Source organism: Nelumbo nucifera, chromosome 6 (genome assembly GCF_055504915.1).
Source record: "Nelumbo nucifera cultivar China Antique chromosome 6, China Antique-T2T, whole genome shotgun sequence".
Classification (NCBI taxonomy): domain Eukaryota; kingdom Viridiplantae; phylum Streptophyta; class Magnoliopsida; order Proteales; family Nelumbonaceae; genus Nelumbo; species Nelumbo nucifera.
Window position 1 is genome coordinate 36983964 of NC_142654.1, and position 144179 is coordinate 37128142.

The window sequence follows — 144179 nt, forward strand, 5'->3', positions numbered from 1 at the left end:
GATCTGGTTGTATCCGCTATAAGTGTCTAGGAAGGAGAAAAGCTCAAGTCCTGCAGTGGAGTCTATCAGTACTTCCATGTTGGGTAGACGGAATTCATCCTTTAGGCAAGTCTTGTTTAGTCCCTAAAGTCGACACAACATCTGTGATAAAGTGAAGTTAGTATTTGGGTGATGTGCTATTACTAAAGGATTAGGTGGGAGGGTACTAACCTTACCTACCCGTTCTTCTTCTTCACTGGGACTATGTTGGCTAGCCACTAAGGGTGTGTTATAGGTTTGATAAAACCCACTTTCAAAAGTCGTTCTACTTCCTCTTTGATCTTCAGGGTTACTTTCGGCTTAAAAATTCTCTGTGGCTGCTTCACTGGCCGGATCTTGGAATCTATACACAGGGAATGTTTGACGAGGTCTAGGTCTAATACTGGCATCTGGTCGTATGACCAGGCGAACACATCTTGAAACTCTGTGAGGATACACGGGTTAAACTATTTTTTGGGTTTTAAGGGTTTGCGATAAGGATAGTTCCTTACCATTTAGGAGTGAGATAAGCTTTTCATTGTCCTCGCCTGTTGGTTTGGCAGATATGTATAGCGGTCTTTTCTCTATTCCGTCAACCACTAAGTTAATCTCTTCTAATGGTTCTTCTAATGTGTCTACAGAATCCGTCATGCACCTGGGAGTCGCTCTGATTTCATCTTAGTATTCCAAACTGTCGTCCTTCAACTCCTATCATTGCCCACTTTTATTATTAGTCTCTTATTTTGGGATTTTGTGTGTGATAAGATTGCAGTTAAATGTCATACCTTTGGGTTATTCTCAATGGCTGAATTATCATTTGATGGAATTACTGGATCAACATCGATTTGCGATGGTGGTGCAATGAAATAATGCTGGTTGAAACATTACTTAAAGTCTTTCGTTCGATGAGTACAATGACTTTTTGGCAAAGAAAATAATATGTATTCACATTAGCAGAGGATAGACAAATATGTTTAGGGAAAATGATGTTCATTTGTTGATGATCTTGCTAGCAATCAGTAATGAAACTAGGAAGGATCAAACATTTATCATCGGTACAAGTTGCGATAAGGCTACCTTTCATTTTTAGCAGATAGAATATATATCATAATTTGTAAAATCATACCTCAGGAATGGCCTTCTTGGTTGTAGGTGATTCGCTATCCTCATAATCCTCGACAATGGTGTAGTAGTCCTTTCCATCACTCCCAGTAGCTCGACGGACCCCTTTGTGATGGACACATTCCCATTGAAGTCTATCACTTCCAATAGCAATCCTTTGATGTCCTCTTTCAGGATGCTCATCAACTCCAACATGTGGATGGAGATGAGGTTGACAGAGCTTCCTGGGTCAACCATCGACCTTCTCATTTCAAAACCACCTATTCAGGCTAGGATGTATAGAGGTCTGTTATGGTGGGGGTCAGCAGCCAACATATCTTCTGTTATGAATTCCATGCTGCTGTAATCACAGCTGTAAAGTTGTAAGGGGTACCAAAAGACTTCTACCAATGCTCTGATAGCCATCTTCTGCGTTGTCATGTTGGCCCCATGCTTGGTGAAGAACTGTTGTAGTTCTTCGCTTTGCTCTAAATTCTCTATCAAAGCATCGGATTGGTACTGACCAGTTGCTCCGACCATGCTGATATTTCCTCCCTGGGTATGGGCTGGGAGGGGGTAGGTTTCCACATGTGTTGGGTCCTTTTTAATGAGCTCGTCCAGCTTTACCTTTTGCACAAACAACCTTCATAGGGTGAAACAATCCATCAAGTCATGATGTGGTGTTAGATGGAAGTTGCACCACCTCCCGCCGTGCTTGTCTTTCTCTGGGTTTACTACTAGTGGTGGTGGTGGCAGTTGATGACTCTGTCCTCGACTAGCTTATTCATTACCATGATTACCTCCTCCCTTGGGTAGGGGAAGGGGGGAGGTACGCTTCTCTTTCCTTGGGTGTTATCGTGCTAGTATGGCCCCTGTCTGGCTCCTCTGTTATTTCTGGGCCTTCTATCAACTGCATATGCCTTGTTTCTATTGTACGGAGAGGTGTCCTTGACGGTTCATGCCGTCCTCTTTGCACACCTCTAGAGTTGGCTAAAGGTTTCGACTTTGATATTCTCAATGCCGATCCTAAAGGTAGGGCGCATGCCTTGCAAGCACTGCTCGATAAAACTCTTCCCATTGGCGTGTTTGTCGAAGACAGAGTGTGTAAGCTTCTAAAACCTCATAACATAGGCCAAAAGGTCTGCCCGTGGTCCTTGCTCCACATTCTGTAGGTCGACCATTGTCAATTTTCTTTCCAGGGTGAACCACATCGATAGGAACTTCTTGGCTAGTTCACCCCATGAATCGATGCTCCCAGGGGTGAGACTCATGAACCACGTGTACACTAGGCCAGTTAATGACTTCGTGAATTCCTGCACCTTAAGATCCCCGTCGAGGGTGAATGAACCGAGGATATCCTCAAACTTGCTAATGTGTTCTTGTGGGCTACCCCTCTGTCTGTCATATTGTGGCCACTACTGAGGAGGGGGGTACTTGTCAAGGTAGGGCTTGTACAGGATGCGGTCAGAATAAGGTTTTTGCAAGACAGCCGAGTCTTGGGCCCGGTTACGGCTTTCGACCACCAGCCCTTGGACGTATAATTTTTTTTAGGGATGACCTTACAATGGGAAGGATCTATATACTCAGTGTAATTTTAAGGTTGCATTGCTAAGGGACTAGCAATGGTTAAGTTGGGGGGTGTGATAAGTCTGTATTTTGATGCCTTAAGGGCATCATTTTAGGGGTATTTTAGGCCATATAAGAATCAAAATATCCCCTTTTCCTACTAAATTCAAAATTGTGACCTCTAAGGGTCTCTGTGCAAATCATATGAAAAACTGAGGAAGTTTCATGGCTGAAATGCAGTTTTTGGGAAGATGGTGTGAAGTCCAGCTGAGAGGGGTGTTTTTGTAAAAAACTGAACCCAGAATGGTGCCCCTCCTACTGTATTAGCATGCTCCCCTCTCCTTAGAAAACCCTAGGGCGCCTATCCACTCCTTTTTTTTTCATCTCTAACAAACCCTAGCCGCCCCTAACTACTAAATCCTCACCTTTCATCCCTTCTAATTTCCATCAGTCATTCTAGGGCACTCTCTTTTTAGCATTCTAACCCTAGGGAGCCACCTAACTTCTAATCCTCACCATTCAGCCTTTAGTCACTAAATCTCAGCCCTACATAATATTGGGCTCCCTCTCCTTTTCTTTTCAGCCTTAGGATCACCTTAGAACAATCCTAACCCTTCATTCTAAACCCTATGGCACCCATATTTCTGCAAAAACCCAGCTGTCGCCCCCCTCTTTCTCTCTAATCCCAGTTTTATCCACCCTTCTCTATAAAAAGGACCCCAAGGGCCTTGGAGAAGGGGTTGGTCAATTCACCCAGTTCACAAGGCTAAGGTTTCTTGAGGAGTTCAAGTGTTGTAGAAGAGAAGGATGCCCAGATCTTGTCAGGAGGGGTTCCTACAAGGCTAAGGTTTCCCTCGCTTCCCTGTGGGTTCAACCCCTTCCTCACCAGGTACTACATTGTTTAAGGTTACGTGAGGATTAGAAAAAATTATAAATCTCTAAACTAGTGTTTCGAATAGGTTAACGGCATGCTTCCGGAGACACCAAGTTTTTAGCGCCGTTGCCGGGGAAGCAATGGAGAAAAATTTTTATTTGCTTTGTCTAAATCTATTTCATTATCTTTTTTTTATTTTCATTTGATTACTTAATTTGTAATCTTATTTTAATTCTTGTTTCTCTTTGATTTTGCAAGACGTAATAGTGAAAGGTGGGGTACTGGAGCATTGCCGGACTACGGAAGAAAAGAAAAGATAAGAGAAATTGGATTGTGTTTCAGGTGTAGTCGTCCCATTTTATTTTTGATTTTTGATTTTTATTTTCGAATTCCATTTTTTTTTGTAAAATAGTGATTTTTGAATTTTTAATTAATTTTTTTCTAAATCCGATTTATATTTTTTTAGTATTACTTTTCTTTCATTTTGTTTCCAGATCTATTTTTTCCTTTATTTTAATTTCTTGTTCAATTTTATGCTTTATTAGGTTTGTCTTTTTTATTCTCAGATAACTTTTTTCCATTTATTATTTTTTTTATTGCCGCATAATCTTTCTTTTTTTGTATTTTCGGTTTCATCTTTTGAGTAGCTATTTTTTTTGTTGTTAGAATTTACTTTGGTAGTAGTTAATTTTGTTTAGCACAATTAATTTTTTATTTTCTATTTTCCATAATTATTTGTTGCTTTATTTAATTTCCTCTTTTTTAGTTATTTCGTTGAATAATTAATTGTTAAATAGGAAATTGTTCAAATTTTTTAATTTGAATTTAAATTTAAACATTAATTTGAATCTGAATCTGAATATGAATATGAATTTGAGTTTCGAATTTCAAATTTTAAATTTCAAATTTCGAATTTCAAAAAAATATATATAGAAAACAAATAAAAAATTAAAAAATAATTCAAAAAAATTAATTAATATTTTAAAAAGTTTTGCATTTGCATTCCAACATTTAGGGTTTGATATGCTAGATCATGCATCATTTAGGATTATTTAATTGCTGAAATTATCATTGTTAGTTGTGAATGTGTTAGGTTTTCTTTTTATTATTTTAATTATTCCATTTGCCTAATTAGTTTGTTTTATTATTTTATGTTAAATTGCTGAATTGCATTTTAGAAGTAATTGTTCATGCATTGTAATTAGTTGCATTCACTTTGTTTATTTTGTTTTTTTTTCCATTAATCTATTTAAGGGCAACCCAACTTAAATAAGATAAGGTGGGGATTTCATCACCCTTTCTTGGCCAAAAATTCACCATCCTTTCCGTGCGGTACACCCTAAACCCTAATTTAAAATTTGGATAGCAAAATCCTTTATGGAGCCTCACATTTGGTTCAAAAGTGTGCCAAATTTTAAGGAAACTTGTGATTACTTTCAATAACCGGCGGTTGGTGTCTAAGGAAAGAGGTTAAACGGCTAAGCCTAAGGGGGTTTTGTGGTTACTTAATTAGGTCCTTGCGAGAGCAAGGGGAGCCTCCCACCTCTTACTAGGCTAACCAAAGGAAGTGGCGTAATTCCAAGTGAACCTAAGAGGATTCACATTGGTTGAACCACTAGTTTAGGAAACCTTAGGTCAGCCTGTAGGTCGTGTGTTTGAATTGCTTGTATTTAAAAAAAAAATAAAAATTTGAATTTGAATTTAAATTTCAGGAACTTAAATTTCAAAATCTAAATTTGAATTTAAATTTCAAATATCGAAAAAAAAAGAAAAAAAAGTTAAAAAAGAGAAAAACAAAAAAAAATCAAATTTGAGTTTAAATTGCAGAATTTAACATTCAAAATCTAAATTTGAAATTAAAATTCAAAATTTAAATTTCAAATTTCAAAAAAAAAGAAGAAAAAGGGGGTTAAAACAAAATGAATTCAATGGCCGGAGTTTGTGGAATGAAAAACTACTTCTAACCTGAACCATGGATAGATTGGAACCATGTGTCTCAACAGCTGGGTAAGATTAATGGGATGGCCCAAAGACTTGATCAAGTCCTTGCATTTCATCAGCAAAGTGGCCCATCCCCAACCTTGTCATTCTATCCAACATGTTCCATCTATGCAAGCCCGGCCCATCATGTTAGTCAGTGCCCTGCGGCGGGCCCATGTCAACCAATCATTCCAAACCAAGTACATGCGGCCAACAGATTTTTCCAACCCAATGCTAGCTCATTCTTTCACCCATTTAACCCTAGCTGGAAAAACCAACCCAACTTCACTTATGGGGCCCAAGCCCAAGAAACCCCCTGCCAAATGTGCACTCTCAATGGTTTGATTCCCAGACTAACTAGGAGTACAATGATTACCCTAGGACTCAACCGGCTCAACCATGTCAAACCTATACACAGTCCCAACAGTAGTACCATCCATCTAACTCCATGGCCCAGCAATTTCAGAGGCCACAAGTGCATAGCCAATTCCAGCAGATGTATCCTACAAACCAACCAGCCCATCCTTATCAGGCTTACCCACAACCTCCTCAGACCCGTACAATTGATGACCAATTCATGCAGCTTCAGTAGCTGGTTCTAACTCAACAACAACCCATTAATAGATTAGAGAGCTAAATAGGACAACTAGCTGAAGCCAAGGCGAGGAGAAAATTAGGGCAACTACCGAGTCAACCAGTTGCAAATCCTAGAAATCAGCCACCGAGTGGGAGGATTTTGCAGGACCCGTATGAGGAAAAGAGAGTTAGTAAAGAAGAAAAGGAGCAAGAAGACCAAAATTTAGAAGAAGAACCTATAGTGAACCAACCCGTAGTTCCCTTTCCAACTGCACTCATAGTCGGGTCGGTGCGAAGGAAGAAAGAGACTCGCAACGAGGAGAGCAGGGAAGTCCATATTAACATCCCTCTCCTCGACGCAATCCAACATGTCCCGGCGTATGCCAAGTTCTTGAAAGAGTTGTGTACTCAAATGATGGAGCCATGATCGGCCCTACAAAAAGTGATGCTCTCGACAGATGTTAGTGCAGCTCTCCTAAACCAACTTCCTCAAAAAATGAAAGACCCTGGTGCTCCGCTCATAGGTTGTGTCATCTCTAGAATCACCTTCGATCGGGCCCTATTGGATCTTGGGGCCGGTATAAATCTGCTTTCGTCCATTATTTATGACAGGTTCAGAATTGGCGAGTTAAAACCTACCCCGGTAATTCTGTAACTCGTTAATTGGTCAGTCAAGACTCCTCGAGGTGTTATTAAGGATGTCATTGTCAGGGTGGAGGGTTCTCACTTCCCAGTAGATTATACCATCCTAGACAAGACCCCAACTGAGGAACTGAACCATATCCCAATAATTTTAAGATGTCCGTTTCTAGCAATGACCAATACAAACATCAACTGTAAATCGGGAGAAATGGACATTTCATTTGGGGAGCAGTTAAATGTTTTTAGTGCCTCTAAGTATCCAACCCTAAGGGAAGATAACTGCAAGGTGGATGCAGTAGATGATCCTTTAGATGCCATGTCTACCCCTTGGTTAGCCCAATCTGAGCCCTCTATGTGTAAGGAAGAAAGTGAGTCTGGGAGTGTAGATGAGAGAAGTGCGTGAATGTGTCCGGCTGAAGACGTTAAACTTAGCGCTGGTTGGGAGGCAACCCAACATAGTTTCTAGTGTTTCTGCTTTTAGGATTTGAGTTTTTCTTTTCTTGATCCGGAACCAGATGGCAGACCTTGAACCCCCAAGAAAACCCTATTGATTGTTCCCTTTGGCCCAAGTCCCTTTGCAACATTCTAGTCATGCCATTAAGGACAATGGCATTTAAGTTGGGGGTGAGGAAAGAACAAAAAATTGAGAAGCTAAGCCTTTAAATATGTAGAATTAAAATTTCACTGATTTTTTTTTTAATTCTTGTCCATTAAAAGAGATTCCAAACAGAAAAAAGTTGAAGAAACTAATAAAAGAATATTGAATTTTGTAGAAATTGGTAGAAAGAGATAGGAGTCAAAATTGGTCTTATTTGAATATTGTCAAAACTATTTAGAAATTGGAAAATACTCCCAAGTTTACCCCTATAAAGATACGAAGAGAAAGATTGAGAAATTAGACACAAAAATTCTTCAAATTGATAGAGATAGTGGACTACCCTAAATAATGTTGCAAAAAAAAAGAAGAAAAAAAAAAGAGAATAAAAGGTCAATGGACACCCTAGACTTAGTAACCAGCTCTCTTCACCTAAGTCAAGTGTCGAGATTTGTGTCAAATGGAAAAGAGAGTACCAAAGACAATCACCTAACACTTAGTAACCGGGTCTCTTCACCTAAGGCAAGTGTCGAGATTCATGTCAAATGGTGGAAAGTAGCAATAAAAAAATTGAGTGTGCGTCTCAAGTTCAGGGATATAAATCCACTATCATAAATGATAAGAAGAATACCCGCCTGATTTCAAAAATCAATCTCACCTTATCAAGACAGTATAGAAATGGAAGGGTATATAAGATTTTTAAGCCAAGCTTCTGTAATATTCAAAACTTGTTTTACCCCTTAAGCCCAATACTGATCTATACAAAGTTTGAGAATTCTGGAATCAGGGTACTTGGCTAATTTTGTTAGGGATAACCTTGCAATGGGAAGGATCTATATGCTCAATGTAATTTTAAGGCTGCACTACTAAGGAACTAGCAATGGTTAAGTTGGGGGTGTGATAACTTTGTATTTTGATGCCTTAAGGGCATCATTTCAGGGGTATTTTAGGCCTTAAAATAATCAAAATGTCCCATTTTCCCAATAAATTCAATATTGTAACATCTGAGAGTCTCTATGCAAATCTTATGGAAAACTAGGAAAGTTTCATAGCTGAAATGTAGTTTTTGGGAAGTTGGTGTGAAGTCCAACTGAGAGAGGGGGTGTTTTGTGAAAAATTAAGCATAGGAGGGCGCCTCCTATCTACTAAAGCCAGAATGGCACCCCTCCTACTGTATTAGCATGCTTCCCTCTCCTTAGAAAACCCTAGGGCGCCTCCCCACTCCTTTTCATCTCTAACAAACCCTAGCCACCCCTAGCTGCTAAATCCTCACCTTTCATCCCTTCTAATCTCCACTATTCATTATAGGGCACTCTCTTTTGGGCTCCATCTCCTTTTCTTTTCAGCCTTAGGATCTCCTCAGAACAATCCTAGCCCTCCATTCTAAACCCTAGGGCACCCATATTTATGCAAAAGCCCAGCTACTGCCCCCCTCTTTCTCTCTAATCCCAGTTTTATCCACCATTCTCTATAAAAAGGACCCCAAGGGCCCTGGAGAAGAGGTTGGTCAATTCACCCAGTTCACAAGGCTAAGGTTTCTTGAGGAGTTCAAGGATTGTAAAAGGGAAGGATGCCCAGATCTTGTCAAGAGGGGTTCCTGCAAGCAGTCCAGCCAATCTGCAACTACCGCCACTGGATATGATCAACCATCCTTTTATTTTCTTTATTTTCTTTCATGTTAATTTTATTTCAGCAATCTTTTAGATTTAATTTATGTTCGTTTGTGTGTTTTGCAGATCCGAATTCGTCTGTTTCAAAGCTAAGGTGTCTCGAGGGGTTCAAGGGCTAAAGAAGGGAAGGACGCTCAGATCTTGTCAGGAGGGGTTCTTACAAGCCGTCCAACCAATCTACAGCTACCACCACTAGATCTGAATTTTGGGATCACTTTTATATATTTCTTTTGTTGATTTCAATGTTCTTTTAATTTTGAATTTTGATTATTGTCTTGTTTAATTCCAAACCTTTAATTTTAGCATTAATAAATTTTATTTTCTTACTTTCTGCAATCCCCAGTTCCATTTTCTTCTTTGTTCGGAATGAGAAAATAATAATTTTTCCCCCGCTTCCCTGTGGGTTCAACCCCTTCCTCACCACGTACTATGTTGTTTAAGGTTATGTGGGGATTAGAAAAATTTATAAATCTCTAAATTGGTGTTCCGAAGTGGTTAACGACATGAAGCAATAACGGTAGCGTCAATATAAGAAAGGAAATAAAAACGGAGTAGAGGGAACTACAAAGAAGGACAAAAAAAAACACAATGCCTGATAACCCCACATTTTGATGCCTTAAGGGCATCAATTCAGGAGTATTTTTGGCCTTAGAATAGTCAAAGTGTACCCTTTTTCTCAGTTAAAATCAATTATGTGACCTCTCAGGGTCTCAGTTTTCTAGGCTGAAGTGCAGTTTTTGGCAAGCTGGTGTGAAGACCAACTGAGAAAGGGGGTGTTTCTGTAAAGAACTGAGAACAGGAGGGTGCCTCCTATTGCTAAACCTAGTTGGCGCCCATCCTACTATATTACCATGCTCCCCTCTCCTTAGCAAACCCTAGGGAGCCTTTTTAACCTAATCTTTTCACTCTTAGCAAACCCTAGCCGCCCCTATGTGTTTAATCTCCACCCTCCACCTCTTTTAATCTCAACCACTCATTTTAGGGCTCTCCTTTATATCTTTTATACCCTAGGGCACCACCTATTCTGCTAATCCTCACTATTCAGCCACTCACCTCCAAATCTCAGCCACTCCCTCCATCTTATATCCCAACCATTCAATCTAAGACACCACATATTCTTTTAATATTAACCCTTCAACCCTAGATGTTCTAATCTACATCCTCCATTTCTGGGCGCCCAAATCTTAGCAATACATAATATTGGGTGCCCTCTCCTTCTACTTTCAGCCATAAGATCACCCCAAAACCATCTTATCCATCCATTAGAAACCCTAGGGCATCCTTGACTTTGCTAAATCCCAGCTACCGCCCCCCATCTTTCTCCCTATTTCTAGTTGTGTCCACCATTCTCTATAAAAAGGGTCACAGGGGCCTTGTAGAAGGGGTTGGTCAATTCACCTAGTTAACAAGGCTAAGATTTCTTGAGGAGTTCAAGGGTTGTAGAAGGGGAGGACGCCCATATCTTGTCAGGAGGGGTTCCTGCAAGCTATTCAACCAATCTGCAACTACCGCCACTGGATATAATCATCCATTCTTTTCTTTTCTATTATTTTTATTTCTGCAATCTTTTAGATTTAATTCTTGTTCGTTTTTCTATTTTGTATATCCGAATTCGTTCGATTCAAGGCTAAGGTGTCTCAAGGGGTTCGAGGGTTGTAGAAAGGACGGACGCTCAATTCTTGTCAGGAGAGGTTTCTGCAAGCTGTCTAGCCGATCTGCAACTACCGCCACCAGATCCGAATTCTAGATTGTTTTCTTGTATTTCTTTTTATTTCCTTTGTTGATTCCTATACTTTATTAAATTATGATTTATATTTATTGTCTTGTTTAAATTCAAAACATTTACTTTCAGCAATAATAGATTTTATTTTCGTATTTTTTGCCATTTCCGATTGTATTCTTTTGTCCAGATCTTAGTATATATTAATTTTTCACTTGCTTCCCTGTGGATACGACCTATTCTCACCCATGTACTACATTAGTAGTTGCTTGATAAATGGTAAAAATTATAAATGTTTAAACTGGTGTTCTGGGGTGTTTAACGACGCGCTTCTAGACACACTAGTGCCCTCCGAAAATGTGCACAGACAATACAACTTTGCCAAACCCACCACCATCACCACCGCCAACGTAATAATACCCTACAGGCAAAGCAATAACAGTAGTACCAGCATAAGAAAGGCAAGAAAAATGGAGCAGAGGGAAAGAGGAAAGGCCATGAAAACACAGATGGAGATGAGAGAGATGAAGAGACGCAACACGAGGTGAGAGAGAGATAGTGAGAGGGAGAGACAACCAAGGCGGGAGCGAGAGAAAAGAGAGAGAGAGAGGGAGAGAGACAACCAGGGTAGGAGCGAGAGAGAAGAGAGAGACGAAGAGGCGCAACAGGAGGAAGGCAGAGAGAGACACAAAGGGATGGTGAGAGAGAGACAGCGAGAGGGAAAGCGGGAGATATAAGATAGATAGGGAGAGAGTTATGATAGACTGAGAGATAACTGTTAACCTCGTTTTGTTCGTTAGGCCAAGACCTTCCAACTACCCCAGTCGGTTACGTGGACCGGCTACGACCCAGTTCGACCAGACCAGTCCGAGTCACAAACTGGTCCGATGGGTCGGGGCTCAAGTGGACCAGCAACGAAGCAGAGCATCACACCAGACGGACTAGGTCAACCCACGATAGCAAACTGGTTCATGAGCCAAGTCGATCTTGGCCGGTCGGGTCCACAACCACTACAAGGCTACCCGATCTTGCATGATGGGTCATAATTGGACTGGCTACAAAGTAGGACGGCACGGCAGACTGGTTGGCTAAACCGGAAGCCGACCACTCGCTTGGGCCAGGCTGTCAAACGATCCCCTCTCCAATGGGTCGGGTTTTGTCCAGTGGGCTTTGTTCACATAGGCGTGGGCCCTGTCAATCGGGTATTACCCAACGACCATAGTCCAATGGGTCGGGTTTTGTCCAATGGGCTTTGTCCACCCGCGCGCGGGTCACGTCATTCACGTATTATCTAATGGTCATTATCCACACGTGCGCGTAAATTTCATTTAGCGACTCCAGGGAAGCCGTCCGTACAACATTTCATTTGTTTGTATATAAATGATTTGCCATGCATAGAAGAAAATTTTCATGCAACTAAAAATTTTGGAGCCCTACTTTTGTCCAAACCTACTAATAATTTCATTAACCCACTGACACCAACAAATCAATTAGTTGGGGTTTGAGAGCTAAAAGTACTTTAATAATTAAATTCACATTAACCCGGGCTATATATCTCCTCATTGTTTAACAATTGTTTTATTGGTTTTCCTTGTTCGTGGTATGCGCAAACTGCATATGGCAATAATTGATTCTTTTCATAAAAAATTTAGTTATAATTTTATCCAACTAAATTATGGAAAATTAAATATTATTATTTGCAACCACTTTCCATCGCTTGTCTCTTTCGCTTTAAAGTATAAATATTACTGTCAGATTAAGGACTTTAGTTTGTTATCCTGTCTCGTGATTTGATTGATTAAACCCACAATCCACTTTTAAGACGATCCCTCACTTTTTGCAAAAAAGTACGGATAGGTGTAATGCAGGTTTCTGATTCTCACCCCAAAACTATAAAAATTCAAAAGGTCCAAAAACGATACTTTATGCGTTAAATTATCCCTCTCTAACAATTGACTAATTTCCCTTACTATTAACATCCCTTAATATCCGTTAACAACGAGACAAAAAAGATTATTTTACCTTTTATTTTTCTTCAAAATTTCAAAATAAATCAAAGAAAAAGAGTGAATACATGTTCAGATACCGTCTTCTACCTCTCTCTAGTTTTCACAATATTGAAATCACTCTCTGATTCCACTGCTGCTTTCTTCTTCCCAGCCGCAACTGCCGAAGACCGACCAAGACAAAATCTGGAAGAAAAATTAGGGGGTTTCTCAGCTGTCGAACCCCTTTTTCCTCCAAATGTTGCTCTGTATAATGCTACAGTGCCATCTCTTGCAAGAGAATATCTAACACTATAATTGTCAAATACAATAAGGGTAGCATTTGTCAATTTTCAAACAGTAAAGATACACTTAATTAATTAACTAAACCATAGGAATAGTTTAAGAATTTACCGTTTATTTTTTATCTCATTTCTCTCGAGTGTCTTTGTTTCCCAACATTTTTCTCCTCTCTTCTTGTTCGAACGCTTCTTCCTACCCTTTTATCTGCCCTTTCTATTTTTCTATTTTTTATCTCTTTTCTCCAGTGGTGTTGTTTCCCAAGTTTCTTTCCTCTCTCTTCTTGTATGGACACTTCTTCCTACCCGTTTTCAGCTGCCCTTTTCTATTTTTTTATTCTAATTCCCTTTTTACCCTACTCTTCTCTCAATGTTGCCCCCGGCTTCTCATCTACTAAGAATCATGCATAAGTTGTACTCAGTTCACACAGCAAAACTGAGAGAAAATTAATCAAAGAGAGAGGGGAGGGGGAGATGTACTTTTTTCTTAGGTAAATTGCTGAAACCTCCCATAAAGTTTCTGGTTGTTGTTGAAAGCTCCCCTTAAATTTGACAATTGCAATCACCTACATAGTTGCAAGTAGATCTGTTCATGGGCCGGGTGGCCCGACGGGCCAGCCTGGCCCGGCCCGACCCTCAGACGAGCTTGAATAGGCTTTTTGGCCCGCGGGCTTAACCTCAGGCCAAAAAGCCCGGCCTGCATAAAATTCGAGCCAGGCTCGGGCTTTGCCAAAATAGCACAGCCCGGCCTGACCTATAGTTAAACCTAAGTAAACCCGGCACGACCTATAGTTAAACCTAAGTAAAAATCCTATGTGATGTCTATTTGAATAATTTTTTTGATTTGAGAATATTATTGATTCACTTGTAGGCCCATTGTTCATTTAAATAGGGGAAAAAACATCTAAATTAAAATAGAAAATGTTCATTTGAATAGGGAAAATTTCGAATTTCTTTTATTAGGTCAGGCTTCGGGCTCGGGCTCGGGCCCAAGTTGTAGGTCCGTTGGTCGAGCCGGACTCGGCCTCGGGCCTAACATTTTTCTGTTAATAAAGAGTCAAAGCCCGGCCTGACCCGGCCCATGAACAGGTCTAGTTGCAAGTAGACCCCCTCTAGTAGAATCTTCTAAAAAAATGCATGAAAATGTCTAAAATACCCATGCTTTTACTTCTAACAAAAATGTTTATTTTCCAAATTTTCTCTTCATATATATCACTACCCCAAACCCTTCCAATCTCTTTTTTCTGAAATTTATTTGGTTTTCAAATTTTTCCTTTATATCAACCACTCAAATGTAAAGTTGCAACTTTAATTTCTCTTTGTTTTTGTTGTTCACAAAATTCGTATTGTTTTTTGTTTTTATTGTTCATAAAGTTTGTATTATTTTTATTTTTCCATAAAAACCAGCTTCAATAATAACTATAAGGTATTTTGGACGTTTTCATGCCTTTACTCGAGGGACTCTACTTGAAATTGTTTTAGAAAGTTCAGGGTTTCACCAATTTACCTTTTTTTCTTTTTTTTTTTTTTTGTCAGCGCTCCTGTATGTGATGGGTATGTATTTTACTATTTTTTTCTCAAGTATGATCAAAGAGATGGGGAGGGGAGATGTACTTTTTTTTCTTCTGTCATCTCATGTATGTGATGGGTACTTAGGTAGGGTTGTAATCGGTTCAGACTTGGATCGGATGCAGTAAAATCTGTGTCCGATCTAACTACTGAAAACCTGCACCCGAATCTGATATGAAATCCAAACAGATTTAAAGACTTAGATTTGAATCCAAATTCTAATGGACTCAGATAGGATTTGAATTTAATCCGGTTCTACTTTAAATTTTTTAAAATACCAGAAAAATTAAAACTTAATTATTAAATAAATGTTTTCTTGATTTGTACGAAAACCAACTGTTAGGGAAAACACCATTTTTAATGTTTCTCCTAACACTTGGTTGTTTATTTATTATTGAGCTTATGTGATGCCTAATGATGTTTAATGGTACATAACTGTCAAACAATATCATATAAACATCACTTTCTTGTTTTTCAAGATAAAAATAGTACGCCCACGATACTAAGCAGCTAGAAAAATATAAAACTACAAAACGTCTGCTTTCTTGATCTAAACAAAATAAAATTTCTAATTAAAGAAAAAAACTATTACTCAATATAGCACAAAACTTACTATTCAATACGTTAAGACAACATAAGTGATCCACCACAACAACGTCCAGTTAGTGTTAAATAAATAGGCAAATGTTCTTGCATCCTTCAAGATCAGGGCAGGTAAAGAAATTAGTGGGAATAAGGCTTGGTCTACGTGGATGATGAAAGCACGTTTCAAGATGGACCACATCTTTTAGGTAAAATTAATAAGAAAAAACTGTGGAAATTAAATTATTATTTGATCTTAATTTGAATGTGTACATTGTCAAGATACTTGAAAGAAAAATTACATAAAAATTTATTTTTCTTTTACCATGCATTAGTTTCATATGAATAACATATAGAACATCTTATATCCGCTTACAAATCCAAAATATAAGCTTGAAAAACCAATTAAACAAAAATTCATTCATAATAGAAGAAAAATATGGGAGCATTGGAGATCCCAAATTCAGAGAGCCTAGTCTGTCTCCAGAGAACCATCTCCATCTCCAAAGATGGAAAAACAACCAAAAAGTATGGCACGTCTTGATGGCTGCTCCTATGATTCTTCTGCTTCTGCTTCTGCTTCTCCCTCTCCTTCAGCTTTTCCTTCTCCATCTGTTTGAGCAGAATTTTTCTTAACTGCCGTGATGACATGATTGTAGCTTCCCTTCTCCTTGAACAACTGAGCAAAATGGTGCTTGCAGTACAAAATTCCATCCAATGCAGCATAGTTTGAAGGTGTAAGAGAGCAACCTCCATGAGAGCACTTAAAGCATGACTTATGATAAGATTCACCCTCCACGGTCACCTGTCATAATTTTTACTTAATCATTAATATTTCCTTTTAAATTACCTATAATTTGTTTGGTTCAGACACGAATTAAAATGAGAATTGAAATCAGCCGGAATGGGATTTCATTTCCAAAGAAAGGAGAAGGAATGGCCATTCCCTCAAAATGGAGGAATGCCATTCTATCAGGATTTCCATTCTCCCATCCAAAGAGGCCAAAGACCCTCCAATCTCTGAGAAACAGAATCGAGAATGCTAACAAGGCTTTTGATATTGTATACCTTCTCTAGTGGATAGGCAGTTTTATGGCAAGTGGCACATTTGTCTTGAGTCCCACAGAACATTGAGGATAATTTGCTAGGGGCCTTGGACTGTAATACAGAGTTAATAAAATTAATAACATCAGAAATCTTCAGTGAAAAATATTTATCAACAACCAACGAAATATTTCATTTATTTTCAATGGATCATGCAACAAACAAACAAAGAACTAAGTAGTACCCCGTCACTTGGCTTCTCAGACTTTCCTGATGGAGATCCAAAATCACACGTCATTAGCTCAACAAAAAATGAATATTGAGAGAGAGAGAGAGAGAGAGAGAGAGAGAGAGAGAGAGAAATGTGACCTGTTTGGAAATTTTTACTGAAATTTCCACTCTCCTTGAAGAGTTGTTCAAAGTGAGGCTTGCAGTAGAGGACCCCATCCAGGGAAGAGTAATTGCTCATCTGCATGAAAAATATTAATTAGGTTGCATTTGGAAACCGTATGGGAGTGGAATCATTTCATTTGGTTTCTGAGCATTTCAAAACATCCCAAACAAAAAAAAGAGAAGAATAATGAAAGCATTAATCCATTTCAATCCAAGGTCCTATATATTTTAGATGTGTTCATATCTAGTAATTAATTTCAGAGTCGATGGTTACCCAGAAACAATTTTCAAATAAAGAGAAATTAATACAAGACCTCCAAACCTAATCGAAAGAACAGAAAATCCTTCCAGTTTCTCTGTTTTTTTATTTTTTTTCTGCGGGGTTTGCCCCATCAAATGTTAGTCCTCTGCATCAAACTCAATATCGAACTGGTCTATGAGCTTTACATATTTTCTTCATCAAATGTAAAATGAAGCTAAGAATCAATGAGGCATACCACAAGAGTTCCTTTGCAGTGACTGCACTTGAAGCAGGATTTGTGATAGGCAACTCCATCAGCAGACAACAAATCCACCACATAAACAGTCTTATCACAAGCCTTGCATTTCTGCAGCGTCCCACTGAACGCCATCTTCTCTTTGAAATTAAGATCCCAAACAAGACAAAGAAAATCACAAAGGATGGAAGAACTCCGAACTGAGCAAAATTTCGAATGTGAATTTGAATGAATGTTTTCGGAGTTCTTATCTTTATCTTCGAAACTGAGATAGGACAAATCGTGTGGATAGACCTAATCCATAACGATTTAAATCAGCTTATAACGGAGCTTGGGGTTCGCTTTCTGCGATACAACACCAGGTAGATTACAGTCTAATTTGGATGAATGAATGGACACGTTATTGAAATTCCGATGCTGTAGGAAAACATTGAAGAGATTCTGAAGTCTGATTTGGATGAATGCATGGACACGTTATTGAAATTCCGATGGTGAAGGAAAACATGGAAGAGATTCTGACCGAGTTCAGGAGAAATAGTCGAAGGAGAGATTGCAAGGAGATAGAGATGGACAACTAGTTTGCTATTCTTAAGTTGGTAGTTGGGTTCGTTATTTCACGTAAGACGCCTGAAATTAATGGTACATCTGTTTTGAGTTTTTCAGCCCAACGATTGAAGGAGAGAAAAGGTCATCGTTTCAGCTCGGTCCGGCCGGAAATTCCAGGCTTCGGCGTTGGTTTTGTCTTTAGGCTCAGCATGCAAATATTTAAACACCAGTGGGACCCAGGATTTGTAGGAATGCAATGTTGTTTGAAATAATTAATCTTCACTTTAATATTCTCTTATTAAAATAATTTAGTAATTTGGATTAATTATATTAATAATTTTTAATAAAAATAATAAGGCAGTGTTAATTACTTAATAAAATAGTTATTTCTTTCATATTATTTGTTAGTGTTCTATTTTATTTGTTTTATTTTATTAATGATTAAATGATACCTTATAATTTTTGTTATTATTATTTAAATATTAGTAAATATATAAAATTAGGTGATAGTCATAATTAAATTAATCTAAGCGCGAGGTCGAGGTTCAAGACTCTGCATTGGGCTTTGATTGATCCTCAGCCCAACCCATGCATGCATTATTTTTGGGTTTTTAACTATTTTTAGATAAAAATTATTAATATTCAAGTTGAAGGATCTATGTGGGATGGCCTACCCCATTGTACAACCTAATGAACCAAATAAAATAAAATAAAAGATCTCGGGCCAGATTTTGATAGTGCATTAATAGCTTTTAGGGTTGCCTTGCCTGGCCCGACCCACACCCCAAGCATAATAATATTTGTTTGGACCACATTTTAATTATAAAACTATGATTTTTTTACAAACTAATTTTTTTTTTTAATTTTAATCTAGTATAAAAAACATATAAAAATTTCTATCTATACAACGTAAAATTTGTTATCTAAATATATATGTATATAACTTCCAGGTCGAGCTTAAGTGTTGCTTAGCTTGGGCCCTGCCTACTAGGACTATCAATGGACTTTGAAAGTCCAATACCCAATTCTACTCCAAATCTAATTATCCTAAATTTGGATGTTATAACTTGAATCCAATTAATAATTAGATCGGATGTGGATTTAACCCCATTCGATGCAACTAAAATCCAAGTCTAATAAAAAAATACTATTTTATGTATATATGTAGTATAATTATGTATACATATAGATATTATGTATAATTATATATAAAATTTATATTAATGAATTTAATATTTTATATTTATATACATTTATTATACATATACACTTATGCATGCAATGTTGTGTACCCAACCTTACATAGCTCAAGCAGTAAGTGTAGTGAGTAGATATCAATTGAACCCAAAACCCGGGCACTAGATTATTGTAAAGAATATATTAAAATACCTCCGAAGAACAAAGGACTATTATCTTATCTTTGAAGGAAGTTAATTGCAATTAGTTGGGTATATCGATGTTGGCTTCTAGTCAAACCTAGATAATAGAAAGTCTTCATTTACATTCATCTTTCTGCTAGGGTCAGGAAATATTAGTTAGAAGAGTAGTACGCAAGGGAGGATTCCACAACAAAGGCCGAATACATTGCCATGAATGAAGCTTCTAAGGAAGCTATTTGAATGAAGAAATTCATCCAAGAGCTTGGAGTTGTAACCATCATAGAATTTCCCATCCCCTTGCTATGTGACAACACAAGAGTTATTGCTCAAGCTAAGGAGTCTAAAACACACTCAAAGTCAAAGCACATAAAACATAAGTATCACATAATCTGAAAGATCATATCACATAGAAATATAGAGATTCAAAAGGTAATTTTAGTGAAAAATGTGACAAACCCATTGATAAAGCCACTAATGTAGAAGGTGTTTGAGCAACACATGAACAACATGGGAATATGGCTTATACTAGATTGGACCTGAGTGCAAGTGGGAGCTATTAGACAGTGTGTATGCCCTCAACTCTAATTGATGTACTATACATATCTTTGTTATAAATAGAAAAAATTTATTTCATGTGCCATGAGTTTGTTCTTAGGGATGGAAATTTCTACCCTACCCAGTGGGTATCCACCCCTACCCTCCCTGACAGGGCGGGGATTTTTGCTTAAATGACGGGTTTTGGGGCGGGTATGGGTGTTACGATTCTACAACCCATGCGGGTATCGGTACGATGCAGTATTATGCTAAACCCGACCCTCCCCAACTTGTATATTATTGGAAAGCATATAAACTTTATGTACTAGGTGTTGAATGTAATAATATTTTGGCTTTTATGTGAAAAATAATTGATAGTTTATGTATTTTCTGTATTTCTTAATTAAATAATTAGAAATATTGATGTTTATTTGTGTTATTTTACTTATTTATTGCTTATATATGACAAGAAATAATAGGAAATTAGATGTGGGTTTTAAACCCAACCTGCCCCTACCCTTAAATGCGGGGAGGGTTTTGCACTTTCATGTGTAGGGAAAGTTTTGCTCTTTCATGTGCAAGGAGGGTTTGGATTCTCAAAATACAATCTAATACGGGTTTTGGGGTGGGTACGGGTTGAGAGGTTTAGGGAGACGAGTAGGGTCTAGAATTTACAAAACCTTCACCAAACCTACCCTGTTTCCTTCTCTATTTGTTCTGCTAAATCACCTCTTAGTTCATATTAGTATTATGTATGAGACTATATAGTTATTGCAATATGGACTTAAATGTCCACAACCAATGGATAAACTTGGGGAGTCTATCCTAATAACATTGTCATTCTCACGTTGCCCAAGGTAGTGGACCAAAAAGTCAATTACTTGGGTTATGACCTAAGGTGTGAGCATGAGTGTTTACAAGAATCATTGAACTACACCAAACCTAGTGTGTTTCTTGACTATGTGACAGGTAGAATATTGGGTATTACTTTTAATCTCTAGACTTGATATTGGTATCAAGTTGAGTATCAAATTTGTCTACCTTTGACATGCCAATCAATGAGATCCTTCTAAAGTCAAATATTTGGGTATATTGGGTATTCGTAGATGGTTCAACTGATAATCAATGTGATAGGATTCGCTACTCTGTTAAGATATGGAAAATACTTTGTGCAACTCCTTCTTTGGATACCTAAATATATTGACAATAAGATTATCTAAATCCTCTATAAAAGATCCACTAGTATTGGAAGTTGGGCACTATGTCATAGAGACAAAGGGAAAAAGCCTTTCCCCATCCAAAAAAACAATGTGGAGTTAAGTATTGTCAGTAAAAAGATTACTTACAAGTAATAGATTAAGTTGTATTAACTTGATTATTACATAATGGGCTAAACCGATGGGACTTGGGCTTTTAAAATGGTAAGGTCACAATTGTTAAGTGTTTAGCCACTTAGGTTGATTAATGTTAAGTGGCAAACCCACTAGCTCAAGTATTGAGAACATGTGACTTAATGTTGGTTCTCTCATTAGTTGTGGGTTACATGCCATACAAGCCTAGATATCCCAATATTAAAGTGATTTTCAGAAATTAATGATCGTTTAAGGAGGGGAATCTTGTAATTCTCCCTTATCTATAAATAGGGTTCAAAACATGATGATCAGACCATGCATGTTCTCCCCATCATTACTAAATTTGGCCTACATATCGTGAGAGAATAAAGTAGGGTTTTGTAACCCATTAAATCAAACCTAGACAAAAACCATTAGAGAGTGATTTTGTAAGAAATTTGAGTGGAAAATCCACTCCAACTCATAACAAAAGTGTCACCTTTCTTGTTGGAATTTCTAGAAATTGCATTGTGACTGTAAACGCATAACTGCACCATCTTCAATTTGTTGCAGATATTCTTGGGATGATCTGAGCTTGGGTGTGAACTATCACTTTGATATCTGTATTTGTGAACATAAATATCAGGTATAACTCATTCTTAATGATCACTGGAGTTTTTGCATATAATGATCATTAGATTATCATCTTTCAAAAATGATCTCTGGAGGGAAAATTCCAAACTATCAAGGGTAAATCTCCATTGTTAGAGAATTTGTGAGTAGAGGATAGGCAGGCATAACAAGTGTAGATTTTCCCGTTGGACCGGAAGGTTGCATATCTTAGTCTCAACCAATAAAGATGCTGAATAAGGCTAACAAAGAAAAGGAATACAAGATTAATTCTATCACCGACCAAGGAGTATATCCCACATGGAGTGGTTATTGGTTGGAAGTCTTCGATGTTCCACCCATCGCTGCATCAAGCACCTCTTCAATCAACTATAAGGAGCCAAAATCAAGGGATATCAAATTCAAGTTGTGACTAAAAAGTAGAACTTGTTAGCGCACCGCACGCACCGCCTGGCAGCGTGCAACACGCACCGCCCGGCAGCACACACAGCCCGACAACGCGCAACACGCACCGCCATCCAAACGCAGCACGCACCTCACGGCAGCAGCACTGCAAGGCGCGCACACCACCCGACAGCAGCAATAGGGTAGGGCCCACATGACAGCTCATCAGGGTGGGCCCACACTTATCTTACCACATCAGCGCTGCCCACCAACTCGCCGCCAGCTACACCGTTCCTTATCCCTTATCCCTTATCTTATCTTATCCTTATCTTATCTTATCTTAAGATTGTGTTACTATTAGGAGTAGGTAATTAGGAGTTTGAGTTCAAGTTGGAGTTTGAGTTTAATTAGGAATTTTCTTCCGTAATCTCCTATTTAAGGAGCCACAAATTGAAATAGAGGCATTCAGTTTTCCAGTCAAGAAAAGAGTGAGGAAAGTTCGGGTGATCTCTTGGACAAATCACCCCAAGGGAGAATTCGGGTGGTCTCTTGGACAAATCACCCATTCAGTTTCCGCAATAGGGTCTGCATGCAAGGGAAAACAGGGCTTTCTCACCATGGACCGACCCATGACGAGATCCTACAGCGGGCCCATAACAGGGTAATCTAGAAAACATAGGCAGTCATTATAGTATTGATGACCCATGACTATCCACTTCTTCAAAAAGGGGAGATAGAGTGATTGTAAAATGAACACCTCAGTATCTATGTATGCCAAAGTCTGTGTTCCATAAACAAATTTTCAAATATTCTTGAACTCTCTTGAAGAAATCTACCTTCCTTCAAAATTTTCCATATGTACTTTGATTGGTTAATATATATTATCATGAAACAAGGATATCTAACGAAAAAACAAGAGGTCATACGTGCCCTAGCCCAATGAAAGCATTGGATCTTAGGAGCTAGATTGGTTACCTCTACTCCTAAAACAATTATTTGCTACATCTTTATTGTAAATTTATGTTCCCCAACAATTATAAGTTGCCCGAATTAAATATTAAACAGAACAAAGGGAGTAAAATTTAAACATTCTTCAAATTGTACAAATAAAAATAGCTTGTCACAACCAAAGATACTAGATATGGTAGATCTGTTTATATTTGATTGATTATGAATTTATGTTTCCAACTACAATCATATTATGGTTAATTATGAATGTATGCTGTTAAATGTTTGATTATGAATGTTTGATTACCTCTATCTCTATATATTCGAAATTGCTCAAACATTTATGATTGCTATTTGTGAAAGAAATGAAAATTTTAGCCCATGAGATAAAGGATAAGAAAAGGGGAATTGATTCAATATGTCCCGGTAACAAGCCAAAAGATGCTTGTTAGAGCTGAGACATGGGAATTTAGAACTTTTCCAAATTTAGTTGGCACATATGTTTTGGGCACTCTCCAACTAATCTGTATATCCTCTCATCATGGTTATATATGCATGTGTTTTTATGAGAAGGAAGAGAGAGAAAATGATGTCATGATTTAAGAAATGCATCCATAAAAGGGGGAGTTTTAAAATTCAAAACCCCCAAAGCATCACATAGCACAAACCATGCAGAACTCAAAGAAAGAGAGAATGGTGCCAAGGACTAAAAGAGGCATCCATGGAAGGAAGAGCTTCAAAATTTAAATCCCCAAAACATATTACTGCTTAAAACATATGAATGTGTTGGAAGGATTAGAAACCAGATTAAACATGGATGAACCAGGCTTTGTGGCTGGTTGAATTTTTAAAATTTTTCTAACCCCACCTAGGAGCTAATTATCCAGTAATTTTGGCTTTGTTTGGCATCAATTCTGAAAAATCTTATTCTCAAATTCCATCCAGAAAATAATAGATTCTCAGAATTCTCATCCAAAGAATTTTGTAGATGCATTTGGCACATCCGTCTAATTCTTGTTTCTTGGAATCAAAATCTCACATTTTACTACACCTAGATCAGGTCATTTTTAATTCAACCAAAAAAAGTGGAAACAACTCAAAAGAGATCACTATTATAGAGTACAAATTTGAAACCCCCTTCCTTTCAACAACTTCATTCATCAAACAAGATAAATCAAAATGTTTACAATCAACTCTCTTTCACAAATGCAAGCTAGAGTGTGTGGGATAATTGGTTGTCTTACTAGTACCAAAACCCAATAAAGTTGTCCCACAAGGGTGCAACAATGGCGAACACAACTAGCAAAACAATTTGGATTCTGTAATTGGATGGAGACACATTCATGCTCTTCTCCAGCAAAGATGTTGGCAGTGGATGTGGATAGCGACTTTCATGTTGTCGTAGTAGGATCCTTTGCCATTGATGAAGTAGCATGTCTTGGTGGTATTGAGTGGAACGACATCTCTATTTGTGTCGGTGGTCCAATTGTGGACCGGATCATTTTCATTGCAAATTCATTTGGTTCTTGTTATTGTTAGATAGTGTATGCCCTTATCTCCAATCCTATTGATGTATAGATACATTTATTGTAAATGAATAAAAGTACATTATTTTTTCATGTTGATATTGGTATTTTTCTATGTAATTGCCACTTAAATTAGACAATTATGAGACTCATGTTAGTTGAGAATGTTCTTAGCTGTTGGATAGACTTGGGGAGTTTATCCTGCCAAGGCATACATTGATGTGCTGCCAAAGAAGTCGGAGTAACTTGTCTCAGCTGCTAGGGTTAGACCCGAAGCACATGCAGTGTGTGTTTGGATGAAACACTAAACCTGGACCATTTTCCAGTTATACCTTAGACCTTGGAGATTGATGGGCAAAACTGGAAAGTTATACATAACCCCTAGACTTGATTATGGTACTGCTATAGGTGTTGTATTGGGCTGTCTTTGATGTGCCAATCAGTAAAATCCATCAAGGGTCAAAACCTAGGTATGTTGGGATAGTCTGAGAATTCATCTGATTGGGTAATCATAGTGATAGGATCAGCCATTTTGTCAAACAAAGTGAATGATAGGGCTTACACTCTCTCTAATGAAAACCTAAACTGCTGGCAGTGGATTTTAATTGTGCTTGAGATTTATTTTTGCAAAATATATTTATATGTGTTTTATGAAAAATGTTTGCAAAAGGTTTTAATTCCTGAGATCCATCCAAGCAGAGAGTGTGACACTGCACCTTGCAGCTAGGGGAGAGGTCATTCCCTGTCGGACAGTGTTTGATCATTATGGGCCAAGAGGTTAAGTCTAAGAGACCATTACAAGGCTGATTATCTGATGGGATTTATCTTACGTAAGTCCATTATCCTTAGATCTTCATAGGATGGCTGAATTCAATGATCATTTAGGTGTAAATGTTGGGCTCATATTGAGCCCATAGTCTCAAGGGTTCACTATGTTTAATAGTAAATTCAGCTAAGCCTTTTCATAGAGGCTGGGCTGAACCTATGTGGACATATGTAAGGTCATTATGGGGTCCCATGCCATACAAATCATGCCTAAGTTAGTCACGCAAAATCTTGGGTCGTGGGCATTTGAAGGAAATGAGCCTAAGGCCCATATAAGATTAAGTAAGTTGGCATGTGCTCTAGGTCAAATCTGGGTTTCGAAATGGGTATGGAGCACTCATCCTCTTAAGAGGATAAGGCTTATCTCTTAATAAATTCCATATCCAAATTAGATTTGAATAATCCCCTAATTTGATTAGGAAAGTGCTCCATAAGGAGATAAAAGAAGAAGAGGGCGAACCAGACTAAAAGACCACTCTCTTGTTTTCTCTTCTTCTCTTTTGTCTTCCAAGAAACCCTATCACAACCTAGGCTTTCAAGGACTGATAGAAATCAATTTTCTTCTGATTTTTGCAAGAAAAATTTAGAGGAATTTCATGCTCACCTTCCCAGTTCAATCCAAGCAGTTGGGTTACAGTTTTGTTGAAAACTGTGTTGCTGAATCAGCTTACCTATACATTGCGCCATCTTTAGTGGAGGTTGGTTTTAGCATTGATTTGAGCGTGAACTTCCACCTTGGAATCTGCGTTTTTGGTATTCGTATCAAGTATAAATTTCCCTCTTTGTTTGGTTTCAAATCTGGTCCGGTTCAACGCAAGACCGATCCTAAAAAATGCAGTTTTTTAAAACATAGGGAATTCAATTCCTAGAAGGATTAGGAAATTTTTGAAATTTCACCCATCCATCTAGCATAGTTTGGCCATCCATATGATGAATCCTAACCCTTCCAACAGTTGTACACAAAAACTGTGAGCAGGGGAAGTGTACGATTGGGTTAATTAATAATGGAATTGCTCGAATCAAAATCACTAATAAGCTAAAAGAAAATGGCCCAGAAAATAGCAATTTTTCATGGATTTTTTTATTTGGAGAGCACAAATTTTCATGGGTGAGTAAATCAATCTTGGACGATTGAATTAAAAACCAGAGCTCTGTGGTGAGACCAAGAGAGCATGAGTTCCAACACATTCTAATTCAAAATAGGATAGCAAGACACCAAACTCTATGGAATTAAAGAATATATATATATAGCAACACATTGAATTAAAAAACTAGAGCTTGATGGTACACGGTTTTGATTCAAAACAAAATAGCTCCAATACATTGAATTAAAAAACCAAAGTTCGACGATACCAAGTTTTGATTCAAAATGGAATAGCAAGATTTGATGCCATGGAATTGCTTCCTTTTATCATTTTAGCAATACCGCCATGGAATTGTTTTCTCAAAAAAATAAAGTATTGAGTATCGAGGGAAGATAGCCATTGAGAGTGAGAGGAAGAAGGAAACTATTTGGTTTAGGGATCTTTTATAAAAGTTTTTTTGTGTATGGTAAATTACTGAAATGCCCCCACTTTCACATGCAAAAGCAGCACACGTGTTCATTAATTTATAAAGGACATAACGAGAATTAAGTGGATGAGATTTTCTCATCCTTAAAAGTGAAAAATATCACTTCAAAGAAATACACCTTGGGATGAAAAATTCCTTTGAAAAACGGATCAATTCTCTGTAATAGGTAAACCCAAACACGATTCTACTCCGAAGAATTGCGAGAATCACTAGAAATGATTCTCTAAAGTGATGCCAACAGGGCCTTTGAAATCTAAAATTTCATAATCGAACTTGCATTGAACTGGACTAGATTTGAAAACCAAATTAAAACTGATTGTACCTGATATGGAGATCACAATGTGCAACTCCCAAAGTGGTAGTTCACGCCCAATATCAATCCCAAAATCAGCCTCCAACTGAAGATGGAACAGTGTGTATGTGAAATTGATTCAGTAACACCATTTAAACAAAAGTGGTTCTTAACTTGCTTGGATCAATGTAGGTATGTGAACCTAATATCTTCTGATATTTTTCTTGTAAAAACATAATAGATAACTAATGAAAACCAATCTCTATCACAACTGGGTCAAATTAGGGTTTCTGGGAAGCAAGGGAGAAGAGAAGTGAACAAGAGATTGGAGAGAACTTGTGAATTTGCCCCTCCCCTCTTAGTCCCTTATATATAACACTCTCCTAAACTAATTAAGAGCTGAACCAAATCAATTTTAGATAAGGATTTTACCTTTAATTGATAAGAATTATTTTCTTAAGAGAATAGGTGCTCTATACCTATATCTATGCCCATTTTCAACCCAAATCACATGACAACTTAAGCTATCATGTGATTTCTTAACTAATCATATTAGTAATGGGCCTTAGATCCATTTTGTTTAATAGTCCACATCCAAAAGTGTTGCATGGCCACTTTGGGCCCGAATATTGTATAACATGGGACCCACAAGGGTCTTACATAAGTCCATAAGTGTTCAGCCCTACCTTTAGAATAAGTTAAGTCAAATTCACTACTCAGGGGCAATGAACCTCTGACCTAATCAGCTTAGGCTCAATTTGGGCCCAATATTTACACATCAATGATCATTGGATTTACCCACCCTATGAAAATCTATGGATAATAGACTTATATAAGATAAAGTTTATCAAGTAATCAGCCCTATAATGGTCTCTTACACCTAACATTTCGACTCATAATCATCAAAACACTACCCATAGGGAAGGATCACTTCCCTTACTACAAAGTACAGTGTCACACTCTCTGCTCAGATGGATCTCAGGATTAAAACATTTTGCAAACCTTACTCATAAAATAGTAATATAGCATATAAATACATTTTGCAAATCAAATTTCAAATACAGTTGAAAACCACTATCGGTAGTTTAGGTTTCCATCAAAGGTAGTGTAAAGCCTGATATTCACTGTCTAGCAAAGGGGCCAATCATATCACTATGATCACCCACTCAGGTAATTTCCTAAATTTCCCCAAAATATTCATATATTTGACCATTTATGGATCTCACTACTTGGCATATCAAAGACAGTTCAGTCCAAAACCTACTACAGTAATAACCAAGTCTAGGCTTAAGTGCAACTTTCCAGTTTTGCCCATCTATCACCAAGGTGCAGGGCATAATTGGAAATTGGTTTGGATTTAGTATTTCTTCCAAACACCCACCGGTTATGCTTAAGGTCTAAGCCTAACAGCTGAGACAGACTGTTCCAATTCAGGAGAAAACCAATGTCAGTCTTGTCAAGATAAACTCCCCAAGTCTATCCAATGGCTCAGAACATTCTAAACTGTCACGAGTCTCATAAGTGTCCAGTTTAAGAAGTAATTTACAAAAGTATACCAATTAAAACATAAAATAATAATGTAATTTATTCATTTACTGATAAATATTTTGTGTACATCAATATGATTAAGAGCTAAGGGCATACACTATCTAATAGAATGCTCAAGAAAGTCAAGGCACTCCCTCCTTGACAATTGACATATCCAGTGAAATGAACCTTTTGAATGCATGACTGGTCCAATTTATATTTCATATATATATATATATATATATATATATATATATATATATATATATATATATATATATATCCAACTATTTAACCTCATTCATTAAAGTTTCCCTTTCATTATATGCTTGCTTATTGATGCATTATGAGAATTTATGTTCATGTCGTACCCCTTCCTTTTTGTTTATGACAAAAGGGAGAGAAAAGTTTGATTGATAAAAAATGATTGTTGTAGAATTGTTGCAAGAAATAAGGGAAAAGACGCCTATGAAAGTAATACATCTTCCCAGATCAAAAGGAAAACTAAGTTTCAACTCCCAAGTGATAGTTAAGGAATTTTAGTTAACCTCCCAGATATATGAAACTGGAGGAATTTCATGCACTTGGAAGCCCTACTAGTTTGGGTCTTATTGGCACTCATATAGGTACAACTAATTAAGATATCGCATGCACCCATGAAGTCCTACTAGTTGTAAAGGCTTGGCTTGGCCGAACCTTCATAAAAATCTTGTGTGACTCTTGTGTTTTGCTTCATTTATTTTTAAGTTTGTAGTTTATTTTATTTGTGTTAACGTACTAACACTACAATACTTGAAACCTTGAGCTTTTATAAATCTGCACTTATTTTCTTTGTTTTATTTTAAATCTTCAAGATACAAGAATGCTAGTGCATTTTAAGCTCTAAATATTATCAATTGCACTAACTTACTAATTGCCTTTACCTTTCCTTTTCTTCTGTTTACGTTTATTGTTCATTTACATCTCAGTAGTTAGTTTTGTGAATTTGATACCTGGTCCATCTCTCAACTATCCAAGTGTAGCAGGTCATTTTCTCCATTATTTGTTAGTGGTTGGTCCTCTATCTTCAACTACCAACGCACACACCACCAAGTGTAGCTGTCATTATTATTGAGTGTATTTACTTTCAATTGCTACTTTGCTTTCTACAGTCATTTACATTTATTGTTCTTATTCTTTGTTTAATTATAGTACCACTAACCCAGATAGTAGGCTACAATTCTTTACTGTTTAATTTATTCACCAATTGTTATCTTCTTATTAACAATCTTATTATTATTACGGTGCTTAATTGGTGATTGCTAACCGTTGTAGCTCCTACTACTATCTTGCTTATCCAATTTGTATTTGCAGGTTGACCAGTTGAGTAGTTTGGCTGTGTCAAGTGTTTTTATCTTGATCAACTATTGAACCTCACTCACCAAGCCTTCAAAATTTCACTACAACGAAGTTGTTAAAAGGGCCTAGGTTCAGCTTGAGGGAAAGGGTTTTGAGATTTATTCTTAAAGAGTAAGAATTCGAATTGAATTTCAAAATAACCAAACCGTTTTCTAGACATTGGAGGGATTTTCTTTCTTTAGTGATGATTAAAATTTCCCCCAACATGTTAAAAGGATTTTCAAAGAAGGCAGTAGTCGTTAAAGCCTTCAAATGACAAAATTTCTTCAAAGTAATCTATGGTCAATTTTTCTAGTCGACCACTTAATAAAGGAAGGAATCTTTTTTTTTCTTTTGGTCAACTAGTTCCTTCATATCAGTCAGCCGATAACGAATGAACTCAATTTGACTGGGTTAGTCAACTATGGTTTTAATGGGAGTCAACAAATCATCTCAAACAAGGCATGTTGTATGTCTTGGTTATCACAATTAGTCAACTATACTTTTTGGGGTAGTTGACTACTCTTCACAGTCCTGATATTTCATACTTTGGCTATCATAGTTAATCAACTACGCTATCTGGGGTAATTGACTGCCTCACAGCCAAGATAAAGTTGTCTGACAGAAAGCACAACACTTACAAACCTTAGAAGTTCCTATCTAAGGGTTTAGAAATTCTTCCATTGGCTTTCAACATGTATTTTTCTGATTGTAGTCTTCTTGTTTTAGCTCAGGAAATCTTAGGAATCAAATCCATTAAAGTTTATGGTTTCTAAGATTGATTTTACTAAGTTCAGTCTTGTAAAGCATCTATAGAGTGCATCATACAATTGATTACATCAAGATTCTAAAAAAATAAAAATACAATTTAAGCATTCTTGATGTAGTCTTCTCCTTGATGAGATGTTGTAGACTTGTAGTAGATATTCTTTGAGTAGCTCCAAAACCATTGTGTCTTTCAATAGTCTTGATTCTTGAATTGCTTGGAGCTTCCTCAACTTGGAGAGATGATGATGATGATGGTGTTGAACTCTTTAAAACAAAGGCAACTATCTCAACAAAGCTTCCACTTCATCTTTGATAGCATTCTAATTTTACTACTCTTTTGGCCCAAAAAAGCTAACTAAAAATTTGTTGCACACTTAATTACACTATTAGTACTCTTAATGAATTTGTTATCAAGTCCACACTCTTGTATAGTTTAAGTGTATAAATTTAAATTATTATTCTATTTTAGAACTCTTGGTTCGCATGTTTCTAAACTTCATAGTTTGGATATCTAAATCTTATGGTTTAATACTTGAACCTAACTGCTATAACTATCGTTTTAACCTCTATGGTTAATCATTACTATGGTTATTTGCTGATCAGATGCATGCTTTTCTAGATCTATATATACATCTACTACATGTGAAAGGAGGAGTTATCCCTTTCACATTGGAATTAATTCCTCCAAGAGGGAGAATAGTTCTACTCAACCCCTTGCTTTTACTGATGCTAAAAGGGGGACAAAGATTATAAAGAAAAGCCAAAGTTAATTATTTCACCTACCAACCTTTTTCATGATGACAAAAGGGGGAGAAAGATAATGTTATAAAATGCTAATATTTTATTAATAAGCGAAGTGGTATAACATTAAGGGAAAAACAATATGATATGAGCTGAAATGTAAAAAGTCTTCCATTCAAAGGAGAACTTGTTCAGAGCATATGATGAATATAAGTCTCCTATTCAATGGGAGTTTTTGAGCTTAATATTTGTAATATTTCATTTTGTTTGGTTTGATCTATATTTATTAGCATTTTGTATCAGTGGAGAATACTTTAGAATACTTGTGTTTAATTTGAAAAGTGATTTTCTCATGAAACACATGCTATGCAAAATGAAGTACTTAAAGTGGGTTTCTAAACAATATTTGAACATCTACTTAGAATGTTAAAATCAAATTTATTATGAGAGGAAGCATAAATTCAGGAGTATTAATCTTGAAATTTGTTTATATATTTGTCCATCATTGGTTTTCCATTGTCATAAAGAGGGAGATTGTTGACTCTATGTGTTTTGATGATAACAAATTCATAAAGTACTAATGTGGTTTGAATTTATATGTTTTGATGATAGCAAATTCATAAAAAGATGGAGAGATCACAAGAAAAAAAAAAACAAGGGAAAAAGCAAGGAAACAAAAGAAAAATCAATAAATGTTCCCATGAGCTGAAGAGAGAGAGAGAGAGAGAAGAAAAATCCTAGTGTATGAAAGCCTTTAAAGAGAGAAATTGCATATACCTTGAGTTCCAATGATCTCTTGAGCCCTATTTTACACTAAGCTTTGTTGCATACCGAATAGTTTACTTATTATTGATATATCAGCCTTGTAGAGGCAAAAGCTTGATTGTTTTATCTTGTATTAGTACTATATTTGCAAGAGAATGGTAACTTTCAGGTGACTAGAAGAATTCTGGTTTTGTTGTGTTGTAGTGTTCAGGGATTGAACACGGGAGAAGGTTTTGATAGAATCTACAAGTTATTATTTGGAAAAAGGTCTTGTTGACACCCACAAGTCCCACTGAAGTTGTAAAATGGAACCTCTGTAAATCTCCTATGTTCTTTGTTCTTCTTATTGCTTATACTTGCATATGTTAGATAGTTTCTTTTTTTGGTTGATAATTGGCAATATATAATAAATTGTGCATGGGTCACAAATTTATTTTTACTTCCTATTCAGACTGGGCTTCGAACTTGGACCCCGAGCTTTGGGTTTTATATAAGGGCCAAGCTCAAGCTCAAGCCTAGATATTTTCTCTTGATAAGTGATAAAACCTGACCCAACCCCAGCCCCAAACAAGTCTACAATTAATATATGATAAGGTGTGTTATTAAAAACAAAATGTTGTACTTAATCAACTTACAACTTAGGAAATTAATATTACAATTACTTAATCTAAATAGATCAAGTTAAAATAACTAAAATAGAAAAATTATTACATTAAAGTTAAGTAAGCTTAAGCTTTGGTATTTACACTAACTTCACCTTAAGTTTAGTTATAATAGAAGTAACTATTAATAATTACTGTAAATTAGATTATTTAATTATTAATTATGTAAATATTTATAGGAGATTCAGTTACTATCATATGGTTATTCATGCCTAATATTTAGATGTAATTAATTTTAATTTTTATCAAGAAAGTCATAAATTATCATTCAGGGAATCTTCTTAAAGATAGGTTAATATTCTCCTTAGCATTAAAAACTAAGGAACATTGGAGGGTTCCTTCTATTTTAGTTTTACTTAACAAAACCCATGCATCACAAGGGCCGGACTAGTATATTATATATAATATTTTATATTCTATAATGTATAAAATATATTTATATACATATTATATGCCATTTAAATATAAAATATTATTTAATATTGTATATTTAAAGGACAAGCCTGAAATCAGGCTCAGTCTGGCCCAGTGGCCTATGATCACCCTAGGAGAAGTCCACGGCCAGTAGGTATCGGGTTTTTGGGTATCATACCTGAAAATTTGATAACATAAAGTGGTAACCAATCAGTTAGGCAGAACTCATGGGGAAGGGTGTGATTGGTCATAGTTCCTCTGTTATCATACCTTTCCTACATCATAGATATTTGTAGATTTGCGCTATCATAATATAATACAACCCGCAATGCTCTGTCCTTTTTGCTTGCTTGTTATAGACGTTTGTATGGGGCCAGATTGGGTTGAGCTGAGTCCATACCACCCAAGGCCTCTCACGGTCCCACCCAAGCCCATTCAAGGTAAGCTTGATTTTCATGGCAAGGCCCAGATTAACTTTCATAAATTAAGCCCAACCCATTAAAAAGCTCTAATTGGGTCGATACAGGCTCAGAGCCTGAACCACCATCTTGCACCCTTAATCCTAATTAAGCTAACACTGCAATCGGCACTGATCCGTTGGTAGGACCACCTACAAAAATGAGTCCCAATTTCCTGCCAATAAAAAACCTTCCAATATGATGTGCCTGCACATCTGAGTCCGAATCTCCTGCCCACACAAACTCTGCCCACGTCTACCCACATAACATTGCAACCACACATAGAGAACATCTCATCCTCCTATATAGTATTATGCAGGGGGTGACGTTCTCAATTCACGGGGGTAGTGTGTTGTGGGTAGACGTGGGCAGGAGATCTGGAATCTGCACATCTCATACATGGTGGGTTCCAGTCTTATGGTGAGATGTGCGGACACAGGTCATGTTGGAAGGAGATCCCAACTCTATCAAAGTAACCAGACTCCCCAAATTGGACACCTAAGACCACCGATTTCCTTTTTCTTGAAAGTCAAATTTATTTATTTGGTGTCATTACCACATTCACTACTGCCAATTAGTTGAATTGCTCTATGTCAAGCAACATACATGTAGTTCCAAGCAGAATTTGCAGCTTTCAAACAATACCAATAATTTGAAATTAGGTGTTAATTGAGTTGCCTTGCGAATCCTGTAACTTGGCATGGTTGAAAAGTTGAATTAACATTGACATGTGCAAAATCCATATCATCAGTAAAGATCTTAAATCAACTAGTATTACAATTCAAATTCCCGATGGATGAAGACAGCAATAAAACATACCAAGGCTCTTTTTGTAGTTACAAATATCTGAACTGGATACAGATTTTGTATCCAGTTCTTTGAGGGGGTGCAAATTTTGCATCCAGTTCAGTTTTGCATATGTTTATTTGTAATTATGATTTGTACTCCTATCTGATATAAAACTTTCACTTCTTGTTTTATTTGCAATCACTAGCAGTGCAAATTTTGCGTCCCAAAAATTGATGCAAAATTTGCACCACTTTCCTTCTACCTCGATTCTTCTCATGTAAAGTAGGAACCACATTATTTTTCTTCCTATCACACTCCAAAACAAATGACCCTTCTTCTATCTCCATTCTCTTTCATATAAAATGGGGACTTCATTTTTCTCCTCAAACAAATCAAATATGAAACAAAAGTGAACCAGAATTTATTCTCAGCCTATTTGCACTCCCATGCATTTACACCAGTGCAAATGAAATTCACACTGCAAATAAACTGAGCTTAAAGTCCAAGCCAACTTTTTATTCCACTATAGAACAATCAACTTGCAAAGTTGCAAGCGAGTGCCATCTCTAGAAATCTAATTCCAACTTTTCAATTTAAAGCAGAACGAAATGTATTATTCAAAAGATTTATAGAAAGAAAAATGCGTTTTCTTACTGTGATTCTAAACAAGTATATATGTTATAACTTCAAAATTTCAGGAGTACGTACCGTTCTACTTGGAATTAGACTTCAAAACATAGCATCTTCTTGCACATTGTCCTGAAGTGGAATTAGGCATGAAAATTGGACAAACATTTTGCCAGAAAATTAAATTTAAAAAAAAAAAAAGAAAAACATGTGGTCTCATATACAAGTGTTCTGCAGACTATTTCCATGAGTACATATTTCTGTTTTATAATATTTTCATGGCCAGGTAGCTTATTTTCCAGCCATTATTCATCTTGTGGGACACAGCTTTCCAAGATACAAAACAATGAAAATGCTGCCCACTGATCAAAAAAAGCAAATAAGCAACAATGCAAAGTTGCACCGAGTGTCAAGGAGGCAATATGACTTGCTGGCACAATATAAGATCTGAGATGGTCTTTCCATGCCGATCAATCCGCCTGGAACAATTGACACCACCATCAAGGATGTTACGAATCACAACATTCAAAGAATGTATTCCTTCTACTTGGAATTAGACTTCAAAACATAGCATCTTCTTGCACATTGTCCTGAAGTGGAATTAGGCATGAAAATTGGACAAACATTTTGCCAGAAAATTAAATTTAAAAAAAAAAAAAGAAAAACATGTGGTCTCATATACAAGTATTCTGCAGACTATTTCCATGAGTACATATTTCTGTTTTATAATATTTTCATGGCCAGGTAGCTTATTTTCCAGCCATTATTCATCTTGTGGGACACAGCTTTCCAAGATACAAAACAATGAAAATGCTGCCCACTGATCAAAAAAAGCAAATAAGCAACAATGCAAAGTTGCACCAAGTGTCAAGGAGGCAATATGACTTGCTGGCACAATATAAGATCTGAGATGGTCTTTCCATGCCGATCAATCCGCCTGGAACAATTGACACCACCATCAAGGATGTTACGAATCACAACATTCAAAGAATGTATTCCTTCAACTTCATAAATCTCCACCTTTACATGTTCATCAGCCCAACTGTTTCTTTTCTTGATAGCATCTGGATCAGGAAATGAAGTGGTATCTAGAAGAGTTGATACCACCTCCTTCACCCATTTGGGTGTTATGATCAACTTCAGCCTCTCAATATCTGGAGGGAAATGGGGTATAATTGAGAAATTCAAGTCATTTCCTTTATCCCCAGCCCTGCTATGGGCTATATCATAGAGAGGAATCTTCTGACCACATGGAGCAGGAGCAAGAGCAATGTTTGGTGATGGCAACTCTGAATGAGCACCACATGCCTGATTCTGTCTGACTAGCTGCAAGAGTGACTCATGTATAACAAGTCTTTCCGTATCCTCCTTCAAACCACCATCTTGGTTCACCAAATCCATGATTTTGGCATTTTTGGCTCCTGTTTTCCAGAAGATGCATTCACGTTTGACCTGAAATGACCATACAAACCTCTCTTATGGGGCATTCTTAGGGCCAAGTGATGATCTAAAAATTATTGGTTTTTGGAAGCTCAAAAGCATTCCAAACTGACTTGGCTTACCAAGATTCCATCAGTGAAGAGGGTGATCTTAATCTTTTACATTAGAGGGTGCTATAAGAAGTTATCAATAAATTCAAAGATGGAATGACTTTCAGAATTCAAGTTTTGATTTATATTGGAATGAACTTGGTCTATTTTGTAGTTTGACTTGAAACTGGACTGAATTGATTTTAATCCCAGAACACTATTGTCTTCCATAGCAATATGAAGTACATATCATCTCCAGAAATCTTAGTAAGTAGAAATGCAAAAGCCATACCAAATCTTTTAGAAGAATTATCATTCTTAAATGCATAATCCATACCAGTTCCTTTTGAAGAACAACCTCTCTCTTATGTCCCGTGCTGCATTTAATTAGCAAAGAAGGGATCAAGAAAGAATAAAAGATGAGAAGTTTAAAAATAAGCTACAATCTCCAACAAAAGAATAAAAAAATAAGATACTAGAGTCAGCAAGTGGCAGAAGTAATAAAATAAAATACAACTTTAGAATGAACTCCATATTCAAAAAAAGAGATGTTTTGTAAGAGGCCCTCTCTTACTAGTTTGAAGCTGAAACTACCAGAAAGAAGATAACGTTTAAAATGGATCAGTGTCTAAAAATTCTGATGCATGACATATACTTCAAGGAATGAGGCTTAGGCCTCATGAGGATGTACTAGGACCTTAAGATACATGAGGCACATGATTCAAGGGATGAGGATCAGTCCTCATGAGTTACCACATTTTTTAAGGAAAAAAACATGAATCTAAAATGAGGGGAAGTACAGAAATATGCACAAGTAATTTTTTATGTAGAAAAGGCATAAAATGGATAAATGATCACATAAAAAGCAACTTGAGAATATTAGGAACTTTAGAGAAAGCAGACAGATCCTTAAAAATCATCTAATAAAGCCCTTAAAGATAAAGAATACCTCAAATGATTTTAAATTATGTCAAAAGCATAAATATAACCACAGTACACATAGATAGATGCATTTACATTTACAATACAAATGCACACATAAGGCATCTCAGTATGAGAAGAATATGCCTCGTACATTCAGGATAGAGCCTCAAAGTTGAGCCTTGAGGTATTTTCCTTGAGCCTTGCCTGGAGGAAAACCCCAAAGCATAAGCATCATAAACTTTTTAGAACATTGGCATAGATGAAGACTACACAACTGTCCCCGTGGAACAGCATATGAGCAACAAAACTAGATTTCTTTCTCCATTTCCATGACCAACCAGTTCATGTGCACAACCAAGCATGGTTTTTAATTACCATTATTGGGTGGCTGAAGTTGGTTCAGTCACTTTCGTTGAGCTTCTTTGGAGAAGTCACTAAAAGAAGCTTCATGGGAAAGCCATTTTTTGTTGAAATACAGCTAATTTGGCTTTCTGCATTTTACACTAAACATTGCTTATAGGCTGTCCAAGTGGGCCCACCTTGCAATACCAAAAGTTTCCATGTGAAAGGCCTCCCAAACGGGCACTAAACTACCAATAACTTATTATTTAGCCAAAGGACCATAAACGATGGACACAGTTGCTTGAATTTACACTGTTTGCTTTAAGATTCTCTCACTTTCCCTGAGAAGTATGATGCAGATAGAGAGGAAGTAAAAAAAGAACCATATCTTAGACTCACAAGTTTCCACGAAATTTGGGGTTTTCTTCCATGGGGCCCATGGTACTTTGAAGTCCGCTGACCCAGATGCCCTCTAGGTTGCCAAACCATAATCAACAATGGAGTTAGACCCAAAATCTCTCTAACATGTGAATAAAACTACAATCACCTAAAACAGGCCTTTTGTGGTAGAGCTTTAACTCATACTCTTCATCATGGTATTCTCCTTTTGTTCTATCTCTCTCAAGTTCTATAAGCAAAATAGAGCATCAGCTCTCTCTATGTCCCATCAAGGGTTCTACCCCTTCAATTTTTTTTTTCTTTTCTGCAGAGATGATGGGCAGAATGGGCCTTAGTCCTTTATTTTGTGGGTCATTAGTATGTTATGTTTTCAGTTAGTGGGCCTCAGTTTATGGGCCAGCTTTCTTCCTTTTATTGTCTATTTAATAGCCGCCCTATTGAGGGCACTCTTGTCATTGTACAACTTTACAAATCAGATAAATAAAATTAATTTACAAGACTAAGGAGAGGTTCAATCAACTCTCTTCTTTCTTCCCTTTATTCCCTTCTCTTCTTCTTCCTCTACTAAACTCTCTTTCTTCCATCTTCTTCTTCCTTTTTGCTTTATTTTTCAAACTTGTGCAGGTGTGATTTGCAACTTGGTATGGAGAATTGATTGGCTAATTGATTAACAATTAATACAGCCCAGTTGGGGGAGGTTTTTGGAGAAGATTACAGTCTTTGTTTGAAGCCCAAGACAGGTTCTTGGAGGGTTTCCCAAAAACCCTAGCTAATTGGAGAATGGGATTAAGGGATATAGAGACAAATTGGACCTGGCGCTTGGGGCAAGAATAGAAGTTTTTTTATCAATATTGAGATTGATCTATGTTGGAAAGGTTTTTGGGGTCCCAGGAAGGAGCGACTAGACTTTCTCTCTTTCTCTTGGGGTGCCAAGTCCAGTAAAACCCTAATTTTGGTTGGTTAAAGAGTAGTTTTGGCCATAGGGTAGTGTTCTTTTATCAGTAGCACCCTAATTTTATTTTCATTTGTTTCTGTTTAGTTAATGCAGCAAACTAGAGGTGAGACGAAAGAACCTATGAAGTCTAGGTTTAGCCCAGGAGGGTTTGTGGAGACTTTGTTAGGACTAGTAACATCAGTGAAGTTAGATGGAACTAATTATCTAGCATGATCTTGATCAATTAAGACCCATGTTTGCAATAGAGGAAAATGGGGGTAAATCACTGGGAGTAAGAATCGGTCTAAGGAGAACTTGCCTATGAAAGGCGGATGCAGGAAAACTATACAATTGTAGATTGGCTAGTAAATTCATCCAACCTCACATTAGTCAACACTATTTGTTGATGGATACCACAAAAGAGGTGTGGGATAGTGTTACAAAGACCTATTCCCAGAAATTGAATGTTGCTATGGCCTACAAATTAAAGAATGGTATGAATAATCTAAGAGAGGGTGAGAAGCCTTTAGCCATATACTTCTCAATGCTGAAATCTCTTTGGCAGGAGATTGATCTGATGGAGACTGCTGTGTAGGGGTGCACTAAATATGTTAAGACCCATAGGAAGTTAGTGGAGAGGAATTTGGTCTTTGAGTTCCTTACTAGACTCGACCCCAAACATGATATTGTCAAACAAAACATTCTAGCAAAGGATTAGGTGTCCATATCTCAATTCTCAAGCTCATGTTATGGTTAGTAGTGAGAAGAGTAGGAGACAGGTACAAATTGCAAAAGCCCTAGTTGATCACCTTGCTAATGGTAAAATGAATTATAAAACCAAGGGTTACCACTAAGAAGAAAGATGTGGTGTGTGAGTACTACAAGAAACCTAAGCACACAAAGGACACTTGTTGGAAGCTACACCCAAAGCTTTTACCTCCAAGATTCAAGACCAATAACAATGATAAGAAGAATGGGAGTAGGAGAGGTGGCAATATTAATGTAGCCTCTTCTAAGGTGGAGAAAGGGTCCAATGATAAGAAATCTATGGGGGAACAGCTTGCAACTACCAGAGTAGAGTATGAAAAGTATGGCCGCATCATCATCTGCCTAGAATTTGCTACTACAACTGCTTCAGGAAACAACCCTTCATCAGCATATTTCCACTTAGGTATTCATGACACTATGAATCATGTTTTTGTCTCAAGTAATCATAGGATCCCTTGGATAATAGATTTTGGTGCTTCTAACCACATGACAGGTATGTCCCATTTATTTACTTCATATCAACTTTTATCTAGTAGAGATAAAACTTCCCTTCTTGATGACTCTATTGCTCCTATATCAGGCAAAGGAAACATTAGAACCTCAGATTCCCTCACTTTATATTTAGTTCTTCATGTATCTAAGCTTAATACTAACCTTCTTTCAGTTAGTAACTTGACAAAATCCTTGAATTGCAATGTAACCTTCTTTCCTTCATATTGTGTTTTTCAGTACATGAAATCTCAAAAAGCGGTTGGGAGCAAGGTTCAAAAAATCGATGCGATACACCCCATATCAGGCATATCGTATCGTATCTTTTGGGTCCCGATACGCCTGTTAGCAGGTGTTTCAAGACCCCACTATTTTCTAATAAAAAATATGGGTATTAAACTACCCAAAAACCAAATTCAAAAAAAAATTAAAAAAAAAAAAACATATTTCCGCATGGTTCAAAGTACTGATACGCCTCTGCCGATACACAAAGGCATATCGATACTTTGAACCATGGTTGGGAGTGGCCATGAGGTGAATGGGACTAGACATGCTTGAGCAAAGTCAAGTACCACCTCAAAAAGTTGCTTTTGGGTCACATGTGTCAGAGTCAGTTAGTCAAGTCATGTTGTGTCATTATCGTTTAGGTCATCTTTCATTTTTTTCATTAAGTCTTTTGTTTCCAGCATTATTTAAAGGAATAAATTTGTCCAGATTAATTGTGAGTCTTCTAAGCTATCAAAACTGTAATCATTCATGGAGAGTGGGAGATGAGAGAGAGAGAGAGAAAAAGAGAAGGAGAGGAAGATACGATTGAGAGAAAAAGAACTGACCTCTCTGGCGGCCGCCAGTTCACTATTTATATTAACTTAATAAAAAGAATAGAAATTACAAGTATGCCCCTGGCGGCACACATTAGAGACAAACTAATAAAAAAAGAAGGAAAAATAACTAACTAACAGTATCTTAAGAGGACAACCTACTAACAACAACTATAAAGTAACAATTAAATAGGCCTTACAACACTCCCCCTCAAGTTGGGCTGAATATGTCTATCATGCCCAGCTTGTCACATAACTCATTGTGCCGCGAGTATGGAAGCCCTTTTGTGAGGACATCAGCGAGTTGTTCCTTGGAGTTGAGATAAGGGATGCAAATTTCTCTTTTTTCCAATTTTTCCTTTATGAAGTGTTTGTCCACCTCAATGTGCTTGGTCCTCTCATGTAGGACAGGGTTGCTGGCGATGTTTATGGCTGCCTTGTTGTTACAGTAAAGAAACATAGGATTATGAACAACAACTCCAAGCTTCCCTAGAAGATTCTTTAGCCAAAGGACTTCAGCCACCCCATGTGCCAAAGCTCTATATTCAGCTTCAGCACTTGATCTTGCTACCACACTTTGTTTCTTACTTTTCCAAGTCACTAGGTTTCCTCCCACAAATGTGTGTTGGATTGAAGTCTTTGCATGTATGAGTATTCGGCTGATAAGAGTTCTTATTAGCCTTGATGAGAGTAGAATTTATCATATTTTTATCTCTAATTATTCTGTCTTTTATACTGAATTAGCACCTAATTGGACTCATATTTTTGTTCAAGGCATGAAAGAAGGCATCAGGAGCAAAGAAAGACAAATCGAATGATTTTTCACAGTTTCAACATCGTTCAATAATCTGGGCCTAACTCGCGTATCCGAACTCCGAATGGGCTGATTCAAGATCCACTGGAAAGATAAGAGAAAAAGACACAACTTTAATGTTTTGGGCTTTCATAGATTCAGCCTGCATCGAAGTCAAATCCAGGCCCGAAGTCGCGGCAATTTCTTAGGAAGGCCCAATCCACAGCTGAAGCCCAACTTGCAGAAAAGCCTGGCTGAAGCCCAATTCGCAGAGGAGGTCTAATACGAATCCAAGAACAAGAAACTGAGAAGAGTCCTTCCAGATCTAAATTCTTGATGTAATCTTAGAAAGATAAAAGGATTGAGTTCATTAGATAAAGAGATAAGAGTATAATTAGAATAGGACTTGTAAGATAAACTTCAAGAGGAAGTAGAAGACCACCCCCTCCCCTTAAGCTATATAAAGGAGGGGAAGGACCAGCTTTAGGCATCACTCAATCTCTGGAGGGGATCACAAATTGCATTGAGCTATCAGTCAAGAGAGGAGAAAAGAAGTCAAGAAAGAGAGGAAAGGAGATCAAGAATTCAAGAAATCTCAAGAAGAAGGTGGCGACAAGAAGAGGAGATCTCAGCACCATGGACGAATTCAAGAGTTCTTTCTTTCCCTTTGTTTGCTTTAGTTCTCTTATCATGAACTGATTTATTTCTTGCTAGGGCTGAGGAAAGCCTAATTATGTTAATGAATATATTTTTATCTTTATGATTTATCCATGATTGTGATTTTCATATAGTCTATGAATTATTGTGCTTAATGCAATTAAGAACTTGGCCACCTCTTAATTGATTTGAGTTATGCGAATGAATCGAGAGAGGAATTCACATAATCGACTGAATAATTCATAGTGTGAATTGAATGGTATATAGAGATATATATACATGATTCATCTGAATTTCATGGTCTTCTTGGACTTAATGCACTCCCATCTTGAGAGTTCTACTCGAGAGATCGAAGGGCTACCTGATGGCCGTAGGTTTAGTATATCTCGAGAGAGAATATTAAATAAAATTGGAAAGACTTCAGCTTATGAGAATGACAACTAATCTTGGTAAATTGAACCCATAAATATTCATTGCATTGGTTAGGTGAACCAAAAGCCCTAGCGATTCCATCCTTTGCAGATTCGATTAGTGATCACCTTCGCTTTTATTTTCTTATGCTAATTTTTATTCTCAATAGTCCTTGCTCAATTCTGAATTTCGGTTGCCCAAATAATTAGGGAAGACTGTGGTTCTAATACTTATTTTGTTAAATCCCCGTGGGAATGATATTATTATACTACTTGATAACTAGTGCACTTGCTAGAGTTATATATTTATAGCTATCATGTTTTTGGCGCCATTGCCGGGGATTTAATCCTAAAATAATATTAGAATTTGTTAACCTTGATTAATTTGAACCTTTTATTTCTGTTTTTATTTTCTTTTTATTTCTGTTATTATTTTCACTTTTGTTTATTTGTTCGAACTCTTGCTGTGTTCAGATTTATTAGTGCATGACACACACTGGAAAAGAAGGACTAGCAAGATTCGATCCTGAAATAGAAAGAACCCTTCTTTATTTAAAGAGATGCTTAGAGGGTATCCTCACCATGGAATACCAGTTTGGTATCAAAATCAGACCTTTTATAATGGCATTACCCCCCCTAATCGATATATTATTGATGCAGCCGCAGGTGGCACTATCATGAGAAGAACACCAGAGGAAGCCTATGACCTAGTAGAAGAGATGGTGTCAAACAACTACCAATGGAGTAATGATCAAACCAATCAAAGGGGAGTACACCATATCGATTCCTTTGCTGCTCTATCGGCTCAACTTGCTAATCTGAATAAGAAACTTGATACTCTTAATATTGCAGCAATAAATACATTATCTAGCATCCCATGTGATTTCTGTTGTCAAATAGGACATGCTAATTCTGATTGTCCATTAAGTAGTCCTTTCACTTCATATGAGAATGCTAATCTTATCTCTCATGCTGGCAGGCCGAATTTCAACTCCTACTCAAACACATACAACCCAGGGTGGAGGGATCATCCAAACTTTTCATGGAACAACAATCAACAAAAGGCACCCATGGGATTCCAACAACCACCCCCACAAGAAAAAAAGAGTAATTTGGAGGAGATGATTTCTAAGTTCATCAATGCTACTGAAGCAAAATTCCAAAGCCATGAAGCATCGATTAAGAACTTAGAAGTTCAAGTGGGGTAGATTGTGCATCTGTTGTCGGAAAGAAAAGAGGAACAGCTACCCAGCAATACGGAGAAGAATCCAAAAGAGCAAGTAAATGCCATAGCTTTAGGAAGTGGGAAGACATTTGGCAAACCCCGAAAGGATGATAAGGAAGCTGATGTGGCCGATCTGCAAAAGAAGATCGAAGGGAGTACACCTAAACTATGTTCAGATGCTATTAAACTTCCTCTCCCCTACCGTGAAAGAGTCTTAAAGCTAACTTGGATGAGGAAGTTAAGGAGGTTTTGAACAATTTGAAGGCTGGCCAGGAAGGGTGCAAGCCAAGACAAGGTAAGGTTCATTATAATATGTTGTTGATTTCTAATAAGAGATCGTTACCCTCTATTTTGCAAGCCCCTGTTCCATATTTAAACCCACCCATGATGGATGGAAGGGGAGCACACCGAAAGCTGAAACCACGAGAGTTAGAGGATCCGACTTATGATAGGGAAGTTTGCTTTGTCTTACATTTCTAGTTTAGTTTTTTTTTTGGCCCTTTCTTTGCATTTAACCTCACATTGGGGACAATGTAAGTTTTAAGTGTGGGGGAGGGGATTTAGGATTTAGGTTAGAATTTAGGTGGTGTTTTAAAATTTGATTTAGGTCATGTTTTCTGCATTTAAAAAAAAAAAAAAAAAAAAAAACTCAACTCTTTTGAAATCAATTGAAACAATGTTCTAGGAAAATTTTTGTGAACCTTGTAATGAGATACAATTAGGAAGTACACGACCTATCTGAAGCCATTTCTAGTTAAGCTAGTCCTAAATTCAAGTTTAAGTAAATAGGGTGAATATTTTTGGTAGGATGGAGCATAAAATGCACCTACCAACCAAGTAATTCAATGGTAGGATGGAGCATAAAATGCACCAACCAACCAAGCAATCCAATAGTAGGATGGAGCATAAAATGCACCTACTATCCAGGAAATTCAACAGTAGGACGGAGCATAAAATGCACCTATAGGGCGAGTGATCCAAAAGTGAGACGGAGCATAAAATGCACTCACTCCTGAAAAAAAAAAGAAAAAAAAAAGAAAAAAAAAAGAAAAAAAAAGAGAAAAAAAGAAAGAGAGGTTTTCCTGATTTATTACCTGGTTTGCAGTAGCAAAAATTGGATTGGATGATAGATGAGTTGAGTATAACTTGGTTGTGCTGATTTAATGGTTTGCAATAGTTAACCTAGAATATTTGTGGAGAAAGAGGAAGGAGAGTTGAGTTTAAAAATCGGTAGGAAAGTTAGTTTTTTTCTTGCTTTATTTCTTGCTTGAGTTTTGTCTTGCCCGAGGACGGGCAAGAGTTTTAAGTGTGGGGGATTTGATGAGAGTAGAATTTATCATATTTTTATCTCTAATTATTCTGTCTTTTATACTGAATTAGCACCTAATTGGACTCATATTTCTGTTCAAGGCATGAAAGAAGGCATCAGGAGCAAAGAAAGACAAATCGGATGATTTTTCACAGTTTCGACATCGTTCAGTAATCTGGGCCTAACTCGCGTATCCGAACTCCGAATGGGCTGATTCAAGATCCACTGGAAAGATAAGAGAAAAAGACACAACTTTAATGTTTTGGGCTTTCACAGATTCGGCCTGCATCGAAGTCAAATCCGGGCCCGAAGTCGCGGCAATTTCATAGGAAGGCCCAATCCGCAGCTGAAGCCCAACTTGCAGAAAAGCCTGGCTGAAGCCCAATTCGCAGAGGAGGTCTAATACGAATCCAATAATAAGAAACTGAGAAGAGTCCTTCCAGATCTAAATTCTTGATGTAATCTTAGAGAGATAAGAGGATTGAGTTCATTAGATAAAAAGATAAGATTAGAATTAGGATAGGACTTTCTATTCTTGTAAAGATAAACTTCAAGAGGAAGTAGGATACCACCCCCTCCCCTTTAATCTATATAAAGGAGGGGGCAGACCAGCTTTAGGATCACACAATCACTTGATCACTGAATCATTCAATCATTCAACTTCTGATTTGAATCAAGGAGCAAGGAGCAATCAGTCAAGAAGGGTTCAAGAAAGGTTCAAGAATTCAAGAAACTTCAAGAAGAGGAGATCTCAGCACCATGGGCGAATTCAAGAGTTCTTTTTTCCCCTTTCTTTGTTTTAATTCTTCCATTATGAACTGATTTGTTTCTTGCTAGGGCTGTGGAAAGCCTAACCATGTTAATGAATATATTTTTATCTTCTTGATTTATCCAAGATTGTGATTTCCATATAGTCTATGAATTATTGTGCTTAATGCAATTAAGAGCTTGGCCACCTCTTAATTGATTTGGGTTATGTGAATGAATTGAGAGAGGAATTCACATAATTGACAGAATAATTCATAGTGTGAATTGAATGGTATATAGAGATATATATACATGATTCATCTGAATTTAATGGTTTTCTTGGACTTAATGCACTTCCATCTTGAGAGCTCTACTCGAGAGATCGAAGGGTTACCTGATGGGCGTAGGTTTAGTATATCTCGAGAGAGAATATTAAATAAATTTGTGAAAATCTCAGCTTATGGGAATAACAATTAGTCTTGGATAATTGGACCCATCAATATTCATTACATTGGTTAGGTGGACCAAAAGTCCTAGCGATTTCATCATTGCATATTCGGTTAGTAATCACCTTTGTTTCCATTTTCTCTTTGTTCCAGTTTTTATTTTCAGTAGTTCTTGTTGCCTTAAATCTAAATTTCGACTGTCCAAATAATTAGGGAAGACCGTGATTCTAATACTTATTTTGTTAAATCCCCGTGGGAACGATATTATTATACTACTTGATAACTAATGCACTTGCTAGAGTTATATATTTATAGCTATCAAGCCTATACTTAAGTTTAAGTTGTCTTGTACCGGGCCTATGTTAGTGGGCCTAATTCTGTTTAATGTTTTAAGTTGTCTTGGTGTCCCATCACTAATCGGAGGCATTCCAGTAACTTCCTGTATCATTGTACTTCATCATAATATAAATAATAGTACTGTCGACTGAGCTATTCAGTTCGACATTCACAGCATATTAGTGGTGTTCTCCTCTCCTCTACTTCAAGTACAGTTCTCAAGATCACATGGTATCAGAGCACTAGCTTCTCTTTGGTTTCAGCCGGCGCACTACTCTCTCTTCTCTTGCTGTTCTTTCCATCTTCTTTCTTCTTTTTCTGGGTTGCTAAAAAAAAACTAGGGTTGTAAGAGAACAAAGCAGATTCGAACCTAGGGTTTCCCTGGGTTGTAGGGCTCAAGGGAGGTAAGACCTAGAAGTGGATGCCCTACTAGGTTCTTCTTTCAGCAAATAGTAGCTATTTGGCTACTAAGAGAGGCCTGTATAGGACAGACCTAATTGAGGACTGATTTCAGCAGTCCTAGCCCTAGCCAAAAGGGGGAGAGCTTCTCCATAACTGCAGCTTCGAAGCCCCAGCAAAACCAGCATAGCACAGTGGTAAACAGCCCCATGTTCAGGTTGGTTATCAGTCCGGAACCTCTCACCACTGCTGTACCCGAACTGCTTCAGCTCAAGTGAAGATTACCTAGGGAGCTGCCAGCTCCAGATTGTCCAGCACTGTGAACCCTAGTTGAGGACTGATGTCAGCAGTCCTAGTATTGGCCGGAAGGAGGGACACTCTCCTTACAGTTGCAGTACTCGAAGTTCAAGTGGAGTCTGCATAGCACAATAGTTGAGAACCCTTAGTTTCAGGTCGGTTACCAGCCCAGAACTCCTTGCTTGCTGCTGTAACTGAACTGCTCCAGAACTGTGACAGCCTCGGCAAGTCTGAAACTGTGTCGAGTGCTGTCAGAATCTGCTGTAATCACTTCGGCAAATCAGAACCTACTTCAGAACTGCTTCAGAACCTGCTGTGATCACTTCGGCCAATCAGAATCTGCTCCAGAACTGGTTCAGAACCTTCAGAACTGCTTCAGCTAATCTTAATCAGTGTCACCTTCACAGCGGCTGCAGTCAAGATGTATCCAATATCCAGAGAAGTTTCTTCTAGGGATAACAGGCCTGCGACAAGTGGGAATCTTGTCACCAGCAACAATGGTGATAACTCACAGAATACTCCAACAGTGTCTTCTTCTCTTATGGGACAGGTTGCTGATTCCTCTGGAACTGGTGCTTTGGGCTTCACTGCTAGTGAGGTAGAGGTCCTTAGCAGGGCATTAGCCCGTCTAAGGAATAATTCTTTTGCCTGTACATCTCTTGCCAGATCAGGTACAGCCTCTGCCTTCAGTGCCACTAGCTCTATTGACTCTACTTCTTAGGTTATTGATTCTGGTGCTACTGACCACATGACACATATGTCTTCCCTATTCTCTTCATATCATTTGTTGTCTGGTCAGGATAAGATGAGAGTTGTTGACGGGTCTTTCTCCACTATCTCTGGAAAGGGAATGGTTGACCTAAGCAAGGACCTCTCTCTTAAATCAGTTTTACATGTTCCCAGTCTCACCTCAAATCTTTTGTCTGTTTCAAAACTTACCAAAAATTTGAACTGTAGTATAACCTTTTTTCCTACTCATTGTGTCTTCCAAGACAGATTGACAAGGAGAACGATTGGGTGCGGTCATGAGTATGGAGGACTCTACTATCTTGATGTAGACATCGGTTCAGCCTTACAAGCATCTGTTGGTAGTAGTCTGGAGAATGTGGAGTAAAAAGCTAAGTTGCATCTTTGGCATGCCAGGCTAGGTCATGTGTCTTTCTCTTCATTAGAAATGTTGTTTCCCAAACTGTTTAAGGGCATTTCAAGTCAGAGTTTAACATGTGAAGTATGTCAAGTGTCAAAACAATGTAGAACTGTGTATCCAATTTCCAGTAATGAAATTTGTGCTCCTTTTGATTTGGTTCATTCTGATGTCTGGGGCCCTTCACCCATTGTTTCTTTTGATGGCTTCCGGTACTTTATCAGTTTTATTGACCACTACTCTCGATGCACATGGATGTACCTGTTAAAAGGACGGGATGAAGCACCACGGATAACTATGGCATTTTGCAAGATGATTGAAACGCAGTTTAATAGGAAGATTAAGCAATTCAGGTCAGACAATGCTGCTGAATACTTTGAAAAATCCTTGAACTTATTCATGGAAGATGCTGGCATACTACATCAGTCATCCTGTGCTTATACCCCTCGGCAGAATGGGGTTGTTGAGCGCAAGAATAGACATCTATTGGAGACAGCTCGAGCCTTACTATTCCAGCACAAAGTCCCCAAGCAATACTGGTCTCAAGCGGTACTTACTGCATCATATCTGATAAATCGGATGCCATCTAAGGTGTTGGGTATGAAAACCCCTTTCTCCGTTTTGTGTCCCACTCTTCCAGATTTTTCCCTTCCTCCTTAGGTCTTTGGTTGTATATGTTTCATACATGTGAAGGATCCAAAGAAGACCAAACTGGATCCTAAGGCTACAAAGGGAATATTCCTGGGGTACTCTCCTACACAAAAGGGTTACAAGTGTTATGACCCTGTCTCCAAGAAAAGTATGTCACCAGAGATGTGGTCTTCTTTGAGTCTCAACCCTATTTTCAGTCTTCTCAGAATCCTCTTCAGGGGGAGACTAGTGGGATGGAAGAGGATTCTCATTCTCCCTCCTTTTTTGTTCCCCTATCTACCTCGGGTCTTCCATCCTCTCCTCCTACTCCTTGTTGTGGCATTCCAGGTCAACCCAGTGAGGCTCCCACTATGCCGGTTACCTCTCCTGATGCTGCAGATGTTCCTGAAGGCTCTAGTAGGCAACAGAAAGAGATACTTACATACAACAGAAGAAAAAGGGCCCTCAATCTCATGACAGCAACCAGTTGGACTCGAATCAATCTGTCTCTGCAATCCAAGGTAATTCCAACTCACATACTTCTGATTTGGATCTTCCTATTGCTCTCCGTAAGCCTATTCGCTCTTGCACCACCCGGCACCCCATTGTTGATTTTGTTTCTTACTCACATTTCTCTACTGCCTATCACTCCTTTGTGTCTGCTCTTTCCTCTGTACGTGTTCCTTCTAGGTACTCAGAGGTTGTGTCTGATCCAAGGTCAAAAGAAGCTATGAATGAAGAGATGAAAGCCCTAATGAAAGCAAGAACTTGGGAATTAGTGGATCTGCCAAAGGGGAAGAGCACTATTGGGTGCAAGTGGGTGTTTACTATAAAGCACAGGGAGGACAGGTCTATTGAAAGGTACAAGGCCAGACTTGTGGCAAAGGGGTTTACTCAAAAAGAAGGGATTGACTACAAAGAAACCTTTGCCCCAGTAGCAAAGCTCAACACAATTCGGGTTCTTTTGTCACTAGCAGCAAATTTTTCATGGGAACTTCATCAGCTAGATGTGAAGAATGCCTTCTTAAATGGTGACCTTCATGAAGAGGTATTTATGGAACCTCCACTAGGCTATGATTTTGGTAGAAAGGTGTGCAAATTGAGGAAAGCATTATATGGGTTGAAGCAATCTCCCCGTGCATGGTTTGAGAGGCTTTGTGGGGCCATGAAGAAAGTGGGGTACACTTAGAGTGGTGCAGACCATACCTTGTTCATAAGGAGACAGGATAGCAAACTTACTGCACTCATTGTTTATGTGGATGATACGGTAATTACCGGGAATGACTTGGAAGAGATAAAAAGACTGAAGGAGTTTCTAGCTTCGGAATTTGAGATCAAAGACTTGGGTCATTTGAGATATTTTCTTGAGATTGAAGTTGCCCGGTCAAGAGAGGGAATCTACATATGTCAACGGAAGTATGTTCTTGACCTCCTAGAGGAAACAGGCATGATGGGGTGCAGGCCAGCAGATACTCCAATAGAACAGAATCATGGCCTGCAGGAATCAGTAGGGGAGGACTATTGTGATAGAGAGAGATACCAAAAATTGGTAGGGAAGCTGATATACTTATCCCTCACTCAGCCAGATATTGCTTATGTTGTGCATGTTGTCAATCAATTTATGCACTCTCCAAAGATCCCTCATATGAAAGCAGTTGAAAGGATTCTCAGGTACTTGAAGACTTGCCCAGGGAAGGGAATTCTCTTCAGGAAAAACAATAGAATTGAAATTGAAGCCTACACTGATGCAGATTGGGCTGGGTCTGTTGGAAACAGGAAGTCAACCTCGGGTTACTGTACATTTGTGGGAGGAAACCTGGTCACATGGCGCAGTAAGAAGCAGAATGTAGTGGCTAGATCAAGTGCAGAAGTAGAATATCGAGCTATGGCTCACGGGGTTGCTGAACTCTTATGGCTCAAAACTCTTCTTAATGAACTTGGCATTAAGGCTGAAGGTCCTCTCAGGCTGTATTGTGACAATAAAGCTGCCATCAACATTGCCAACAATCCCGTGCAGCACGACAGGACAAAACATATTGAGATTGATCGGCACTTTGTTAGAGAAAGAATTGTCTCGGGTGAACTCCGTGTGCCTTATACTCCATCTGAGATGCAAATTGCAGATGTACTGACTAAAGGGCTGGCAGCAACAAAGTTTAGGGACATGCTTGGCAAGCTAAACATGATTGATATCCATGCTTAGCTTGAGGGGGAGTGTTGGATTGAAGTCTTTGTATGTATAAGTATTCGGCTGATAAGAGTTCTTATTAGCCTATACTTAAGTTTAAGTTGTCCTGTACTGGGCCTATGTTAGTGGGCCTAATTCTGTTTAATGTTTTAAGTTGTCTGGGTGTCCCATCACTAATCGGGGGCATTCCAGTAACTTCCTGTATCATTGTACTTCATCATAATATAAATAATAGTACTGTCGACTGAGCTATTCAGTTCGACATTCACAGCATATCAGTGGTGGTGTTCTCCTCTCCTCTACTTCAAGTACAGCTCTCAAGATCACAATGTGCAATACCCACTCGTGGAATTTCTGTCATCCACAGCACCTGCCCAATCAGCATCTATAAAGAATTCCACCTTTAGGTGATTATGTTTACTGAATAGTAGACCTGCTCCAGGATATTTTTTCAAGTATCTAAGAACTCTCTCTGCTGCCTCCATGTGTGGTTTCTTAGGAGAATGCATGAATTGGCTTAGAACCCCAATTGAATAGGCAATGTCTGGACAGGTCATGGACAAATAAATCATCTTTCCCACCAACCTTTGGAACTGTTTCACATCTTTCAGAGGTTCATCATGACAATCACCCAACTTGTGGTCAACATCCATGGGAGTATCTGCTAGCCTTGCACCTAATTTGCCTGTTTCCTGTAATAGATCAAGGGTGTATTTCCTTTGAGAGATAAAGATACCCTTTTCTAAGCGGACGACTACAATTCCAAGGAAATACTTCAGGGGACCTAAATCTTTCACTTCAAATTTAGAGGCAAGGAATTGTTTCAATTTTTGTATTTCTGAACTCCAACTTCCTGTAATGATGATATCATCCACATACACTATCAATACAGCAACTTGTTCCTGACATCTCTTCACAAAGAGTGTATGATCAGACTGACATTGTTTAAAGCTCATCTACTGAACTGCCATGTGAAACTTACTGAACCAAGCTCTGGGAGATTGTTTTAAACCATAAAGGGACTTTCGCAGTTTGCACACCTTATTTTCACTTCCCTTGGCATAGAATCCAGGGGATTGAACCATGTATACTTCCTCCTCTAAGTCACCATTCAGAAAAGCATTCTTTATGTCCAATTGATGCAATTCCCAATCAAGATTAGCAGCTAATGACAGGAGAACCGTAATTGAGTTCATCTTAGCTACTGGAGCAAAAGTCTCATCATAGTCAACCCCGTTCACTGTACCCTTTGGCTACTAATCTTGCTTTGTACCTTTCAACTGTTCCGTCTGCCTTGTGTTTAACAATAAACACCCATTTACACCCCACGGGGTCTTTCCCCTTTGGAAGATCCACCAATTCCCAAGTTTGATTTTTGTGAAGAGCATTAATCTCCTCCTTCATAGCATCTGTCCATTCGGGGCATTTTAAGGCTTCTACAACGTTTCTGGGAACAGGGATGCAATCAACTGCAGATAGAAAAGCTCGGTATGAGGGGGAAAGGTGATCATAGGAGGCAAAATGGGTAATGGGGTGTCTGGTAGTGCATGACCTGACTCCCTTTCGTTGAGCAATAGGAATGTCAAGGTCATCCACAGTAGGAGTAGGGGGGTATCAACAGGTGCAACAGGGATTGGACTTACCTCCTGGGAGTCTAACGATGTCGGCTGCTCAATGTTTGGCTGCTCCACATCTCTATCACATTGTTGATCTCTACGACGTGTATGTTGGAAGACACGAAAAGGAGCAAGGTCCGGAATAGAAGGAAGAGAGACTCTGCGGACCTGGACCTGCTTCTCCTCTTCCACACTACTACTCTCCCCGTGAGGAGAAACAGGGAAGAATGACTCGTACTCAAATAAGGACACATCCATAGACACGAAAAACTTATGACTAATGGGATCAAAGCACCGATATCATTTTTGAGATGAGGGATACCCCAGAAAGATACGAGGAATGGACCGAGGGTCTAACTTACCTCGAGACGGAGACAAATCATGAACAAAGGCACGACAACCAAAAACTCTCATGGGAATGGAGAATAAAGGGGACTGAGGGAACAACAACTGATGAGGGGCCATGTAGTTCAGCACTTTGGAGGGCATGCGATTGATGACAGAAGAAAAACAGTCCTTGAGAATGGAGGACTGTTTAGAATAGATGCAGAAATCAAAAGAAAACAGCAGAAATCCTTCTTCTAAGGAAGAGAAGATGAAGAAGAAGATAGCTGCAATAAGGGTTCAGAGAAAGAGAATTTTAAACCTTAATCTCTCCTCCTACCCCCCCTAACACTGTTTTATTAAGTTAAACTTGAATAATTTACAAAGAGGCCCTTAGTTGGGCAAGAAATTAAAAGAACATAACATAGAAAAAATAGGCCCAGAATAAGGCCCATTACAGTAAAGAACATAAAAAATAATAAAGGATAAACAGCCTATGGGCCATTCGGCCCATCTTCTCTACACTCCCCCTCAAGCTGAGCATAGATGTCAATCATGCCAAGCTTGCCAGTATCATGCTGAAGTTTTGCCTTGGGAATGCCCTTGGTGAGAAAATCTGCTAACTGTCCTTCAGAGGTGATGAAAGGAAGACATACTTCACCCGAAGTCACTCTTTCTTGAATGAAGTGTCTATCAACTTCAATATGCTTAGTTCTGTCATGTTGTACTGGGTTATGAGCAATGTTGATGGCGGCCTGATTATCACAGTATAACATCATTGGCTTGTCATGCTCAATCCCTAGTTCCTCCATCAATGATTTTAACCACAATAGTTCAGAAACTCCATGTGCCATGGCTTTGTATTCAGCTTCTGCTGAAGATCGAGCAACAACAGATTGTTTCTTGCTTCTCTAAGAAACAATATTACCAGCCACCAAGCTGCAGTACCCAAAAGTAAATCTTCTGTCATCAATGTTTCCAGCCCAGTCAGCATCAGTATAGGCTTCAAATTTCATATGGCCATGCTTGGCAAATAGAATTCCCTTTCCTGGGGAGCCCTTCAAATAACACAGGATTCGCTCTGCTGCTGCCATATGAGTGTCTCGGGGAGCATGCATGAATTGGCTGATGCAACTGACAGCATATGCAATGTCAGGCCGAGTCATGCATAGATACAGAAGTTTTCCAAGAAGTCTCTGGAAGACTCCTTTGTCTTCTAACAATGTTCCATCTGAAGCAGAGAGTTTTTGACTCATATCAATAGGAGTAGCAACTAGTCTAGCACCCATCTTCCCTGTTTCAGAGAGCAAATCAAGAACATACTTCCTCTGGGAGATAAGAATCCCATCCTTGGATCTAGCAACTTCTATGCCAATGAAGTATCTCAATTCCCCCATATCTTTAATCTCAAACTCTGTATGGAGGAAAGATTTGAGATCATTAATTCTTGAAACATCATTACCAGTCACAACAATATCATCAACATACACAATCGGGTATACTGCCAGGAGCCCTTTCCTCTTCATAAAAAGAGTATGATCAGACTATGTCTGTACATAGCCAAAATTAACAAGGGCAGCCCTAAACCTCTCAAACCATGCTCTAGGAGACTGTTTTAGTCCATAAAAATATCTCTTCAGCTTGCATACCTTTCCTTTCATATTTGTTTCATACATCCCTGGAGGAAGAGACATATAAACCTCCTCATGTAATTCACCATTCAGAAATGCATTCTTTACATCCAATTGATAAAGTAGCCAGTCAGAGTGAGCAGCCAAAGATAGAAGAACTCTCACAGATGTCATCTTGGCAACAAGTGCAAAGGTCTCCAGATAATCAATCCCATATGTCTGTGTATAGCCTTTTGCAACAAGCCTAGCCTTGTACCTCTCAATGGTGCCATCAGCATGATATTTGATAGTAAAGACCCACTTACAGCCAACTGGATCCTTCCCTTCAAGCAAATCAACCACTTCCCAAGTGTCATTCTTGTGCAGGGCACCAATTTCGGATCTCATAGCATCCCTCCATTCTGAAATATTAAGAGCTTCTGACACAAACTTGGGAATAGGGTTAGAAGCAACAGAAGAAAGGTAGGCAAAGTATGAAGGAGAAAGCAAACTATAAGAAAGGTGTTTGGAAATGCAATGTGCAGTACACTTCCTTTTTCCTTTCCTAACAGCAATGGGAATATCAAGGTCAGGGAAGGATAGCTCCAAAGGGGCTGAAACAGTACCTGTTGTCTCATCTGTAAAAGGAAGTGCATGAGGCTCATGTGTTGTAGGGGAAACAACCTGCTCATTTCTGGATCTTTGCCTTTGATACATCCTGGGATTAAAGAGAGGACGAGGAGGTAAAGGGGGAGGAACACTGGGACAGGGAGAGTGGAATGATTGGTCCTCCCTTGATTCATTTGAAGAAGAAAGAGACTCAGTAAAAGATTCAACCGGGACAAGAAGAGGAAGAGCAAAGACTTGTGACAAATCCTCCCCCTTAGGACAATGTCCATCCATAGAGGAACCATAAAAGGAGGAAAGCTCATCAAAGGTGACATCCATTGTGACATATCGAGTACCAATCTTTGGATCAAAGCAACAGTAACCCTTCTGTGTGGAGGAATAACCAAGGAAGATACACTTGTGGGCTTTTGGTTCAAATTTATGTCTTTGGACACTAGGAATATGTACATAACAAGTGCAGCCAAAGACACGAAGAGGAATAGAAAAAAGCTCCTTGTCCAGATGAAGGAGACTGAAAGGAGACTTAAACCCCAAGACCCTGGATGGCATACGGTTTATAAGGTAGGTAGCAATGAGAACAACATCACCCCAAAACTTTGTAGGAACATGTGAGGCAAACAAGATACTTCTTGCAACTTCAACAATATGCCTATTTTTTCTTTCAGCAATTCCATTCTGTTATGGGGTCCTAACACAGGAACTTTGATGAATAACCCCCAAGTCAGAGAGATAGTAGGATAAGTTCTTCTCAAAATATTCTTTTGCATTGTCAGATCTGAAAATTTTAATCCTGGTATCAAACTGGGTTAGGACAAATTCATGGAATTGTCTCACAAGTCTGGGAACTTCATCACGGGATTTCATCAGGACATCCAAGTAAACCGAGAAAAGTCATCAATGAACAAGATAAAATATTTGTAGCCACCCATAGAGGGTAAGTGGTAAGGCCCCCCACACATCAGAGTGCACAATATTAAAAGGAGAAGATCTTTTATTACTCAAAGGATAATTGTTTCTACAATGCTTGACAGCTCACAAGACTCACAATGAAGACTGGACAAACTAATTCCCTTAAACAATTCAGGGAATAAATGACTCAATGCAGAAAAGGAAAGATGACCCAAACGAAAATGACATAACATAACTCGACTGATAGACTCTGTAGATATAGACCCAAAAGCAGCTTTTCAAGGTTGTTCAGGGCACTGTCCCGGAGTATCAAGCAGGTATATTCCATTCGCCTCATGGCCACTCCCAATCACCTTCCGAGACTCCAGATCCTGAAAAACACTGTAGGAAGGAAAGAAGGTTACACAACAGTTTAATGACTTAGTTAGACTACTTACAGATAACAAATTTGTATTTAGTCTAGGTACATGAAGAGCAGAAGGTAGGAACAAGGAATCTGTAGCCTTGATGGTTCCCTTGCTGAAGATAGAGGCAAGAGAACCATCGGCTAGAGTGATTTTGTCACGTCCAGGAAGTAAATCATATGAAACAAACAAGGTAGAAAGGTTGGTCATATGATCAGAAGCACCTGAATCAATAATCCAAGGGATCTTAAGATTACCTGAAATGGTTGTATGATTGGCAGAAGCCCGTATACCTGAATGAGCAAATGCAGAAGAGGCTGAATTTCCTGAAGGGTAGGAAGAAGAAGTCACACCCTCTAGGTGACTGATCATCTTCCCAAACTTCTCATATTCTGCTTTCATGGCTGCTAACTGTGCACAAGCGGTCATCTCTTCAGTATGGTACTTGTCACTATCTGGACCAGCAGCCGCATTAGCACTCCCTGCCCTTTTATTATCATGCTTCTTCTGAAACCGAAGAGGAACAAGATCAGGATGTAATTTCCATAACTTGTCTTTAGTGTGTTTTGGCCTTTTACAATACTCACATACAACATTTTTCTTCCCTGAGCCACTAGGAGTCCCTGCAATCCCTTTGGGTTTCACTCCCATAATAGCAAAGTGATCACTTAGACCAGCCCCTTGAACCTGGACAACCCTTTTGCTCTCTTCACTACTTACCAATGCATATGCTTGTGACAGTGAGACACTCTCCTTGGATAAAATAGTTTGTTTTGTAATATCATACTCTAGGTTTAGTCCGGTTAAGAACTCAAACACCCTGTTTCTTTCAACCAGTTTTCTGTAGGTCTCTGCATAATTAGTGGTGTCCCAGGTTACAGCTTCTATCAAGTCTATTTCTTGCCACAAAGACTTCAGTGTTGAGAAGTATACAGCTAAAGGTTTCTCCCCCTATCTTAAATTCTTCATATCACTTCTCAACTTGTAAGCTCTAGCCACATTTAATTTTTGGGAATAGGTTTCAGTCCCAGATTTCCTTTGCTGAATTCATCCACAAATAGTGTTGGCTAATCTGTGGCTGCATTGAGTTTACAAGCCACCCAATAACAGTATAGTTTTCTTGCATCCACTTCTCATAAGATGGATCATCTTCTGAGGGAGCCTTCTTGCTCCCAGAGATAAAACCCCACTTTCCTCTACTACAGATATGAATCTTTACCGATTGTGACCATGCCAGATAATTAGTTCCATCCAACTTGACTGTGGTCATAGTCAATAAAGAGTCAACAGAGGTTCCCGGAACCTGCCCAGATTCAGCAACATTCTTGTTTTCAATCTTTGAGGAGTTCATTTCTTTAAATACTTCAGAAAGATTTCAACCAACTTCAAAACAAAAAACACCGAAGAAGATGGAACAGGGACTGTGTTAAGCCTGCCTCAAAGCAGCAATACCACAAATCTGAGTCACACGGAACACCAACCAACTTGGTCCGGCCTTCAAGAAATAAAATCAAAAAACCTCCAAACAATGAGCACCTAGCCCAACCTCCTTCAAAAAGATTTCAACCAACTTCAAAACAAAAAACACCGAATGAAAATGGAACAGGGATTGTGTTAAGCCTGCCTCAAAGCAGCAGTACCACAAATCTGAGTCACACGGAACACCAACCAACTTGGTCCGGTCTTCAAGAAATAAAATCAGAAAACCTCCAAACACTGAGCACCCAGCCCAACCTCCTTTTCTAAACAAAAATTCCAGGTACTGACCAAACAGTACCCCCCCCAAAAAAAAAAAGGCAGAGAACAGTCTGTATTGGTGAAGAGACCTTTTTACAAACACAGAGTGGGCAGTAGAGAAGACCACACTGTCAAAAATAAAAAACAGCCCAAAGAACAATTCGTACAGGAGCCCAAAACTAGTTCAAGGGAAACAATAACCAGCAGTACTGATTCCAGAGGTATTTCAGCCACTTGACAGTCCAGAAAAATATGAAACCAACCCAGAAATTTCTGGGCTAAACCAGACTAAAAGAACAGCCGAATAGTTGTACTGTTTCCAAAGAAACTTCGGACACTTCAATAGTCCAGAACAGTAAAAGCAACCCAAAAACTACTGAGCACAACTTTCAATCTCTAATTAAAGCTCTAAATCAGAAACCAACTTGTTTTTCTCCGATTCTTCCTGGTCACCGGACCACTCTCCCAGAGATTTGAATCTTGGGCACCTTCTTCAATCTCCAATGACCTCCAAGAACCAGGCGACTCAAGCTGAAGCTTCCAGCCCAAGAACAACTCTCATGTAGTTGGCTGGACAACACCTATATGAGAGCCCAAGCCAAGTTTAGGCCTGCTCCGATACCAAGAAGAAAAACAGTCCTTGAGAATAGAGGACTGTTTAGAATAGATGCAAAAATCAAAAGAAAACAGCAGAAATCCTTCTTCTAAGGAAGAGAAGATGAAGAAGAAGATGGCTGCAATAAGGGTTCAGAGAAAGAGAGTTTCGAACCTTAATCTCTCCTCTTACCCCCTAACACTATTTTATTAAGTTAAACTTGAATAATTTACAAAGAGGCCCTTAGTTGGGCAAGAAATTAAAAGAACATAACATAGAAAGAATAGGCCCAAAATAAAGCCCATTACAGTAAAGAACATAAAAAATAAGAAAGGATAAACAGCCTATAGGCCATTTGGCCCATCTTCTCTACAATGATATAAGCAGTTGCAAGTATAGCATCCATCCAAAACCTTTTTGGAACATTCATGTGTAACATCATCCCGCGAGCTACCTCAAGGAGGTGTCTGTTTTTTCTTTCTGCAACACCATTTTGTTGTGGTGTTCTGGCGCATGAGCTCCTATGAATAGATCTGTGGGAAACAAAGAACTCATTGAGCGCACCATGGAAGTATTCTTTTGCATTGTCAGATTGGAAGATCTATATTTCAACATGGAACTGCGTAAATACCATCCTCTGGAAGTCTTTCACAATCCTTGGAACTTCGTCTCTACTACACATAGGGAATACCCATGTATAGAGAGAGTAGTCATCGATCAATGTGATAAAGTACTTATATCCGCCCTTAGAGATTACATTAGTAGGCCCCCATACATCAGAATACACAACATGAAAAGGAACACTTGATCTTTTATTATTTGAGTGAAAAGTTGTTCTACATTGTTTGCTCAACTGACACGTTTGACACTGGAACTCTGACACTGAACATGACTTAAATAAAACTAGAAACAAAGACTTTACTATTTCAAAAGAAACATGACCTAATCGACTATGCCACAAAAAAATTTGACTCTTATTTGACTATGTGACTCTGAGGATGACACCGAGAGACCAGTTTTGTTGTCGAGAATGTAGAGACCATCCACTAGGCTCCCTCTACCGATCGTCCTCCCAGAAGTTAGGTCCTGAAAAACACATGAGCCAGGAAAAAAGGTTACACTACAGTTTAAAGAGCTCGTGATACTACTAACTGAAAACAAATTTATAGGAAGTTGAGGGACATGCAATACACAATTCAGGTTAAGGCCATGGGGAAGAGACTGGTTCAGGGGACTCCAAGTGATTCCTTATTGACTATGACCACAGTCAAACTAGATGGAACTAATTATCTGGCATGGTCACAATCAGTAAAGATTTATGTATGTAGTAGAGGAAAGTGGGGGTTCATTTCCGAGGGTAAGAAGGCTCCCCCAGAAGATGATCCATTCTACGAGAAGTGGATGCAAGAAAATTACACTGTCATTGGGTGGCTTGTGAACTCAATGCAGTGACAAATTAGCCAACACTACCTATGGATGAATTCAGCAAAGGAAATTTGGGACAGTGTTGCAGAAACCTATTCCCAAAAACTCAATGTGTCCCGAGCATATAAATTGAGAAGTGATGTAAAGAATTTAAGGCAAGGGGAGAAGCCTCTAGTTGTGTATTTCTCAACCCTGAAGTCTCTATGCAAGAGATTAACCTAATAGAAGTTGTAACTTGAGACACCACCAATGATGCAGAGACCTACAGAAAATTGGTTGAAAGGAACAGGGTTTTTGAGTTCTTAACTGGACTAAACCCAGAATATGATATCACAAAACAGAATATTCTTTCCAAGGAGTGTGTCTCATTGTCACAAGCTTATGCATTGGTGAGTAGTGAAGAGAGCAGAAGGGTTGTCCAGGTTCAAGGGGCTGATATTAGTGATCACTTTGCCAATATGGGGGTTAAACCTAAAGGGAATGCTGGAACTTCTGGTGGCACAGGAAAGAAAGAAGTTATATGTGAGTACTGCAAGAAGCCAAAGCGCACCAAAGACAAGTGTTGGAAACTACATCCTAATCTTGTTCCCATTCGATTTCAGAAAAAGCATGATAGTAAAAGATCAGGAAGTGCAAATGTAGCCGTCGGGCCAGATAGTGAAAAGATGTCTGCTTCTGCATAGTTGGCAGCCACGAAAGCAGAATATGAAAAGTTTGGGAAGATGATCAGTCAACTGGGTGATGTGACTTCTCCTTCCAACCCTTCAGGAAATTCTACTTCTTCTGCATTTGCTCATTCAGGTATAAGGGCTTCTGCCAATCATGCTACCACTTCAGGTAATCTCAAGATCCCTTGGATTATTGACTCAGGTGCTTCTGACCATATGACCAATCTTTCTACCTTGTTTTTCTCATATGACTTGCTTCCTGGACGTGATAAAATCACTTTAGCTGATGGTTCACTTGCCCCTATCTCTGGTAAGGGAACCATCAAGGCTACAGATTCCTTGTTCCTACCTTCTGCCCTTCATGTACCTAAACTAAATACAAATTTGTTGTCTGTAAGTAGTTTAACCAAGTCACTAAACTGTTGTGTAACCTTTTTTCCTTCCTACTGTGTTTTTCAGGATCTAGAGTCTCAGAAGGTGATTGGGAGTGGCCATGAGGCGAACGGAATATACCTGCTTGATACTCCAGGACAATGCACTGATCATCTTGGGAATGTTGCTCTCGGATCTATTTCTTCAGAGTCTGTTAGTCGGATTATGTTGTGTCATCGTCGTTTTGGTCATTTGTCTTTTTCTGCCTTGAGTCATCTATTCCCTGAACTGTTTAAGGGAATTAGTTTGTCCAGTCTTCACTATGAGTCTTGTGAATTGTCAAAGCATTGTAGAAACAATTATCCTTTGAGCAATAAAAGATCTTCTTTTCATTTTAATATTGTGCACTCTGATGTGTGGGGGCCTTACCACTTACCCTCCATGGGTGGCTACAAATATTTTATCTTGTTTATTGATGACTTTTCTCGGTTCACTTGGATATTCCTGATGAAATCCCGTGATGAAGTCCCAAGACTTGTAAGACAATTCCATGAATTTGTTCTAACCCAATTTGATACCAGGATTAAAATCTTCAGATCTGACAATGCAAAAGAATACTTTGAAAAGAACCTATCCTGCTATCTCTCTGACATGGGGGTTATTCATCAAAGCTCATGTGCTAGGACCCCAGAACAGAATGGGGTTGCAGAGAGGAAAAATAGGCATATTGTTGAAGTTGCAAGAAGTATCTTATTTGCCTCACATGTTCCTACAAGGTTTTGGGGTGATGTTGTTCTTACTGCTACCTACCTTATAAATCGTATGCCATCCAAGGTTTTGGGGTTTAAGTCTCCCTTCAATCTCCTTCATCCGGACAAGGACCTTTTTCCTGTTCCTATTCGTGTCTTTGGCTGCACCTGTTATGTACATGTTCCAAGTGTCCAAAGGCATAAATTTGAACCCAAAGCTCAAAAGTGTATCTTCCTTGGTTATTCCCCCACACAGAAGGGTTATTGTTGTTTTGATCCAAAGACTGGCACTCAGTATGTCTCAATGGATGTCACCTTTGATGAGCTTTCCCCCTTTTATGGTTCCTCTCCAGAAGGACATTGTCCACAGGGGGAGGATTTGTCACAGGTGTTTGCTCTTCCTCTTCCTGTCCCTGTTGAGTCTCTTGATGTGTCTGCTTCTCCTTCAAATGTATCAAGGGTGGATCAGTCATTCCATTCTCCCTGTCCCAGTGTTCTTCCCTCTTTACCTCCTCGTCCTATCCTCAATCTCAAGGTGTATCAAAGGCAAAGATCTAGAAATGTGCAGGTTGTTTCTCCTACAATACATGAGCCTCATACACTTCCAGTCAAAGAAGAGACAACAGGTACTGTTTCAGCACCTTTGGAGTCATCCTTCCCTGACCTTGATATTCCCATTGCTGTTAGGAAAGGAAAATGGAAGTGCACTGCAAACTGCATTTCCAAGAACCTTTCTTACAGTTTGCTTTCACCTTCATACTTTGCCTATCTCTCTTCTGTTGCTTCTAACCCTATTCCCAGGTCTGTGTCAGAAGCTCTTAAGATTCCAGAATAGAGGAATGCTATGAGATCTGAAATCGATGCCCTACACAAGAATGACACATGGGAAGTGGTGGATTTGCCTGAAGGGAAGGATCTAGTCGGTTACAAGTGGGTCTTTACTATCAAATACCGAGCTGATGGCACCATTGAAAGGTACAAGGCCAGGCTAGTTGCAAAAGGCTATACACAGACATATGGGATTGATTATTTGGAGACCTTTGCACCTGTTGCCAAGATGACATCTGTGAGGGTTCTTCTATCTTTAGTTGCTCACTTTGACTGGCCCCTTTATCAATTGGACGTGAAGAATGCATTTCTGAATGGTGAATTACATGAGGAGGTTTATATGTCTCTTCTTCCAGGGATGTATGGAACTGATATGAAAGGGAAGGTATGCAGGCTGAAGAAATCTCTTTATGGACTAAAACAGTCCCCTAGAGCATGGTTTGAGAGATTTAGAACAGCACTTGTTAATTTTGGTTATGTGCAGACACAGTCCGATCATACTCTTTTTGTGAAGAGGAGTGGACCTCTGGCAGTATACCTCATTGTGTATGTAGATGATATTGTAGTGACTAGTAATGATGTTTCAGGAATTCATGATCTAAAATCTTTTCTCCATACAGAGTTTGAGATTAAAGATTTGGGGGAATTGAGATACTTTCTTGGCATAGAAGTGGCTCGATCCAAGGATGGGATTCTTATCTCCCAAAGGAAGTATGTTCTTGACTTGCTCTCTGAAACTGGAAAGATGGGTGCTAGACCAGTTGCTACTCCTATTGATACGAGTCATAAACTCTCAGCCTCAGAAGGGACATTGTTAGAAGACAAAGGAATCTTTCAGAGACTTCTTGGGAAACTTTTGTACCTATGCATGACTCGGCCAGATATTGCATATGCAGTCAGTTGTATTAGCCAATTCATGCATGCTCCCCGAGACACTCATATGGCAGTAGCAGAGAGAATCCTATGTTATTTGAAGGGCTCCCCAGGAAAGGGTATTCTGTTTGCCAAGCATGGGCATATGAAACTTGAAGCCTACACCGATGCTGACTGGGCCGGAAACATTGATGACAGAAGATCTACTTCTGGGTATTGCAGCTTGGTGGCTGGTAATGTTGTTTCCTGGAGAAGCAAGAAACAATCGGTTGTTGCTCGGTCTTCTGCTGAAGCTGAATACAGGGCCATGGCACATGGAGTTTCTGAATTATTATGGCTAAAATCATTGATGGAAGAACTTGGGGTTGAATATGACAAGCCAATGATGTTGTACTGTGATAATCAGGCTGCCATCAACATTGCTCACAACCCAGTGCAACATGATAGAACCAAGCATATTGAAGTTGATCGACACTTCATTAGGGAAAGGGTCTCTTTGGGTGAAGTGTGTCTTCCTTTCATCACATCTGAAGGACAGTTAGCAGATTTTCTCACCAAAGGCATTCCCAAGGCAAAACTTCAGCATGATACCAGCAAGCTTGGCATGATTGACATCTATGCTCAGCTTGAGGGGGAGTGTAGAGAAGATGGGCCGAATGGCCCATAGGCTGTTTATTCTTTCTTGTTATTTATGTATTTCTGTAATGGGCCTTATTCTAGGCCCATCCTGTCTATATTAAGTTCTTTGTAATTTCTTGCCCAACTAAGGGCCTCCTTGTAATTATTCAAATCTATCTTAATAAAATAGTGTTAGGGTGTTGAGAGAGAGTAGGTTCGAAACTCTCATTCTCAAACCCTCATTGCCGAACTCTCAAGCTCTCCTCTCTTCAGATTTCTTCAGATGGCATAGTCATAACTGGCAGTGATAGAGTTGGGATTGACAGATTGAAGACCTTCCTACAAGATCACTTTCAAACAAAAGATCTTGGAAAGTCGAAGTATTTCCTAGGTATAGAAGTTGCAAGATCAAAGCAGGGCATAAACCTCTGTTAGCGGAAATATGTACTTGATCTGTTGGAAGAAACAGGGTTACTTGGTGCTAAACCAGCTGAAACCCCCATGGAGCTGAATGTGAAGTTGGGAAGTGACACAGGTGAATTGTTTGATAATCCTGGAAGGTATAGAAGGCTAGTGGGAAAACTGAATTACCTAACTATCACTAGGCTTGATATCTCATATGTTGTCAGTATGGTAAGTCAGCTTATGTAGAGTCCTCGGGTACCTCACTGGGATGCAGTTCTTAGGATTGTGCGGTATTTGAAAGGGGCTCCAGGTCGTGAGTTACTGTATAATCCAGGGGGTAATCTTGAAATAGTTAGATACACTGACGCAGACTAGGCTGGATCTGTATCAGACAGAAGATCCACCACAGGTTATTGCACCTTTCTTGGAGGAAATCTTGTGACTTGGAAGAGCAAGAAGCAGACAGTGGTAGCAAGAAGCAGTGCAGAAGCAGAATACAGGGCCATGGCACACACTGCATGTAAACTAGTGTGGTTGAAGAATCTATTGTAGGAAATCAGGTTCTCAGTAAGCAAACTCATGAAGCTATATTATGACAATCAGATTGTAATTCACATCTCATCCAACCCAGTTTTCCATGAGAGAACTAAACACATAGAGGTAGATTGTCACCTTGTAAGGGAAAAGGTCATCAATGGTGTGATCAAGACAGAGCATGTGAGAACAGGTGATCAATGGGCAGATCTGTTCACAAAAGGGTTGAGTTCAGGGAGAGTGAGCTACATATGTAACAAGTTGGGATTATATGATATATATTCTCCAGCTTGAGGGGGAGTGTTAGAGTCAGTTAGAAAAGGGTATTTTCGTCTTTAAACTTTATGTATTATGTTGATTGTATGTCTCCTCACATGCAGGGGCATTTCAGTCTTTAGTATCTTATAATTCCAAATGCAAGTATATGGTCGACTGGTTAGATGAAGAGTCTAACTAGTTCAACACTTTCTCTCCCTCTTCTTCCTCTTCTTCTTCTTCTTCTTCTTTCTTCTTTCTCTCTCTTCTCTTCTCTGTTCGGCTGAACACTTTCACTCTTAATTTGGTTTTTCTTTTCCTACTCTGTGCTTTATGACACAAACAAACACAGATATCCTCTCTATATCTCCTCACATTAATAGAATAAGGCTCCACCAGGTTTTTTGCCATAGGCTATATGATGTTGCTTTTATTTTATTCTTAATGTTATGTTTGTTTGTTACTTAACCAGGGCTCCTTGTATAAAACATCATTGACTGGACCATTTCTAAGTGACAAACACCCTCCCCTTTCCCAGCCTATCCTTAGCACTTTGACAACTATGTTTTTTTCTGCAACTCATCTCTGCTGCAATCTCTGATTTTTTTTCTAAATCATCTCTCTTCTTCTGTAGTTGCTGTCCAAAATTTTTTGTAACTATTTAATTAATTTACAGAAACTTTTTTGTTACATTTCATCTTCATATCATCTAAGCCTTGTCCCAATTATATGGAGTCAGTTACACGAGTCCTGTTTTTCCATTTTGCTATGCTACAAAAAATTGTTGTAACCATTTTTTATATTTCAAACATGAAAAATTCCCCTATAATCAATTGATCTCTTCTTCCTTACCCATCTAGATTTGAACCCCTTTCTCATATATGAGCCCTAGCTCCCCACCATTCAGCATACCATTGTCTACTAGTTGTAGGACACCCTTCCCGTCATCACAGTTTTCTCATATGACATGGCTCATGGACCCAATGTGAAGATATATTTGCATGAATTGATAAAATAACCAACCTGATTCCACCCCCACCAGCTGGTCCATTTGTGTACAAGGCTGTGAACTCTTTCATAAAATGAAGTGCATGTTCCTTCAGATCAAACAATCCATCCATCCGTAGCCTTACATCTGCACTATCTCTCCTCAATGAAGTGTCATCACTGATATTGGTTGCCTTCAGGCTATCAAGTCCAATAATGTAGGAAAATATGTGGTTGTTAACACCAGGAAGCATTTCTTCCATCCATGACCTGACCTAATAAATGCCAATAACATATTACTACATGTAAATAAAAAGTAAAAAAATCAAATCAAACCAAACATGGATGAACTAAACAGCTTAAGTATTTATCCAATAACAATATGACTGTGTAGAGACAGGGTTGATAATGATATTAGCAATTACTGATTTTTTATTGAAAACTGTAACTTCATTAATACAAAATTAAAATACAACTGTCAACCCCTAAAAAATAGGGTGTTGAACCCCAAGTAATCTTTATTACAAAACTGCCTATAACATACTCTCCCTCACAGTCCCTTGTTTAGCTAGCGTATTAGCTAAACCATTATCTGATCTTCTTGTCCATTTGAAGCAAGCATCAATCTCCCTTGTTATATTGAGGATTTCCCTTATGGGTTGTCTATAAATTCAGGCTCCCAACTTGCCTGATTGCAACCAATCAATTAACAATTTAGAGTCTCCCTCTATCTCAACTTGGTGTAACCCCAATTGTTTGGCATATCTTACACCTTGAAGCAAAGCCATCACCTCCACTCTCAAATGAGTCCCCCACTCCTATTGGACCCGAAAACAAAGCCACAATTCTAAAATCCATCTCTAAATACTCCTATACCTAAAGGGCCCGGGTTACCTCTAGAGCTCCCATCAAAGTTCAGATTCACTCTTTGTTGTGTTGGTGGGGACCAGAATTCCAGCACAATAGGTTTTATGAAAGTTGTAGTTGCCACCACTCCCTAATTCCCAATATATGTCCCCGGCTGAGAAATCTTTAAACAAATCCAATGTTTTCAACCATTGAATAGTCATAATGGTTATTCCTTGGATTTCTCCACTCCTTTAAAGATCCTATTGTTTCTTTCTTCCCAGACTGACCAAGAGAGAACTGCTCTTGTGGCTCTCCACATTAATCTTCCACGCCTCTTCAGTTGCCTAAAAAAGCTTGGATCAAATAGGCTTACCACAGCCAGGGGAGGTGTTCACCTACAACCAAAGATAGAAGAGAACCAAGACCAAATAAAGCACACAAATGGACAACAGATTAATAAGTGTGTGATTGTCTCACCAGAACTCAAGTAGAGGCTACAAACATGGGGTGAAAGGCAAAATTTTGGCCTTTTTCTTTGCAACACATCCAAAATATTGAATTTTTGTAGAACCACCTCCTAGCAAAAATCCTAAATTTTTGGAGGAAAGTTCCTTGTAAGGTTAGCTGATTGAAGGAGGACATCAAAGAAAGAGGAACAAGTGAACACATCATATGGGGAAGGTTTCCAAACTCTACTGTCCAAGATTGATCCAGATAGTTCAACCCTAAAAGAGTAACTAGTTCATCCAACATCACCATTTCCAACTCCTTTAGACCTCTCCTCAATCCCAAGTTCCATGAATTATCAGTAAAAAACTGAAGAGATCACTCTTCTTTTATTTTCTAATGGTGAATAAATAGTAGGGAACCTATCACTGAGGGGAATCTCTCCAACCTAAACATCTTCCCAAAACAACACTTCGCTTCTTGCACAAGCATCAAATTTGAAGTAAGGAAGGATGGAAGGCAGTATACCATGAATAGCTTTCCAAGGAGAACATCGAGAAGCCCTAGGGTCGACTCCCGCATTCCAAACATTGTTTGCCAATCCATGAATGCTAACAGTTACTCTATGCCAAAGTCTATCATGTCCCAACGGCAATCTCCATAACCATTTCCCCAACAATGTTATGTTTCTTAGTCTAATGTTTCTTATTCCTAGGCCTCCATCTCTACTTTAGAAACCACCTCCCACTTCACTAGGTTGCCTTTTTCTGGTGTCTCCTGGTTCCTAAAGGAAGTTCCTCATAATCTTCTCTAGCTGGTTTGCCACTTTCACTAATATCCTAAAGGTAGATAGGAAATACATGGGTAAGTTTGCCAATGTTGACTTAATTAAGGTTATCCTACCTCCTAGGGAAATATAGTTTCTCTTCCAATTTGCAAGTTGCTTTGTAAATCTCTCAATCACTAGATACCAGAAGCTATTTGTATTTGGATTCCTCCCGGTGGTAGTTCCAAATATTGTAATGGCCAATTCCCTACTTCACATCCCAACAATCTAGCTAGCAGATCCACCTCTTCACTCCCTAAATTTACTCCTGCCCCGCAGCTCTTGCCCCAATTTACTTTAGGGTTGGATATCCTCTCAATTTATGTACTATCCTTTTTAGGTTCATAAGTTCTGCTTTCCCCTCACGAAACAAATAATATCATCTGTGTTAAAGTTTGACCTGCCCTAGAATTCTGTCTTGTTCGTTGACTGTAAAGTAAACAGCAAGAAGTAGGAGAGGAAAGAGGAAGAGAGAAAAGAGAGGAAAGAGAGAAAGGCTAGTTCGAATTAGAGAAAAAAGTCATCCCTAGATTCGGCCAGACCTGTTATTATATTATTTAACTTATTGGAAAAGACTTAAGGGCCCTTCTTTAAGTAAGAGGCACTCGAACTAACATAACAGTACACATCAACATTCTCAACAAGTACAAAGACCGAAATACCCCTTCACTAACACCACTAACACTCCCCCTCAAGCTGGTGAGTATATATCATATAATCCCAGCTTGTTACATATGTAGTCCACTCTCCCCCGACTCAAACCTTTTGTAAACAAGTCTGTCCACTGGTTTCCCGTACTAACATATGCAGTTTCTATAACCCCATTCAGCACCTTCTCTCTCACAAAATGACGGTCAACTTCGATGTGCTTGATTCTTTCATGAAACACCGGATTGGAAGAGATATGAACTGCTGCCTGATTGTCACAATAGAGCTCCATTGGAGTACTGATGTCATATCCTATCTCCTGTAGAAGGTTCCTCAGCCACACTAATTCACAAGCAGTATGTGCCATGGCCCTATATTCTGCTTCTGCACTGCTTCTTGCCACAACTGTTTGCTTCTTACTTTTCCACCTTACCAGGTTACCCCTCAGAAAGGTGCAATAGCCTGTGGTAGATTGTTTATCAGACATAGAACCTGCCCAATCAGCATCAGTGTATCCTTCTACTACCAGTTTTCCACCACTCCTGTACAGCAAACCACGACCAGGAGCTCCTTTCAGATACCTCACAATCCTTAGCACTGCATTCCAATGTGGGACCAAAGGTTTCTGCATGAACTGACTCAGCACACTAACCGCAAATGAAATATCTGGCCGAGTAATGGTTAGATAGTTTAGTTTGCCTACAAGTCGTCGGTATCTGCCAGGGTCTTCAAATACTTCACCTATATCACTGCTCAGCCTCGTATTTGTTTCCATAGGTGTCTCAGCCGGTTTAGTACCCAACAACCCTGTTTCTTCCAGTAAATCAAGCACATATTTCCTCTGACACAAATTAATGCCATGCTTAGATCTTGCTACCTCTATGCCCAAAAAGTATTTCAACTTGCCAAGGTCCTTTGTCTGAAAGTGTTCCTGTAGGAATGCCTTCAATCTGTCAATGCCCATTTTATCATTCCCAGTCACAACGATACCATCCACATACACCACCAATATTATTTTGCCTACCGACGAGTCAAAACTGAAGACAGAGTGATCAACTTGGCACTGTTTCATACCAAACTTCTTGACCACCTCACTGAACCTACCAAACCATGCTCGAGTGGACTATTTAAGTCCATAAATAGCCTTCTTAAGTTTGCATACCTTACCATCCTCCCCCTGAGCAACAAACCCTGGTGGTTGCTCCATGTAGACCTCCTCGAGCAAATCACCATGCAAAAAGGCATTTTTGATATCTAGCTGATGGAGAGGCCAATCATACATAGCTGCAAGGGAGATGACGACACGAACTGACCCTATCTTAGCAACCGGAGAGAATGTCTCTGTGTAGTCAATGCCATAGGTTTGGGAGTACCCTTTGGCAACCAGCCGCGCCTTCAGGCGCTCAACACGACCATCTGGCAAGTACTTAACACTATACACCCACTTACAACCGACAGCCTGCTTCCCAGGAGGGAGAGCGGTGAGATCCCAAGTGTGATTATGAGGCAGAGCAGAGAGCTCTTCTTCCATAGCACGGCACCACTCTGGAGAGATAAGGGCTTCCTGGACATCCTTAGGAACAACCACGGAGGATAACAAAGAGATGAACTGGCGATGGGAGGCGGAGAGTTGGGTAAGTGAAACAAAATTGGAAATAGGGTGAAGGGTGCAAGTACGTTTACCTTTCCGGAAGGAAATAGGAAGATCTAGGTCGAAGGCTGGTGTCGGAGCTGGAGCTGGATCTGTCGATGGTGATGAAGCTGGAGGAGCTGCAGCCGGTACACGCGGGCAATGTGTATACACATGACGGATGGGTGGACGGTCAACCGACGGTGGGTGGACGGTCAACCGACGGTGGCACCGGAGGCAAGAACGTAGGCATGACTGGAACCAGAGGAGGTGGATCAGCCACAGGAAGAGGAAGAGGAGGTGGTGATGTGGAGGAAGCAGCAGCACCGGACCCTACGAAGAACGGAGTAGACTCGAAGAATGTAACATCAGCACATACCAAGGAACGACGAGAACTAGGATGATAACACTTGTACCCTTTCTGAGTTCGGGAATAGCCAAGGAAGATACACTTCAGGGAACGTGCATCTAACTTGTCAGTCCCGGGACCCAGATTATGAACGAAGCAGAAACACCCAAATACCCGAGGAAAAAGCGGAAACGGAGACATGTTGGGGAATAAGACACTAAAAGGAGAACGACCATCAAGGATAGACGTGGGCATCCGATTAATTAAGAAACAAGAGGTGAGCATTGCATCGCTCCAAAATATTTTGGGAACATTCATGTGGTGCATGAGGGAGCGTGCCATTTCTACAAGATGGCGGTTCTTTCTCTCAGCAACCCCATTTTGTTGCGGAGTGTAGGTGCATGAAGTTTGGTGTATAATGCCATGTTGGTCCAAGTATTCTTGAAAAGATGAAGACAAGTATTCACGACCATTATCAGAACGGAAAATTTTGATGTGAACACCAAATTGATTGCGGATCTTAGCATAAAATTTCTGGAAGATGGCAAATAATTCACTTCTTTCTTTCATTAAATAGAGCCACGTCATTCTTGAACAGTCATCAACAAAAATAACAAAATATCGGTATCCATTATATGACATCACTTTATAAGGACCCCAAATATCTGAATGAATTAAAGAAAAAAGACTCGACACACGGTTATCGACCCTAGAATGAAAGGGAACACGATGGTGTTTCCCAAATTGACATGACTCACAATCTAAAACAGAAAGTTGACTCAATGAAGGGACTAAGGACTGCAACACTTTCAGCGAAGGATGACCAAATCTACAGTGCCACTGGAGAGGAGAAATGGATGACTGAAGGGCCGTTGACGTTCGTCCACCACCATCAAGATAATACAGTCCACCAGCTTCATGCCCTCCACCAATCTTCATCCCCGTCTTGAGATCCTGAAAAACACACATAGAAGGGTAAAAAGTGATGGAGCACTTAAGGGACTTGGTCAGCTTACTAACAGACATAAGATTAAATGGAAGCTTAGGTACATATAAAACAGAGGATAGGGATACAGGGTCTAGGTCAACATTACCAACACCACATATAGATGATGTGGAGCCATTAGCAAGGGTAACAGATTGTGATGTTGAGCAATGAGTGAGAGATGAAAACACACCTGGAGTTCCCGTCATGTGATCGGAGGCTCCAGAGTCAATAATCCAGGGGTTGGGTGTGGATGCCAAACAAGCCATACTTGAGTGTGCAAAGGAAGTTGTGTTCTGCTGCGACTTGGATTGAACAAACCTCTCATACTCATCCCGAGGAATACTCACCATCTCCTTGCCTGGACCATCTGAGGGAGTAGAAGGCATCGGGTCAGCTGATCGGTTCTCCTGTCTAGAGCTGAAACTGGTGTCACTAGTCATGGCATGGTTGGCCCACGTCGAGGGAGGATCATGTAAGTCATAGCAGTAGTTAATGGTATGTCCATCCAAACCACAATGAGTACACTTCCGTGGACCCGAGCCACGTTCTCTACCACGAGCTCCCCCTGAATCTCTGCCTCCAGTACGACCACCACCACGGATATGTGTAGATCCACCACTACCACTCCTGCCAGACTGGGCTCCCCGAGCCCCACTTCTGCAACCTTGACCTCTCGACACTGCAAATGATGATTTATCGGAGACATTAGAATCCATAGATCCAATGGAAGCCCTCCGAAGACGAGCAAACACTTCCTCTAAAGATGGAAGAGCAGATCCCCCTAGTATCTAGGCTCGTACTGGTTCATACTCAGACTTCAGCCCCACCAGAAACCGTGTCACATCAAACTGCTCTCGCTGTTGCTGTTGAACTTTGACATCAGAAGTGAGAGGATGATAGACATTTAACTCATTACGGATATTCCTCACATTGGCATAGTACTCCTCAAGGCTCTGATTTCCCTGTTGCAAATTGAAGTATTCCTGATACAGTTGATATACCCTAGTGGTATTATCCTGACCTGAATACAGTTTCTTAGCATGATCCCACACCTCTTTGGCTGTGTCAAGAAACATGAAGTTCACACTGATTTTGGGTTCCATACTGTTCCACAACCATGTAATGATCTGTGCATCTTCCTATTCCCAGTCTTCATACTCCTGAGAATTAGCAGGGGGTTTCTCCTCTCTTACATGCTTCACTTTCTTCTTCGCCTTCAGAAAAACCTCTACAGACTTAGCCCAAGGGACATAATTCTCTCCATTCAGTTTAATGGAGGTCATTTGGACATTCAGGTAGTCAGTAGATATCATGACACTAGGTTTACTATCACTATTATCTGCCATTGCCGAACTCCCTTATCACTGAATTCTGAGCACTACACACTGCACACTACACACAGACACTTCACCGAAATCTGCACACTGATTTCAACAGTAATAAATGCTAAGAACTGCAACACCACAAACCCTACTCACCGAAATCTGCACACTGATTTCAGCAGTATTAAATGCTGAGAACTGCAACACCACAAACCCTACTCACCGAAATCTGCACACTGATTTCAGCAGTATTAAATGCTGAAAACTGCAACACTACAAACCCTAATCCACAGCTACAGGAAGTTTCACCATTAAGTAGACACTATTGCCCTTCGAATCACACACAAACCAGAATAAACCCTAGCATACTGCAATCTGAAAACCCATCATGCGAACTGTACTACACCTCTCATGTATTCCATAACAGATAATATGCATAAAAAAAACTTTACCTCATCGCCTGAAGGCCAACCACACGAAGGGCTGAGACACCACTGCACCACACGTACCAGCCCTAACTAGGGCTTAGAAACCACAACAACCAATCACCAACGACACAATCGGAGGCATAGGAACCTCCTAGGGAAGAGGGCGATCACTCCTTTTCAGCCATTTTCCCAGTCTCCAACTCACGGCTGAGAACCCAAGAGAAACCCTAATTCGAATGCATAGAAGGCAGAATTCTAGCAAGTCTGATTTGTTCAACCTGGCTCTGATACCATGTTAAAGTTTGACCTGCCCTAGAATTCTGTCTTGTTCGTTGACTGTAAAGTAAACAGCAAGAAGTAGGAGAGGAAAGAGGAAGAGAGAAAAGAGAGGAAAGAGAGAAAGGCTGGTTCGAATTAGAGAAAAAAGTCATCCCTAGATTTGGCCAGACCTGTTATTATATTATTAACTTATTGGAAAAGACCTAAGTGCCCTTCTTTAAGTAAGAGGCACTCGAACTAACATAACAGTACACATCAACATTCTCAACAAGTACAAAGACCGAAATACCCCTTCACTAACACCACTAACAATCTGTAAATTGTAATTGTGCAACCACCACTTCCTCCATTCCAACTCTCCAGCCTTTAATCATATTATTAGCATCTGCCCTTACGATCAATTCACTAGGAATATTAGCTACCAAGGTCAAAAGGAGGGGGACAGAGGATCTCCTTGTCTAAGGCCCCTTTTAGTAGAAAAGAAAAACTTATCTTCCAAGGATTCCATCAAATCTCTATTTCCAACCCTCCATTCTAGACCTCTAAATCTTCTCTTGAGCTCCTTAGGCACTCATAGAGTGTCTTGAAATGGTTCACAAAGGCTTGAACCATGTCCTCATCTCTTGTCAATACTTGCCCATTCCATTCCAATTTCAGAAATGAGATTTCCTCTTTCTCCCATTTGCCAACATATGGAAAAAACTGGTATAGCCATCACCTTCCCTAAGCCATTGACATCTAGGTTTTTGTCTCCAAGCAACCTCCTCTTCTTAGAATCTCCAAGCAGCAAATGAACTTAAGAAAATCTAGGTTCTCAATTAGCCATATGAGAAGAAATCATAGTAATGGAATTCTGGCTGGCTGGTCCATGAGTTTTGGGAAGTTTTGGCTAGAATTTTATTTAAACTAATTCAAGAAAATTTAAAAAAAAAAAAAAGGAAAAGTGCTACCAGACTATCTTAAAAAATGGTTTCAAATAAGATTTAGATGAATCACATTGAAGGACCAAGAGCACTGGAGACTATCCAATGCAGACCATGGAGAAGAAGAAGAAGAAATTAAGAAAAATGGAAACAGATTTGCAATCTGTTAAGTTCTCAAGAAAAATTCATGGGGCCCATGATACTTTTAGGGGAACTATTGACACAAGTGGAGGCCTAAGAGATTGATGCCTTCTGCTCAAAACAGAATGATAGTTATAGTTTAAAATTTATTTAATTTCCTAGCTTTTGAGGTCTAGAGAAATTTTGTAATTTCCATATTTGTAAATATTTTTGAGTTTGGATTTTTAGTAGGTCTAAATCAGTCTAAAAATGTGTTTTAGGGAGTCCAGAAGGTTTAATTTAAGTCGGTAATGTGTATAGTGAGGTCCACAAGCTGTTTGGACCTTTTATTTTTTGGTAACTAGTAACTTTGTTGATTTTAAGAATGAACTGGATATGATTACAATAGTTGTAAAGTGACAAGTACCCCAATCACCCCAAAATGGTGACTTAAACCTCTTTTTTCTATCCCCAACGTGTCTGAAATCCTGTTACAATCAAGATCCATGGAACTAGATCCACTGGTCACCTTGTGCTCTCTGTGTCTTTTTTATCAATAACCATGAATTTATTAATTAAATAAAATTGTAAATGAGTACAATCAAACAAAGAGAGATAAAACCTCTTATCTCTCTCTTTTTTTCTCCATTCATTATTTTATCACCAAGAAAGAGAGCTGACTTTGACTTTGTTGTTTCACTTAAAAATCAAAATATTTCCAGGACTCCTAGGGAATCTAAAACCAAGCACATGTAAAATGTTTAAACAGATAGCTCATTAGACTTTAAGATAAAGTCATAGAAAGGACAAACAAAAAGAGAAACTATATGTACACTCAAAAATAAAACATAAAATAGGTGGTTCTGGTGAACTAGAATTAAATACTAATCAGAACTTTGCCAACTCGGGCCTTAAACCAGATGCTTAGCAAAAGAGAATTATGGTTTAGAATTATCACACCCTAGAGAAAACTAATCTAGGATTGCTGCACAACATTGAGACCCAATTACACCATTGAGAAACTTCTTTATAAGCCAAATCCGACTAGCCTAACAATATACATCAATTACAGAATTGAATATTGAAAAAAAAAAAAAAAAAGATGAAAGTAGTATGGTACTTACCAGAAACTCAGCTGCTTTCGCACGGTGTACGCATCCATATCCTCCATAGGATATCTCCCCCCAGCCTTTCCATCCACAGTCCTGGGGGAGGGGGGGGGGAGATATTGGACACAATTATCAAACAAATCTAATGGATGAAACAAATGATTACCCTAGAAGGCTAGAACCTGGTACATGGAGTTCAGTGTTTTTGTTTTTAAGTAACTATCAATAAAGGGATAAAATACAAAGATGAAGAAAAGTCATCCGGTTTTACTTTTAGTGACAAGGGTGAATCAATTCAAAAGAATCCCTTAATATCTCTTAATCACATAAATGCAGCCTGTACTATAATTCCACCAGTAACAGTACTTGAGTACCCAACAACAAATTAGAGAAGAACAACTACTCCATGCATGAAATACAAGACTAGAATAATATAATGAGATTGTTTGATTCACAAATAATTTGCATAACCATTAATACAGCTGCAGACCTTCAATACATTTGAATATGCAATATATTCCAGTGACATGGCAATTTCTACTTATGAAGATGCGCAATATATTCTAGTGACATGGTAACATGTTTTCTACTTATGAAGATGAAGGCCATCAAGGAATAGAAAAATGCAACAAGAAAACATGTGGTCTCTAGTAGGTTTTTCAACAGAAATCAAGATCCTATGCTCCATGGACCATAATTCCATCACTTCAATTTTCTATGTCAAAATACGTAAAGACGCCTTGATTTGTTTATAGTTTATGTTAATTTGTTTTTATTTTAGATCAAAATATTATTTCTAACTAAAAATTAGCTCATAACAGCCACTATAAATGCACAAAAAAAAAACAAATTAAAAAATAGTCTTGGTTGAGTATTAATGTAATAGCACATTTTATCTGCATAAACAATAAAAGATTCTAGTCAAGCCATCTACAAGGAATTCTTCATCCTTCCTACAGACCTCAATCTGATTTACCAATCTCAGAGAAAAGAAAGATGAGGGCTGTTGAGGGTCCGGGAATAGGATCTCGTCACGGGTCGGTCCACGGGGAAAACCTCCTGTTTTCCCTTGTTCCTTCCTGCTCTTGATGAACCTATCTTGGCGCCTCTGGTTATTTGTCCAAGACACCAACTCTCCTAACTCACTTCTTTAACTGAATATTCGATATCCTCATTCAATAATGGTGTCTCCTTAAATAGGAGATTACAAGAGTCCTAATCTTAGGGAGTCTCCTTGCTGAATAGGGAGACTTCTAGTTCTATCTTGCTAAGGATAAGATAAGCTAATCCTAATCTGATAATCTACTAACAAGATAAGATAAGAGCAATAGAATAAGATAAGAACAATAAGATAAGAACAAGCAAGATGATCTAATCTAATCTAGATAAGGTTGTTGTTGTCGAACTGGGTAGGATGAGAATCATTGAATCACTGCTGCTGCTGGCGGTGGGCCAGGTGCCTGTTGCTGCCGGCGGCGATGGTACGTCTTCCCGAGGAATGCGTCCATAACATTACTCCCCTCCTGAACTACAAGCTTGTCCTCAAGCTCGAACTCCGGATATGTGGCGTGGAACTCTGCCAATGGGATCCATGTGGCTTCGGCCGATGGTAAATTACACCATTCCACCAAGACTTCAAGGATTCCACGATTGAAACGAGAGTGGGTGACAGCTTTAGGTTGGGGAACCAGCTTGCCATCTTTCAAGGGTGGCAGGGAGGGGACTTGGTCTGGGGGAACACCCGTAAATGGCTTCAGCAAGGAGATGTGGAAGACATTATGAATCCGGCTGGTCTCTGACAATTCTAGCTGGTAGGCCACACTGCCAATCTGTCGTAGAACCTTGTAGGGCCCATAGAACTTAGGGGTCAGCTTCGGGGCAGCCTGGTGGCGCAAGGAGCGTTGCCGGTAGGGCTGGAGTTTCAACCAAACAAATTGTCCTGGATCGAACGACAGTTCCCGGTGGTGCTTGTCATAGTTGAGCTTCATGCGGAGCTGGGCCTGCTGTAAGCGAAGGTGGACGTCGGATAGGAGGGCATCGCGTTCTTGTAAGGAGTGACCAATTGCTTCCAAACGAGTAGAACCGGGCTCGTAGGACAGCAAGCGGGGAGGATCCCGACCATAAACGACGCGAAAGGGAGTCATGCCGAGGGAAGAATGGTAGGTTGTGTTGTAGCAGTACTCGGCCCAAGGGAGCCAATCCACCCACCGTCGCGGTTGATCGCCTACGAAACATCGGAGATACATCTCGATTGTGCGGTTGACCACTTCCGTCTGACCGTCGGTCTGTGGCCGATAAGCTAATGAGTAGGCCAGGGTGGTGCCGTGTAGCCACAATAACTCCTTCTAGAAGGCACTAGTGAAGACCGGGTCCCTATCGCTGACGATGGATTCTGGTAACCCATGTAAGTGAAAAACATGTGTAAAAAAGGCGAGGGCAACTAAAGTGGCACTGTACGGGTGTGATAGAGGAATGAAGTGGGCGTATTTAGAGAAGCGATCGACTACCACGAAGAGAACTGATTTGCCACCTACCTTGGGTAGTCCCTCAATGAAGTCCATGGAGATGTCGGCCCAGATCTGTGTCGGAATGGAAAGGGGCTGAAGAAGGCCTGTCGGGTGTAGGTTTTCCCATTTATGCTGTTGGCACGTGGAGCAATTCTGGACAAAATCTCGAATAGAAGTCTTCATACCTCGCCAATGGAAGTGTTTTCTGAACGCCTTCATGGGTGGAGTTATGGATGCTAGTGATGATGGTGGGAATCAACGGGGAGTCTGGCGGAAGATGGACTCGTCCCTTATATAGTACCAACCCGTCTTGAAGTGACCAATAGTATAAATGGTTCTCCCATTTATGTTGTTGGCAAGTGGAGCAATTCTGGACAAAATCTCGAATATAAGTCTTCATACCTCGCCAATGGAAATCAGCCCGGACGCGGTGTAGCGTTTTCTGAACGCCTTGGTGGAGTTATGGATGTTGGTGATGATGGTGGGAATCAACGGGGAGTCTGGCGGAAGATGGACTCATCCCTTATATAGTACCAACCCATCTTGAAGTGACCAATTGGGGTCGGCAATGCCGGACTGGATCATCTGGACCAAGAGCGACCATTCCGGGGACTGTGGTGCTGCCTTCTTAATGTCGTCAAACAGAGAGATCCGGGGTTGGGAAATGCTACACAGAGCCATCGCGTCTTCATCTCGCCTAGACAAGGCATCAGCTGCGCGATTTGAGGACCCCGCCTTATATTCCACCCGGAAGTCGAACCCGAGCAGTTTGCTAACCCAATGCTGCTGAGGAGAAGTGGTGAGACGTTGCTCTAATAGGTATTTGAGGCTGTAATGATCAGTTTTGACGACGAACGACTGCCCCCACAAATATGGCCTCTAGTGCTGGACGGCTCGGGCTAGGCCGATTAGTTCGCGCTCATAGGCTGGAAGCTTCAGATGTCGATCGGCCAGTCTACGGATGAAGAAAGCAATCGGGTGCCCTTGCTGCTGTAATACGGCCCCGATACCTACTCCGGAGGCATCGCACTCGACTGTAAATTCGAGGGCGAAATTTGGTAATTGCAAGACTGGGGTGGAAGACAGGGCATTTCTCGGTGTCAGAAAAGCTTCATCGGCTGCGTCGTCCCACCGGAAGAAATTCTTCTTTAACAGGGTGGTTAACGGGGCCGCTAACAATCCATAGTTCTGTACAAATTTGCGGTAGTAACCCGTTAAACCGAGGAACTCGCATAAGGCCTTGGCTGATTGAGGTTTGGGCCATTCCTTTATAGCCTGAATCTTAGAACTATCAACTGTCACACCTTGCCCATGGATGACGTGGCCGAGATAAAGAACCTGTCGCTCCCTGAAGGAGCACTTGGACCGTTTCAGGAATAATTTGTGTTGGCGTAGGAGCTCGAAAACGGTCCTCAGATGGTGGACATGCTCTACCCATGAATTGCTGTAAACGAGGATATCATCAAAGAAAACTAAAACAAATTTGCGCAGATGGGGCTGGAATACCTCGTTCATTAGTGACTGAAATGTAGATGGGGCGTTGGAGAGTCCGAATGGCATGACTAAAAATTCGAAGTGGCCATGGTGGGTGCGAAAAGCAGTCTTCTTCACGTCACCGGGAGCCATGCGAACCTGCAAATACCCGGACCTGAGGTCCAACTTAGAGAAATACTGGGCACCATGCAACTCGTCCAGCAGTTCGTCCACAACAGAAATAGGGAACTTATCTTTGATCGTCCGGTCATTGAGTTCTCTATAGTCAACACAGAACCTCCACGTTCCATCCTGCTTCGCCACCAACAGAACCTGCGAAGAGAAGGGGGAGTGACTTTTGCGTATGATTCCTTCGTTCAGCATCTCTGTACACTATTTTTCTATCTCGTCCTTCTGTAAGTGAGGGTAGCGATAAGGCCGGACAACGACTAGTGCTGAATCCGCCACCAAAGGAATACGATGGTCGCAAGCTCGGGGAGGAGGGAGTCCCTTGGGTTCCTGGAACAGATCTGAAAACTCGGCGAGAAGTTTTTCCATGGTTGCCGGTTCTGTCTGAAGCGCATGGACCTGTGGTGTCTTTTCTTTAACCCTACAACCGTGCCATGAAACTTGCTTTCCATTTAGGTGGAATGTCATTGTGAGTGCGCTAAAGTCCCACAAAATCGGGCCTAGGGTAATTAACCACTTGACCCCAAGAACAATATCAAACCCATCCAATGAGAGTACAAATAAATCAGCAAGAAACAGTTCAGAACTGACCTGTATCGGCACGTCCTTACAAATTCCTCGACTGTGAACTCTCTCACCATTTGCGACGGCTACCTGTAGTCGTGGTCGGAGTTCCATTGCTAGTTTTAACTAAAGGGCGGCATGTTCACTTATGAAGTTGTGTGTGCTCCATGAATCAACGAGAATGCGCACCGGTTGACCTGCTATCTGTGCCTGTAACAGCATGGTCTGAGAGGTTTTAATACCGGTGATCGCATGGAGAGAGATCTCTGGCTCGAATATGATGGGTTCTTCTTCATCCTCCTCTTGTTCATCGATGAGGAGGCAAAAAAGCCTCTTGCATCTATGTCCTGCCGAGTAGAGGTCATCACAGTTGAAACATTGGCCTCTCGCTCGGCGTTCTGCCATTTCTGCCCTGGTCAGACGCTTAATGGGTGGAGCGGCCATGTTACTACCTGTACTTGTCACTGGTCTAGAGGCGGTGGTTGTATGCGATTTCAGTTCCCGGCTAGTAGCAGAAGAGGGGGTCGTTGTTGCTGATCTTGGGGGTACCCATGAGTTTGGTGGACGACCCACATTAAAAATTCCACGGCTGAGCTGCAGCTTGCGCTCGAACGCGTGGGCTAAGTTCATGGCTGTGACCAAATTTGGGGGATTCTGCATCTCGACATCCACCCGCAGGGGTTCTGTTAGCCCTGCCGTGAACATATCCACTTGCTGGTCGGGTCGCACGGAGGATGCCCTCGCGAGGAGGGTTTGGAAGTGTCGCTGGTGTTCAGTCACTGTGCCGGTCTGTTTAAGGTTAATCAGCTCGCCCAAGGGGTTGCTGGTCAGTGGGGGTCCGAACCTAAGAAGGCAATAGGACTTAAACTGGGGCCAACTGAGCCCGGGTTCTTCTTGCTCTAACCGATAAAACCAAAGTTGTGCTTCCTCTGTTAAGTGAAAGGCGGCTAGACTTACCTTATCCCGGTCATCTGTCCATTGATTCCGAAAAAACTGCTCGCAGCGATACAGCTAGCCTAAGGGTCTCCGTTGCCGTTGTACGATGACTGCGGTTCTTTGGCTAACGGATTGCTGTTCGCCGGAAGACTCTGGAAGATCTAGTCGGCAGCCGTTAGCGGCTGTCCCTCCTTCAGAGTTCCCTTCCCTGCTAGAAAGGAATAGCTCCATCAAGCGTCGCAGCTCCATCACTTTGTCTTTGATCTCACGGACTTCGGAGCTGGTCTCCACGAGTTGGTGCTCGAGGTCGTGGACCCTGGATGGTAGCTGCTCCAGATCTCCCATGACACCTTGCTCTGATACCAAGTTGTTGAGGGCCCAGGAATAGGATCTCGTCACAAGTCAGTCCACGGAAAAAACCTCCTGTTTTCCCTTGTTCCTTCCTGCTCTTGATGAACCTATCTTGGCGCCTCTGGTGATTTGTCCAAGAGATCACCAACTCTCCTAACTCACTTCTTTAACTGAATATTCGATATCCTCATTCAATAATGGTGTCTCCTTAAATAGGAGATTACAAGAGTCCTAATCTTAGGGAGTCTCCTTGCTGAATAGGGAGAATTCCAATTTTATCTTGCTAAGAATAAGATAAGCTAATCCTAATCTGATAATCTACTAACAAGATAAGATAGGAGCAATAGAATAAGATAAGAACAATAAGATAAGAACAAGCAAGATGATCTAATCTAATCTAGATAAGGTTGTTGTTGCCGAACTGGGTAGGATGAGAATCATTGAATCACTGTTGCTGCTGGCGGTGGGTCAGGTGCCTGTTTCTGCCGGCGGCAATGGTACGTCTTCCCGAGGAATGCATCCATAACAAGGGCACTACCCATAGACACCATGCCAAAAACATTCATTGAAATATTTAGTGGAATAAATTAATTAATAATAGAATTATAGAACATTTCAGTACAAACATGGCATGCATATATATGAGAATTGATTGTGGATCCTTGATCATGCTATCCCCAAGATAAAGAGAATGATGGACCTGATCCCCAAATAAATGACATGACAAAATAGATCAAAACATATAGCCATGTCTCTAAACCATTTGTAAGACCATAAGATCAGAATATTTTATATGGATTTAAGGTCTATATCTATATCAATAAATATTAATCTTATTTAAACCTTTAAATTCAAAAAATCTATAATTTTAGTACTAGAAAAGAAAGCCATAGTCAACTGACAGAAATAACACAGACACTTCAACTGAGAGTATATGATTTTTCTATTACGTGAATTATTTCTGTTGGAGAAGGCATTATCACAAATTTGGCCAATTCAAACACAACAATTTTTTAAACTGTGGGTATAATTAAAACCTTATAACCAAAAGATTAATAAAAATGGAAGTAATATCTCATTCTAAACTCAATTTTGTTTTAGTAGAGATTAAAAATAATTAAAAAAGATGCTACCTTTGGAACCAATTGTAAAAGTTTATCAGGAACATGTTGATCAGATGGCCTTACTCCAGTGCAGAGAACCCTATTCCTTGTCAACGACTGGAAGGAAACATCTCGAAAATCTATAACCTGCTTTCAGTATGATGGTTAATATTTCTTTCAGCTTATATCAATAAAAAATAAATCAATATGCATGCCTACCACATCAGGAGTAACATAAGCAGCAGGATCTCCAACCTCATAAAGAAGTTGTTCTGCACAAGTACTAAAATTTATAAACCCTCCACTGCCATCTGCCTTTGCCACACAGATTCTTCCATCAAAACCAACTTCAGCAAAAGGAAGAGACAAATCCAAAAGATTCTGAAAAGACATATCTCGGTGTTTATCTCCTGAAATGCAGTTTACACAGTCAGTGGTGACAATGGCAAAACGGTATTTCTGCAATGATAAAAAACCAAGATCGGTGTGGATGAATTAAATAATAACATATGAATTATCATCAAAAAAAGTAAAAATATATGAACTCAAGCAGTTTTAAGTCTACATCAGAGACCAATTGGAAATGCCAGTACAAGATTATTCTAAACAGCTCACCTGGATGCATAAAGTATCCTCCTGTGAGTTGGCACCCACACTCCAGAAGATGACCAGCCAGAGACCCTTGTGCTAGCATATACAAGTCATCCCAATTCCAACCCAATTCATACACCTAATCATAAATAAACTACATTATCTGGATTGTTCACCTACAATAAGTTGTACAATTGCATCACAGTAAACCAGGTGTGTGGATAAGGACACTGGAATCAAAATCCGATGCATGGCCAGGAGTCTGACTTGGCAAGGTGAAGAAACAAGGACTTCTCTATAGAAAAGTATAAGTAGTCCCTTTTTAATCTTAACATTATAAACCTATAGAAATGGGTCTAAAAGATTTTGTTACAATAGGAAAAATGGCATTCATTGTGTACATTAACTGTTCATTTATGTTGAAAAAGCAAGGAGAAAAAGGGAAATGTCACAGAAATGTTTTTCAAGAATTCATAGTGCTGGAGTCTGATGCATGTCCAGCACAGACACTTCATCCACTTAGGAGAGTCCATGCAACACTGCAGTAAACACAAATGCATATAGGCTTCATATATACACATAAATAGTACCTACTTTTTATTTAAGAAAATAGTTCAATTCTGGAGTTATTTTCCTTTTTAATCAGCAACAATGTTAGTTGATTCCAAATATAGGTTTAAATTCCCCCTTTAACTTTCAAAATGGCATCCTAGATGACTTGGAGTATCAACCTTGGTACACATCTATTTGTAGCCACTTTCATTTAATGTACCTATCCTGACATCTTGAAACTATAACAAACTTTTCTGCACCATTGTCTTGTTTGCATACATAAAATCTCCACCAAACAATCCAGATACATTGTCTATTCAACTTTTAGAGCCAAGTCAGTAGATAATTTGCATTTTGAAGACAAATTCAGGAATTAGCTAGAACCTTGCCATGATAACCATCAGGCAAAGAAAAAGAATGTGTGATTTTGAACAAATGAATAAAGTTTCCAGGATTTTTCAATTAATGATGCTTGTGAGTCGATCCAAGACAACTAAATATGAAAGAACAATCAATACCTCTTAGCTGTTGAACACTATAAATGAACAGAGTCTAGTTATTAAGATGGACCAATGCCAAAAGCACCTAAAGGCAAACAATACTACACCTGATACAAAAAAAGAAAAGTATCTTTCTTTTTTTACGCATAAGCATATCCTCCAAAACCGAACATTAGAAAAAAATCCCATCAAAGTGTAAAGAAGAAAACTCTCATTAATATGGAAAAACAATACAGACTCCCCATGATAAGGCATCACCAACAAGGTCTATAGATGCCCACAGAATAAGGAATGAGAACTAATGGTGAAGATAAGAAGGAATTCCCCATACCATTGGGCCTAAGAATAAGGCTGCATCAGCAACTCGGGAAGTGATTATAACATGTGGTTTGTACCTCTCCAAACACTGAACAATAGGAGCTGAACCCAGGTATGTGCTTACACCTTTCAAGTATTAGAAGGAGATATTAGACCAGAATTTTTTTGATAATGCGCTCTTCTGAAAAATAAAGATGCATTTGTACGTATAAACAAAAATAGATAATAGTAACAAGTAACAACATAAAATAAAATATGTGATTACTCCAGAAATTGTCCAACAGTAAAACAATAACATATGCATGGTGCCATGAATGCACCCTCTCCTGCAAAGGTGCTTTTGGAGGGCATTTCTATGCATTTGTGTAACCAAAAACCCATAAATCACATTAAAGAAATAATAGAAGTCATCAAAAAGTGCACCCAAGAGTATCAAATTCTTACACCTTCCATGATTGAAGAATTGTTGAGTAAGGACCTCAATCATGAAACATATTAGCAAATTTGAAGTAACCCTTCTATCATAAGCACTTGTTGGTTTTTGGTTATATCAACAGATAACATTATCTAAGAGAAATAAGAAAAAAAATCTTCAAGAAATATTAAGAGAATACCTGATTTTGATAAAGCAACTTCATGAGCCACAGCAACACATACATTGAGCCCCAGTCTACTAGCTATGTCTAAGACTTTTTCCTGTGCACCAAGGGGATCCACTTTCCACAAGTAGATATTTACATGCAGAAATGGAGCATGTCAGTGTAAAACAAAGCATATAGTTTTGCAGAATGGTAAATGATTAGATATTCTTGGTTTCTTACTTGCACCCATGTTGGTAATTATACAAGTTTTTCTCTCCACTGCCAAAGGTAGAAGCAAAGACATCCATTCTGATACTGCAAAGTCGTTCAAAATCAATATGAACAAATAAAATGAAGCACAAATAGGGAAAAATGATGCTATACTTAGGGGTGCAAGTCGGGTTGGCCCAAGTTAACAGTTTACACTGTTTCGGGCTCGGGTTTCGGATTGGACCAATTGAAATTTTGACAAAATCCCAACCCTAACCTGGAAAAGTTGCACCCCTATACTTGGGTAATTTATCTGTTGCATTTGACCTCTCGGTTCAAAAAAAGTGCATACAACCATGTGGACAACAAATTGAATATGCCTACTGTAAACAACATAAATACATGTATTTCAATTACAGTTTGGTAGTAATTATTAGTCATATGTCCTAAACACAATTTTTTGATAAATGGGAATTTTTATTATTCATGTATTTTCTTTTATAATTACATGAATAGTCCTTGGTATCCATGTCAAGATGGTATATTCTTAAGATGATAAGAATTTGAGCTACACTTTTCTTGGTACAAGATCCTTAAACAGTTCCTGGTCAGAGGATTGTCAAGAGGACTTCGATAATCTGGATAGACTGCCACATATTATGCTTGCATTCAGCGGTAATGAATATCAAGTCACTTGTGTGGAGACACTGAAGCAAATATGTGGGTGTTCTTCTTTTATGAATAAAAATAAACTTTAAGCTCATACAGCAGCCCTTGGAGAAGCACGAGCTGCAGCCTCTCCCAACATATTACAAGGAAACTAGAAAAAAAGAAACAAACATTACAGCCGAGACCAAAACAAAACTTCCCTTTTTGCCCCATGCTTGGCTAAGCCATCAGCCAATGCATTTGTTGATCTCCCCATCTATTGTATAGTTATAGACATATTCCTTGTCATCCACTTAAATTTCTTGATTTCATTCTTATGGCACCACATAGCATCTTGGGGGTTCTTCAACGACTACACCAACACCTTGGAATCCCCTCCAATAAGTAGGTGCTCTACACCAATTGATTTGCAAATTGCACTCCTTGTAAAGTAGCTAGTATTTCTGCCCTAACAGAATCCCCAAATCCCAAAGGACCCAAGTAAAATACAACCTCTCCAAACTCATTTCTTAGACCCCCCCCCCCCAATTCCAGAGAGCCCAGTCCGGAGCCAAGGGAGCTCCAAAAGGTGATAGAAAATTTGAAATAACCTCTTTTTTATACAAAGAGACATAGAATAACAAAGGAAAAAGGTCCTTTAAAGGGGTATCTCTGACACAAATATCCTCCCAAAACCAAATAGAGTTTCTAAAACAAACGTCATACGAAAACCCAATATGTGGGTTCTTGTTAGAGAACAAGTTTACTAAACTTGACCCATTAATAGAACAGTTACATGGAATCTTGTGCCAATAGCAGTTTTATCATCACAATTGTGTAGATGATCCTTAGACCTGAGGCATCATGGATGACTTTTCCTTTTTTTTATGAATGAATAGTAATTTTGTTAAAGAGAGGAAAAAAGAGTACAATCACCCTAGGAGGAGGCATGAGATGTTACCTCCCCTTAGGGATGACTACAAACCCAAACCCTTATCAAAATGCAATTTGTAAGTTAGCCCAGTACAAAGAAACCCGAGAATCCCCTTGTTTAGCCAAATAATCTTCCAAGACATTTGCAAATCTGCTAACCCACTGAAAACTAACTGACATATTCCTTGTAATCCATTTAACTTTTTTAACTTTTAAGAAGATCCCTATAGCCCCAAATAATAGTATCCGGGTTCAACAACCAACCCACTACCACCTTAGAGTCTCCTTCGACTAACAAATTCTCCACTCCAAGTTGGTTGGCAATTTGTAATCCTTGTACACCAGCTAATGTCTCAGCCCTTGTTGAGTCTTCAACTCCCACTGGAACTGAAAATAAGGAAAGAATGTTGCTATCCTTCTCCCTCAAGATCCCTCCCATATCCAAAGGTCCTGGGTTGCCTTGACTACTCCCATCAAAGTTCAGCTTTACAACACCCTCCAGAGGGGGTAACCACCTAGCTCGTATTTTGTTCTTCTTGGAGGTTGTGGAAGCCACCACTACCCAACTCCTTCAAAGATCATCACAAGAATAATCCACAAAGAGATCTGAAGCTTTCAGCCAAAGAATTGCCCTTTTCAAGATACACTCCTTTACTTCAACAAGGATTCTTTTCTTTTCTAGGAATATACCGGCGTTCCTTTCCTCTCAGATAGTCCATAAAACAGTTACTCTGATATATTTCCACATTAGCTTCCCTCTCTTCGTTGCCCACCCAAAAGTAGATGGATGAAAAAGCAAATTTACTTCAGAAGGCAAGTTCCACATGCACCCAAACAACATAAAACTAATTCCAAAAATCTGGAGCAAAGGAGCAAGATATCAATAAGTGGTAACGGTCCTCATTACGCACTTTACACATTGTACACCAATTTGGGAACAAACACATATAAGGTCTCTTCTTTTGCAGGTTATCAAAACTATTTATTTTACCATAATAAACTTTCCAACAAAAACAACTATTTTAGGGGGGAAAGGCCTTGACCAAATTTCTTTAACTAGGAATACCCAAGGGGATAGAGTAGAGCAAAGAGAATTGAAGGAGGCACAAGTAAAAGAGCCACTCGGAACCAAAGTCTAAATTCTACTATCAAGTTTAAGGGGGTCTAGACAAACAAAATCCAATAGAAGTAAAAGCTCAAAAACATAAACAAATTCCTCATCCCTCAAACCTCTACAAAATTCAAAATCCCAATTTAAAGACAACGAGAGAACTAGAGGAGAAAGGAACCTAGAAACAAGCTCCTTCTTATAGAGGGAAATAGAATAAAGGGAAGGGAAAAGGTCTTTAGAGGTTGAGTGCCCACCCAAACCTCTTCTTAAAAGAAAACAGAATTACCTAAGCAAACATCATACCTTACCTACCTGAGGAATTTAGGGAGGATGCCTGAAATTGCCTTCCAAGGTGTTGTCAGTAAAACCCGTCAAAGATACTCCAACATCCCAATCAGTTTCAGAACAGCCATGGATACTAGCCACCACTTCATTTCACAACCTCTCTCTTTCCAAAGGCCACTTCCAAAGCCATTTGCCTAAAAGAGATTCATTCTTATTAACTAGGTTCCTTAACCCTAAACCCCCTTTGTCCTTACTTCAACTCACCACCCCCCACCTAATCAAATGATTCTTTTCTCTTCCCCTAGCTCCCACAAGAAATCTCTCATCAGTTTTTCTATTCTCTTAGCTTCCCTAGAAGGTATCTTAAAGACGGACAAAGGACCTTTGCTCCTCTCCCTGACTCCCCAGTATTCATGAAAAAGAAATTTCAAAAAATGCCTTGCCTCATGTTTAATTTAAAGCTTTCTTTGTATTAATATTTTAAACTAAAGAAAAAATTGAAAGTTTGTACTGAAATTCTTAATTGGGCAAAAATCCTATTCAAGGTGCAGTATTGAACTGATGTGGACCAGGGAATTGAATACAAAGAGTCCTCTATTTGGTGGATGGTCAGATTGGCCACAAAGTTCTTTGAGTGGTACCAAAGTGCCAACAGCTGGAATTATCTAGTGAGTCTCCCTCATTGACCTGATTAGAGAACCTTTTTCTAATTTCTACACATGCTGATAAACTTTATAAAATGCCTTCATGCTGACAAGCACTTATTACAATGCCAGTAGAACTGATACGCCACACCTAGGTCCTTTAAGCCCTGAAGTGAACACCACAAACATATGCCCCGACTATCACACCCAGGCACAACTGCCACAATATGTGCACTACGCATAAAGCACATTAAAAAGGATCTAAACCATCAAAGAAAATAATAAGAATAATAACAGTAAGAATAGTTCTGGTTGGATTTCCTAACAACCTGATTCATCACAATCTTGTGGTCTCACATAAATTTGGCAAGAATTCCAGACAAAAATCTACACATCAGAGGGTTAGAATCATTCAAACAAGATTATCTTTGATCTATGATATATTCTAAGTGGGAGCAGATGCAGTGACCTTTCTTTACAAATGTCATTTGAGTATGAATTGGGGAAGGGAAGATAGTCACTTATAATTATAGGCAAAACTTGAGTGTTCCTCATGTGTGTGAATCACTGAATCTGTGAGGGCCTATTCGTTTCCTCTTAACTCTTATCTCTTAAGAGGAATCTTTTAACTTTAAGAGAAAAATGATTGTTCATTTCCTCTTATCTCTTAAAGTGCAATCATACAACTTTTTTGTTTTCCAATGATACCCCCAAAAAGACAAACAAAAGTCTCATATATGGGGTTAAAACAGATATTTGATAATTTTCAAAATTCAGAACAACATTCTCTGCATTCAGAGTTCAGAGGAAAGAAAAGTTCACCCATACCAATATACCTCTTAATGTAATTATTGCACTTTCAGATGTCAGACTTCAGAGCAAATGAACAGGCCCTGAGTGTTTTATGTATCTTTGTAGTAAAGTTTGAAGGATTTAGGAAAATTAGAGATAAAGGAGGGCAAAGAGAAAAACAAATAAGAAAAGGAATGATCGGTGAGGATGAAATATTTTGTTTGGGCAAAACATAACAAAAACAAAGATAAGCAACGTACTCCGAGAATCATAACCAACGCCACCGGATATCATAAGTTGGTAACAATCAGACAGGGTGCGCTCTGCCAGACATTCAAGTACAAGATAGTCTAGCTCTTCAACTTTCTGAAGAAGTTTGAGAGCTGTCAATGGCCTGTCACCTGCAAACCCAGCCCCACAGCCAATATAAACTTTTTCCTTGTGTCTCTGAGGATTCTCCCTCTGCAAGGTTTGGAAATGCAATGAATTTTCCTCCTGGGAAAATATTAAACTACCTAGTGTCAAATAAAAAATAAACAGCCTAACTAACCAGCTTCATAACACAGTTGTGTACTTCACTGTCCTCCTTGCTTTCCATGGCAATTCAGATCACCTTGAATTGGAAATCCCTGATACAAGAAGAATGCACCATAAAAAAACCCTCTTCCAGATATTTAGAATCCGAAGAGCATAATTTTAATGCGGTTATGTCAACAATAATGTAGTTATACAATTGAAGAATGAAAATAAGCATCCATATCTTTTCAGAGAATAAGAAATTTTAATGAGTTTAAGTGCCGGTTAACTTCAATCAGCAAACATATGTCAACAGTATTTGCGAGAAATATTGATGTGAGTTTTCTGCCACACCATAATTCAGTTATTGCCTGAAAACCCATCTCAATTTCTTCTTTCATATCTCAACATATTACTAGTATTAATTTAAAATAGGAACCACACGTTTAAATTCTTTCAAAAACAAACAAGTAATTAGTCTTGTCAATCAAACAAGTAATTAGTCTTGTCAATTAAAATAGGAACCACACGTTTAGCAAAGACTTAAAATGAAATTATTTCATTCCAGATAGGTTAAATATGTTGTCAATCAAACGGTGAAAAGGGAAGTTGTGTAAATTCGATTACTTCCTGTGTAAACTTTGAAATAAATTATGATCCACTTAACTTAACAGTAAAGATATTACCAAAAAGTATTCAACGGTAAAAAGAGCGACAGAAACATGCCTACTATATACCAAAACTAAAGGCTCCCTTAAGCTACATTAAATTGTCTTACAAAGTGGAGCTTACCGAGCTTGCAGACTACAGTCACGAATTTAAGATTGAAAATAAAGGCAGACGAAAACCAGAAATTCAAAATGAAGCATGAGGATCCTTTAGCTTGCGAACTATTCACTCCTGAACTCTTCAATCCAAAACTTCAGTAGTTAAGAAAATAATAATGGAATGACCGATTAGCCCCTTTAGCTTGCGAACCGCGGATTTCGATGACTGCTATATCGTCCACGTTTAGTGCTAGCAGGCAGAAATAGAAGACAATGATGATTCGGGGTCACGCAGTGGACAGAATCCGTAGTTCCGTATCCTAACCAAGAAAAGGGCAATTCTACTAGAATCAAAATTTAAGGAATTTAAGGCCCTGTTTGGCATCGTTTCACGAGGTGTTTTTTGGACGTTCCTGTGCTACCGATAAAGGTTCAAATTATATATAGCAAATAAAGTGTATCGAAAAATCAATTTTAAGATAACTATCATACTATACTTTGCATAGATACGGATAACTAATCAATTTATATAGATAGGCATAGATATGGACGAAAAACCAAGTGCCTGTTTGGCAAGTCTTTTCCCAGAGATCTGTTACAAGAACGAGGGTAAGCTTTTGTAAATAGATCTTGAAAGTCCTAAGACTGTTTGGTTAAAATATTTTTCATAGGTCTCAATAAAGACCATAAAAGCTAGAAGACCATTTGGTAATGTGATGAAAATATGTGTATTATGTATATATTAATATCTTATGTATGGGCTAACAACATGTGGGACATACATGCATTTATTAAGGTGGCCCTATATACCATTGGTGGACATGTATGTGGGGCCCACATATATTTTACAAGGTGGGTCCGACGTACCATTGATGGACATGGGGTCCATGTGTGGACATGTATGTGGGTCCTATGTACATTTTATAAGATGGGCCCAATATACTATTGATAGACATAGGTGGGGTCCATAAGTGGACAAGTATGTGGGACCCAAATACATTTTTCAAGGTGGGCCCCACATACTATTGATGGACATGTATGTGGGGCCCACGTACATCTTACAAGGTGACTCGACATACCATTGGTAGACATGTAGGTGGGGTCCATGTGTGGACGTGTATGTGGGACCCACATACATTTTTCAAGGTGGGCCCCATATACCATTGGTGGACATGTATGTGGGGCCCACATACATTTTACAAGGTGGGCCCGACATACCATTGGTGGACATGCATGTGGGGTCTATGTGTGGACATGTATGTGGGGCCTATATACATTTTCAAGGTGGGCCCCACATACCATTGGTGGACATGCATGTAGGGCCCACATACATTTTACAATGTGGGCCCCACATGCTATTGGTAAACATGCATGTGGGTCCATGTGTAGACATGTATGTGGGGTCCACGTACATTTTTCAAGGTGGGCCCCACATACCATTGGTAGGTCGCACTTACACATTCAAATAGTTTTTTGTGGAAAGATAACCCATTTTTCCCCTAGTGTGTACATCGTGCCACACATTCGAAGAAGACGGAGCACTAAAAGATTGTAAAAGCTTCATTTGAAGCTTCTTGAAAAAGCCCAATTTCAGTTTGTTGGCATCTTTTGTGGGTTGGAGCTTTTTCCCAATAGAACTTTCCATTGCCAAACGGGAAAAGCCTAGAATTCAGGCTTTCGTGCTTCCAAACAGCCCAAAGCCCGCCCATAAAGGCTTGATATCTTAAAAAACTTAAATAAATCCTAAAAGAGTTATATATATATATATATATATATTAGCTAATTGACTAAGGGTACCCCTACTCATGGTTTTTAAAAACGAACTGGTGACCGAACTGGTTAGGGGTCCGGTTACCAGTTTGAACGGTTTGACCATTCGACCCAAACGACCAGCCCATTCTGACAAAAAAATAAAAAATTGGAAAACGGTCAAAACCGTTCGAATGGTTCGAAAGGTTAACCAACCAGTTCAGCAGTTTACTAACCAAAATCAATGGTTTTGGGGAAAAAGCGGTTTTAGAAGAAAACGGACCGGTTCCCGGTTTTTTCGGTCCGGTCCAGTTTTGAAAACAGTGCCCCTACTATTTGAAAATTGACTAGTGTTATCCCTACTATTTCTGATAATAACATAGATGTGAAAAAGACTATTTTACCCTCCACTGGATCTCTACCTCCTCATTTTCTTCGTTGTAACCATTGGAACCGCTGTAACTGCCGAAACAGTGGAGTTGTAGAAGAAAATCTAACTGCAAAAGTCACCGGAACTGCGGAAACAGTGGGATTTTACTGGAGTTGTAGAAGAAAACCTAAAATGGGGGGACCTTGAGCAGCACACGAGATCCCCAAGGCCCTGGTCGGAACACAGGGGGTGGACCGGCTAGACCGGCTAGAAAGCTTCGATGGATGGTGGTGGAGGATGGAGAGGAAGGAATAGGGGCGGACCTCAAAGACTGGGGTCACCTGGTCGGAACACAGGGGGTGTGCAGTCAAGAATACTAAGGGTTGCGGGGAAGATTTCAACATTCAAGGTGAACACAGTCGCTGGTGCTAAGAGAGGTGTCGCTACTTTTCCAAGAAGAGGGAAAATGAGCCCATGGAAGCTTTGACAAGGTTGGAAGGGGAAGAAGATGTTCCGAGTAATAAACCCAGTAACAGTTGTCGTTGCCGCAGGGACATTCGCTGGAACTTTCATGGCTACTGCTACCAAATCCGTTGCTCCAATCTTGCATTGACCTCCAGTGCAGATCGAGGAGTTTCCGAAATCCCAGCTTACCTCTGGCAGAAGTCCATCAATGCCACCACGCCATGGGTTGCAGGGTCTGATGCAGGTTTTGTTGCAAAGATCCTCCTTCTCTTTGTCTCCCTCTTTCAGTCGCTGACGGCCTTTAAACCAAGCTAAAGGTTTTGTTGCAGGGTCTGATCAGAGAGGACGAAGTCGCTGGAGGGGAACCGAGCCAAAGGTTTCCGATCCAAATCCATTACAACCTCAATCAGGCGGTGGAGTTCCGGGTGTTCGCTTACCCTCCGTCGCATCTCCTCCGGCAATAGAGCCAATAGGCGTCCCAATTCGATGTCGGATTCATCTTCCGCCACGGAAGAAGAAGAAGAAGCAGTCAAGAATTCCGAACCAGAACACAAGCATAAGCTACCTCTTAGGAGGTGGGAAACGTGTTTGATGAAAAGGGGATGAGGAAAAATCGAGAAGAAATGATGTGTAAGGAGGGGCAGCTGTGTTGGTGACGTTCGAGGACGCAGAGGATGGAGGTAGCTCGGGGGAGGAAGAACTTGCTTTGGCGGGAACGCTAACACAAGAAAAGTTCAGCTTCTTTCTCTAGTTTCCGATTTCTCTGGTGTCGACTGAGAGTGTGCAACGTCCGAGAAGAATTTTTGGAATTCTTATCTCGGCATGAATGAAGTTCTTAGGTGCTGCTTGCAGCTTGCCTGCTTGGATCAGGTGGAGGTTCGAATATTCTAATTCGGGGAATTGGAATATCAGCAGCAGATAATTCCATATGCAACAGTAGACAGCCAGAACCGTATGTCAAGGACCTTACTCAGATCTGGTTCCTTATTTGCTGTTGAAAGGAAGAAAACGGTAAGGGTAAAATTGGGTTTTTAAAAAAATATATGTCACTTATATATGAATTTAATAGAATATTAATGGATGCAAATCATAAGAGTAGATTTAATCAATTGTTAGCATCAGTCAATTTTCAAATAGGGGTACACTTAGTCAATTAGTTAAACGATAACGGTAGTTTAAGAAATTTACTCTACTTACTTTAATGATTTATATAAAGTGTGAGATATGAAATACAATCAGTAATCATTAAAAAATAACAAAAAATTAAAATGTGTACATATATACTTTGATTTTCAACAAATCAATCTAATTTGCCTTAATGTTTGTTAATACACACACAGTTTTGTGTTTAGACTCGACCCAACCCATATGTACTTTATATATAATATCTATGTATTTGTATTTGTATTTGTATTTGTTATTTATGTTATATAATTATATAGTTTGTATATAAATATTATATTGTGACACTTATAATATGTATTATATATAATATTTTATATTCTACAATGTATCAAAAAAATTATATGCGTATTATATGACATTTAATATAAAAATTATATTTATATATATAATATTTTATATATAAAGGACTTAGGATTGACCTAACCCATAATCACCCCTACAAACATCTACTAAAAAAGAAAAATGTTTATTTAAGGATCAAAATGCATAAAATTTAAACAACAAAATAGATTTGGACTTGGTGATGGACTCATGGTCATTACAAGCTAGTGATCAAGGTTTACACCTTCTAATAGCCCATTTTAGTTTTTACACCCAAAATTATGTGAATTAGGATTTAGGAGAGGGAGAGTAATTAATTAGGAGGATTAGCAATTTAATTAGATAGATGAAGAATAATTAATTAGAAATATTAGAAACAAAAGAAAGGTTAATGAGAAAAAGGGAGTAAATAAAGTAATTAATGAGAGGGAGAGTAATTAATTAGAAAAATTAGCAAAAAAAGAAAAGGAAGTTATTAATTGGTAATGTATCACCTGGTCCGATACGGGCCTATATTGGCCTAATACTAACAAAAAGAAATGAGGGGATTGATTTGTATATGTTCCATGTATTGAGTCTTTATCAAAACAATACGTATCAGCCCGCTACGTTGCAAAATTTTGAACCTTGGGTACCACCAATCTAGGTCCACATGTTACAATACCATCAATTGGGTGGGATTGGGTTTGGGTTTAACTTCAACCCAATCCATCTAACCCACCAACCTGTTAATGATTCATTTAAATAAAACTATATGAATTGATTACAACCCAAACCCGTCTTAGCCCAACCCAACCCATCTAACCCATCAACCATGTAATTTTATGAGAATTAATTACAACTAATAACTAAGGGTGAGCAAAAAAAAAACAAAAAACCAAACCGAATGAAAAAATCGACCAAAACCAAATCGGAAAATTGGTTAACCGAACTGGTCAATTCGGTTTCGATTCGATGTTTTAAAAAAAACCGAAAGTGTTGGTTCGATTTCGGTTAACCAATATAGAAAACTGGTGGTTAACCGAACCAACCGGTATACATATATTTCTATATATATTATATATATTTATGTATATTATATATATTTTTATATTTTTATATTGTTATATATTATAAATTAATAAATAAATAAATATATATATTTATAATATATATTGTAAAAATTAAAAAACCAAAAAACTGATGAACCAAACCGACAGTCAACCGGTTAACCGGTTGGCTTTGGTTTGGTTTCGATTACTGGTTGTCCAAAAACCGGTAGTATCGGTTTGGTTACAAAAAAAGGCCCATGGTTCGGATAACCGAACCGTGAGCATCCCTAGTTTCTTTTTAACTAGGGGTGCTCATAAAAAACCAAAAAGCTGAATTGAAGCAGGAAAATTGAATCGAAAATCCTTTCTTAATAAATTCTTTTTTTTATATGAAAAAATAAAATATAATTAGACTAAGCAGGTCAACCACTTGCTTATAAATTCCATCTAAGCATTCTCCACCTCTAGTGCAATGCTGGTTAGGACCATGAGATAGGTGTAGTCTTAGCCAATGCAAATAATAATTAAACCTTGGCATCAATAGCATTTGAGCTAGTTCAAATCACGCTATTCTTGGCATCCATCTCAAAAGGATTGTTGTAGAAATAGTAAAGAGGTAGAATGGAACTTATCGGTAATCGCTTTCCAAACCGAAGTTGCACTGCTGTGATGTTGTTTCAGAAACTCGGAACTGAGAATTGTAGGGAAAAGGAGGGCTGAGTCGTGCAACTTAGTCACTCTCCTTAAAACCGTATTTTCCAATGATGCTCAGATTACAGAGAAGAAGACTGTCGAAAGAAAATGTTGTGTTCTACTGGGTCGGCCAGCACTCTTCTTATAGAGTGCTCTCAGATCTGAATGGACACAGAGACAAGAGCCTCTTTAGAATAGTGCACCTGTTTGAAGAAGCACAAGGAGGAATAAGAGACACGGAAAAAGAAAATGTTTCTGATTTAAAAAATTAAATTTGAAATGAAGAGACACAATTTAAATTGAAAAGTTTTAATTCAGCTAAACAAAAAAGATTCAGTGCTTCGCGCACCCATGCCCACGCCTCGACCCGGCTCGGTGCGTGCATGTGAAAAGGACCCCTAACCCCCCTCACATGTATGGAATATATATAGTGCTCTCCTCTTGTGGGTCCCTACCCATAGAGAGAGCAAAACTACAAATATATTCAACTTCCACTCCTTTCCCAAGCAATGTGGGACAAGAGTCTTCCCATGCACTCAAGGGTGGGAAGAGAAAAAGACAAAAAACAAGAGGGAGGAGAGAGATTCTTGAAAATTTGAATCTCCCTCCTAGGGTTGTTCACGGGTCGGGTTGGGTCGGTTTACTGCAGTTTTTCCAACCAACCCGACCTAGTTGGGTTACCTGACATACAGAAACTGACCCAGTGTTAAGCAAAACCGACTTGGTCGGTTTGAGTCGGGTTGGGTCGGTTTCGGTTGGTTTCGGTTCTAAGTTCATCCCTGTGATAAAATCTTGCTAATTTTAAAAACAGTCATAACTTGAACATCATTTCAGCCATCTCCTATGATAAAATTTAAATGAAAAGTTAATCACAAAAGTTGTTCATTAATCACTATTCACTAATCCAAAGTTTCAAGCAACCATTCAAAAACTAGGTGGCCTAATGGGCTTTGGAACTTCATGTTTGAACTAAGAATTAAGTCGGTTCGGTTTGGGTCGGTTTCGGTTTTCTTGTGTGAAAACCGAAACCGACCCGAATCATCAGTTTAGGAATTTGCACAACCCAAAACTGACCCGTGCTGATGAAAACCCGGCCAGCTCGGGTTGGGTCAGTCCGAGTTAGTCGGTTTGGTCGGGTTGGGCATTCTTATGAACAGCCCTACTCCCTCCAACAATCCCCCACAAGATTCAAAATTACAAAAATATCAAACAATCTGAGCATCGCAATGAGAAAAGTATTCATGATGATGTCTTTTAGACTTCAATCAACATTTAGGTATGATAGGCTATGTTATAGAGTACGGGTGGAGTTAGACTCCTTCAACCTTTTCTCTTTGTCGTAACTAGCTAATCGGCCAACCAACTCAACTCACCAGTTCTTTAGTGATTCTTTTATTTTGGAACATTTAAGCCTTGTTCCCCTCTTGGAATCATGAGTGTTTTAGAGAGTCAGCCCTAGATCTCTCTTAGAAGTGGTCACACTTCACACTCACTTAGGTCAGTTATTAGTGTGCACTGCACACACTATTCTTAACTGATTAAGAGCCTCATGCTCAACCTCCTCAAACTGCATTGAGTACTATCTTACCTCAACATCTGAAATGGGACATAAATGATAGTGCTTTCTCAAGTCATCTAGCGACTCGTTTTTACCCATTCAACCTAATTCTAGGGATCTCCTTTCACATAGGTTAGGTGTCCATCACTAATGACTTTGTAACGAGCTTCGGCCCCATTAGAAGTCTGTAGTTTGGTTAACGAATCTGCAAGGTTCTTTTCAGACCTTACAAAATCCAGAGCGATTGTACCTTCACTGAGGTATTGTCTTACCAGATTATGCCTTAAGCGGATGTGCCTTCTTTTACCATTGTATGTCTGGTTCTTGGTTCTGGCTATTGTCGCTTGGATATCACAATGGAGAGATATGGATGGAACCAGTCGCGGCCAAAGTGGTATATCTGCCAGCAAGTTCTTTAGCCACTCTGCCTCAAACCCCACCAATTCTAGTGCAATGAACTTAGCCTCCATTGTTGAACTTGTATTGCACGACTACCTTACCAATTTTTACGATACTGCTCATCCACCTAGAATAAACACATGTCCACTGGTGGAAGTACTATCCTTTGAATTTGAAATCCAATTCGCATCAATAAAGCCCCCTAAAACAGGAAGAAAACCTGAGTAGTGTAAACCAAAATTTATGGTTCCTTTTAAATATTTTAATAATCTTACTAGAGCTTCCCAATGTTCATTTCCGGGATTATGATTATGCTGACTTAATTTTCCCACAACAATAGCTATGTTCAGTCTTGTACAGTTTATTAAGTAAGATACAAATCCAATTATACTTGCATATTCCTTTTGTGAAACAGGTTCTTCTACATGCTTCCTTAAGTGAATACTACAGTCAAAAGGTGTTTTAACCGGTTTACAATCATAGCATCCAAATTTCCTAAGGATACTCTCTACATAATGTTATTGGGAGAGAATAAAGTTTCCTTAGTGTTTATGGATTTTAATCCCCAAAATTACATCACCCTCACCCAAGTCCTTGGTATCAAATTTGGACATTAGAAATTGTTTTGTTTCTTTTACTACCTTTAGACTAGTTCCCATTATTAGCATATCATCAACATATAGACAGATCATGACTCCTTTATTATTTTCAAATTTGCTATAGACACATCTATTGTTTGGGAGCTTGTTTTTATCCATACAGAGACTTAATTAATTTACATACTTTATTTTCTTGTCTTGGCATTATGAAGCCTTCAGGTTGCCTAATGTAAATATCTTCCTCTAATTTCCCATTTAAGAAGGTTGTTTTCACATCCATTTGATGAACTACCAGTTTGTAAATGAATGCTATAACAAACAAAACCCTAATTGTTGTTATTCTTGCAACTGGGAAGTAGGTGTCAAAGAAATCTACATCTTTCTTTTGTCTAAACCCCTTAGCAACTAATATGGCCTTAAATTTATCTATTGTGCCATCTGGTTTAGTTTTTTCTTAAAAATCCATTTACAATCTAGTACCTTATTTCCAGGTGGGAGATCTACAAATTCCCAAGTGTGATTAGTGACTAAAGAGCCTATTTCACTTTTTGTGGTTTTTTTCCAAAATACTGCATCAGGTGAAGTTATGGCTTCCTGATAGGTTACTAGGTCCTTGTCCACCAAAAATGTGAACATCCTGTCACCCAAATTTGTTTCTCTTCTTTGTCTTTTACTTCTCCTTAAATCTGGTTCTTGCCTAGGTGAAGTATTAACTCCTTGAGCATCCACTTTTTCTTGGTTAATTTGGTGTTGGGAAGGTTCCCTATTTATTGTTTCTTTTCTCAAAGAAAAGATGTGTTCAAAGAACTCTACATCTTGGGACTCTATTATTGTGTTGTTTTTGACAAAATTATCAATTGTTTAAATTACAAGAAACCGATAACTCACACTATTTTGTGCATTTCCAATGAGCATACAGTCACAGGTTTTCGGTCCTAATTTCTTTCTTTTAGATTTGGGTATTCCAACCTTTGCTAGGTAGCCCCAAACATTTAGATAGTTCAAACTAGGTTTTCTGTTATGCCAAAGTTCAAAGGATATTTGCCATTTTTTCTTGGGTGGTATTCTATTATAAAGGTCACAAACCGTTAAGATTGTTTCCCCCCACAAATTCAGAGGTGCACCTGAAAGATCTACAGGCACGCTTGACCTTATATATACTGATGTATGTGGTCCCATGAATGTTAGGACACGTAACCAGCACGTTTATTTTATAACATTCATTGATGACTTTTCTCGGTATGGTTACGTGTACCTAATGAGACACAAGTCTTAATCCTTTAAAAAGTTCAAGAAGTTCAGACGAGAGGTCGAGAAACAGTTGGGGAGATAAATTAAGTCCCTTCGATCAGATCGAGGAGGCGAATATCTCTCCGACGAATTCAGGGACTGCTTAACGGAAAATGAGATTGTACCACAACTTACTCCTCCTGCTACACCACAATCAAATGGTGTATCAGAGAGGAGAAATCGGACTATATTAGATATGGTTCGTTCACTTCTCGTCCACTCAGAGTTACCCATATGAGCTATGGACCGGTAAGAAACCAAGTGTAAAACACTTGAAGATTTGGGGATGTCCGGCACATGCTAAAAGAACAAGTGCTGATAAATTGGAACCCAAAACCAGTCATTGCCTATTTGTAAGATACCCCAAAGGCTCTGTAGGTTACTTATTCTATGATCCAAAAGAACAAAATGTGTTTAGTGGTCGAAATGCCTACTTCCTAGAGGAAGATTACATCCTAGACAATCACTATCAGGAAATTGTTTTTAATGAAGAGAGCCTAGGGGTAGTGGGAGATGTCCCACGAGCTCCATATAATAACTAACCTAGAAGGTCTACCCGGGTATCCAGGCCTCCAGTTCGTTACGGCTATGATCAAGAAAGTTACTTGATGGAAGTCACGATCAGTGAGAAGGATCCCATGACTTATACGGAAGCTATGTTGGACATAGATTCCTTAAAGTGGGTAGATGACATGAAAGCCGAGATGGACTCGATGGAGACCAACAAGGTCTGGACTCTTGTAGACCCGCCCCCTGCGGTGAAAGCAATTGGTTGCAAATGAATCTACAAGAGGAAGAAGGGTCCAGATGGTAACATTGATACCTATAAAGCTTGTCTTGCGGTAAAAGGGTATACTTAGAAAGAGGGAATCAACTATGAGGAAACCTTTTCTCCAATGGTTATGCTTAAATCTTTTAGGATCCTACTAGCTGTAGTAGCACACCATGATTACAAAATTTGGCAAATGGATGTCAAAACCGCGTTCCTGAACGAAGATCTTACTGAAGATATCTACATGCAGCAACCGCAATGATTTATTGCTACATGTCAGGAACATATGGTGTGTAAACTTAATCGATCCATATATGAACTTAAGCAAGCTTCTAAGAGCTAGAACATCTAGTTTGACTCTACTATCAAATAGTTTGACTTTGAGAGAATTCGGATGAGCCCTGTGTTTATAGAAAGACAATGGGAGATTGCGTTTCTGGTTCTGTGTGTAGATGACTTCCTACTCATTGGGAATGTTGTAAGGATGTTGCCTACGATGAAAGTGTGGCTTTCACAACAATTCTCCATGAAAGATCTTGGAGAAACCTCATACATCTTAGGTCTTCGATTCTATAGAGATAGATCAAAGAGGATAATAGGATTATCCCAATCTACTTACATTGACAAGATTGTCAAAAGATACAGTATGAAGAATTCCAACAAAGGAAATGTTCTTTTCAAGCACGAAGTCACTCTCTCCAAGGGTATGTCTCCCAAGACTCCCGAGGAGATTGAGGCATGAAAGAGGTTCCCTATGCCTCAGCCGCAGGAAGCATCATATATGTCATGCTGTGCACTCGACTTGACATTGCTCAGGTAGTGAGTGTGGCAAGTAGATATCAATCTAACCCAGGACAGGAGCACTGGACAGCTGTGAAAAATATACTAAAATACCTTTGAAAGACAAAAGAGTTTTGTCTGGTATTCAATGGTAATTCACTACAGATCCTAGGGTATATTGATGCTGACTTCCAATCAGACCCAGATGATAGAAAGTCTTCATCTAGTTACATCTTCACGATGGGGTCTTGTATAGTTAGCTGAAAAAGCAGCAAACAGGGGGTCCACCACAGATTTCATAACCGAAGTCGAGTATATTGTCGCAAGTGAAGCTGCCAAGGAAGTCGTTTGGATTAAGAAGATCATTCAAGAATTAGGAGTAGTTCCATCTAGTACATCACCCATTCCATTGTTGTGTGACAATACTGGAGTCATTAAACAAGCTAAGGAGCCACAAGCCCACTCAAAGTCAATGCACATTGAGAGGAAGTACCACGTATTATGGGAGATTGTTGGTAAGGGGACATCCAGATTCAGAAGGTAGCATCAGCGGAGAATGTGGCAGATCCATTAACTAAGCCACTCAAACAGAAAGTGTTTGAGAAACATGTGGAAAGTATGGGACTCCGACTTGTACCCAATTGGACTTAAGTGCAAGTGGGAGCTGTTAGACAGTTATGCCCTTAGCTCCAATCAGATTGTTGTACTTATTAACATTTATTGTAAATGAATAAAGTGCATAATTGATTCATGTTCTTCCTGTGTGTTTCTCTGTAATACCCTTAAACTGAACACCTATGAGACTCATGTTAGTTTAGAATCTTCACTGCCATTGGATAAACCTAGGGAGGTTTATCCTGCTAAGGCTGATACTAATGTGCTACCAAGAAGGTTGGGGTGGCTTGTCTCAGCTGCCAGGGTAAGACCTTAGGCACATGTAGTGTGGGTTTGATTGAAACTATGAACCAGACCATTTTCCAATTATGCTCTGGAGCTTTGAGCCAGATGGGAAAAACTAGAAAGTTACACTTGACCCCTAGACTCGATTATGGTACTACACTAGGTGTTGGATTGGGCTATCTTTGATATGCCAATCAGTGAGATCCTTAGTGGGGGTCAAAACCTAGGTATGTTGGGATAGTCTGAGAATTCACCTGAGTGGGTGATCATAGTGACAACACTGTACCTTGCAGCTGAGGGAGAGGTCATCTCTTTTTAACCAGTGTTTGATCATTATGGGCTGAGAGGTTAAGTGTAAGACCATTTAGGGTTATACCTGATAGGATAATCTCACACAAGTCCATAGTTCTTGGACCTTCATAAGGTGGCTGGACCCAAGGACCATTTAGTGTAAATGTTCGGCCTGCTAAGAGCCCATACTGATGGACTACGGGTTCATTGTCTTCAGTAGTGAATTCGGCCATGCCTTGTAACAGAGGCTGGGTTGAACCCATATGGCTTTTGTGGAGATCAATGCTAGGATCCCATGCCATACAAAGAGAGCCAAACTAAGCCAGCATATAAAAGGGAAAGTGAGCCATATGACTTAATGGGCCTAAAGCCCATTTCGAACTGGGCTTAAGTGATTTAATTAAATGGGGCGAATTTGGTTTATAAGCTGATTAGGATCAATAAGAGGATAAGATATGTCTTATTCACTTAAGAGTTTATATCCAAATATGAGATTTAGATCAATAAACTTCTTCCTAATTGGATTAGGAAGCTAATTCAAAGAAGGATATAAATAGGGGGCAAATTCACCAGTTTTATACACTCAGCAATCTGCAGAATTCTCCTCAAGTTCTTGCCGCCCATACCCAGTTCAATTTCCAGTTTTGGATCTGATGAAGAATAGTTCTTGATATTGTTTCTTGCTAGAACAAACAATCTAAAGTCGTGCTCACCAGCCCCATGTGTGATTCTTGTTGAAGAACCATCTTACTGATGCTGCCTCACCATAAGCTGTGTCATCTTCAATAGAGGGGGGTTTTGGTGATCTCTTTGGGCGTGAACACCTAAGTTGGGAGTTACTATTATTCCGTATCAGGTATATCTCTCTCCCTCTTTTGGGTTCAGATCTAGTCCAGTTTGTTTCAAGAATGAACCTTGAAAATGCAGTTTTCTAAATTAGAGAATACGATTCTCAGATGGGAGAATTGAAATTTCGCCCAACCACCTTGCATGGTTCAGCCATCCATATGCTGGGTCTCCCATCCCTTTAGTCCTATTCTAACATGCCAAATATCAAAAGATTCAACAATATAAGCAGAAGAAGAAGCAGTTTTATTCATAATAATATTAGAAATATTCAGTACAAACAATCCTCCTGCATTGTATCCTTTTCCAATAAATACATTATTTTTTGTCAACACGGCTTTGCCTGCTTCAAATGTGAGTTTCAGTCCTACTTTGTTGAGGAGTGCTCTCGATACTAAGTTCCGTCATATCTCCAACACATCATTCAGCATTAGGATTTTTCTTGAAATCAATTTTAGGAGCACCTTTCCTTTGCTGATGACCTTCGAAGTTTGTGAGTTTCCCATGAAGACTTGCTCTCCTTTAGACTGAGTTGTATACTCATTGGAGGAATTGCGGTCCCCACATATGTGCTTAATAGCACCAGTGTCCAGCATCCATTCATACGGCTTATCAACTAAGTTTACCTCAGTTACCACTGCTACGATAATATTCTTAGTCAAATTGACTTTCAGTTTCCTAGAGTCCTTCTTCTTTCGGTACCGGCAATCCTTCTTGTAATTTCCAGGTTTGCCACATACATAACAGTTTCATTTCTTTTGTTGCTTCTTGAATTTCTAACCATTTTTCACATTCAAGTTCTTTTTGAATTTTGCAGTCTTTTCTTCTACTAGATTGGTTTTGGAAAACTGATCCTCATCTTTCTTTATGTTCTTTTCTTCTATCTTAATTCGGACCACTACTTGGTCCAAAGTAGTGTCCTTTCTCTTATGCTTCATACTGGTCTTGAAATTATTCCATGTATGTGACAATTTCTCTATGAGAGAACTGACAAGAAATTCATCTGACAGTACTATGCCTTCCTTTGCTAGTTCCCCCACAAGAACCTAGAACTCATCTATTTGGGCAGACACGTCCATGTCTTCTTTCATGGTGAAGTGCAAGAAGTTGGCAATGACATATTTTTTTTTTGTTTTTAGCATTTTCTAGAGCATACTTAGTGTCCAATACATTCCTGATTTCATAGGCATAATTGTAGGAAGAATAAATATTGTACAGTTCATTGGACAAACAGTTTAGGATATGGTTGGTACAGAGGTTGTCGGTTGTAGTCCAGTGTTCTATAATAATAGAACGGGCTAATTCCTCCATGTTTAATGGGTTTGGTTCGGTCAAAGCAAAAGCTACCCCTAATTGTTCTAAGGCAAACAACAAGCATTGGCTCCAACGCTTGTAGTTGGTTCCATTGAAGAGTTCAATCTTAGAGAAATCGGGAACTGTTGACAGCATCCGGTTCCTTATGAAGGGGTTAGCAAAGATAAGTTCCATAAATACGGTTTTAAGATTGTTGTAAAAATAGTAAAAAGGTTGAATGAAACTTATTGGTAATCGTTTTCCAAACCGAAGTTGCACTGCTATGATGTTGTTGCAGAAACTCGAAACTGAGAATTGCAGGGAGAAGGAGGGTTGAGTCGTGCCACTTGGTCACTCTCCTTAAAATCGTATTTGCCACCTACGATGCAGCTGGGTGATCGCAAACCAGTCGCCAAGATAAAACAGCCCACAGGCTTCTGGTAGGCAAGCACTCGCTTACCAGTCCTCTGCGAACCATAGAAAGGATGATGCTCAAATTACAGAGAAGAAGATTGTTGAAAGAAAATGTTGTGTTTTATTGGGTCAGCCAACATTCTTCTTATAGTGTGCTCTCAGACCCAAATGGACACAGATGTGTCCGTTCAGACAGGAGCCTCTTTAGAACAATACACCTGTTCAAAGAGGCACAAGGAGGAAGAAGAGACACGGAAAAAGAAAACATTTTTTATTTAAAAAATTAAATTCAAAATGAAGAGACACGATTTAAATTGAAAAACTTTAATTCGGTTAAACAAAAAAAATTTAGTGCTTCGCACACCCACACCCACACTCATGCCTGCATGTGAAAAACACCCCCAACCCCCTCTCACATGCTTGGAATATCTATAGTGCTCTCCTTTTATGGGTCCCTACCCATAGAGAGAGCAAAGCTACAAATATACTCAACTTCCACTCCTTTTCCAAGCAATGTGGGACAAAGAGTCTTCCCATGCACTCAAGGGTGGGAAGAGGAAAAGACAAAAAACAAGAGGGAGGAGAAAGATTCTTGAAAATTTAAATCTCCCTCCAACAATATCACTATCCACCAAAACTATATCATTTCTAAATTAGTGTTTCTACTACATGGAGCTTGCTTTAGCTTCAGTTAACATAAACAATTGATAGAAAACCCTATAGTTACCTACTTCTTTCTAATTCTCTCTGCATACACAATTCACAAGTTCTTGGGCCCCGGTTTCCATTATTGTTTCTTGGATTGATTAAGAGTCGAGTTACCTATAAGCATTAACCTTCGATTTCCTTTCATTGCTCTAATTTCATACAACCATGTTTAGTAGCTTAACTTTCTTTTCTCTGATCATTTTTACAAGCACTCCTCCCTTGGTTAATGATTTTGTCCTCATAAATACACTATTTTCTTTCACAAATACGAATGGGATTAAAAAATTGGGAAATTATGAATATTAGAGAAAGAAAAAATACCCTACTAAAGCAACAAATTCATCAAATATTCCTCATATAATTTTAGTATACACACAATGAGGCTAAAAATGAGAGCATGTCTGGTGCATAGTGATAGCTATGATTATAACCCTAGCAAGTGCACTAGTTATCAAGTTGTATAAAAATATCGTTCCCACGAGGATTTAACAAAATAAGTATTAGAACTACAGCCTTCCCTAATTATTTGGACAATCGAACTTTAGATTTAAGAGTTAAAACTATTGAAAAACAGAAAAGGAAAACAAGAGCAAGAGTACCAATATTGAAGTATGCAACGATGGACTGAATTCGCTAGGACCTTTGGTCCACCTAACCATTCCAATGAATAGTAATAGATGAGATTATCCAAGATAATTTGTCATTCCCATAAGCTGAAGTTTTTCCCAATTTTATTTAATATTCTTTCCCAAGATATATTAAACCTACTTCTATCAAGTAACCCTCGACCCCTCGACTAGAGTTCTCAATGATAGAAATGCATTAAGTGCAAGAAAAACTCATATATTCAGATGAATCATGTGTATATATCCCTATATACCATTCAATTCACACCATGAATTATGTGGTCTAATATATGAATTCCTCTCTCGATTCATTCATATAAACCTAATCAATTAAGAGATGGTCACTCCTAATCGCATTAAGTAAATAACTCATAGACTATATGAAAATTACGATCTTGGATGAATCATAATGATAAAAATATATTCATTATCTTGGTTAGGCTTTCCACAGCCCTACCTAAAAATAAATCAGTTCATACTAGAGGAAAAAAAACAAACAAGAGGAAAGAAAGAACTCATGGTGTCGCCCTTGGAGCTGAGATCTCCTCTTCTCCTTGTCGCCACTTCCTTCTTGCAGTCTTCTTGCTTGATGAATTGGTTGCTCCTCTGCTTCTTGATGCCTCTCTAGGCCGCCCCTCATCCCTTTATATAGCTTAAAGGGGAGGAGGTGGTCTCCAACTCCTTCTTGGAGTTTATCTTTCAAAAATAGAAAGTCCTAGTCTAATCCTACTCTTATCTCTTTATCTAGTGAACTCAATCTCTTTATCTTTATAGGATTACATCACAAATTTAAATCTGGTAGGACTCTTCTCATTTTCTTGTTCTTGCATTCGTATTAGGTTTCCTCTGCGAATTGGGCTGCTGTAAGGCTTTTCTGCAAGTTGGGCTTCAGCTGCGAATTGAGCCTTTCTACAAATTTTCCCCGACTTCGGGCCCGAATTTGACTTTGATGCAGGCCGAATCTGCGAAAGCCCAAAACACAAAAGTTGTAGCTTTTTCTCTTATCTTTCCAGTGAGTCTTGAATCAGCCTAATCGGATCTCAGATACGAGAGTTAGGTCCAGATTACTGAATGGTGCCGAAACTGTGAAAAATCATCCGATTTGCCTTGTTTTTCTCCTTATGCCTTCTTTCATGCCCCGAACTAAAATACAAGAAATATGAGTCCAAATAAATACTAATTCAATATAAAAGACTGAATATTTGGCAATAAAAATATGATAAATTTTATTCTCATCACATAGGCACATATACTTTTAGGTTCAGTTTGGAAGGAGTACAAATACAAATATGTAGAGTGTAAAACCTTACATTTTGTATTATTTTGTATGTATTTGTAGTGTACAAATTTGTATTTGCACTTGTTCCAAACTGAGCCTTTATTCCTAAATAAAAGTCGTATTACACTACATTCAACTATTATATTTCCATTCCGTTTTCCCTCCCCTCCCCAAAATTCCCCAAGTAGCAGAGTAAAATGAATAGCAAGTTTCTGTTATTTAAGTTATCTAAGTCAGAGCAAATTAACAAGTTCTATGACTTCTATCGATGTCAAACAGCTCTTCATCTGAGTCATTATCAACGAAAATGTTGCTATATTCCCAAGAAAGGTATTCAGAATCATTTACTCCCAACAACTGATTGCTCTCTGAATCAACCTTTTTTGGTTGTTGAATGAGTAGGCTATCAAGAAAAGAAAACAAGTTATTTTGAATTTAATTTTAATCTGGATGTATGGAGAGAATTTTTTTGTATTTAATTTTAAATTTGGGTAAATGGATGAAGCAAATTACAAGTTTACTTAATAATTAAAATTTGTAACAAGCGATAGGTTATTTGTAACAAATTCGAGGTTATTAGGTAAAATAAAATAGAGATTTAGCGACAATCGTGATTTCCAATGGAAAAAATGACATTGCAACTATAAACCAATAGCAACAATCAATGTATCACTAAAGATAAAATTCCCACTGAGACTTTGGCCTTTAGTGGCATTTAAAAATTACAGCTAAAATCCCAAAATTCTAGTCGCCAAAATTGTCACTAAAAGTTTTAGCACCAACTGTTTTAGCAGCAATTTAGCGACTGATGACAAAACTTTAAGCATAAGTTTTGGCTGCCACTAAAGTCATTTTCACTGTTATATAAATATAAACCAAAGAATCAAACCGGTCAAAAATTGAAACCAGCCAACCATTTTACTGATGGTACCGATTCAAAGAATTGCAAAAACATGTAGGATTAGATTGGTTTCATGAAAAAGCCCACCCGTACTTTTAACAACTAAGTTTGAGTCATTTGATAGGATTCGTGTTTCAAGTATGGCTGAGTTGCTTGGGTTTGAAGTGGACCAGACTGAGTTGAACCATCTAGGGGTGCTCATTGTACAATTTTTTTAACCCCAAACTTTACTCTCGATGGAGGGATGGCCATCGTTAAATTTTATTACTTGTAAAAGAAATAAAAACCTAGGAGGGGGGACATAAAAGCCTTACCCCTTGAGAAAATTTAATTACACCAAGATCCACCTCTACTATATAATAAATACATATCTAAGATAAGAAAAGAAAACAGGTAGCTCCTCATAAGAGTTGTATATAATGTGTGAAAAAGAATCAATGGCCAATTTGGATAGCCAATTAACCATTTGATTAGCCTCCTCTAAAAATGTGTATAACCACAATGTCCATGGTCATTAAGTAATTTTCCAAACGATTCTCCCAATACCATAATTTCCATGAATGATTCCAACTAATATTTGGGAATCCTTCGCAACCACAAGCTTCATAATTCCCATGGACCGAGCCAACTCTAGACCATCCAAAAGAGCAATTGCTTCTGCCATCAAATTTGTATTAGAGACATGGTCTTTATGAAAGGCCGAAACAAAGCTATTTCTAACTACCATCCCTTATTACTCCTCTACTCCACTCGGACCTGGATTATCTAAATTTGTATTAGAGACACGTTCTCTTGCTGGAGGAATTATCTAAATTCCCATATAAGAGAGAGCTTGAAGTTTCCATAGTTCTAAATGAGAAGAAACCTTAAGAAGCAGAATAGTTTCTTGCAGCCATTTCTATCTTGTAAATAACATGTTGAGTGCATTTAAAAACGCCTTCCATTTATTTTCCTTCTACACCGCTCCTTCCATAATTCCTATGGGATAAAATAGGCCAATGCTTGGACACAATGCGCCCATTGGCATATTGGAACCTATGGTTAACCACCTGTGTATAGCACTACCCAAATGGGTTCTTGGGGAGAAAATTTATCCCTAACAACAGGCTTAAATGTGCCCAAACTTTCCGCGCCATACAATGAGCTGAAATGTTCATTGTATGGTTCAAACTAAAAAACCAAATTGAATTTGCGGTTTGGTTTGGTCTATATTTAAAAATGGTTTGGTTAGTTTTCACATTTTTTGGAATTGCAGTTTACAATTTCAATTTGCTTTATTAGACTTTATAAACCAATCCAAACCATAAATCGCAATAACATATATAGTGTATAATTTGTAAACTGAAAGAATAAAATTATAAATATATAAATATATAATAAATTCTTTTATTTTATAAAAATAAAGTATATATACTTAATATTATATATATGCACATATGCTTTATTTTATATTAAATTTTTACTATTTTATATAAAATATAAAACTTTTTAACAAATAAATATTCATGAGTTGACATGTGTCAAGTTTTAAAGTAACAATGCACACAATATGCAAGAAGATGCATCAGAGTATTGGTGGCTTGTCAATAGATTCGATATGTCTAATACAGGGTGTATCGTATTAATACTTTACTTTAAACCTTGAGTATGAAAGTTGTTTTCCTAGGCAAAACTTTTTGTAGATAAAGACAAGGCCTTCATTTCCATTCTTGAGCAATGTGGGATATGGGACAAAACTAAATGATAACACTCACTATTGAGTGTTTGTCCATGTTCCACATTGCCCTATATTTCTCCCTATTAAATATGGTGAAAAGAACTCTTTGACTAATCAGAACTAATATTTGATAACCCTTTTCCTATATTTCTCCCTAGTAAATATGTTGAAAAGAACGTCACCACTTAAGTTGCGAATCTTCTCCATGACTCCAAATGCATTTAGCAGTTTGTCTAATATTTAAAGAATAGTTTTTCTGGGTGTGTTGGGTGGTAGGATAGAGGTGTCTTTTTATTTTATGTTTTGGATGTCCACTGATTATCATAAATAAGGGCATATATGTGATTCAACATCTCTTTATTCTTAATATACAGGTGGGTCGACTGCTAAGAAATGATTATGAAGTCCAATCCTTCTCTGAAATAGATCGACACTCCTCTCTCTCTCTCTCTTCTCCTCTCTTCTCTACTTTCTTTCTTTCTTTCTTTTTTTATTTCTTTCGTTCTTTTTTGGTTTGAATTCCATTGTAGTTTTGATGTACCACTTTTCACACGCTATCAAAGCAAATAACAAAAGGAAGATCAGATTAGGGTTCATCCATACCATCGATTTGATTAGGGGTGTAAATCGATCAAATTCAAATTGAATAAGGCAATATCCAAATTTGAATCCGATTAGACAATCTGATATCTGAATTTGATTTGATATCCAATGGATATTGAAAATTAATGTTCAACTTCGAATTCAATTCAATATTTGAATATTCGATTCGATACGAATTCAACCAATTAAGTATTTTAGGAATTAATAAATATATAAAATAAATATTTTATCTATATAAAGTATTAACACCCCTAAATCTGATTAGGGCTTCTTCTATGTCAGCACCCAATTTTTGTTCAGTCCGCCGCCTGAACCCCTAATTCACCCCAAACGTCCGATCAGAGCCATCCAACCTATCTGAAACACCCAAATACCCAAAAGGCCCACCTTTCACCCCAAGAACCCCCAAATCCACCATTAAACTTGCATAATACTTATCTGAAGGCCTCAATCGATCCCCACTTACACCTCAATCATTAGATCAGACCTCATCATCAGATATTGGACACCCCCAAATGCCCACCTGTGAAATCTTAGCCCAAAAATACCTCCATTTACCCTTCAATCGCACTAAGATTCCATTTCAAGGTTATCGATCAACCAGATTACAAATCTGCCTGATTCGGGCCCATTTAGCTCAATTTAACCTCACCAATCACCTCAGACTACCAAAAAATCCTACCTTGTGAAATTTCATCCAAAATAGACATTGTTTGCCCCTTTATCACATAAAGATTCCATTTCAAGGCCCCAGATTAACCGAATTGAGCCCTGTCCAGATCTGCCCAATACGGGGCCCAGTTGGGCCAATCTGACCCCACCAATCAACTTGGATTGTCTGAAAACCCTACCCTATGAAATTTTAGCCAAAGCACCCTTATTTACCCTTCCATTTAAAAATATCCCGTTTTGGACAATCTCGCTAGCTCGGTCACACAAAACCCTTCTCTGCACTCAGACTCATATCAACCCTCCATTTTTTGGCCCAAAAATCCCCATAATTAAACCAGAATCCCCGGTTTTACCCAAATGCACAAAAAAATACCAAAATACCCCTAGCACTCTTTGAAAGGGTCTGATTCATTCATTTCGCCCTAATCCGGAGAATTTGAAGGAAAAACTGTTTATTCTCTTCTTTTCTTTGATAGACAAACAGCAATGGCGAACCTAGAGCCAATCTCCCACTTCCGACCATTTTCTCTATCTCTATCAGTCCTTCTATCTTCTTCTTCTTCTCTCCTTCTTCTTACTCTCCTATTGAATCAGTTGAAATCACCTAAAATCAATTGTTCGACACATAGCGGTGGCAGCGGCAACAGAGCAGTGAGTAGAGGCGACAATCCTTTTCCCTTTCGATCTCTCTCTCTTTCTCTCTCTCATTGATTTGTTCGACTCCCTTTCTCAATGAAGCAAAAGTTAGGAAGCCTAGCCTCCTTCATTAAATCTTTCCAGACCAGTTACAATCGTGGTTCTCCTTAGAGCCCTCCCTTGAAATTGTGACGAGACCAAACATCCCCTACGCATCGATGGTCCAGGCTAGGACATAGTAAGTATATCTTTCCACTTTCTACTATTGATTCCCTTCCTCCTTTGTTGTATGTATGCTTCGATAGTATGAAATGACCAAAGTCTAATAGTGAGTAGGGGGAACTACCGGAACCATCGGTGAGATTTCATCAGACCAGTTCTGGTAGAACCTCTAAAGGGTGTTAAATTTTCCTATCTCCTAGCTATGTTATTTTATTTTTGTTTCTTCTCAAACTATTATTTTTTATCGGTTGGTTAAATAGAAAATAGTGTGTAGTCTCGCATACCAACTTTGTTCTTCACTACGTTAATGTTAGCTATTCGTTTGAGTATTCTTGCCAACACTTTATTCCATCCTATTACTGATAATATGGTTGTCATATGATTACTCTATTATGTTTTGTGTGAAGATCGAATGGAAATTTATGGTGGATTGGTAGTTTCAGTTTGTGACTTCAATTTTAATGTATAGCTCATCTTGATCTATACATTGTTATTCCTCGAAGATGTGATGTGTTTTGGCAAATATTTAGAGGTTCAACTGCGTCATTTTTTTTGTCTGCATCTTATTGTCTCATTACGCTCATGATCATTATCTCTCATGAAAACACCATTCTATTGCCTGATTTTGTTTCATCGATCATCGAGATTAGTAGTTTACATATTATATATTTCCTTTTTCTGCACTTTAAGCAAATAGCCTACTCTATAAATGACAATAAAAATGGGTTTCTCAGTGAGTTCAACTTCAGTCAAGGCAAAGCCCATTCGAGTAGCCTTTCTTGGCGGGTTTCCTGGTTTATTCATACTTTTAGTTTGGTTTTACTTATTATTAATTGCTCTTAGTTAGTCAATGAATTGATTGTTTTAATTTACCTATTTGGGATATCATGTGGGCCCCACCTATTGGACCTAGGAGAGGGTGCCTAATCCCTTCCCTCTCTCATCGGAGTCTTACCCGAACTGATTGGATCAGTGCCTTGGGCTTTGGAGTCACTTTTAAAACGAGCATTTTGAAAATCACTCTTGGAGGTCCCATCACCTCCATTTCTTTATTTGATGGGTGGCAATTCCATTTCCAACCCAAGTGGCAAGTGAGCCATTTTTCCAATGCTCAATAGATTTTTTTGGGTGATTAGTGATGGTTCATTGCCATAACTCTACAAGGGATCGAACTATGTTCAATAGAATTTTTTGGGTGATTAGTGATGGTTCTAACCATCACAAGTGATCTAATAGGTGATCAATGATTGTTTATGACCCCCTAATAGATCAAAACCAAGAGAGAGAGGTGATAATTAAGTTTGTTCAGTACTGTGAAGTGAAGATCTATTATGAATCTATGATGAGACTGATTTCATGATTGAACTAAGGTTGTGAAGTGATTTTTAGTAACGTAACAGATGTGTGTGTGAACTATGGATGTGATCGGGTTAGTAAAATTCAATTGTACTTTATTTTATGTGAGGATAGTGAAATTCAATAGAGATGAAATCAAGTATTATGACCCCTACAACCTTTATTTTTGACTACCATTAAGTTGAATGGCAGTGCTATGCTATTTGGGAAAAGTCAATTGAAATTTCCCTTACAACTATTGGGAAATTGAAGTACCTCACTAATAACAAACCCAAGACGAATAATTCTAAGTACTCATAGTGGTTACAAGAAGATACACAAATTAAAACATGGCTATGGAATTCTATGGAGACAGAAATCAGTAGTAGTATATTTCTTGAAATATACCAGCCTGATACCAATGGTGTAACTACTATAGAAAGGCAAATAAAGAAATTGTATGTGACTAAATTTCTTTTAGGAATTAAACCTGAATATAAATCAGTGAGAGCCCAAATATTAGGCAGTCTAAAACTACTTGACAAGGATGATGTGTTATTCCAACTAAGGGCCAAATTATCTAAACCCATATAAACATCTAATCGAGCAACAACGGTTGTTTCTAGAAGTAATGGAGTTATGGAGGGGGTTCTGGTACCTATGGAGGAGGTCATGGAAGTGGTGGTTCTGGCCCTCCAGGATTTTCAGGTAGTGATCATGGACGAGGCAAGAATGGTAATACTAGGTTTTGTGCTCATTGTGGGTTGGAAGAACACATTGTTGTCTATTTTAGAGATCTATATGGAATTCATTTTTGCTCACATTATCATCGTGAGGTACATACTATGGATTATTGTCATCTATTAAAGAAACCAATAAGCTATGTCAATCATGTTACCTATCCAGATGATGTATCACAATTCCAACCATTGATAGTTGCTATTTATAAGGAAGAATAGAATCAGTTGGTTGTAGTCTCATCTTCCTCCTTTGCTACACTTTCCCAAGCATCAGGTATTGTCTCCACCTATCTTCTCTTTACCTCAACATCATCTCATTGGGTAATTGACTTAGGAAATACTAATCACATGTCAAGTACTTCATCTACCTTTTTTTTAATTAAATCATTTGGCATCTTTAGTCCAACATGTTAATCTTGCTAATTAATATAAATCTCCGGTATTTGGTATAAGACAATGTGAATCTAACATCCCAATTATTTTCATCATTTATTCTCTATGTACCTCACTTTCCTTTTAACCTTATGTCTGCGAGTAAACTTATAAAATCACTAAATTGTTTTTTTACTTTTTTCCCTTCTCATTGTGTGTTTTGGGATTTAAAGACAAAGAGGTAGATTGGTGAAGGAGTTGAATCTGACAGTCTTTACCATTTGTGAGGTGATTTGGGACCTAATGCCTTACAGTCTTCTTCTAGTGTCTCCTTTTCAGCTTCATTGTTGGTTGGGCTATCTTTCATTACAGAATCTTTGTGTCATGGTTCCTTCGCTTCCATCTAACACCAGTTTTGACTGCAATGCATGTCAACTTAGTAAGCATCATTGGGTTGTTTTTTGTCCTCTAGTTATGAATCATTTGTTCAAACCTTTTTAGTTAGTTCATTCATATGTTTGGGGTTTGTGTCCTTTAATGTCTTATTTGGGGTTTTATTACTTTATTACTTTTATTGATGACTTTTCAAGAGTTACCTGGTTATATTTGTTAAAGGAGATGTCTTGCTTATTTTTTGTATTCAAATCTTTCTTTATGGAAATAAAAAACCTAGTTTGGCTTTACTATTTGTGTTATTCAATCTTACAATGCTAAAGAATACGTTTCTTTTCCATTTACTGAATTTTACAATGAGCATGGAATCATACATCAGAATTCTTGTGTTGATATACCACAATAAAACGATGTGATTGAATGCAAAAACCACCATTTGCTGGAAGTTACACAGGGCCTCCCTATCCAAATGAATGTGCCAAAAGATTTATTGGAGTGATGTTGTTCTTACTAGTTGTTATCTCATTAATAGAATGCCATCATCAATTCTTTGAAATAAGATACCTTATTCTGTCTTGTTTCCTGATGCTCCCTTGTTTGTTTTACCACTTCGTATTTTTGAGTGTGTTTGCTCTGCCTATTTTTTTATCGTCAACATAACAAATTTGAATCTTGTGCTATTAAGTGTGTCTTTTTTCAGATATTCTAAAACTCAAAAAGGGTATAAGTGTTATAGTCATCCTCTTTGTTACCACTTTGTTAGTGCAAATGTTACTTTTCATGTGTTTACTCCATATTTCTCATCTACTGGTCTGTTTCCTTCTACACCATGTGAGTCTCTCCCTCTTCTTATTCAATTTTGTGACTCTTCTCCACAGCCCATTCGTACTACTCTTCTTATGTCTTCAACAGGTGTAACTAAGGATGCGACTGGCTTCACCTCCAACATCAACTCCTTGTCATCTGCAAGTCCTGTTGCCCCCTCTACTACTACTATTGTTACTTTAGTTGTGCAACCAATTTCAGACCTTGATTTACCCATTACCCTTCAAAAAAGGTAAGTGTTACTATACAAGACACCCTATTAGTCACTTTATTTCTTATGAGTCATTAACACCTTATGCCATTGCTTTTATTATATCCCTTTTTGTAGTCTCCATTCCTAAATCCCTATAGGAAGCATTGTTTGATCTTGGGTGGATATAGCTATGGAAGAAGAAAAGTTGGCACTTCATCAAAATGACACATGGGATTTAGTTCCACTCCCTTCTAGTAAGCAACTTGTGAGATGAATATGGGTATATGCAGTGAAGTCCAACCTTGATGATACAATAGAGAGACATATAACTTGCTTGGTTGCTAAAAAAATTACTCCGACTTATGGTGTTGATTTTGATTAAACTTTTTCTTTAGGTTGTGTTTGGTTGCAATGCAAATGCAAATATGTACACTACATATTTACCCTTTTTTCAGTTCATGAATGCAAACACGATTCACATTTTAAACTATTTTTGCACTCATCTTGTTTGTTTGAAATCAGTGCAAAGTGTGGGCTCATCATTAAATGCTCCAACTATCTTATGCTTCAATTTCTTAACTTTGGTCAAAATGTTAATTATGAGAAGAACACAAAATTGTATCCAAAAAATAGGTATAGTAATGCTCTCTTCTTAGAGTACAAAAGTGCCAAAAAATACATTTTTGATATGATACTTATTACTTGTTTACATATCAAACAAACGCTCGCAAACGCGAACCAAGGTACATAAATACCCCAGTTCAGCGTTTGTATCGCAAACAAACGGAGCCTTAGTTGCTAAGATCACCTCTATCCTTGTGGTTATTTCCTTGGTTGCGAGTTAAAGAAGGCATTCTAGGGCCTAAAGCATTCTCTACATGTTTGTTTTGGCAAATTCAATGAAACAGTTGTTGAGTTTGGTCTATATAGATGTCAGTTTAATTATTTTATGTTTAACAAGACCTTTGATGATGATATTATTATCACAAGGAGTGACTCACAAGGCATCGATGAATTGAAGTACTTTCTACAAGAAAAATTTTATACTAAGATCTCGATAGATTAAGATATTTTTTTGGCATAGAGGTGATAAGATCAGCTACAGAGATCTCTCTATTACAACGTAAATATACATTTTTATTTGAGGAGACAATCATGATGAGATGTAAATTAGTTGTTACACCCATGGATCCTAATGCTAAGCTCATTTCAGATCAAGGGGAGTTAGTTGATAATCCTTGGAAATACAGGAGACTTGTAGGGAAGTTGAATTACTTGATTATCACCTATCCATACATCTGTTTAATTTGCAAGTGGGGTTATAAGTTAGTTTATGAGCTCTCCACGTGTCCCATGCCTTGAAGTTGTACATAGAATCATAAAGCACCTTAAGGGATCACTAGGTGTGGGAATCATCTATAGAGATTATGGTCATTTGTAGGGGTGGCAACGAGTCGAGCTTTTCACGAGTTGCTCGAGCTCGGCTCGGCTCTGTTTCAGTCAAGCTCGAGCCCAATACAGTGGCTCGGTTATTAAATGAGCCGAGCTCAAGCCTATTAGAGCTCGGCTCGTGAGGCTCGCGAGCCGACTCAAAATTATAGAAAATAATATATATATTACAATGAGATAAATCCATGTCATCATTGAAAAGTCATCAACAAAAATTACAAAATACTTATAGCCATTGTATGACATCACTTTGATCGGACCCCAGACATCAGAATGAACTAAAGAAAAAGGACTCAAGACATGACTATCAACTCTTAGACTAAAAGAGACTCTACGATGTTTTCCAAACTGACATGACTCACAATCCAAAGATGAAAGATGAATCAAGAAAAAAACCAGCAACTTCAAAGCCTTGAGAGAAGGGTGACCAAGTCTGTAGTGCCATTAAAGAGGAGTAAGAGATGACTAAAAAGCTACTGGAGGGCCACCACCATCAAGGTAATACAATCCACCTGCCTCATGCCCTCCACCAATCTTCATCCCCGTCTTGAGATCCTGAAACACACAAGAAGAGGGATAAAAGGTTATAGAACAATTAAGTGACTTGGTTAATCTACTAACAGACATAAGGTTAAAGGGGAACTTGGGGACATATAAAACAAATGATAAAGAGAATGAGGAGAGATCAACATCACCAACACCACAGATAGGAGATGTAGAACCATTAGCAAGAGTAACTATTTGAGATGTGGAAGACCGAGAAAGAGAAGAAAATACATTAGGAGTCCCAAACATATGGTCCGAGGCTCCGGAGTCAATAATCCAGTGTGAAGGCTTGGAAGCCAAACAAGCCATACTTGAATGGGCAAGGGTAATTGTGTTCTGCTGAGAAGATGTATGAGGGAACTGCTCATATACTGCACGGGGTACACTCACCATCTCCTTCCCAGAAACACCAGTAGATGTGGAGGGGATCGGGTTAGTTCGCTGACTTTTAGTAGCTGTACCACTACCCTTAGTCACAGTATGGTTATCCCAAGTGTTGGGTGGACCATGTAAATCATAGCAGAAATTAACCGTGTGCCCCTCTAATCCACAGTATGTACACTTACTAGGGGCATTACTTCTTCCTTTACCACGACCTCCCCCTGAGTCCCGACCTCCACTCTGGCCACCAGCACGGTTAAACATGGGACCACCATAGTTACTTGGAAGTCCACGACCATCACCACCACCACCACCTCTATTTCCAAGGCCTCCCCCTCTAGTCACCACAAAAGCAGATCTGTCTGAGAGAGAAGAATGCTCTATAGACTCAATAGATGTCCTCCTAAGACGGGCAAAAACTTCTTCAAGTGAGGGAAGAGCAGACCCTCCCAGTATTTGTGCTCGGACAGGCTCATATTCAGCCTTCAAACCCACTAGAAACCTTGTCACATCAAGCTGTTCACGCTGTTGTTGCTAAATCTGAACATCCTGTGTCAGAGGATGATACACATTGGGCTCATTTTGGATATTCCTCAAACTTGTATAGTATTCCTCCAAGATTTGACTACCTTGCTTCAGATTAATGTACTCTTAGTACAACTGATACACTCTATTTGCATCGTCTTGCCTAGAATATAGTTTCTTAGCATGATCTTAGATTTCTTTAGTTGTATCTAGGAACATAAAGTTCACGCTAATTTTTGGTTCCATGCTATTCCACAACCATGTCATTATTTGTGCATCTTCTTGTTCCCAATCACTAAACCCTAGAGAATCAGAGGAGAGTTTCTCCTCTCTCACATGTTTTACATTTTGCCCACGGCATATAATTCTCACCATTCAACTGAATAGATGTCTATTGAACATTTAGGTAATCTGGAGATATCATAACGCCTGTTTTATTGTCATTCCCATCTCCAATCGATGCCATCTTCACTAATTCACCTTACCTCACAAAGAAATCACTACTATATGTAGAGTATTCACCTTCACATATTCAACACAACCTCACGCACTTCCACAAAACTTATCTCACTTTCAGCACCACCAACTTCTTCAAATACACATTACACATCAAATACAAAAGCTAAAATCACTCTGTCATTAAATCAAACACCTGTATTGCACACTGCAGAACCCTCACACACCAAATACAAGAGTTGAAATTACTTAGTCATTAAATCAAACACCTATACTGCACACTGCAGAACCATTCACACACCAAATACAAGGGCTGAAATCACTCGGCCATTAAACCAAACACTTACACTACACTTTGCAGAACCAACTTGTACTCAGCTGAACACTGTTCACCCGAACCTGTTCTCTTCACACCATCGAATAGAGATCTTCCTACCAATCACCACAAATAACCACTGCACTACAAACCAGAGGCTTGAAGGCCTCCTACAGAGAAAAACAACCACTCCTTTTCAACTTTTCCCTTAATCTCCCAGTGGTTCTTGAGAAATCTGCAAAACCCTAGAGAGGAGGGCGATAAAAAAACTGGGTAAACTAGAATAAAAGAGCAAGACGAGCAGATCTGAACTTGTTACATGCACTCTAATACCATGTGAAAACCTTATTTAGTCCTAGGTTACAGTAGAGAAGAAGGAGAAGAAGAAGAAGAAGGGTTCGACTAGTAGAGGAAAATCAGTCCTCTCTCTAGTCGACCCACTTGTATTTATCTCCAATAACATAGTTACAAGAAGGACCATATTGTCCCTCATAGGTGATGGGACACATAACTTAAACTTAAATAAAACAGACCTTTCACTCTCAAATAGATAAACCCAAATGACCAAAATACCCCTGTTTTGTGTACTCTAAGTATTGACAACTTTCCCCTAGATGGGAAAGTTAATTTACCCACATAGGATACCCAGGAAAATAAACTTTCACTGATCCCCACATAAATATGAAAATTGAACATGGGTTTCTTGGTCAATGGGAATCAAAATTCTATTGACCAACTTTCCTCCTCTCAAAATCCAAAAAAGGAATGCCCTTAGATAAGAGAAGAAGAAACAAACAGGCCCCAAGTCTTCTTTGAAATGGTATTTTTCACATTTTTTAAAATACAAAAACCTCTCCTGAAGTTTCTGACAATCATAAGAATCTCTATCCTATAGTTTCATTTTAGCAAATACCTCCCTTCAATTAATAATCAAGACGGGAAACGTTAAAGACATTTTTTTCAAAATACCTATTTTGCCCTTCTATAAATTTCATTTTTTTTCATATACCCTTTTACAAATTTAGGATGGTGGAGCATCTTCCAGAAAATTTCCAACTTTCCAATGTATTTAAAGCTCCTTGTCAGGTTACCCCACCAGGACTCCATGCATTTACTCCAGCGGCATCGCATGACGGCAAACGAATTGCTGTTGCGACTCGGCGGCGAGAGAATAACTTTAGGCACATCGAGATCTTTGATCTAGAGCTAGAGTCATTTTGCAGGGTAACGGAGACTATAAACCCAAAATTTCACCACTACAATCCTTTTTTCTCTCTAAAATCAGGTTTTCTTGGATACCACCGATTCCGAGGTGATCCGGCTTCAGGGGACTCTATCGTTCTACATCTCAAACCTATAACTTCTCCGGTGACGGAGCTGAGAATTCTCCAGCTTAACGGATCATTCCCTTCGTGTTCTCCCGATGGTGACTTGATCGCATTCAACCACCACTCAATCGTTCTGCATCTCAAACCTGTGACAATGCATTTTCATCGTGTTCACATGGCGACAAGTTCGTAGTGTTTAGGTCTGGGAGATCCGTCCAATTGGTCGATGGACGGGAAACTAATAACATCTTCATCGACAACATGTGAATAGCTCCATCCCAACTATTGTTGCATCTTAGCTGAAGAGCCTCCTGCCTGTTCTAATATTCTTTCACCAATATTTCTAATTCCATAATTTTCTTGACTACTAGAGATGTTAACCATCTTCCGTTGGATTTTTTCAACTTTCTTTCCAAAGTTGTGGAGATCTACACCTTCCTTGACGATGCAAAGACACCTTTTCACAAAGCTCTTCTGCTGTGCTACTTTTACTACTTCGATATAGTCGAGGACAATTGTCTCCACCTTGAGAGCAGCCTTTCGAATTTCTGAAATCCAGTTATGGACCCATTGGTCTTCTTGTTAATTTGTATCTACATCTTTTAAGAAGCATTGCATCCTCCTCAGTTTAGTTTGAAGCCCTTCAACTTGGTCTTTCACTTCGGACAACAAAACTGCTTCTTGAATAAGTAAATCGCCCAGCTTAGTTACAACACATGAAATTACAGAGTCGACCATCTGATATTCCATTTCCTTTTTCCCATCCCTTCTCATTGTCTCAGAACAAGACAATTAGGTCTATTTGTAGTGCAAATTAATTCTTTCTTTCTACTCGGCAATGTGAATGCTGAATCGTGTGAGCTCTTTCTTTCTCTCTCTCCTTCTTCAAAGTCGTTGGTATCAACGAAGATTGCCTTGCAAGTTCTCACCAGTTTGGGTGGTGTATTGGCGGAGCCGGTGTCCATGTCAAATCAATTTCAGCCATATGGTGATCTATACGTGGTGAGATTGGACGGAAGTGGGTTGAAGAGGCTAATGTGGAACGAGTATGAGGATGGAACCCCAACCTTGGAATTCAACGATGGGGGAGATGGATGTGGGTCGGCTGTCAATGGAGACCATGGTGGGAGATAGGCTCATGGTTCAATTTGATGATCCGCTTTGGATTTCTTGCGATATGTGAGAGATAATAGATTCTATAAAGCTCAAGGCTTTGTTTATGGCATCATTCCGGAGAAGGGGAAGCTTGTGAGTGGAGCCTCTGACGATCTTCACGCCTTGGCTTGTAGGACAAGATGACATCGAAGGAGATTGCGACTTGGCTTGCCGTCATTAACCAGGAAGAGGCATTTTCCAATAAGCTCCACCTTGAGAGCTACCCTTCTATGTCATCAACAACGACGAGTGGATCTTTCGCCATTAGCAACAACAATGAATATGATGTTGAAGGGGTTGAGAATAATCTAAATGTTGAAGTACAGGAGTGCAAGCCTCACAATGTGAATCTGTTTAATCTGGGGATGGGGTCAGCCAAGGATAGACTTATGGTTCCTCTACTGTTGTGCGTCGTGAAGAAGAAGATGAGCAGTGTTCGAGGGATTATAGTGTTGCTGAGACAAGGTTATTTTAGTAAAAACAGATGCATATTAATTGTAAAAGGGTAAAATAGGTATTTTGAAAAAAATGACCATCTTTTTAACGTTTTCCGTTTTGGTTATTGATAGAAGGGAGGTATTTGTTGATTTCTTCAAAATTAGAGAGAGATTTTGCTAAAGTGAAACTATAGGGGAGGTTTTTATAATTGTCAGAAATTTCAGGGGAGGTTTGTGTATTTTACCCTAAAAAATAATTCACGAACTCTTAAGGGCGAGGAATAGATTGACAGTTTTTGAAAGAAAGAATGGATTTATGCGTTTCGAAGTTCGAATGAGATTATCAAAGTACAGGGTCCTAATTTGAAAATTTCACTTTGTTTCGAGGACGAAAAGAGCGGTCGAGCAGGGAGCAGCGTACACGAGCGAGCAAGCGGACGAGCTACGATTGACAGACATGGTTAATTCGTCGGTGGTGAACACGTACCCTCTGTCAAGCTACACCTTCGGAACGAAGGAGCCGAAGATGGAGAAAGACACTTCAGTCGCAGATCGTCTCGCTCGAATGAAAGTCAAGTAAGTATCTCTCCAACGCAGAATAGAACGAACAGTGGAATATTGAAAGCTCTAGGGTTCGAATACTATGATCAACTATGTTTTGCATTTTCTTCGATCTCACTTCTCTAATATCGAAACCCTAGATGCCGGTGCCTTCGTTAGTTTTTATGCCCCTGGTGTTTCTCTACTGCATTTCTCAAAATTTAAATCTTTCATTTTCAATGTTCTATCTGGTTTTACTTCTTCTAGTGTTTCTCTTCTGTGGACTTGGTGGTTTTAATTTGAGTTTTGACCAGCGTTTTTGTTTCTGGTATTGCTTAAATTTCCATTTTGCGAGTACTTGGTTCAGTTCAAATTTCTATTTATTTTTATGGATGTTGGCTCTTTCTGTTAAGCATTTCATTATTTATAGAGACAGGAATTTCATATAGGGTTAGAAATGAGCATATTTATAGGAGTATAGCAAGATAGTTTGTTGAATTGATTTCAGTTGAGGGCCCTGGTTAGTTCCACATAATAGTGTAGCATATGCATATAAAGATCAGAAACATTTGTTTTATTATTATTATTGTTGTTGTTATTGTTAATGAATACATTTATAGATCAATTAAGGAAAAATGGGTTCATACGAAGCCAAGGGGCCTCCAGTTCTTATCAAGTTATCATAAGTTTATTATTAATGGTGGATGTAATATGGGTCATCTACTTATTTATATTACCTGCTAATGAAACAGAGGACTGATTTGACTTTGTTGTATTGTTAGTATTGGTAGGGACCTAAAGATTTGTATTTGGGATAAAATATAGTCAATTACCTATGTAATAGAACAAAGATGATGCTTATGGAGGACTTGATTAATGAATGTTAAGAGTTAAAAGAAGATTCATCGAATTTGTGTTTGCATACGACTTAGTTTGGATTGGATGATAAATGTCTGTCCTTCTCCTTTGTGATGTCATATCTTGAGCAGTCCATTGAGCAGTTTTATATGTTATAATTTGCAGCTATATGAAAGAAGGCATGAGGACAAGTGTTGAAGCAATTCTACTGGTTAGTATCAGTACCCAGATTCTGCATTTCTTTTTGGCCTATTGATATTGTTGGATGCTCTATTTTTTCCTTAATTTTAATTACTTATCTATTGGATTTGTTCTTTCTCAGTCCAACTTCAAAACCCAGTCTTCCACCTATGGGATTCCTCTTGCACTTACTACCTAGATAGTTAACATACACTTTTGTCTAAATTGAATTTTGAATTTTGATTTATGGTCAACAACATCATTCAAAGTTCAAAAAAAAAAAATTCTGCCAACATTGAACATAAATACATAGTACAGATGTTGATGATCAAAACACTGTATTAATAGTTTAAAGAATGACAGATTAGTGATCTCTTATGGTTTGTTGCAGTGTTGTACTGAATGCAACTCTACAAGTTATGTTTCAAGCCTTCCTGCTGCAAAAAGGACCTACTTGTTATGGGCCCGAGAATAGGATCTTGTCATGGGTCGGTCCACGGGGAAAACCTCCTGTTTTCCCTTGTTCCTCCCTGCTCTTGATGAACCTATCTTGGCACCCTAATGGTGATTTGTCTAAGAGATCACCTAACTCTCCTTGCTCTCTTTCTTGACTGAAAATTTTGATGGTTTTATTCAATATTCTCAGCTCCTTAAATATGAGATTACAAGAGATAAGAGTCCTACTTTTAGGAAGACTCCCTACTAATTTATCCTACTGAACTGATAAGATAAGATAAGACTCCCTACTAATCCATACTACTGAACTGATAAGATAAGAACACTGAATAGATAAGATTCCTACTAATCACTGCTATTGAAATCAGATAAGGGTAAGAATACTGAATAAGATAAGATAGGATGAGAACACTAAATTGCTGCTGCTGAGAACACTAAATTACTGTTGCTGCTGCACTAACTTACTGCTGCTGCTGCCGGCGTCCACATCACTGCTATACATTCAATCTCTATTGACCCCTGATCTAGATAACCCATTAACAATTGCATTCAAATATTTAGGAACCCAACTAAAAACAACAGAACAGAAATGCATAGAGGTAGCTGATTTCATTCAGCATGTGAAATAATCATTATGGGCATGTTCCAGAGCCTTCACTCCATCTAATTACATTGGAGAATTCCTTTGAACCAAGAGCAGTGAAGGCTTCTCTGTTATAGTGCTCCTAAGACTGAATGAAAGAACCATTTTTCCACCATGAAACCAGCTTCAGGGGGGTGCTGGTGGTATAGGATCCAAGCATGTATTCCCTTCCCTATAAGATATTAATCCTACTAGTTCATTTTCTTTAGGAAGATCAACTAGTTCCCTTCAGTCTTGTATGGACATGGACACGCTGACATGGGAGTTGGAATCTGACATGTGCCCAAAAGTCTGACCTCATAAGATGAGAAAACATGGATTTGTGGATGCATTTATAGGAAAGTATATGCTATTAAAATATATATATTTTTCTTACATTCTAACAGTAGCAGACTTACAAAAATGGGTGTAGAAATATCATTTAATACAAAAAATATTATTCATCCTGTACATTAGCTATTTAATGTTTTTTCAATAATTGAATGATAATTTCATTAATCAAAGAGAATAAACTTTTACAAGCATCTGTTGGAGAGGTGCAAGCTGCAACCTCTCCTAAACAGTATAGGAATTCAAAAAGAACGATTACAAAGCTGCCCAATATAACACTTCCCTAGAGGACCCTTGTTTAACAAGAGAGTCAGCCAAAGCATTTGACGCCCTACCCACCCATTGGACTCTAATTTTCATACGTCTTGTTAACCATTTAGCTTTTTTATGAGATCCCTATAACTCCAAATGATTAAATCTGGGTTCAACAACCAGCCCACAATCACCTTAGTGTAAGTCGAGTTGTTGAACCCCCAACCCAAAGTTTTTGGGTTGAGTTGGGATTTGGCTGGGTTAGGGTTGACTCAAATTCTCTATTTCCCTCTGTCAAAATTCTTTTTGTTTTTCTACAATCAAGGGTTGAGGTCAATTTAATTTTATCATTATTATATACAAAATGACACCATTGTCACGCTATAGAAAAATTTTGCCTAATTTATATTTGTTGACATACTTATAGACAATCATGCATATAGATAAATACATAGATACATATAAGCATAATATAGATACATGATACATGATACCTTTATAAATGCATCATGCATAATTGCATATATACATACAAGCATACATGCATATATAGTAGTTAAATAAATACATGTTTATATAATAATTATACATATAAATATGAAGCTAAGTCAGGTTCAGGTTGGGTCAGGGTGGCTGAAGCCTCAACCCTAGCCCAATCTGAAGTTAAGTTGGGTTCATACTTTTCAACCCTGAGCCTAACTCGAACTTCAACCCAGCCCGACTTTTCGGTTTGGGTTCGGGCTAACCCAAATGAAGTTGCAGCCCCATGTGCAAGAGTGTCGGCCTGGGTTTGATCATATACATATTGTGAATATGCTTTAGAGTGTGTATAACAGTGGTGGTCCAGGGTTGGACTACCTGAGGCCTTGACAACCCAACTAGGATCTAGCTACCTGAGGCCTCAACCTATGCCCAATCTGAATTGAGGCCAAACCCAAGTCTTTGGGCCTAGAACCAGCACAGATATTAAAAATCCAGTTCCAGCCTGTGCAAAAGTTCATTTTGGGATGGATTGGGCTGAGTTTGGGCTTGCCCAAGTTGCAGCCCCAAATCTAAGCAATGCCAGTTGTACACATGCCAATACATTTCAGAAATCCCAAACAAGATGGCCTCTATTGTGCATTTATCATCAAATGCAAAAGAAAAAAAAAATCCTTTAAGACAAAACCTACTGGGTTATGGTATTCTGTTTGGATAAACTTATCTTTTACTCAGCTTAGTGCCATTTAATAATGGCTGAAGCTGTTTAATTGAACAATTTATTTGTTTGTCTTTTGGTGCATAAAATAATTAAATGATGAAATATTCAAGGGTAGAGTAATCTACCTAACTTGAGCTTCAATCATTGAGGAACCCACAACCTTATTAAAAATTTATTCACCAAAAGACAAAGCAAGAAGCTTTTTGGTTCAGCCACTTCAGATGTTACCAAATGGTCCTTTAGTGTGCAAGTCTTGGATTCATTTCTTCCTAAGTTCCTCTTACATTCTTGCATGCCATTAACTCTGAGCTTCCAAGATTCCTTTCAGATGGACCAAGTTAATTGCCTTAATGTACCTGAGAAAATTTGGCTTTGAATTTACAGGTACAGGAGCATAACCATCCCCACATACTGCTTCTGCAAATTGGAAACACCTTCTGCAAACTTCCTGGTGGTCGTTTGAAGCCTGGAGAAAATGGTAAATATCCCCTTCCCCAAGTGACAGTACTTCATGTTCTTGAGTTTCCTTATTTTGTCTGATTAATTATTCTTTTGTCTGACCTTGGTAGAAATTGAGGGATTGAAGAGAAAATTGTCTAGTAAACTAGCTGCTAATTCAACTGCCCTTCAACCAGATTGGCAGGTTTGTTTCTTAATTTCTTATTGTAATTCTAGGTGTCAAAAGTGGACATTATCTCTCATTTCTGTTATAATCAATGCTATTTCTCTTGGGTTTGTGGGTTGTTTTTTCTTTATTGTAGGTGGTTTCTTGTCACCTTTGTTGTATTCTCTTCTTTCTTAATAAAATCTTCCTTTTTTATTTATTACCAAAAACAAATTTCTCTTCTATGTCATGTGGCTATGCCTGTATTCATCTGTTTATAAACCAAACCAAGGTTCAAAGTATCGACACGTATTGGCCCGTATCGGCTGATACGTATCGTTCTGGGACCCCTCCGATACGCCCTTATAGTGGGTATATCGGGGGTCTGACCGGTTCAGGGGATGGAGGAGACCTAAACTGCCCCCCCTGAACCGGTTTCAGAAAAAAATTAAAAAAACTAAAAAATATAGTATTGATTCGCCCGATACGCCCATATTGGCGTATTGGGCGTATCGATATTTTGAACCTTGAACCAAACAATATTGAAAAAAAATTTCATGTTGAAAACTTTCTACACTGCTTGTGGTTTCCATACCAATGAAGTTTTGATTATCTTTTCATGAAACACTTAATGTTACCAAAAAAGCTGTCTTCTCAATACTACTATTGAGGTCTCTATTATCTATTAATTTCTGAGCAGTAATTCCTATGTTAACTATAGTCATTGGATATTTTAGTGGCACTTCAACTGGTGCATTCTTTGTAGGGCCAATGGTGAAAGCTGCTATCACTTATTAATCTCCTGACCCTTTGTTTCAGCTATTTGGGTTTGGTGCTCTTCTTTGTTTGGTTGCAGGTGGACTCCCCCTCCAACTGTACAAAGCTTGTTTGCTTCTTGCTCTGTTGGGGGGCCAATGAAGAGGGGTTGTTGTGGAGATGTGTAAGGGATGTTGTTTGCTGGACAATTTGGGAAGAAAGGAATAAGAGATTTTTTCTTTGAAAAGGAAAGAATCAAATAAGCCATTTTTGAAACTATTACTGGCAAGGTGATCCACTAGGTGAAATCTTGAGAATATTTGAGAGCATTTCTGCTGATGTTTTGGCTAGAAACTGGAAGGAAGTGGCCAATTCTGCTCCTCTCAACTTTGAGATGTCCACTATGGTACCGATCAGAAGCTGAGTTCATAAAACTGAATTTTGATGGGATGGTGAAGGTAACTTGGACCCATCTGGTGTTGAAAGAGTTTTTAGGGATGAGGGAGGGAACATAATTGCATTATTTTCAGGTCCTATTTGGAATGGGAGACTCGCTCAGAGCTGAAGTTATGGTAGTTATGGAAGGGGTAAAAGAGCAAAAGAATTGAATATCAGAAAGTTGATTGTTGAAGGCGACTCAAAGCTGGTTATTGGTTGGCTGCAAAAAGAGGAGAATGGTTTTTGGAATTTGCCGATGGGAAGAAGTTCAAGTGGCTATCCCAAGACATGGAGTTAAAGCTTCAATGAATGAAGAGGAGTGCTAATAAGGTGGGAACTAGTGTGTAGGAGAAAAGAAGAAGGTAGGTTGGGATTGGGTAATCATAGTTTTCAAGGCACCAAGGCAAGGCTAGGCAACCATGGCGAGCCCAGGCGCCTAGGTGCCTAGGTGATGGAATTTAAAAATAAGAAGCTGATGGATTTCTACCCCTTCTGAACTAGTTTTTTTGGTTTTATGTATTCTGCACTTACCTTTGTGTTTCTTGATGAGAACAATTACTAAAATAAAAGAAGAAAATAAAGAAGAAAAGTAAGGGGCGGAGCCCCTGTTCTAGACCCAGAAAAGCTGGTGAAAAAATATTAGAATAAAAGAAAAAATGTGAAGAAGAAAAGAAGGGGCTCCACCCCTGTTTCAGACACCAATGGTGAAAACAAAAAAAAGCTGAAAAATGCAAGAAGTTAAGAACAAAAGAAGGGGGCGGAGCCCCTGTTCTAGACCCAGAAAAGCTGGTGAAAAAAAAACTAAAATAAAAGAAGAATATGGTGAATAAAAGAAGGGGCGGAGCCCCTGTTTCAGAGACCAATAATGAGGGAAAAAAGCTGAAAACATGCAAGAAATTTAAGAACAAAAGAAGGGGGTGGAGCCCCTGTTTTAGTCCAATAATATGATTCAAACCAGGAAAGGAGAATGGTTTTAGTCCAACAGAAAGGAAGAGGAGAAAAATGAGGCGTAACCATTGTTTTAAAACAGTGGAAAAAAGAGAACAAAGCAAAGGAGGAAACTGATTAACTCACCTTGACTTAGAGGACTGTGTTGGAACGATGGAGGGCTGTTCTCTCCGCTTCCTCAGTTCGATTCTTTTGTCAAAGTGAAACTCTTGAGATTATTTTGTTTTTACTTGCAACAAAAACATGATAACATGCAACATGCCCTATTATAAAAACTAAAACCAACCAATAAAATATTATATATTATATATTTATTTTTATTTAATAAATATTGCATACTATATATGTGTTTCAGTCCCCTAAGCATGTGCCTAATACATTTTTTCTTGGCGTTTGGGGGAGGTGCTCTTTGAAAAGCGCCCAGTCGCCTAGGCATCGCCTTGACAACTATGTGGGCAACCTGGATCTAAAGAATGCAGCTCTGTTGGGAAACCTGGATCCAAAGAACTAGTCTTTGGAGATGGCCTTTAGAGAGAGATAGACTATGGCATGAGGTGATAGCAAGTATTCATGGCACTATGGAATGTGGGTCTATCATGTTGGGCTACATTATCCACACCTTAGAAAGAAATTTATTGTATCCGTCCTTTGTTTCTTAACTTTGTCAGGTATGATGTGTTATGGGCCCGGGAATAGGATCTCGTTACGGGTCGGTCCACGGGGAAAAGCTCCTGTTTTCCCTTGTTCCTCCCCTTCCTAGCTGAACCTATCTTGGCGTCCTAGAGGGTGATTTGTCCAAGAGATCACCAAACTCTCCTTTTACTCTCTTTCTTGACTGGAAATTTGATATTTTTATTCAATAATTTCAGTTCCTTAAATAGGAGATTACAAGAGGTAAGAGTCCTCCTTGTAGGAAGACTCCTTGATAACTAAATTGCTTACAGATAAGATAGATAAGACTCCTAGATAAGACTAACTAAACTGCTTACAGGTAAGATAGATAACGACTCCTAGATAAGACTCCCTACTCAAGGAGGATAAAAACTCCCTAAGATAAATCAAACTCTATACTAATCCTTATTGGAATAGATAAGATAAGAGTAAGAAAGCAGATAAGATAAGGATAAGGTAAGATGAACTGTGGCTAGCTAGATAATCTGATGAGGGTCCCACGTTACTACTGCTGCCGGCGGCGGTACTTCTTCCCCACGAATGCGTCCATAACATTACTCCCCTCTTGGACTACGAGCTTGTCCTCAAGCTTGAAATCTGGATGTCTTGGAGTTCAATCAAGGGAATCCAGGATAGGTGGAATGATTTAGCCCTCCTAGATCGGGTTCCACTGAAGGGGGTTCATCCTCATCGTCCTCTTGTTCTACCAGGAGGCAGAAAAGTCTCTTGCACTTGTGCCTTGCTGAGTAGAGTTCATCACAATCAAAACACTGTCCCCTCGCCCTGCGTTCCACCATCTCAGCCCTGGACAAGTGCTTAATAGGGGGTGCAACAACGCTGCTCCCCTCACTGGATGCTGATCTAGAATTGTGGCTCGTCTATGGTTTCCGTTCTTGGCTGGCTGCTGAAGATGGAGCCATTCTGAGTGGTTCCGGGGATGCCCATACGGATGGAGGCCGCCCCATACTGAAGGTTCCGCGGCTGAGCTGCATCTTTCGTTCGAAGGCGCGAGCTAGATTCATGGCTGTAACCAGGTTGGGGGGGTGTTGCATCTCCACATCCACCGTCAAGGGTTCTGCTAACCCTACGGTGAACATGTCTACCTGCTGGTCCGGTCGTACCGAAGCTGCTCTGGCAAGGAGGGTCTGGAATTGGCGCTGGTATTCAGCCACCGTTCCCGTCTGTTTGAGGTTGATCAATTCACCTAACGGGTTGCTCGTCAATGGGGGTCCAAACCTGAGGAGGCAGTAGGATTTGAATTGGGTCCAACTGAGCCCGGGTTCCTCCTGCTCCAATTTATAAAACCAGAGCTGCGCCTCCTCCGTCATGTGGAATGCGGCCAAGCTTACCTTGTCGCTGTCCCCTGTCCGTTGGTTGCGGAAGAATTGCTCGCATTTGTACAGCCATCCCAAAGGATCTCCGGCGCCGTTGTATGAAGGTAACTCCAGCTTGCTGTACTTGGGAACGACCGCAGCTACTGGGGCGACGACCTGCTGTTCGCCGGACGACTCCGTCAAGTCTGGTCGGCGGCTGTTTGTGGTTACAACCCCTTCTGGATTCCTCTCTTTGTTAGAGAAATACGATTCCAGCAAGCGTCGCAGCTCCCGGACATCGTCTTTGACCTCACGAACCTCCACGCTGGTTTCCACGAGCCTATGCTCCAGTTCGTGGACCCTGGATGATAGCTGCTCCAGATCTCCCATGACGGTTGGCTCTGATACCAAGTTGTTATGGGCCCGGTAATAGGATCTTGTCACGGGTCGGTCCACGGGGAAAAGCTCCTGTTTTCCCTTGTTCCTCCCCTTCCTAGCTGAACCTATCTTGGTGTCCTAGAGGGTGATTTGTCCAAGAGATCACCGAACTCTCCTTTTACTCTCTTTCTTGATTAGAAATTTGATATCTTTATTCAATAATTTCAGCTCCTTAAATAGGAGATTACAAGAGGTAAGAGTCCTCCTTGTAGGAAGACTCCTTGATAACTAAACTGCTTACAAATAAGATAAATAAGACTCCTAGATAAGACTAACTAAACTGCTTACAGGTAAGATAGATAAGACTCCTAGATAAGACTCCCTACTCAAGGAGGATAAAAACTCCCTAAGATAAATCAGACTCTATACTAATCCTTATTGGAACAGATAAGATAAGAGTAAGAAAGCAGATAAGATAAGGATAAGGTAAGATGAACTGTGGCTAGCTAGATAATCTGATGAGGGTCCCACGTTACTGCTGCTGCCGGCGGCGGTACTTCTTCCCCACGAATGCGTCCATAACATGATGCTTGTTCTGGTAATTCTGTTTTATTTTGGGAAGACATCTGGGTGGGTAATTCAGTTCTCAAGGACCTTTTCCCCTCTCTTTACTCCATCTCCTTGTTTAAAAAGAAGGTTGTGTCTCAGTTCCTCCCCTCTCCTGTCACCATGCAGCTTGCATAACTCTATTTTAATCTCGCGTACGTTTTCTAACTCTATTTGGGTGTGGTTTTCCTCTTTGTTTGGCTGTAGATGGACTTCCCTGATGGTTTGGAAGGTCTTTTTAGTTCTCACACTTTCAGGTGCTCTAAAAGAAGAGGTAGGATTGTGGGAAGATGCACTAGAGCAGCAGTGGCTTGGACAATTTGGGAAGAAAGAAACCTAAGAATTTTTGATGACAAGGAAAGAAGCAAAGAAGCTATGATTGACATAATAACTGTAAGGGTGGCACATTGGGTGAAAACCTTAAAGTTGTTTGCTGACTTTAAGGTAGAAGACTTCTTCAGTTCGTGGGGAACAATTGTTGACTCTAAATCCAGAAGACATTAGTACATGAGGTTTGGTCTACTCTAGATGCTGAGTGGAAGAAATTGAACTTTGATTGCAGTTGTTTGGGCAATCTTGGCCCCTCGGGTATTGGTGGGGTAACAAGGGAGGAGGATGGAAATATTTTAGCCATGTACTTAGGTCCTGTTTAGCATGATATTGTGGTGAGATCAGAATTGATGGCAGCAGTGTATGGAGTAGAAAAAGCTAAAGAATTGGGGATTGACAGGCTGATTATTGAAGGGGATTCAAAAATTGTTGTGAGTTGGCTGAAAAAGGGGAAAAGGGGTAATATGGAAGCTAAGGAATGAGTTCAGGCGATTCAAGCGGATATCTAAAGACATGTTTATCCAAATAAGGTGGATTAGGAGATCTACAAACAGCTAGGCTGATGGTTTAGCTAAAGAAGGAATTTAGAGACAATCTATGTTCTGGGCTGTTTTGTAAATAGTGGGATAGTTTCTTTTGAGCTTCTTGCTTTTGTGCACAACTTCTTGCTGTAATTGCCTTTTAGTATAATGAATTGAATTTTGTGGTGCTGATAAAAAAAGCTGGAAGAGAGAGGAATGCAAGAATTTTTCAAGAAAATGAAAGAAGCTTCCTAAATGTCAAGGACTGCATTTTGACAAGAACAATACTTTGGTTGAGAACTATGGACTCCTTCCAACCCTTTTCCTTTGATGACCTTTGGAGGAACTAGTCAGCTGTAGCAGCTTTCTCTTCCAGGAAAGGTAGGATATTTGCAGATTGGGTTCCTCCTCCTGAAGGATGTGTAAAGATGAATTTTAATGGAAGTTGTCAGGGTAACCCAGGACCTTCTGGAATAGGAGGGGTCTTTAGAGATAAGGACTGTAACATCTTAGCCCTATTCTCTGGCCTAGTGGGTTTGGGAGACTTTAATAGGGTGGAACTGTTAGCAGCCTACAAGGTATTCTAATTGCACATCAACTTGGGGTGGAAAACCTAATACTTGAAGGAGATTCTAAAGTTGTTGTGGGGTGGCTGGCAGATTCAGACTCAGTGGTTTGGTGCTACAGATACGTGCTAAAGAAAACTAAGCGGCTAACTAGAAACTTGAATATCAGCCCACACTGGGTGGGAAGGTCGGCAAATGTGTTGGCTGATTGTCTTGCCAAACAAGGGGCAACAGGGAAATCTTATACTGGGCTGTTTTGTAATCTTTTCACTACTGTTTTTTCTGTAATTTTCTTTTAAGGAGAGGTTGCACCATGTGCCTCTCCTTGGGATGCTTGTACTATCTATCATTTCCTGATTAATAAAATCACAATTCAATTCAATTATAAAAAAAGAGGAGTGCTAATTCTTTTGCTGATGTGCTTGCAAAACAAGGGGTGGGAAGGGACAATTTATTATGGGCTGTGTTGTAATCTGATTTTATTTTTATTTATGGAGAGAGTTAAGAGAGCTTACCCCTTCTCCCTCCATATTGTACTTGTTCCTCATCTGCATTACTAAAATTGTTGCTGTTATTGATAAAAAAATGGAAATGGAAAATTGTCTCGTTGTATGTTGCCTCATGTTATCACCTATGGGGTTACCCATAGTTGCCCATGGATTCATTCATTTATTGTTCTGTTCTTTCTAGTTGTGCCATTCATTTGTCTGAACATACTCATTTTTTCAATGCTTGTTTTATTGATGCCTTGCTATTGTTGTCCACCATGTGGTTTGATGAAAGTCACTGATTGGATCTTGTTGCAGATTGGAGAGTGTGTAGCTATCTGGTGGAGGCCAAACTTTGAAACTATTATGTACCCATACTGCCCTCCTCATATCACAAAACCTAAGGTAAATTCTTTGCCCAACATTTCTGACATCGGAAGCTTTGTGGACTTTGCTGAGCCAAATGATTTCTTGTTCCAGGAATGTAAGAAGCTATTCCTTGTTCACTTGTCTGAGAGAGAGTACTTTGCAGTGCCAAAAAACCTAAAACTGCTTGCAGTCCCATTATTTGAGCTCTATGATAATGTTCAGGTATGATGATAGTACTGTGTTACTTTATCCTGTGCAACCTAATCATGGACATGAGGGCATGCATATCAGGGATATCTGAGAATAGATGTTGCTTTAGGAGATGATACCATTATTGTCTTATTTGCTGTATCCCCCAGAGAACCACAAATTTGGTAGCATAAATTGACTCATGATTCATGGTATACAATTTGCCAAAGTTAAGGCAATCCAATGAATTATAAATGTTTATGTTCCTATAAAGAAATAATGTAAGGACCCCATGACAATGGATATTGCACTAAACAGAGCGGAATGGCAGAACAGGATTCATGTATCTGACCCCATATAGTTGGGAATTGGGAGAAGGCTTAGTTGAATTAAGAGTTCATACTTTGCATATTAAACAGAATGTTGGTTTTCACTTTTAGCAAAAATGATAAAAAAAGCATGCACCTTCACTTGATTTTAGAATATTGTAATTTAGGGAATCCACAACCTTATGCTATTATCTAAGTAGTCCTAATGTTTTTTTTTGGATAAGTAAAAAGGAAAATTATATTAAGGGAAAGAAAAAACTGAATACAACCTATTGGTATTAAGGTAACACCCCACAAACTCAACAAAAAATCCTATCACCCACTCTAGAACAATTTACAGGGAGAGAAAGAAAAACTAAAAACCACTATTGCACCACGATAGCAGCACCTTGAAACTCTTGTGAAACTCAATTCAATCTTCCATCTCACCAAATAGAACAAAAACAATTACAATTTCAAATCTCTATCTCACAGTTTTGTAACCCCACCATCTCCAAAATCTTTCTCCCGATCTTCTCCTAGAAGTTGAGAATTTGAAGTGAAAGACCTTGGTGACCTGCGATATTTCTTGGGAATTGAAGTTGCCCGCTCTAAACATGGTATCTTCATTTCATAGAAGCAATATGCCCTTGATTTCCTTGAGGACACTGGGAAACTAGGAGTTAAACCAGTAGACACACCTATTGAATTGAATCATAAGATAAGTGCCGAAGGGGGTGAGCCTTTTGAAGACAAAGCCATGTACCAACGGTTAGTAGGAAAGCTCTTTTGTCTATGTCTTACTCGTCTTGATATCTCCTATGCTGTTAGTGTTGTTAGCCAATACATGCATTCTCCTAGAACCACTCATCTATTGGCTATGGAAAGAATCCTTGCTTACTTTTAGAGATGTCCAGGTCGTGGTATACTCTTTAAAAACAATGGTCATATGAAAATCAAGGTGTATATTGATGCTGATTAGGCCGGATGTGTTGATGATAGAAGATCAACTTCAGGGTACTGTGCTTTTGTTGGAGGTAACTTAGTGTCATGGAGTAGCAAGAAACAAAATGTTGTTGCTCGTTCAAGTGTTGAGACAGAATACATGTCAGTGGCTCATAGTGTGGCTGAAGTGTTATGGCTGAGATCTCTTCTTGAGGAATTAGGGATTGAGTATGAGAAGCCATTGAGGTTGTATTGTGATAATCAAGCTGCCATTAATATTGCTCACAACCCCATCCAGCATGACAGAACTAAACATATTGAGGTTCATTGCCACTTCATTCGAGAGAAAGTTGCATCTCAAGATGTTTGCTTGCCCTATGTTGCCTCTAATATGCAGCTTGCTGATCTCTTCACCCAAGCGGTCACCAAAGTCAAATTGGAATCAGATTTGTGCAAGTTGGGAATGATCAACATCTATTTCCAACTTGAGAGGGGAGTGTAGTAATACAGTGACCTGATATATTTACTTGTGGTCCCATAAGTTCAGTTATTTTGTTGCTTATTTTTAGCTTTATGTTTGCTTTCTTGTACTGTTATGGGTAGCAGGGCATTTTTGTCCTTTTACCTAATGTTATGTTAAACACATATAAATAATACAGCTTAGGGTGGCAGTAATAGAACATTTTTGCCCCATTCTTCTCCTATTCTTATTCTCTTTTCTTCCCTTTTCTTCTCCTTTCTTCTCTTTTGATTTCTGGGTTATTTTTCAACCTAAAAGTGATGCTAACAGCAATAACTTCAAGTTAAAGCAAATGACTAGGGTTCAAGTCTCATAATTTACATTCTCTTTAAAATAAGTGCATAATAAAGTAATATGTACAATAAAAAGTCATTAATTAACATGAGTAAAGAGGTGGATTAGTGGTAATTAAGCAATATATAAAAACAAGAGGTCATGGGTCCAAGTCTTGTTTAATCACATTTTAAAATTTTGTTGAAGGATCTAGGCGGTTTCATGAAATCGGGACCAGTTAACCGGTTTTTAGCAAAACAGTTATTAGGGTATGACCGAACTGACCAAGGTCCTAGGTCACAGTTTAACCGGTCCGGTCCAGTTTCCTAAACATTGGATTTTACCTCCTCAACATTCTATGATAGTCCTCTCATTTGCTGTTTGACAATATAGTCCTTCCTCTTCTTTCATTTCAAATCATCACCGTCTTCAATTGTGATAATCTTCTTCCCCGCTTCACATCTTGCCATCAGCCACACCCAATCTTCCTATGCTGCTTGTTCTAATATACCCTTCATTATCTAGTTTTTTCAAATGGCGGTCCCCACCACTAATTTCTCTTGGCCGACCACCCCTTGTCTCCTTGTCTTCCTTCTCTTCCATGTGGACCACATCCGCCCTTCCACTTTGATTTGAGTTGGCCACATAACCAACACTTGAATCCTCCATAGCCAACTCATTCTTTTCTTCCTCTTCTTCCTTAGCCTGCCTCTTTAATTTCCTCTCTTCTCCTGCCTCTTCCTTTCCTTTGTCGCCTGAGGCTTCTGATCCGAACCCACCCCCTCCCTTTTCCTCCTTCCTCTATGTTCTTCTAATTTTCTACCGACATCTCCTTCCTTTTCCCAAAAAGCCTACAATCCTCCCTTTCTATTATCAACCGTAACTGATATCTTTCTCCTGCAAATGTTAGAAACATACTATGAAGGATAGAGGATTTATCCTTAACCTCAATTAATATTCTTTCCATGCCCAGCTTCTCCTAGGATCAATTTCTATCGTCTATTCAATCCTTCCTCTTCCTCTCAAACACTTTGAAAGCTCTCCTAGAAAAGCTCTTACCTCCCAAGAAAAATAAGCCCAAAGACTTGCCGATTTCCACCACTTTATCGACTAATTTCTTCAAATCCAAGCTTCCCTCCTTCCCCTTTGACAATGCCTCAACAGAAACCTCTTTAACTTCGTTTCCATTTCTACTGTTCTTCTCCTCTAACACATCATCCTTTTTTGACTCCACCCCACGAGGATCTGCCGGAAGTTTCTTCTTCCCAGCTCCTTGTAACAATCAATTTTCCACACTAGGATTTAGGGTTCACAATAGTTGATACTAAGAGGTTTGTATTTAACTCCTCTTCTATTATAAATCCTTTTATATTTGTTAGTTGGCCCTGCTCGAACCAGGCCAGCCTTGAAAAGACCTTGGTGACATGCACAGCATTAAACTTGCATGAAACTCTGGACTTCTTTGGAACCTCCTAAGCGTCAACACTTTCAGCCAAAACATTCTCCTTCCCCCTACAACCCAAATGAACTCCCAACCTTTCAATGGCCATTTCAGAGACCAAATAGTCGGAGTTGCCCCTAACAAAACATCTTGATTCAAGTTTTTGATTATGTTCACCTTCTTACCCTCACCTCCTATGCCTCCTCCCTTCTTCCTGTCCTTGAGATCACTGTTCACGGTTCACCACCTCTTCCACTGCCTCCACCCTAAGTGCACTCACATCCCCATCTCCCATCTCCATCCCTCTGTTACTCCATTCAAATCAACGACTAAGCCCCTATTCTCCGGGATCAATGTGGTAGAAGAAATAGAACATGACCCTTGTGAACCTTCGGTTGACACAAGAGAAAGAGCATTGGGCCTCACCTCGACCAGGTTACCATGAAGAAGTTCCGCTGATCATAAATTAGCCACCTGATTCTCATGACAACCAACATTTATGGAATCTCCATAACCTGCAGCCTCCAAAAAACCAAAGGTCGAGCCTGCCTTTTGAAGAGAAGATTGCATAGATCTAGAAACCGCCCAACACCTACTCTTTTTTTCTTCCTCATCGAACTCCAATCACACCTGTAACTTTATAGAGGGCCCCATGTTTCTTAAAGGTAATTAATTATTTCACATCTAAACCCCTGTCTTTAAAACATCAAGGTTTCCTCGCAGTTGCTGAGGAACCTCCCAAAGGAGAAACCCCTTTCTTCCTTAAAAATCTGGCCCCACTTAGCACTTATTAACTGCTCCCATACCATTCTCGAAAAAGCCCCATTGGCCTCTTCAAAAATATCCCCCTCATTAAGTTCTCCCACTATGTGTCCATTATTAACTAATGTCCTCTCATCCCTTTCCCATGAAATTCCTTTTTCCCCTCCCAACCTCTCCTGATCCACATCTCTATCCTCCGCATGACTATCCAACTCCCTGACTCTTTGACTTCCATCCTCTTCCTCCTTTAGCCATCTGATCTCCTGCCCTATCAGCTCCCCTCCTTCCTCTACAAGACATTCAAATTCTTGAGTTCAGTCCAGCAAAATCACTGATACCTCCTCTAACCAGCGAAATGGGATACAACCCTCAATCACCAGCTTCTGATCATACCACTTCCCTGAAAAGTTTAATGCCAGACTCAATGGAACCAAATGAATATCCTCAACTTTGATCAGAATTTTTTGCTGCTACCAGATTCTTCATCTTGTATGTTCGAGCATCAATTTTTCTGAAGCAACTGCAGGCATTTCCCATAGCACAAAATGTTTGCAGATTCCAGGCATGAAGAGGAACCCTGAAAACGTTAATCCACACAAAAACTCCTAATCCCCACTTCTCGGATTGCCCCCACCAGTGGGTTTCATTTTCCCAGCCTGAGATCCGACGACCCATCTTAGAAGAAAGAAAAAAAAGCCTTCATTTAGCTTCCTCACCTGAACGTCTTTCAAATTCCACTCCGATCTGACCCATCTTAGAACCTCCACTTTGTTAGGTTCAGAGTTGACAAAATGACTAACCAGACATTTCTCTAATCATTTCACACTCTCAAGAGCACCTTTGATCGATTCCACGAACATTTCTCTAACCATCTCTAGCTTGATATCTTGCAATGTCAATCATTTTGAGATTGCCAAACAGTTATCTCTTGGCTAAAGAATCGAGAAGAAATACCTTGGAGGATGAGGCCTTTAGTAAGGCAGGCACTCTCCCTAAGGGATCCCTTGAACACCTCATTCAACTGGATACCTAGAAGTGCCAATATGATGGCTGACCCATTGGCTGGAGCTTTAGTATCAAAGGATCATCTAGAGTGGGGTTGTCCAGGACCAGTCTGTAATCTGTAACTTGTTAATCTTTTAAAAGTGCAAGTTGCTAAAAAGCTCCAAGGGCACTTTGTGCCTGGGGCACAAGGTGCAAGTCAAGGTGTGTTGTTTTTTGAAGCAAGGTGTATTTTTTTTAATTCACAAAATGCAAAAAAATGTAAAACATTCAAATAAATCAAGAAGTATTAACTATTAAAAAGTATTAATTAATAAAAATGCAAACTTTAATTTTAAACTGGATGTTTTAAAAATTCTATTAGGCTATTAGCTCAAATTAAAATACATAAACATAGCATATAAAACATATTTAAAGTGAAAATAAAAAAACAAAATCAAATATAGCATATAAAAAATATTCAAGTGTGTCAAACTTTCAAATCTTTATCTCCTTCCA

General features: G+C 39.0%; 3 protein-coding genes across 8 annotated transcripts in view; 1 reads left to right on the forward strand and 2 right to left on the reverse strand.

The window, feature by feature from the left end:
• Nucleotides 1–15392: 15392 nt before the first annotated feature.
• Nucleotides 15393–17404, reverse strand: LOC104608790 (LIM domain-containing protein PLIM2a). Its single transcript, XM_010274874.2, has 5 exons — nucleotides 17112–17404; nucleotides 16591–16690; nucleotides 16466–16491; nucleotides 16246–16335; nucleotides 15393–15982 (listed from the first exon to the last, which is right to left on the reverse strand). Exons 1-5 carry the CDS (start codon nucleotides 17244–17246, stop codon nucleotides 15731–15733), a joined length of 603 nt encoding a protein of 200 aa, XP_010273176.1. The 5' UTR covers nucleotides 17247–17404; the 3' UTR covers nucleotides 15393–15730.
• Nucleotides 17405–35382: 17978 nt separating this feature from the next.
• On the reverse strand, nucleotides 35383–95335 carry LOC104608736 (propionyl-CoA carboxylase). 6 transcript variants are annotated; one of them, XM_010274810.3, is made up of 13 exons: nucleotides 95193–95335; nucleotides 92289–92367; nucleotides 91999–92200; nucleotides 87356–87430; nucleotides 87149–87250; nucleotides 86548–86660; nucleotides 85189–85303; nucleotides 84793–84983; nucleotides 84604–84720; nucleotides 77466–77546; nucleotides 67569–67807; nucleotides 37073–37112; nucleotides 35383–36658 (listed from the first exon to the last, which is right to left on the reverse strand). In XM_010274810.3, exons 2-13 carry the CDS (start codon nucleotides 92334–92336, stop codon nucleotides 36074–36076), a joined length of 1908 nt encoding a protein of 635 aa, XP_010273112.1. In that variant the 5' UTR covers nucleotides 92337–92367; nucleotides 95193–95335; the 3' UTR covers nucleotides 35383–36073. The 6 variants fall into 6 exon arrangements, with proteins under 6 accessions (XP_010273112.1, XP_088746109.1, XP_088746110.1 ...); XM_088889983.1 differs by lacking the exon at nucleotides 95193–95335 and adding an exon at nucleotides 93047–94796; XM_088889984.1 differs by lacking the exon at nucleotides 95193–95335 and adding an exon at nucleotides 93033–94796.
• A 30740-nt stretch (nucleotides 95336–126075) lies between these two features.
• LOC104608735 (pre-mRNA cleavage factor Im 25 kDa subunit 2) overlaps nucleotides 126076–144179 on the forward strand; it is a 20005-nt gene continuing 1901 nt past the window's right edge. Inside the window, exons 1-6 of the mRNA XM_010274808.3 lie at nucleotides 126076–126368; nucleotides 127356–127401; nucleotides 130637–130730; nucleotides 130822–130895; nucleotides 138191–138277; nucleotides 138353–138463. Of these exons, the coding sequence (XP_010273110.1) occupies nucleotides 126250–126368; nucleotides 127356–127401; nucleotides 130637–130730; nucleotides 130822–130895; nucleotides 138191–138277; nucleotides 138353–138463 (531 nt within the window). The 5' untranslated portion in view covers nucleotides 126076–126249. The remainder of the gene's footprint in view (nucleotides 126369–127355; nucleotides 127402–130636; nucleotides 130731–130821; nucleotides 130896–138190; nucleotides 138278–138352; nucleotides 138464–144179) is intronic.

Coding starts and splice junctions, on each gene's coding strand:
- LOC104608790 (XM_010274874.2), bottom strand. CDS start 17,246: ATGGCGTTCAGTGGGACGCTGCAGAAATGCAAGGCTTGTGATAAGACT. Junction 16,492..16,590: donor CAGTAAAAATTTCCAAACAG/GTCACATTTCTC, acceptor GATCTCCATCAG/GAAAGTCTGAGAAGCCAAGT. Junction 15,983..16,245: donor CTGCCTATCCACTAGAGAAG/GTATACAATATC, acceptor AAATTATGACAG/GTGACCGTGGAGGGTGAATC.
- LOC104608736 (XM_010274810.3), bottom strand. CDS start 92,336: ATGGAAAGCAAGGAGGACAGTGAAGTACACAACTGTGTTATGAAGCTG. Junction 86,661..87,148: donor AGTTGCTTTATCAAAATCAG/GTATTCTCTTAA, acceptor AATACTTGAAAG/GTGTAAGCACATACCTGGGT. Junction 36,659..37,072: donor TTGTTCTTCAAAAGGAACTG/GTATGGATTATG, acceptor TGGTCATTTCAG/GTCAAACGTGAATGCATCTT.